The 144,179-nt window shown below is 46.3% G+C and overlaps 2 protein-coding genes and 1 pseudogene across 2 annotated transcripts; all 3 read right to left on the minus strand.

Annotated features, from left to right (window-relative positions):
• Window positions 1–29,375: 29,375 nt before the first annotated feature.
• On the minus strand, window positions 29,376–73,617 carry ZHX2 (zinc fingers and homeoboxes 2). Its single transcript, XM_088453122.1, has 4 exons — window positions 73,334–73,617; window positions 50,410–50,473; window positions 33,734–36,295; window positions 29,376–30,445 (listed from the first exon to the last, which is right to left on the minus strand). The coding sequence occupies exon 3, from the start codon at window positions 36,120–36,122 to the stop codon at window positions 33,738–33,740; it is 2,385 nt and encodes a 794-aa protein (XP_088309248.1). The 5' UTR covers window positions 36,123–36,295; window positions 50,410–50,473; window positions 73,334–73,617; the 3' UTR covers window positions 29,376–30,445; window positions 33,734–33,737.
• LOC148481662 (uncharacterized) lies at window positions 48,133–99,527 on the minus strand (annotated as a pseudogene).
• Window positions 99,528–113,287: 13,760 nt separating this feature from the next.
• Window positions 113,288–132,363, minus strand: LOC148481663 (uncharacterized). Its single transcript, XM_088453123.1, has 5 exons — window positions 132,275–132,363; window positions 128,949–129,090; window positions 127,412–127,637; window positions 126,491–126,578; window positions 113,288–113,567 (listed from the first exon to the last, which is right to left on the minus strand). Exons 2-5 carry the CDS (start codon window positions 129,086–129,088, stop codon window positions 113,329–113,331), a joined length of 693 nt encoding a protein of 230 aa, XP_088309249.1. The 5' UTR covers window positions 129,089–129,090; window positions 132,275–132,363; the 3' UTR covers window positions 113,288–113,328.
• Window positions 132,364–144,179: the final 11,816 nt, after the last annotated feature.

Here is a 144,179-nt window from a genome sequence, read left to right on the forward strand (position 1 = left end):
TAAGTCCCCCTGGGAACCCTAAACCTAATCCGTCCATGAGCTTCCCGACTGCTTCCAAGTAGTCTTCATTCTAGCACTCTGCACCTGTTACAACCCGTACAGTTCCTCTTTCCTGCCTAGGGTGTCGCTCTCTGCTCTGGTGCTTCTAGCACACAAACTGCTGTATCTCACCAGTTTGTTGCATCAGCTGAGTGTGCTAGAAGCACCAGAGCAGAGAGCGACACCCCAGACAGGAAAGAGGAACTGCACCGTTTGTGACAGGTGCAGGGTGCTCGAATGAAGACTGTTAAAGTTATACTGCCGATTAGAGAATGCACCAATAAGACATCCTGCTATGATGTAAAACATGCTATACTTTGTTTTTTCTTTCTCTGCTTTTAATTTGAATCTGGGGGAACAAAGGCTGAATAATTACCGAAAAGTTGGGGATGGACAGAGACAAAAGGCTTCTGGCCTGAGGCTCGTAAAGTGAGGCTGATAATGATCAAATATCAGGGGCTTATGTGATAGCCTGCTGGTACAGGCGTGATTCTGGGGAGCTAGCACTTATTTTTCAAAGTGACAATCATTCAAAAGGTAAAATCAGATAACAGGATTTTGGTACTTACCGATAAATCCCTTTCTCCGATTCCACAGGGGACACTGGAGGACTTCAAGACAGTGGGGTATAGACGGTGCTGAGTGGAGCTAGGCACTTTAAATTTAAAGGAAGTGTGACTAGCTTCTCCCCTCTATACCCCCCTATAGGCCAGTATTAGAACTGAGACCGAGGGGAGCAGAGAAAAAAAGATTGACAGAAGAGGAGGAGGCGAAAGTACACAAAACAACTGAAAGTTGAAAACAAAGCAAAATAGAATGAAATAAGAGACGACAAACATGTCCCTAACATCACCCTAGACAACAAACATGTCGCCAACAGGCATAACAGGTGAGGCAGGAAGAACAGCGCCGGTTGGGTGTCCAGTGTCCCCTGTGGAATCGGCGAAAGGGATTTATCGGTAAGTACCAAAATCCTGTTTTCGCCTTCATCCACTAGGGGACACTGGAGGACTTCAAGACAGTGGGGACGTCCCAGAGCTCCCATCACGGGTGGGAAAGCGCTGAGAACCCTGCAAAACAGACCGACCATATTGCGCTGCAGAGGTCGCAAAGCTGTCAAACCGAACAAAAGTATGCCGTCCTGACCAGATAGCTGCCCGGCATAGAGATTCCATAGAAACGCCTCGAGCAGCCGCCCACGAGGTACAGACTGAGCAAGTGGAATGTGCGGTAATGGAAGATGGAGGTTCTCTAGACAAGGCCATATACGCCTGTCTTATGCTGAGAGACCTGCTTGCAGAAAAAGCAGAAATCTGGGAAGACTGAACTCCGTAGAAGGCAGAACTCTACGTTCACACCAGGTTACATGTGCCTTCCAAATACGATGGTAATGCTTGGAAGTAACTTCCTTCCTGGCTCTAAGCATCGTAGGAATCACCTTGGAAGGTATCCCTTTACGTCTTAAGATGGCCCTTTCAACAACCAGACCGTCAAACGTAGCTGCTTTAAGTTTGGATAAAGTAAAGGACGCTAAAGGAGCAGATCCTCTCTGAGTGGTAAGGGCCACGGATTGTCTACCAACAAGAGCTGAATGTTGGAGTACCAAGCTCTGCGAGGCCAGTCCGGAGCTATCAGCAGGACCTTGGCCTGTTCCCTCTTGATGCGTTGAAGGATTCGAGGGAGAAGGGTAAATGGAGGAAACAGATAAATGAATAGGAACTGCCATTGTGTTGACAGTGCATCCAAGGCCACCGCTTGAGGATCCCTTGTTCGAGAGCAGTAAAGGGGCAGTTGATGGTTCTGCCTGGATGCCATGAGGTCGACCTGCGGAAGACCCCACCGTTGGACCAGCTGCTGAAACACCTGTGGTTGTAGAGCCCATTCTCCTGGATGTACAGCCTGACGACTGAGGTAATCTGCCTCCCAATTTTCGACGCCCGGAATGAAGATTGCTGAAATCGACCTTGCGTAGCTTTCCGCCCAGATCAGAATCCTGCTGACTTCCTTCATGGCCGCACAACGTCTGGTGCCTCCTTGTCTGTTTATGTATGCCACTGCTGTGGCATTGTCGGACTGGACCCTGACTGCTCGGCCCCTCAGAAAGTGAGCTGCTCTCTGTAAAGTGTAGAAAACTGCTCTTAACTCCAATATGTTGATTGGAAGACTCGATTCCTGTGCTGTCCAGCGTCCCTGGAAGTGATGCTCCAGAATTACTGCCCCCAGCCTCTTAGACTTGCATCCGTAGTAAGAAGCGTCCAATCCCACTCTCCGAATCTCTTTCCTTCCGCAAGGTGAACTGAGTTTAGCCACCACAGTAGGGAAATCCGAGTCTTGGGTTGTAACCTGACTCTTTTGTGAAGAAACAGGTGGGATCCCGACCATTGTGATAGGAGATCTAGCTGAAAAGGTCTGGAGTAAAAACGACCATACTGGACAGCCTCGAAGGCTGCCACCATCTTCCCGAGAAGTCTGATACATGCATGAACCGAAACCTGCCAACGTCGAAGGACCAACCTCACCATCTCCTGAATGGAAGTTATCTTGTCCTGGGGAAGGAACACCTGTTGAGACACTGTCCATGATCATTCCTAGAAACTGCAATCTCTGTTTCGGTTGCAGATGCGATTTGGGAAAGTTCAGGATCCATCCATGACGAATGAGGAGGTTGTGCGTCACGGTGATGTCCTGTAATAGTTGATCCTTGGAATTCGCCTTCAGGAGTAGGTCGTCCAGGTACGGAATAATAGTGATTCCTTGTTTCCGAAGGAGACTCATCATCACAGCCATAACCTTTGTGAATACCCGTGGGGCCGAAGATAAGCCGAAGGGCAAGGCCTGAAACTGGAGATATGAATCCCGATCTGCGAATCTCAGGAAAGCCTGGGGAGGTGGCCAAATGGGAATGCGCAGGTAGGCATCCTTGATATCTAGAGATACCATGAACTGAAGAGACTCCATCTTGAACCTGAAGATCCGTAAGTATGGATTGAGATCCTTCAAGTTTTAGAATAGGTCTGACCGAGCCGTCTGGCTTCGGAACGACAAAAAGACTGGAGTAAAATCCTTTTCCCTTCTGATAACTGGGGACTTGGATTACCACTTTCATGGACAGAAGCCTGTCTATTGCTTTCTGTAAGACCACACTTCTGTCGTTGGAAACTGGCAAACCTGTGGTAAAAAAAATGATTCGGGGGTTGCAGTTGGAAATCTAGCTTCTAGCCCCAAATTATTATATCTCTGACTCAAGCGTCCGCACAGGTTTCCGTCTAGACCTCGCTAAAGTCCCGAAGACGCGCTCCCACTCTGGGGTCCCCCAGGGAGAGGGAAGCCCGTCATACACTGGGTTTAGAAGTGAACTTAACTTCCTGTAGACTCGAGCCTCTGATGGCTGTGGTTCTACCCCGACCTCTGGTACCACGGGACGTTGATTATCCTCTGAAACGACCACGTGAACGACCCAGGGCCTGAAAGGATCGAAACGAAGGTCCTGAGTAAGATCGTCTAGGTGGAGGAGCTGCAGACGGTAGAAAAGTGGATTTACCTCCAGTAGCCTTAGATATCCATTTATCTAGTTCTGCCCCGAATAGTACATGTCCAGTGAAAGGAAGTGCTTCCACAGCCTTTTTGGATTCCGCCTCAGCCTGCCAAGTTTTGAGCCACAGCGCCCGCCGTGCTGAAATTGCCAGAGCTGAAGTTCTGGAGGCAATAGAACAAACATCCTTAGACGCTTCTCCAAGGGAAGCTGCCGCTTCACCTATATGTTCTGCTAACGGAATGAGTTCCTCCATAGGTAGTTGATCTTTCATTCCGTCCGCCAATTGCTTAGCCCAAATTTCGATAGCCTTGTTAGTCCAGCAGCTAACTATCGCTGGACGAAGAGTCACCCCTGCAGCGGTGTAAATGGACTTAAGAGTGCTCTCCAGTCTCCGATCGGACGTGTCCTTTAAAGACGTCACTCTAGGAACAGGGAGCGTGGTCTTTTTTGACAATCGCGATACAGATGAATCTACCGTAGGGGGAGTTTCACAAGCCTTTCTATTATCTGCTGGAAAAGGGTAAAAAGATAATAAAGGCCGAGACATCTGAAACTTTTTATCTGGATGTTCCCAGGCTGTCGTTAGAAGGGAATCCAGCTCTTCCGATATAGGGAAAGCCGTAGCTTGTCTTTGTTTCTTAAGAAAGACCTGAGTCCTCTTCCTGTATGTGCAATACCTGTCATATTGCAGCAATCAAGGCTTCTATTTCCTCTGAGACCTGTTCAGGATCAGACTCCAGAGGCTCTGTAGGCGAATCTGGGGCGTACTCACCCTCGTCTAATTCGGGCATATCCTCCTCCCCCCTGCTCTGGATCATCCCAATGGAGGACTGAGGGTAACAGTCTCTTTTTAGAGACCTGCGGAGCAGACGCCATTGTCATGGCTTTGGAAATCCCTTCCATAGAAACAGCTAGGGATCTCGCCCATGCTGGTTCCTCTGTAGCAGCTGACCTGTAAGCCTCTCTTTCTCTGCGAGAAGCCTCCAGTTCAGCCGAGAGAGAGGACATAACGGATGTAACCTGCGTCCAAGACGGTGGTTCTGACATCTCTGCAGATTGCTGATCCGTATAACAACAGTCACACAATCTGGAGGTAGATGACTGTCCCTGTGTAAATTTTACTCCACACTTTTTCCAAGTAAATAACTTTTGCGAAGCCTTAGACCTGCCAGTCATGCTACATACAGACCCCACACAAACCACAAAGAGGTTAAGTGACAGGGTAAGAAAAACAGAATAGATTGGGGTACAGAAAGATTGGAGACAGTCACACTTGCCCACCACAGCGCTCCTAGCAGTGCCAGAACGCCAGGCAAAGATAAATTATTATTATGCTCTCTGTCTACATCAGCCTAAACCCCTGTTGTGATACATACAGGTCCGTGTAGGCTGTCCAACGCTGCCGCTCCCTGTAATGGCCGCCAGCAAACTGCATGCAGTGACACGCTGGGGCTGATGGGAGGCAGGAGGAGGAAGTCGGAGCTAAGCTCCGCCCACTGCATTCTAGCGCAGTTATTATAAACTGGCGCGTGTACCTAGTATAACTTTTTATATATATATATATATATATATATATACTGCCTCTGTGCAGTATTGCTGAGCCCCCTAATGCCGGGAAAACACCGGCTACCCTGCTAGCCGGTGCACGCAGGAAGTCGCCTACTGAGAGCGCTAAGCTGGCTCCCTGCTAATCAGGGAGCCAGCTGTACTGACACAGAAACGCGCTGGTGGCTGTGCTGCCGTCGGCGCGTCTCTGTGTATGAGAAGCCGCCTCTGATCCCGCTAAGCTGGCTTCCCTGCTAATCAGGGAGCCAGCTGTACTAACATCGCACCGGTGGCAGAGCCGCCGGCGCGGATCGCTGTGGGGCCGCCTATTGAATCGCTGAGCTGGCTGCCCTGCTAATCAGGGAGCCAGCTGAACTAATACCTCGCGCTGGTGTATAGGGGCCGCATACAGTAGCAATAAGCTGGCTGCCCTGCTAATCAGAGAGCCAGCTGTACTCGCAGGGAGATGTGTGGAGGCTTCCTGCTGCTGCCGGCGGCTGGCTCTGACTGGGCGGTCCGCGATGCGCACTGCACGCAGTGGCATGTGCCCCCCCCCCTGAGGTCTCAGGTGTTGGGGACCCCAGGTGAAGTGCATGCACTTGCGAGTAGATCCCCTCCGGCAGCGTCCCACGTAGCAGACAGGCAGTCGCAGTTACTGCCTGTCTGTCCTCATATTAGGAATTCTTTTTTTTTTTTTTTTTTTTTAAAACACCTATCCTAGCCCTAAGAGCAGGAGAGATCTTTTTTGTGACCTGCTCCCACTCGGGCACAAACTAATACTGGCCTATAGGGGGTATAGAGGGGAGGAGCTAGTCACGTTTAAATTTAAAGTGCCTAGCTCCACTCAGCACCGTCTATACCCCACTGTCTTGAAGTCCTCCAGTGTCCACTAGTGGATGAAGGAGAACATTTTTTTTCCCTTTTCAATGATTGCTGCTTTAAGAATATGGACTTAACATGCTTGTAACCTGCGACCTATTCTATATGCATCTCAGTCTTCAAAGTGAAAAGAAAATCAATGTCTGGCGCTCTGCGCTATCGGTTCATACCGTTAATGTGAACGTTACCCCTAAAATACAGATCACACCTATACAATAACTACTACAGGTGTACCTTGCATGAACACAACCAAGCCAAGCCCTCTGGGGCAGATTGGGAGATGGATGCTATAGCCTAGCCACTGCGTCTTTGTGACAATATGTACATGCCACAGGCGCCATCTTGTGTAAAAACACGCCTCTTGCTGCAGCCAAAGATGCAGCGTTGGCTCAAATTGCGTGAACATCGGATGTCTAATGTAAAGTGACCCTCAGTGTCAGGTGAAATCGCGCTGCTGGGCCCAGTGAAGCTGCAGCCAATTGCTACGACATGCCTCCATGTTTTTTTTTTTTTTTAAATGCTCAGTCACCGCCCCCTAATGCCAGCAGCAGGCCAATCGCGTCGGGACGACACTGCGGACCCAAATCTGCACATGCGCAGTGCCGCAAAAACATTGCAGATTTCAGTAAATATCGTTTTGCTAATGCTCTCACTGTGCCGCAATCCGCTACCTGCTGAACATGGACAGACCTATTTCACTGCCCTGTGTGCCCCAAATCATGTCCAGTACACAGTTTTGGCCCATTATGGTCTAAAATTATCCCATCAAAATGACCACTGTGTGGATTACTACGGGGTTTAGTATGGGAGGCCGGCAGTAGGGATGTTAGCCATCAAAACACCCACAGTGGGGGGGGCGTGGCCTGACTACAAAACATGGAAGACGTGCTTCCTGAGGGCGCCAACCACATAGCCCAGAAAAAGCCTTATTTTGCCACCAGAAAGGGACATCGGTGACTTTGGACCACACTCGTCAGTTCACTGTCCCACACATACCCTCTCGTAGGGTTGTCAGAGGCCACGCTGGTCTAAATCCGACTCCCAAAGAACTGAGGCCTGGTCAGCGCCAAAAGCCGCGGCCTTGAGTTTGGCCGTCACCGCCGCCACCTCAGCAGCGCTGCGGACATCAGCCGGGCGCTTGAGGTGCTCTTTCCCGCCCGCCCCACAGCCCATAAGAGCGTGCAAACGCTCTTCCTTACTTACCGCATCCTCTCTGAAGGTACGGCAGTGCCTGCCGACGGGAGCGCTGCTGCGGTGCTGGCACGTGCTCCTACCCACCCGCAGTCACTGAAATCACCCCTGGTCACTGGGGCCATTGAGTATAGCAACTCTGCATAACCCTCCCCGGGTGAAGAGATCTCCGAACCCCTGCTGTGACTGGCTGTCATAAGTGAAAATAAACAGAGGAGGATACTCAAAGTATAGTCCTAGTCTGCCTCACAAAAGCTGTATCCCTCCTACAGATCAGCTCACTGCTGCTGCTGACACCCTTTACATCTATACCCTACTGTCTGTATCTAAAAATATATTGTTGGGAATATATATATATGTTTTTCTCTCCTTACAGTATATTGCCCTTTACATGAGGGCCATAGTGCCTTAGTGAGCAACGACTTATATGTCTATCACATTGAAAACCACCCTCGCTGTGAGTGTATATTGCTACTATGCATTTCTGTGCTTGGAGCTCCCCCATGTGGCCACGTTTGTAACTCCACACTCTTATTTAGAAAAGTCACTCTCTTTTGTCTCATAGCAGCTGTCTTTAATATTTTATATTGCCTAATATTACTTTTCAATCTCCCACGTATTGTGTGGGGATAAATGTTGGTTTATATGGGCTGACACTTGTGCTGCGAGAGGGCCATGATCCCCTGACTCACCCGTATACTATGGGGAGAGGTATGTGGTGATTACACCCCGGGAATATATCTCCTGAGGCTATACATGTATTAATATTTTTTGACCAACATATCTGCTGTGTTTGCTCTTTTTCCTTTCTCTATTTGTGTGGTTTTCGTTTTGTTCTCTTATCTTTATCTCTCTGATGGGAAACACCGAGAAGACAGTGCGGACACCTAGTGCTAAGAAGACCGCGGATACGTCATCACATCCCAATTTATTTTGCTACCTCACCCCTGACTGTGGTGCTTTTGGAGATAACGCATGTTCTGATTCCAACCTGTCTACATCATCTGATAATACTGGACTTAATGGCATCACCAACTCATACTAGTTCAAGAGATATGGCAGACACCACTATGGCTGACGTCCTAGCGCACCTACGCTCTCTTCCCACAAAACAGGACTTTCTAGACCTCGATAGGAAAATTGGGGCCACAGTCAAAGCGGAAATTGCTACCCTTCAAAAAGACATTTCTCATGTTGCACACCGGGTATCTGACATGGAGACACACATGGAGGAAGTCAGTTGTTTCCAACAAAAACTCTGAGATGTTGTCTCTACGCATGCACAAGAGATGAGAATGATGCAGCGGAGATTAGACGACCTCGATAACAGAGGTCGTCGCAACAATTTACGTATACGGGGAATCCCGGAAGATGTTCAAGGTCCGGGTATCATTGATGCACTTACCAAAATGTTTAATGAGCTTACAGATGCAGAGCCGGATAACACAATTCTTTTTGATCGTGCTCACCGGGCCCTTCGTCCAAAGGGTCTCCAATCTGAGGCCCCCAGAGACATTATTTGTCGTCTCCACTACCATCATATTAAGGAAGAGATCCTCAGCAAAGCACGCAAACTAGATGGTATTGAATTCAACGGCAATAAAATTCAAATTTTCCCTGATCTCTCTTGGAACACCCTCCAACAGAGACGCCTCCTTAAGCCTCTCACTGACATTCTCAAACAGAAAGGTGTTTTTTCCGTTGGGGATTTCCTTTGAATATCCAAGTAAACCATGACGGTCGCCAACTCATCTTACAGACACCAAAGGACCTGGATAAGTTCTGTGACGCACTCTCTATTTCTATACCGCCTGATTGGATCCAATTGTTCTCACGTCTAGATCCGCCTGATCCACCTGCCGCAAGAGCTCCTTGGACATTAGTAAAAGGGCAGAGACGTAGTTCGACCTCTCCGCGAGTTGAACGGATGGCTTCTGGCACTTGATCAACTAAGATGTCTTGATGTGACTATTTGTGTCTATTAAGAGCTTGGACATAGATTTTGTCCGGAAGCGTATCCTTTTCATATTATTGGTGGTTAGCTCGTTTACTGATCAGTTGCTGATCATAGATTTCCATAATTGTTCTTGTTTTTTGTCTAACGACTCTTTGCTACACATTTATTGTCATTCAAAAAAAATAAAAATTACTTTTTATGTCCTCCATACACAGCAGATTTTGTAAGTTTTTGTGAGTTTGATTTTAAATTTTTTTTTCAAAATTGTTTCGTAGATATGCCTCATACATTTATGATAACGGTGTAGATGGTACTATAGTTCTTGTTAACTGGAAGATTTTTTGATATTGCCGTTTACTGGATATGTTATTTCTTTCATCCCGGGGGGGGTTGTAGCTGCCTTACCCCAGTTGGGTTGTGCCGCATTTTGACCTTGGAGCATGGGTCAACTGTTGTCCCAACAGCGGTAATCTTTTCCTATGGATATATTTTTCTGTATACTCTATCAGGATTATTAGGTTTTTTTTACTACTTTATTTTATTTTAATTTTTTCTTTTTTCCCTTCCTAGTCGCTGTGTCCTTACTGCCCTTGTACATCCTTAAAAGATTCATATAATACTTTTCTCTCTCTATATAACTAACCTTTCACACAGATTCTCCCATGGCCCCCCTTAAACCAGAAAATATAAAATTATGCTCTTTTAATGTGAAGGGCCTTAATATTCCTGAGAAGCGTGCCACCTTGTTGAGAGAACTTCGTTTAGAAAAGGTAGATGTGGCATTTGTGCACGAAACACATTTTAAACAATTAGTTGCCCCTAAGCTTGGGAATTACTATTATCCTCATGTTTTTTGCAGCAATAATTCTCAGAGCAAGTCCCTGGGAGTGGCTATACTCCTCTCTCGTCGGCTTGCCGTCTCAGACATATCTCATCACATTCTAGTTGAAGGTAGATGTCAGATTTTGAAATGCAAGATATACAGTCAGATATATACTATTGTGAATATTTATTCCCCTAATCGAAAACAGAGGCAATTTTTTAACAAGGTCTTAAAACTTTTGGAGCCATTGAGGGAGGGGTGCGTAATATTAGGTGGGGATTTCAATTGGTCATTAGACCCTGTGTTAGATTGTTCTTCGGGATCGTCCCGAGTCTCATTGCGAGACCACCGTAGAGTACGTCAACTTTTTTCTGAATCTCAATTGATAGATTTATGGAGGACTCAACACCCAACGGCTAAAAATTATACGTTTTATATACTCATGCATTGACTACTTTCTTGTAGATCATAGAAACCTTCAATATTTTCCTCATAGTCAAATAGGTCATATCACATGGTCTGATTATGCCCCAATTTTTGCAAATATATGTTTTCCTAACACTCCTAGACCATGGACATGGCGCTTTAATGAGCTTTTAATTAGTGATCCTCGTACTAAAACAGATCTTCTTAAAGCCATCACTGAATATGTTGATATCAATGATGCTCCAGATATATATAAAAGAATGGTGTGGGAGGCGCATAAATGCGTGATTAGAGGACATTGTATTCAGTTAGGCTCTAGACTAAAAAAGGAAAAGATGACTCAAAGGCAACAACTTTTGGCCCGTGTTAAGGGCCTGATTCAGAGCCGCTCGTAAGCGGCCGCTCGTTCGCACATCTGCGTATGGGTCGTAATGCACATGCGCCAACCAGTCAGTGCGGTCGGAAAACGTGTGTTCACAAAATTGCGAGTGCCTGCTAATTTGAGTGACAGAATGAGGCGTTTGTGGGTGGTAGCAGGGGAAGGTGCTTGAAAACGGGGAGTGGAGATCCGAACGCAGACGGGCCAAACGGTCAAAACGGGCGTTTTAAGGGTGTGCATAATTAACAAAGCAGCGTCATCGACCACGTCACTTTTTTGTTTCTTAGCCTGAACTGTTCGCATGATTGCGGTAGGAAAATCCAAGCACTGCGAGCAGTTCAGACGCCTTTCGATGTACTCGATTAATCAAATAAATAGCGGAGATGACGTAGGATGCGAGCGGCCAGGGGGCGTCTTTACAAAATAGCGAGCGCATGTTTCGTTCGCTCGCTCATAGAGGCGTCAACAGACCGCAAAGAGCGAGCGCTCAATTTAAATAGCCGGCCCCTTTTTTTGAACGAGCGAGCGCAAATAGCGTCCGGCTCTGAATCAGGCCCTAAGTCCCTGGAAACATCCCATAAATCTTCTTTAGATGAGTCTATTTTACGAGATCTTACTGAAGCGAGACAGGCTCTGAATAAGCTTCTCCAATATAAAACTAAATTAGATCTACAGCAATGCAGACATAAATTTTACCAATGGGGAAATAAACCTGGCAAAATGCTTGCCAGAGCACTGAAAACTCAGAGGTTACAATCTTATGTCTCTACTGTTCGGGACTCCGGGGGGAACACTGTCCATACATTTCCCCGAATTGCAGCCGCCTTTCAAAACTATTACATGGAACTTTATAATTTACGAAAGGAACAATCAGCTACTAATCCCTTATCACATCATGAGGCGGTCAGAAACTATCTTTCCTCGGTCGACTTTCCACAATTGAGGAGAGTGATCTGACCTCTCTTGATCGCCCCTTTACTTACGAGGAACTAGATTTAGGTCTGTCAAATACCCCACTTGGAAAAGGCACTGGCCCAGATGGCTTCCCTGTGAGCTATTATAACACGTTTCGATCTATACTTTTGCCACTTTTTTTGAAAGCTTGTAATGAGGTGTCCGACGGGGTAGGTTTTTCTCCTCAGACTCTTGAGGCCCATATTTCAATAATCCCCAAAGAGGGAAAGGACCCTGCCCCATGTGCAAGCTATAGGCCTATCTCTTTATTAAATAATGACTTAAAATTATATGCTAAAATGCTGGCAAATAGGTTGAGTTTCCTTCTCCCTGGTTTGATACATGGAGACCAAGTGGGATTTGTTCGGGATAGGGAAGCTAAAGACAATACCTCTAAGATCATTGATATAATCCATCATGTCAGAGGTACTGGGTCCACTGTTATCCTTCTATCAACAGATGCAGAGAAGGCCTTTGACAGGATTGATTGGCAATTCATGGAAGGTCTTCTTCGGTGTATGGGGTTAGGCTCTCACTGTCTCCACCGTATTTTGGCCCTTTATCATTTTCCTACTGCCAGAGTACGGGTCAATGGGGCCCTCTCTGATCCTTTCCCAATTAACAATGGCACACGTCAAGGATGCCCACTGTCTCCCCTTATATTTGTGCTCTGCATGGAGGCGTTGGCGAACGCTATCCGGTGTAACAAGGATATTAAGGGTGTGCAGATTGGAGACCATGAATATAAATTGGCACTATTTGCAGACAATCTCCTCGCTACCATCTCTGTGCCGGTGACCTCTCTACCTGCCCTCATGCATGAGTTTAATAGATTCAGTGAGGTCTCTAATCTTAAAATCAATTACTCCAAATCTGTTGCCATGAATATATCATCCCCTGACAGTACTGTGATAGGTCTTAGGAGCGCATTTCCCTTTATTTGGACTTCTTCTAGTCTTAAATATTTGGGTGTTCTTCTATCCCCTTCGAATAATAATTTATACCAGCTAAATTTTCCCCCTCTTATTACACAATTTAAAACAGACTTTCAAAGATGGTCTCTATTGAAGCTATCATGGTTGGGTAAGATTAATACGGTTAAGATGTCTATTTTACCTAAGGTCTTATATTTGATGCAAGTGTTGCCTATTACAATACCAGTCTCCTTTTTTAAGGAATTACAAAGTCTAGTGGGTCACTTTGTGTGGGGTTCAGGTCGGCCCAGACTGTCACAAGCTGTATTAACTCAAAGTCGCTCAAAAGGTGGTCTTCAGCTAGCTCATTTTCTTAATTATTATTATGCGATCCACCTGGCCAGGATTGTTGAAATGTCTAGAACATCTGAAGTTAAACAATGGACACATAATGGGTCACACAGTCGGTAAACCTTCCCATGTACTCCCTTGGATTGTCAAATGTCCGTCCCTATCTCACCCGACACTAGGTCCCACTCTTCGTTGTTGGAACAAATTTAGGAACTCCCCTTTGTTTAGCCCATGCGCTTCATTACCTACTCCGCTGGTAGGTAACCCAGATTTTCCCCCAGGTCTTACGGCCTCTAATTTATCTGATTGGTCCACAGCGGGTATTACCCGTCTATCCCATCTAATTACAACTAGTGGAATACGATCCTTTACGGATTTCCAACAACTGTATCAACTTCCATCCCGTTCATTTTGGGTTTATCTCCAACTAAGGCACTATATTACTTCTGTTAAGACTGGTGGTCCTCGCTGGATCCCGACTAAGTTTGAAGCTCTATGTATGACAGAAGACTCGCCAAGACACCTTATTTCTTTAATATATCAATTATGTCTTGAGTGTTCCAATCCATCTATACCTTCCTATGTTTCTGCTTGGCATGGTGAATTGGGAAGGGAACTAACGGAAGACCAGTGGTCACAAATATTTAGTTTCACCTTTGCTAGTTCCTCTTCACTCCAAGTTTTGGAAACTCAATACAAGATTTTGGCTAGGTGGTATAGGTGCCCTGTTCACATTCACCGGTTGTTCCCAAATCTATCTAATTTATGTTGGCGTTGTAGTCAAGCAATAGGCACTCCTCTCCATATTTGGTGGCAATGCCCAATAATAGCTGACTTTTGGAGGAAGGTCCGACAGATATCGGAATTGATCACTGGTCTTCCTTTATCTGATAAACCCGAGTTAAAAATTGCGGTTGCCTAAAATACCAATCTGGTTTGATACATCACAGAAGACACTTGTAACAGCATTTCCATCAATTTGCCTCTAAATATTCTTGTAACAATTTTATCTTTGAAATGTTTTGAATGAAAAGTTTTAAAAGAAAATGGGCTTCCTGGCTTTTTTGTATTTTCACAGTGTTGTTATCTCACAGTTAGCGGGAGATAACATGTACGTTCAGACGCGTGATTATTTCACCTCATGTTTTTAGGGGCATATGTACAAAGCTTGATGTGAGATAAAAGTGTGAGATGTATATCGCCAACCAATCAGCTTCTAACTTACATTTTGCAGGCTGTGTTTAAGAAATGATAGTTTGGAGCCCATTGGTTGGTGATAAGTATTTCACAATCTTATCTCACATCAAGCTTTGATACATATGCCCCTTAGTGTGTACGTCACTTCTGTGTGATATAAACAAGCAGTAACTCATGCCGTTACTGGATCACAGCTGCCCACATTAACCGGTGGGGGACTCCCTAAAACAGAAGTAAGCAATTTTGTGGTCTTCAACCGCTATTAAACTACAACCACTCAGTATTCATTGACCTGACTTGTCTGTGGGAAAGTAGCAGAGATGGCCGCAAAGTGTCGGAGAAACGGTCGGAACGCGGCCACCAAACATCGCATATTTGAATGCATTCTCGTACCTCAGATCTTTGCGGATAAATTGTATACGGGCCACTGACCCTAAACGATGCTGGGAGCAGAGGCCAAAGTGCCCCGTTCCGGAAAATTTAAGGGAGAGACAGATTCAATGAACTGTCGGGTTCTACCAGAACTTTGCACAGTATTATAGTGCGCAATTATCCGGACAGGAAAACTGGTTTTTGCTCATACCCCATGGAGGAGCCAGCAAAATTTAGAGGCTTTCCGTCCTGTAATTACCTGTAATGTGCTCAGCGCTTAATGGAATCACCCCAAATCTCTACCAGAATAACAAATTCTACCAACCTCTGGAAGGCTACCACGTAGGAAGATCTGGTAACATTTCAGAACGTCTGGGTTGATATCTACAATGGAGACGTCGAGAGCAGATAAGTCACTGGTGGGCCACCAAGGACAATATGTCAACATTTCATCAGTGTCTACATGACCCTGTCGACTTTGTGAATGTTAACCTGATTCCACACCCATTACATTCCTTTCATTAACCTGGCTCTGCAGCAATGTTTCTGCCTATAAAATGTTGAATCTGCCTCCTTGCGTATTAACGTACACACACATGGGTGCTTGTTTTGTGCAGTCAGACACACTAGCAGCTGCAAAAAAAAATGGTGTCGCAAATCTGACAAACATTCAGTGCAATACTTTGCTATAAGAACAAGGAGACAACAGTGCCACCTAGCTGAGCACTGTGAAGAACTGCAGAAAGCAGTTTTGTGTTAAGGCCCCCCATACATCAGAGATTGATTGCAGCAATCGTGCAATTTGCAATCGATTGAAAAAGGGAAAGATTTTTATACACAATCGATTGTGGCATCTCTGCCATCTACAATTGATTGAAAAAGGGAAAGATTATTATACACAATCGATTGCAAATTGCACGATTGCTGCAATCAATCTCTGATGTATGGGGGCCTTTAGGCTGGGTACACACAAAGTTTTTCTGTCCAACCATCAAACTATAGTTGATTGGTTGGAATGAAAATCTGGTAAGGTATGAAAGGAAATGACAATGAACAATTTGCTCCAAAACGCTGGAAAATAGACAAAAACTGTTGTTTGAACAAACTGTTTAGATCAGTGGTTCTCAAACTTGGTCCTCAGGACCAGGTCACATTTTCCAGGTCACCTAGCAGGTGCACAGATGTATTCATTACTTATACCCCTTTTCCACCTAAATTCCGGGTCTGACCCGGAGTTGGAACCAAGTTCCTATCCGGATCAGACCCGGAATTTTGCCGGCGCCGACTCGGGATATTCCCAAGTCAGCGCCGCTCACACCGCAGTCGGGTCTGCATAGACCCGGATTTTGCGGAGTGAAAGTGGTCGCTTGGAGATGAGATCATCTCCAAGCGCCACTGAAGCCGGACCAATCGGCTGGCTAGCAGCGCACTCCAGGTCATCGTGACCCGGAGTGCGCTGTTCTCACAGCAGGGTTTCACGGGCTGCGCCCGTGTTAAACCCTGCTAGTTACCTGGGTTGGATTGCCGGGTCACTCGACCCGGCGATCCAACTCTCTCCCCTTTTACACCAGGGAGCTGCCCGGGTTAACCCTTCAAAAACCTGGGTTTTAGCTCCGGTGTAAAAGGGGTATTACTAACACATTTTAAAAGTTCCACAGGTGGAGCCAATTATCTCACTTGTGATTCTGTGAAGAGACCTGGAAAACATGCACTGTTTGGGGTCCTGAGGACTGAGTTTGAGAACCTGTGGTTTAGATCACAGGTTCTCAAACTCGCCCCTCAGGACCCCCAACAGTGCATGTTTTGCAGGTCTCCTCATAGAATCAGTGAAATAATTAGAGCCACCTGTGGATCTTTTAAAATGTGTCAGTGAGTAATGAATACACCTGTGCCCCTGCTGGGTGACCTGGAAAACGTGACCTGTGTGGGGTCCTGAGGACCGAGTTTGAGAACCACTGGTTTAGATCAAACATTTAACAAACTTGCCTGAACGACCATTTTCATCTGTTTTCTGGCATTTAGGTGCAAATTGCTGATCATCAGTTACTCCCATACGTTACCAGATTTTCATAACAACCAATCAACTAGTTGGATGGTTGGACAGAAAATCTTTACGTGTGTATGCAGTATTAGAATAAACATCCCAACATACAGTGCCTAGCAAAAGTATTCACACCCCACCCCCTTTGCATTTTTCATGTTTTGTTGCCGCACAACCTGGAATTAAAATGGATTGTGTGAATAAGGTGTGTATCATTTCATTCACAGAACATGCCCACAGATATGAAGTTTTTTTTAAAATTGTGAATCAAACAACATTTAGGACAACATAACAGAAAACTTCAGCGTGCATACCTATTCACCCCCCCTAAGGTCAGTACTTTGTCGAGCCACCTTTTGCGGCAATTACAGCTGCAAGTCGCTTTGGATAAGTCTCTATGAGCTTGCCACATCTTGCCCCTGGATTTTTTGCCCATTCCTCAAGGCAAAACTCCTCCAGCTCCTTCATGTTGGATGGATTCCGCTTGTGAACAGCAATCTTCAAGTCTGACCACAGATTCTAAATTGGAGTGAGATCTGGGCTTTGACTAGGCCACTCCAACACATTTAAATGTTTCCCCTTAAACCACTTCAGTGTTGCTTTAGCAGTATGCTTCAGGTCATTGTCCTGCTGGAAGGTGAGCCCCCGTCCCAGTCTCAAATCACAGGCAGACTGAAACAGGTTTTGCTCAAGAATATCCTGTATTTAGCACCATCCATCTTTCCCTCGACTCGAATCAGTTTCCCAGTGAGCATCATGCTGCCACCACCATGTTTCACTGTGGGAATGGTGTTCTTGGGATGTGTTGGGTTTGCGCCACACATAGCGTTTTCCTTGGTGGCCGAAAAGTTCAATTTTAGTTTCATCTGACCAGAGCACCATCCTCCATAGATTTGGGGAGTTGCCCACATGCCTTTTGGCAAACTCAAATCGTGTCTTATTTTTTATCACTAAAGCTGTATACACACACACACACGATTTTGTAAATGAACAATTTTAGTAAACAATTTTTTCCCTTGAAAAAATGAACGAAAAGAGTTTACTAAAATCGTCCATTCACTAAATGTAATGACCGATTTTTGCATATTCCCTTACTGAAAATCGTTGAGTTGACAAGTCTGACTGAACTACAAATGTGAACACGCATGAACGATAATCAGAAAGTGAACGATTTTTTTAAACTATATCGTTTAACGAAAATTGTTCAAAAAAATCCTGTGTTTATGCAGCTTCAGTAATGGCTTTTTTCTGGCCACTCTTCCATAAAGCGCAGCTCTATGGAGTGTACGGCTTATTGTGGTCACATGCACAGATACACCAGTCTCTGCTGTGGAACTCTGCAGCTTCTTCAGGGTTACCTTTGGTCTCTGTGCTGCCTCCAATTAATGCCCTCCTTGCCCGGTCTGAGTTTTAGTGGGCGGCCCTCTCTTGGCAGGTTTATTGTGTTACCATGTTCTTTCCATTTGATGATGATGGATTTCATGGTGCTCCGGGGGATCATCAGAGATTTGGATATTTTTTTTATAACCCAACCCAGAATTGTACTTCTCAACAACTTTGGCCCTGACTTGTTTGGAGAGCTCCTTGGTCTTCATGGTGTGATGCCTCTTGCTTCGTGGTGTTGCAGCCTCTGGGCCTTTCAGAAAAGGTGTATTTATACTGACAGATCATGTGACACTTAGATTTCACACAGGTGGCCTTCATTTCACTAATTATGTGACTTCTGAAGGTAATTGGTTGCACCAGAACTTATGAGGGGCTTCATAGTAAAGGGGGTGATTACACATGCACATGCCAATTTTTTGAATTTTATTTATGAAGATTATTTTTTAAATGTATTTTTCTCATATCACTTCACGAAATTAAACTATTTTGTGCAGATCCATCACATAAAATTTAGATTAAAAAAATAAATAAATTACAGGTTGTAACGTAACAAAAAAGGGAAAAGGCCAAGGGGGTGGGTGAATAAGTTTGCAAGGTACTGTATATAGCTGCAGCCTTAAAAAAGTGACCTTAAATATTGGGGCATTTTGATAATCTTTATTAGATTAATTATGTAGCAAACTTTTTTTTTTTTTTTTTTACATAGAATTATGCAGAAACTGCAGTTTCTGTATGATTTTATGTAGTGTACCTATGTACTAAAAGCACAATGCAGGATATTTCACAGAATTCTCCAGCAAAGTGCTAATTAGCGCTGCAGTTCTAATTATTATCAACAGGGACTACGATCTGACCCCTATGTACTAAACTCCAAAAAGCAAAGCTTTTCAGAGTTTAGCCCCAGTAGTAGTGTAAACTACTGACAACCTATGGGGGCTCCAGTTGCAGAGAGAGATCTTTCGATCTCTCCCCCACAGCCCCCGGCTGGCTCCAGAAGATGACGCTGTGCGCATGCCCTGTGTCAGCTTCCCTCGGAGAAGTCTTTCACTTCTGTGAAAGACTTGTACAATTTGCCGGGGATATAACTCACTGGGACAGCTGTTACCACCAGGCCCGCCAAGAGCTGCGGCGGGCTCGGGTAACAGGGGGAGTGACCTAATTACGGTTGGCGTGGCCACGCCCCCTTCAATATTTTTTTTTTAAAAAAAATCAGCGCTGCTGCGTGCTGGGGAGGGGGGCGCTCTGAGCCCCCTCAGCCTGGCGCAAAGCCTGGGGGGGCACGATCAGTGTGATTACTCCCCCCCCCACAGGCATAGGAGACTGCTGTGTGCTGGGTTGCTGTGAGGGGGGGGGGGGGGCGGCACCGGGCCCCTCAGGGAGCAGATTATTGCTACAGATCCCGAAATGATCAGAAACAGGTCTATTATTTATTTATTTTAAATACAAGTGTCTGCATAATTCATACCATTGATAAGATTCACGTACATTTTGTTAGTATAAGTGCTCTTCAATATAAAGGCAATTGTAACCAGTCCTCTGCAACCATTAGGTCTCTTCACTGCATCATCTGTTGAAAGCTGCCAATTTAAATCAATTGTATGTATAGTTACTACAGTTAAATTATGTTGCACCTCTGGTACGCTAATTTTACTGTTTTCCCTTAGCAGGAATGAGGCAGCTGTTTTAGGCAGCAAGCAGCACAGACGGTGTAATGGTTAGCATTACTGCCTCACAGCACTGAGGTCATGGGTTTGATTCCCACTACGGCCCTAACTGTATGGAGTTTGTATATTCTCCCTGTGCTTGCGTGGGTTTCTTCCCTCACTCCAAAAATACACTGGTAGGTTAACTTGATCCCAATAAAATTGAACCCTAGTATGTGCATGTGGTAGGGAATATAGAGTGTAAGCTCCACTGGGGCAGAGACAGATGTGAATGGACAAATATTCACTGTAAAGAGCTGCGGAATATGTGTGCGCTATATAAATATCTGGTAATAACTAAAAACACTTTGGGCTTTTTTTAATGTGTTTCTTTATTCCGTATTTCCCCAAACTACAGAATTCAGAACTAGTGATGTTTGCTACTTTTGGCAGATCTTCTAATCCTTAAAAAATATGAGATATGGTAAGAACTTACCTTTGTTATCTCTATTTCTACGAAGTCCATAGGGTTCCACAGGATACCTTGGGGTATAAGTGACGTCAGTCGCTGGGCACCAGAGAGTTAAGCTTTTCAGCCTCCCAGGATGCACTAAGGTCCCCCTCCTTAGCTATCAAGCCATAGGCCGGAGGAGGAGAAGGAAGAGAGAGAAAAAAGATCGGGACACATACAAGAATCACATTCTCACCAGAGGGAGACGGAAAACCGGTGACCAGAGCAAAGCCCATCTGCAGCACAGGTGCGACAGGGCGGGAGTCCTGTGGAACCCTATGGACTTCGTAGAAATAGAGATAACAAGGGTAAGTTCTTACCATATCTCATATTTTCTACTTCAGGGTCCATAGGGTATCCACAGGATACCTTGGGGATGTCCCAAAGCAGTGTCCTTTAAGGGTGGGGACGCTCCTGTGCAGAAAGGAGAATCCGCCGCCCGAAGGAAGCATCCTGAGAGGCGAAGGTGTCAAACCTGTAATACCTCACGAAGGTATTGACAGAAGACCACGTAGCAGCCTTGCAGATCTGAACTGCCGAGGCACCACGTCGAGCTGCCCACGAAGGACCCACAGACCTAGTAGAATGAGCCTTCAGAGAAGGAGGGACCGGTAGGCCTTCATGAAGATAAGCTTCAGAAATAGCCATACGGATCCAGGCTGCCAAAGTTTGCTTTGAAGCAGGCCAACCCTTTTTACGGAAGCCATAGAGGACAAACAAAGCGTCCGACTTCCTAAACGAAGAAGTGCGGTCAACACAACATCCAAAGAGGCCTCACCCACGGAAAGACCCGGTGAGTTAAAGGCCGGGACAACGATTTCCTCGTTAACATGAAACTGGGAAACAACTTTGGGAAGAAACTCGGGCCGAGTGCGGAGCACTGCCCTGTTCCCATGAAAAACCAAGAAAGGGGGTCTACAAGAAAGAGCCCCTAACTCAGAAACACGTCTGGCCGAAGCAATAGCCAGAAGGAAAACAGTCTTAGCTGTTAGCCATTTAAGATCCACTGAGCCCAGTGGTTCAAACGGCGGTCCTTGGAGAGCCCTCAGGACCACAGCCAAATCCCAAGGCGCCACAGGTGGAACAAAGGGCGGCTGAATGCGGAGAACACCTTGCATAAAGGTGCGCACATCCGGGATTGTAGCAATCCTACGGTGAAACCAGACAGATAGGGCCGAAACCTGTACCTTCAAAGAAGCAAGGCGAAGCCCATGATCTAGTCCCGCTTGCAGGAAGGCGAGAATCCGAGAAATACGAAACTCCCGCGGTGCATAACCTCTCGGTCGACACCACTGGAAGAACGTATGCCACACGCGATGGTATATCCTCGCGGAAGTCTGTTTCCGAGCTCGTAACATGGTACGCACCACAGAGCTGGAAAACCCCCGGGACCTTAGCATGGCCGTCTCAACAGCCACGCCGTCAAAGACAGCCGAGTCAGGTCCGGGTGAAGGCAAGGACCCCGAGACAGAAGGTCCGGTCGTAGCGGCAACCAGTGCCGTCTGGGCCACGCGGGAGCTATCAACAGGAGCGTCCCTCCTTCCTGTTTGAATTTCCGGATTACCCGTGGAAGAAGGGAGACCGGAGGGAACAGGTATGCGAACCGGAACGTCCACCGGACGGACAGAGCATCCACCAGAGACGCCCCTTCGTCTCTTGTGCGAGACCCGTACAACGGCAACTTGTTGTTGTGCCGGGACGCCATGAGGTCGATCTCTGGAAGACCCCACCTGTCCACCAGCAGTTGAAAAACATCCGGGTGCAGGGACCATTCCCCCGGATGAACGTCCTGGCGACTTAGAAAGTCCGCCTCCCAATTTAGCACTCCCGGGATGAAGACCGCTGATATGGTCGGAAGATTGCGCTCCGCCCAAACCAGGATCCGAGAGACCTCTACGAGAGCCGCCCGACTGAGAGTTCCTCCTTGCCTGTTTATGTAGGCCACGGTGGTAGCGTTGTCCGACTGGACCTGCACCGGGTGACCCTGGAGAAACCGATGTGCCTGCTGGAGAGCATTGAAGACCGCACGGAGTTCCAAGATATTTATTGGAAGCTCCGCTTCTGGCGGCGTCCACCTGCCCTGGAACAAGTGTGGACCCGAAACTGCTCCCCAGCCCCAAAGACTGGCGTCCGTTGTCAACAGGACCCAATTTGGAACCCAGAACGGACGTCCCTTGTTGAGGTGGGTCGTCTTTAACCACCACGCAAGGGACAGCCGAACCTCCGGGGTGATCACAATCGTCTGGGACTTCAGAGACTGAGGCAGCCCGTTCCACTTGGACAGGATCAGGTGCTGCAGAGGTCTGGAGTGAAACTGGGCGTATTCCACCATGTCGAACACTGACACCATGGAGCCCAGTAACCTCATCGCCGAGTGTAGAGACACCTGGCGGCTGTGCAGACAACTGCGCACCCGTGACTGTAAAGCAGAGATCTTGTACTCAGTCACGAAGATCCGTTGCTGTCCCGAGTCCAATAAGGCTCCAAGATGCAGAATCCTCCGAGACGGGATTAGAGTGGACTTCTGCCAGTTGATTAGCCAGCCATGCCGTTGCAGCAGTGCAATGGTCAGGTCCAAGTGGCGTAACAGGAGCTCTGGAGATCCTGCCACCAATAACAGGTCGTCCAAGTATGGCAACATGCGGACTCCCTGCAGCCGCAGAGAAGCCGCCATGACCGCCATCACCTTGGTGAAAACACGTGGTGCTGTCGCCAGGCCAAAAGGTAACGCCCGAAATTGGAAGTGGTCGCTGCGGATTGCAAACATGAGGAACTGTTGACGGCGCAAAAGAATAGGGACATGCAGGTAAGCGTCCTGTATGTCCAATGACACCATGTAGTCCCCAGGTTCCAGCGCCAGAATGATGGACCGTAGGGTCTCCATCCAAAACTTCGGGACCCGCAAAGACTTGCTTTGAGGTTGAGAATCGGACGATATGACCCATTGGGTTTCTGTACCAAAAATAGATTTGAATAGAAACCCTGGCCCCTCTGGGAGAATGGAACAGCCACTATAACTCCAGTCTGGAGCATAGGGTGCAATACCTTCCGCAGCTCCGTAGCCTTGTTCCGGTCTGATGGTAGACCCGTGGTGAAGAATCAAGCCGGGGGTCTGTGCCGGAAGGAGAGGGCGTATCCGTGGGAAACCACCTCCAGAACCCAAGTGTCTGGCGTAGTGGCCGACCAACACTGTGCGAACTGCAGCAGGCGGCCTCCCACCCTGGGATCCCCCAAAGGGAGGCCCGGACAGTCAGGCCGCAGGCTTGTCATCTGGCTTGGGGGCCGGACGTCTGGTACTCCATGCCTGCTTCCGGGGCTTGGCCGATTTCTTAGGACCAGCCTGTCGAGGAAACGACTGTGGTTTGGGCCTGCCCTGGGCCCTAGATGACCGAAGACGATGGTCCAGAACCAGAAGGAGCAGCGGCCGACGGGAGACAAGCCGATTTGGCTGCCGCCAGCGTGGCCACAATCTTATCCAGATCCGGACCGAAGAGAACTTCTCCGGTAAATGGCAACGCCTCCAGACCCTTTTTGGAATCTGCGTCCGCCTTCCAGGATCGCAGCCACAAGGTGCGACGAGCAGCCACCGCTGCTGAAGAAATTCTAGACACCAGAGTACTAATGTCTAGGGCCGCCTCGTTGATATAAGTGGCCGAATCACGGAGATTACCAATCAACTCCGCCTGTTCGGCTGGACAGTCGGAATCAAAAGAAGCCTCTAATGAATCCGCCAAGCGCTCCATCGCTCTGGCAACCCAGCAAATGGCCATAGCCGGTCGTGCTGCCCCCCCCGCAAGGGAATAAGCGGACTTCAGGCAGATCTCCACCTTGCGGTCCGTAGCATCCTTAAGGGAGGACATAGATGGCATCGGCAATGTGGCACTACGGACAAGACGGGTCACGTGAGAATCCACCTGTGGAGGGGATTCCCACTTTGCAAAATAATTATCCGCGAACGGATAAGCCATCGCCAGGCGTCTCTGCGGCTGGTATCTTTTGCCAGGCTGTTTCCACGCCTCTTCCAAATGGTCCACCAACTGACCCGAAAGAGGAAAGACTGTGGCATCGCCCTTCACATCTTTGAAAAAGGCATACTTAGATTTAGCCGCTGGGGGAACTTCGTCCTCAATCACCAAGGCTGTGCGGACCGCCCGAATAAGTCCAGGAATATATACTTTGGACTTAGCATCAGCGTCCTTAGTATGGAGAGGTTCCTGATCGTAAGGATCCAGAATCTCCCCATCATCAGACGTCCCCTCGTCATCCTCATAAGGAGCCGACAGAGACGCCACCGGCCGTTTATGCGGCCGCATCACAGACTCCCCTTGCAACACATCCGACAAGTGCTGTACAGAACTCGTCAGGGAGTTAACCCACGCTGGCTCCTGAGAAACCAGGAGCGGGGAAATAGGGAGACCGTGGGGTACCACCAATTGTCGTGGGAAACCCTGCATGGGTGACGACACCACTGACTGCTGGGATAAACCCATCGGTGTAAACGCGGGCTGCGGAGCTAACTGGCCCACTAAGGCTGTAAGCGCCTGAGCGAAACAAGCCCAGGGCGGCTCCTGTACCGGTGCTGTAACTGTAAGAGGCCGCGCCATGGACAAACACTGCCGGCAAAGGCCCTCCGCGCTACCCTCCCCCTCCGCTAACGGTACTTTACACGTAGTACACTGCAGCCGGAGGGGAAAATCACTTTCGGACATGATGGCACCACGTATGTGACCTCTCTCACCAATTATAACTTAAATAGGCGAGAGACCACCCTGCAGCACCGCACCGCAAGGGCTTAGCAGAAAGAACAGGGACAGTAATAAAGCTGACAGTTTAGAGAAAAGTTACAGGCAGCAGCGCTAGCACAGTCACATACAATGCAAAGAAAATCAATTCCTGCACTAACAGCGCTGATCACTCAACTACGCAGACACAGGGCCTGGTAGGACACAGCACTGCATACACAGACCTGACCACAGCGGAGGAGAGGTATGCGGGGGGACCCAGACCACGATGCTTCCGTCCAGCGCTTCCAGCAGCGTTCACCATGCGTTCTGAAGAAGATGGCCGCCGAGGAGGCTGGCCTGGGGGAAAAGCGCTGCCACAGGACCAGTCGGCAGCGTGCAGAGAGGGCTGTGTGCAGCGGGGGAGGCGCCGGCTGTGAGACAGGGAAGGCGCGCTCCCCTGGCATGCATTTAACCCCTGGGACGCCGCAGCGCTACTGCTCTGCTGCGGTCCGCTGTCCCAGGGGGTAGTGGAAAGCGCAGGTTGGTCGCCTGGCTCCACGCCGCTGCAGCCAGTCCCCAGGGAGCCCCCTGCCTGGGGACTTAGGACCATGTGACCAGCGGGGACCCACCGCGGGACCCCGCTGCTTACCTTTGTCGCCCTTGGATCCGGCCATGGTCCGGAACATCTGGGGTCACCGCTAGCTGTGACCCCAGATGCTCACCAGCATCCCCGGATCGGTACCGGCGTTCTGGTTCCGGCGGGGGTGTAGGGAAGACAGCATGGACGTCAGGACTGACTGTCTATGCTGTACATCCAGATGTGCAGCCACAGCTGCACTGAAGAAAGCTTCAGGGGCTCTTCTAGCCCCCACCGACAGGTGCACCCGACGCCGGCCGGGCACCAAACTAAAACTGAGGTGCCTTGGCTCGGGGGCGGGGTATAGGAGGGGGACCCTAGTGCATCCTGGGAGGCTGAAAAGCTTAACTCTATGGTGCCCAGCGACTGACGTCACACCTATACCCCAAGGTATCCTGTGGATACCCTATGGACCCTGAAGTAGAAATTACAATTTCTATGTAGTAAAAGGCAGGTTTGGGCAACCCTCTGATATGTGGCTTCCCAGCTTCAGACGATGCAGAGATTATACGGGCTGGGAGCAGCCGACTTTCGTATACAACAAGCGCTACTGCACAGTGCTGGAGTTGTCACGCAAAATTCTACAGGAGGAGGAAGTGCAGAGCGCTCTCCCTCGCTGCCGCAGAAATCTGTACGCGCCAGCTGGAAAGGTAAGGGAGGTCCAACAGTCATGATGTGAGGTCTGGTAAGCATTTGTGATGGTCTGAGGGCCAAACATTAAGAGCTGATGGGCATGTAGTAAGGTATGATGGTCATACAAGGCTTGAGAGCATCTAGGGAAGTCTGCTGACCAGTTAAGGTCTGATGGGCATTTACAAGGCATGGCTCTTTGCAGGAATCTTTGGACATTTTTTGGCTCTTAGACTTGTTGGCTATTCCTGGTGTAAGTGATACGCGCCGTGGAAGTGGCCACCATAGGGACAGCCTACAGAATTTATCCATTTCTGGAAGGTCCCTCCAGTCCAAGTTTTGGTCTTTACAAGAACCAGTCCTACTGTTTCTTCTTTGTTATTCTCCTTTGTACAAATCTGTAATAAATGGCAATCAGTGGCCCAGATGGGGGATAAAAAAAACCTTCTGCTAACTCCATTGAGAACTCCACAGAGCAGGCTATCAGCTTCCAGCGCACAAACCAACTCCACACCCCTAACAACGCACATTTAAGGTCAGCAGTGTAAAGAGCACAAGCGATTCTCTCTACTGAGCGGAAGGGGAGATGGTAATATGGATCAAAAATGTTCTAGAGAAACGGACGAGTACATGTGGCACCAACTTAAGCAAGTCATCAATTAATACCAAAGTGCTGGTTTCCAAGAGTGAATGGTTCTATAATGTTGATTATCAGTGTTACTTGGCAAAATCTGGGTGCACACAACCTCTTTGAAGGATAGGTTAATGATCATCACTACTTAATGGTACCAAGTAATCATCTTCCACCATTTCTTTCCTTATGGAATGTCTTACACAAGGACAATACCACCCCCCAAACACACCAGGTGTTCAGCCGATGCTTCGAATAGCATGACGCTTATTATCATCCACCTGCCATAACTTTCTCAGGTACCAGCTCAGAAACCAATCCAGCACTTGTGGGATAGTCTGTAGTGACGGCTGAGACAGTGTTTTCTACCACCTTCAACTAGGCGGCAGATTACTAACTTTCTTATAGAAGGATGCTGCTGCATGGGTAAACAATGTACACAGGCCACATACACTTCCCAAGCTTGGTCCTCAAGGCACCCTAAGGTCCAGATTTTAAGGATATCCATGATTGAACACAGATTGTTAAATGAAAAGACTGAGTTACTAATTAAGTCACCTGTACTCAAGCATTGTTATCCTTTAAAACATTGAGGACAGTTTGGGAACCTCTGGTATAGGGACTTCATTTTCTTCAGCCAATACCCGTAGAAGAACCAGCCAATTTGGACACTTTTGCAATGACCGTTTCAATAGTAAACAGTCTAGATTAGCTGATGTACCCGGTTTCATCTGGGTAGACATTAGATCTCTGGTCTTCAACCTTGGCCCTCCAGCTGTTGTATAACTACACATCACAGCATGCACTGCCACCTTTTTGATATAACAGTATGCTACAACTATGGCAGTGCATGCTGGGATGTGTATTTCCACAGCAGCTGGAGGGCCAAGGTTAAAGACCCCTGCCTTATATAGTCACCGATTCCATTTCCATCTCACCACTCCAATAACACATTAATCCTTCACCTCTATAAGTAATGCATCCCTTCCCTCACCTCTTTAGTAACACATTTCCTTCTCCCAACTCTGTAGTAACACATTTCCTTCCCTCACTATTCAAATAGGGGAGCCACACCAACTGCCAGTGATGTTTGGCAGCACTTGAGACGACAGTTGGTGTTTGTCTCACCGTGGCAGTAGCACAATTCAGTCAGGCAGGACATTGCACAGGGGAGGGGGGAGGAAACATTTTAGCCTATTTCACCCCCTTAGGAGTCGAATTTAAAAAAAATCCTTTCTTAGTGGGCACCTACGTCATGGAAGGCATATACTCCTTGATTTTCATGTTGGTTTGGGCCAGGCATTGAGGAGTCAGTGAGTCAAGACATTTCATCATATAGAGAAAAAAAAAAAAAAAAAAATATATATATATATATATATATATATATATAAATGATAAGGTTTGATTTACTTGACAAAACTATCATCTGAGTTTTCAATATGTATAAATAAATCCAAACTTAAAGTTTCCATTTATTTTTATATATCCAGTGCCGAGGAGGTGACCTTAGCATATATAGTGCAACAAGGAAAACCATGTTCACCTTTAGCAAAGTAAGAACCTATTCATTGTAAAGGGAGATTAGGCTGTCGTATTGCTACCCTAGAAGAAGGAGTTGGCATATTCCTCATATGGGATTTTCGTGCTAAATAACCATACTCCAACATTTTAGACACCATTGCTGTAGGACATTCAATGAGAGGTGCTCAGCACTGATGGCTATTGACAGTTTCCTAGCTCTATGCAAAATCATATCAGACATCTTCAGCACTGCAAAGCTGTACTCGGAATTTGTATTTATTTATTTTTTTAGTTTCCACCTGTAATTACGCTGGTGGTCAGCCAATGACTAGGTCTCACTATTGTGACACAGTCACAGGCATCCACAACGACATCGCAAAGGTGATTGTTACTCTGCCCTGCAGAAAAAAATAACTCTAGTACAGGGGATGGGGGAGGGGGGGGGGGAGGCATCCAGAGACATGGGTCACTTTTGCTTGAAAGAGTGGAATCACCTCATTGAAATATATGACCCGAGTAGTTCTTGTGTGACTAGAAAAAACGCTGAACATTACTTCCTCCAGACATTTTTGAGAATAAAGTTGAAGGACATTTGCAACTTCAAGTGCAAATTTGAAAACCTAGCTGTAGAATACTGCTTTTTGCAGTTTAAAAGTTGTGGATTATTGCCAAATCAAGAACCAAAGTTTTTTTTTGTGTACAGGTACTAAAAAAAGAAAATTTGATTTCAAATTATTTTCTTGGAATTTATTTACAGTGTGAACAAGTATAAACAAATCAGTTTTTAACCTTTTTTTTTTTTTTTAATAAATAAAACTATTGTAGCATCCCAAGAGCTGGTATGATTGGCTAGCAGGTCTCCAAATCAAATGCAATTAACTCTAAATTGGAGGTTTCATACACCAGGGAAAAAACCCTTAGGGGTTTTATCAATTTCAAATATATTTTTATCATATTTAACCAAGTAAAAAGCAAATAGTTAAAAAAAAAAAAATAAAAAAATCAATAAAAAAATAATCACTGTGTCTTGAAGCAGTAATTTTAAAAAAATAATTGGGGCAGGGAAAAAAAAAAGTAACTAGCACAAAATAAAGCAATAAAAATGCTTTTATTTAAATTATTTTTTCATTTTTAAAAATGTTGTTTTATTCAAACATCCTAGCATATTTGTGCAGTGTACTGAAATGAGTATCTTTTCCAAAACAACTATTTTTATTTCATCATGTACATTTGGGAGAAGGGAAAGGAAGAAAATAAAAAATAATTCTCAAAGTGCACTCACTGAGTAGAATAAACTATACCTAAAATATATATATATAAAAAAAAAAAAACCAACACACATTTTTAGTTGTGCTCTCGGCTTTTAGACAAATTTATACATGTTGGAAAAAAAAAAAAAAAATATGGGTAATTAGAAAAAAATTAAACCCTATTTTATGCACATTTCATTAGCAACCCTTTCTATTCAGCTTCTTCAGTATAAGAGAATGTTCGGGTAACCTGGAGACACCAGGAAAACCCCTGAGTTTTAATTTCCATTAAGACTCTGTCAATTTAGGATAAACATCACAACCCTGGAGGTCTTGTGTTCTCCTTCGTGCACAATTTGATCAGAATTCTAGTTTCCTTCCCTTACTCCACAAGGGCCAAGGGCCAACCTTATCCCAAAAGGGCAGTGGTCCCATAGTCACATGGCTGTACCACTAGGAGGTAAAATATATATATATATATATATATATATATATATATATATATATATATATATATATATATATGTGCTATATACACACACAGAGCTAAAGGGAAAACAATTCAGACAACTTAGTGGTTGCTAATTCTAAACAATGTAAAATTTAATTAAAGAGGGAGAAAAAAAAAAAAAAAAAGAATTTGCCAAACAAACAAAACACAGGTATTCAATGCATCTCATACTTGAAACTGTTCCAGTACAGAAGAAATGGGCTGGAAAATGTACAAGGTCTCATAGGATTTAGTTCTTTGGCAATTAAAGAACTTTGCAGTTTTATAATCCAAGACTAGTGCATGGGCCGTCTTGGCTGAGCACTAAACCAGCACATTTTGATATTAACAGTAGGAAAATATATCTCTATATTATCTTCAAATGGAAAGGAATCCATGCTCTCCAAAAGTCCTTAAATCTGAAAAAGAGGAAAGAAATAAAGCTAATGTTCAACATAGAAATCATCACTTTAAACATTTAATTCTATAGCACTTGCATATCTCGTAGCGCTTCACAATTGGGAAACATCATAGTAAAACAATACTGGCTTCTAGCAGACAGAGGTAAGCTTACAAACATTTACTTTAAAACACATCATCATCAGGGATGTCCAAGTGGTGGGGGTGGTAGAACATGTCCAACCCTGTGGCTATCTGGTTGTCGTAATCTTTCAAACAATTAAAGTTAGGCAGGTGCCGGCAGGCAGCCTCTGCGTTCCTGAAAAGGGGGCATGTCCTTGTGACACACCTCCAATTTGACACACTTAGGGGTGTGCCCAGCACTTCTAGAGGTGCTAGACTTCCCCCAAACTCTCACCTTACGGCAAATAGATGCCGTGCACATCCCCACACCGCCTATTCACCCGGCGGTGATCGTTCATGCAAGTTTTCCCACATGCGGGACACTGCGGCCTGCGGGTGGAGAAGGCTCAGGGCAGGCTATTTTAGCAGGACACCGCTAAAAGGGCAGGGTGCATTTAGTCCCTTTTAAAACGGGGCAGAATGCGGCAGCCCGCTAAACAGCCTAGTGCGAACACATCATATATTATATATATGAACACAGTACAAAATAAAGTTGATGTTTGTACAGCTAAAATGCTCAATGAGGTGCCATTAAGCCGTGCGCCATGTCATCTGGCAACTGACCGGAAGGAATACAAGATTGAATATGTTCTCTCATGACATTGCAGTCTCTTTGATGCACGATGCTGGGAAGGGTTAGTTCAGTGGTCCTCAAACTTGGTCCTCAGGACCCCACACAGTTCCTGTTTTGCAGGTCACCCAGCAGGTGCACAGGTGTATTCATTACTCACTGACACATTTTGAAAGATCCACAGGTGGAGATAATTTCACTTGTGATTCTGTGAGGAGACTTGGAAAACATGCACTGTTTGAGGTCCCGACGGCAGAGTTTGAGAACCTGTGGGTTAGTTGAAGAAACCAAATGGCTGCTATATCAAATAATGTTATTTGAAAGTGGGCGTGGAACATAAAATAGCACACATCATGAAGTAGTAACCAGAGTCCTGCCATGGGACATGGACATTTATTTGCAAAAGAAAATTGTGAGTTGAGCTACAACTGATGGATTTGAGCTGCAGATAGAGAAGTGCTAATAGCAGCCTATGTACCTGCAACATCCAGGTACCAAGCAGAGATTCAGGACAGTCCACACGACACGAAATGCAACAGTCCCTATAGCTGCTGCTCCAACAAACTGTATAAAGAGTTATACTAATGCACATAAAAGCAACTATCAACTACACACTAGTAAATTTGTTTAATCATAACCTTTAAGAAATTGTAATTTTTTTAGGATTTTGTACTGACTTCTGGGCTTTAAATTCTCATTAAAGGACAAGCAAGTTTTTTTTTTTCCCACACGTCAGGACCCAAATTATCTAGGTCTCGCCAAGATTTCAATTGTCTTGATACAAATAGTCCAGAACAGGATTTTTTAAATTTATCATTTAGTCAACAAAAAAAACCAAGCCAACATAAAAATAAAAGGCTTCTTTACGGTTTATATACCCGTAAGGAAGCGCATTTGAACCAGTGGCAGCTAATCAAAGGCACTTCATTATTCGGTGACCAGGAAGTTCTACCACCTCGATTCGAAAGCAGAACCTTTGGCAAGCTCAGCTTAGAGTATCAAGGTTATGTTATGTCAAGGAGACAAAACATATGAAATATCTCAGAGAAGCAATTGTTGTTGCTCATCAGTCTGGAAAGGGTCTGAGGCTATTTACTAACAATATGAAGACATTTTATACTGAACGAGATCTGCATGTCAAGCACAGAAAGGACAGTTGCCAATGATCCCAGGAGTTCTCTCTGCAACCGAGCACACAGTTCAGACCATATCATGCGTGGAGAATTCATAAAGAACCTGAAAGCTACATCCAGGATTTACAGACCATCAACACGGTATACTGTACGTTAAAGTTCAAGACCCTGAACAAATATGGGTTTCTTGGAAGAGTAGCCAGGAGAACGTCTATTCTCCTAAAAAAAAAACCCAAAAAATAGTACGGCTTAGGCGTGCAAAGTTGAAACCGCACAAATCACAAGCGGTCTGGAACAATGGCCCTGATTCAGAGCCGGACGCTCTGACCAGAGCGCTCGCTCTGAATCAGGGCCCACCTCCATTACTATGGAGCGTCCTCCTGGACGCTCGTATAGCTGTGGGTCACCACCCACAGCATATACGAGCGTGCAGGATGATGGTCGCGATGGTCTTGACCATCGCCACTGCGAGCAGAAGCCTGCGGTTGAGTTTTTCAACCGCAAAGCCAGTAGTGATTTTGGCTCTATCAGAGCCAAAATCACTCCCACTGACATCACTAGTGATGTCAGTGGGGCCGGCATCTGACGGTAGGCGTTCCCTTGGGAACGCCTCCGTCTGGCAGGCACGCCCCCGGCACGCCCACCAAAGGGGGCGTGCTGTCAATCAACATCGACAGCATGCCCCCTTTGATCAGACACTACGAGCGAAGGAAAGTCCTTCGCTCGTCGCGTCTCGCGCACGACGGAGCTCCCTCCGTTGTGCGCATGCGCAGTGCAGACCATCGACCCACTTGCGAGCGGACAGCCGCTCGCGAGTGGGTCTGAATCAGGCCCAATGTCTTCAGGCAAGAGGAGGCCAAGGAGGACTTGATTGGTGCCCATGCACAATGCCATGTTTGGTTAAAACCAAAGCACATATCTCCACACTTTTATAGCAAAAGTAGTCAAATGGAAGGCCGTCGGAGAAAACAAGTGAACCTCTACGGATATTGGAAAAAGCAAATATTACAAACTGGATGCTTTCTTTTTCCAGCTGCTCAAAGTTCTAGAATGGCCAAGTCAAGAGTCAACCTCATGGAGATGCAGAGGTGGGTCCTTAACAAGGTTGTGCATAACAAACAAAAGCCTTTCATACAAATATGATGCGAGATCCTGTTCTATACAGAAAATTATGAATTTAAGTAACTGCTAATAAAGGGGTTCTACAAGTACTAAATCAAGGGGTGAATTATTTGTTTTAGTCAAGTTTAGCATATGGCTTCTTCGTGTTCACTTAATTTTTATAGAATAAATAATGACATTCAACTGATGAAATTGTAGGACTTTCTGTGGATTAGGTGATTATTTTAATATAGCAAGAACACTAATTTAAAAAAAAAATACATATATCTTTGACTGGAGTTATTAAGAGCCACCATTACCTGGTTAGACACACAAGTCGTCTTTAGGTGTACTTTCAAATTCATAATCGGCTGTCTCATCTTGGGTGTCCTGTCCAGTCTGGCTACAGCTGTCTGCACCATCCGACATGGCTTCTTCGTCTCCAGGTGATGACTTCGACTCATTCTCCATATCAAGTTTATCATCTTGATCGACATTCTCCAGCTGATTTAAAGCAGCTTGTTCATGCATTTCTGCAACATACGCCTTAATTTGATCTGAACTCATTTTAGACTTATTCACAAGAAGTTCAATGTCTTCTTCGTGTAACTGGTTGTACTCCTGAAAATAACGTGTAAGAATGTCTTTACCCATTTTCGTGGCTGCCACCATCTTTACGAACTTCCTCCTCTCTTCTAGGGCACGTTCATAATGTTTCCGGTATTGGTCCATCCACCTTAAACTTCCAGTCCGGAGGACACATCTGTTATCCTTGAACCACTTTACGATTTCCGTTCTAACAAGCCCGGTCTGTGCTGCTAGCTGGTCATATTCCTGCGGCGACGGCCACTGTGTCTTTGCAAAAGTACTTTTTAACAGATGGAGCTGCTCCTGTTTAGACTTGCACGGTGAAGAAGGCGAAGACCAAGAACTGGATAAGTTACCAGACTGGGCAGTTGTGCCGTTCACAAGTTCATCGTTTATGGTCTCTGAGCCCATTGAATCCAAAACTGCTTGCTCCATGGAATCTCTAATCTTCCTTCTATCTGAAAACCATAAGTCTATCTCTCTTCTTGATAATTTAGTCTCGGCCCGTAGGTGGTCCATTTCTGCTTGCGTAGGAAAGGAGCTCTTCTGAAAACTAGTTTCAAGACACTCGAGTTGCTCATTTGTAATTGCTGTAACTTTGGAGTTTGCCAACTCTCTATAATGGTAAGGGCGTCGAGTCCTGGCTGACAGACGGTCTCTAGCTATAGTTTCACTGGTAATATGAACAATCCCTCTCTGGCTTCTATATCTATGATCACTGAACCACTTTTTTATTTCACTCCTAGACAGCCCAGTGGCATCTATTAACCTGTAAACTTCGGCATCATCAGGAAACTGGCTAATTACAAAGCTTGCTTTCAGAAGAGATATTTGCTCGTTAGTCTTTTTACGTTCGTGCCGAGATGAGATCGCATTCATTTTGGGGGTGGATGGCGATGATGTCTGTCCACTGCTTTGACGTTTTGACTCGGGAGCCTCGTGCGGACTTTGTAAGGCGCGTTTCAGGGTTGGACTAGGGGCACTAGCAACGTTGCTTGAAAACGAATGGACAGAAGGGACTGTTACCGTAGGGGCGTTTGTCACTTGAGTGAAGACCAGCCCAGTCTGGCCAAGAATTTGACACGGCACTGTCTGGATAATAGGCTGTGCAACTTTAGCGGTAGTTGTCAACTGTGGTATGACTGTGAAAGTTTGTGGAACAGACTGTATAGTCCCGTTGAACATTTTCTTTCTCGCTTCTTCTACCTCTTCTGGAGACCAGCTTATGCCATGCTTCAATCGCTGGGTAGCAAACCAAATTCTAATTTGTTCTTCAGGATGTTTTGAGGCCGCTGTCAACCAAGACAGCTCTGCCTGGGTTGGGTAAGGAAACTTATTGAAGGAACTGATCAAGGTTGCGTTTGTGTCAAGAGCCGAATTATACTTGTTGCTGTTCAGGGGTACCGGAATTTTTGGAAGGAGGTGAATGTTGGGTGGAAGTTGCACTGATGGCATGACGTGTGTTAAAGAATCATTAGAAATGCCGTTCATCTCTGGTAGAGAAGAGTTAATTCCAAACTGGTTATCTAGAATGGACTCCTTTCTTCTTCTCGTATCCGAACGGCTTCTCCCCAGTTTCATGATGGGCATTTTGCTTATGGAAATTCCAGACATGTCATCGGTTTCCATATTCTCCTGGGCGTTGGACACATCTGCACCACCCTCAATCGATTGTTCTAAAATGGTTTGGTTATTGCGTTTCATCAGCTTTAATTTAAAGTTGCTCTCTCCTGGGTGATATTTTGAATTGTGGTCAGATAAAGAATCATATTTTTTGGTTGTAAAGTTACATTCAGCACAAACATAGAGGGGGTTGAGAATGACGTTTGGGTGCTGCATGTCCACATGTTCTGTAAACTCGTTCAGATTCTGTGTTACGTAAGGACAGTATTTGCATTCATAGCCACCTTGGAGCTTTTTAGATTGATTTTCAGCGGGTGGTTTCTCCTCCACCCCTTCAGAGTCCTCAACTGCCTTCTCTTTATCGGCATCCCAGTCATTCTTCGTTTCTGTGCCCGAGGCAACGGGATCGCCTAAAACGTCAATGTCTTGGTCATCCTGGTCCACAAGCTCAGAGGCCCGTACCATGCATGGCGTCGTGGACTTTCTTTTACTGGCCATTTCGGTGGGTTGCTAGACGTCTAGCAGCTGAGTCCAAATGGATATAGAAAAAATAAAATAAAAAATACAGTAGTTTTTGTAAACAGTGGAGAGATTAAACTCCACAGATCATCCAGGGTGATCGTCGAAAGCTCTCCCGACTCCGCATAGGGTTAAGGACTTGCACAACACACCTGAAGGAGCACAAAGAAAAAAATAAATAAATTAGTGAAATCAAATCCATATATAATGTGCTAATGTTCGAATTTATGTCATATCTGTTATGCTTCAATGAAGAAAAACATTTAAAAAAAACCCCCATACATAAGACCCTTTGGGTGCAATTCAATTATCCACTACATGTAATCGCGATTTACTGCATTTGGGAGAACACAATCGCCAGCATTGAAAGTCATAATTGCCCACTTTGTATCTTGCAACCTTTTCACAATACAGTTGTAGTTCATATGTAGATACTAGTAACTGTCTTTAAAAGACAAGTTTTCCTATACATGAAATACCATCTTACGACCTTAAAAGACTGTACTGATTGCTTCTGTAGCTTTTATCCAGGTGCTAGTAGCAGGTTATATACCTTAGTTAGCCTGAGACTATAATATAGCTCGTCTAGAGACCCCCATACACCAGCGATGAATTGGGCCTATTTCCCGATCCCCATATGCCGGGTATAGGTGAAATTAAACATTTTGGATTTCCCCGATTTGTCGATCGTGCTCAAAATTTGATTGTGATCAGCAAATTGGGTATTTTTAACATGAAGAATTTCACCGATACCCCGAATCAACAATCATCGATGGCCACTGATAAGCATTTCCAACCGGTGAATCAGTGGTTCCAGTCTGATCGGGGAATAGGTGAAATGGCCAACTGATATATGGGGGCCCTTGATGTATAAAATACAGTTCTAACCAGACACGCAATTCTTTTCATGGCAAAATAATAAACATAATGCTATAACTATAGGGCTAAGAGGCACAGAAGAATACTGGTAACATAATTTGTGTATAGTAACAGGTGCAGGAAGAAATGTGTAAGTCAATAAATAAAAGACACCTGAGGGTGGACGCTAGCTGATAATTTGTAAACCCTCGTTAGTCCAATTCAAATGTAAACCATTTTCCCTTGTACAGAAATTAGCCGGTTCTCAATGTCCCTTTTCCATAGCAGCACAATACGGGTTTACAGAAACATTACTTCTCCCCAAGGGGACGATCTCATTTCAAATATTGACTTGGAAACCAAGTAGAACGCTACGAAGGCTCATTTGTATTTGATGCGAGATTCATTTGAGGTTGGTTTAAATGCAGCAATACGTTGCATATTAAAAACAGAACACAAGGAAAAGGTTTGTTTTCTTTTATCTGAAATTACGGGGCTCCTTTAGTTTTTCTTAGCAATCAACAAATTTGTCTCTGCATTAAAATAGTTAAGTGTTTGTTTCAGCTCTGAGACGTGCATACGCCAAACCACAGCATTCTGCCGGTAACCATGCATGGTTTTCTTGGAAAAGGCATACTGAATGTGAAAGAAACCTCTAGGCCTTAATCTAGATCAGCATTCAGGAGACCATTGATCGTCAGATACAGAAGCCTTTTAGCTTTACACTGGGGGAGGTTGCAGATCTTTTTAATTTTACAGTAAACAATCCAACAAGTTAATTAACAGCTCAAAGAGGAGGTAAAATAACGCAAAACATTCACCTAAATGTAATAGAATGAGGTTTGCAAGGTGCCAAGATTTCAGAGATTTACCACTAAGATTTGAAAGCAATTTTTTTATTTTTTCATTTATTTTATTTAAATTGCTATTTAACGGCACACATGTAATAAGTGGCAAGACTTAAAGAATATTTAAAATATATTATACACCTCATGGTATGACACTCGTATATTGCTTAACGACCCTCCGATTGTTTTCAACACTCCGGGTTGATATCAGACATTTGATTCTATTTGGATGGGGGGGAGGGGAGGGGGCCCGGACAGGTCACACCCAGTGAAGTGGAAAAAAAATAATTTTTTATGTATACAAACTATGTTACTATATGCTTGAATGTATATTATGTATACTTTCGGTTTAAATTGTGATATGTTGTTTCTCTATGCTCTGATGAATAAAGAAAGTTTGAAAAAAAAGAAAAATATATTATACAGCCTAAATTACTTTTGCCATATAATCAAAACTAGCATTACCCTAACATGGCACCAGACCAATGAACCCACAACGATATTTAATAATGGACCGAGATGAAGGGCTTCTAGCCCAATCTAAATTGCACATTACAAGCCTAATAAATTAGTTATTTTATACACTGCCTCATTTTGTAACAAAACCATTAAAATAGAAATGCAAACCTGACTAAATTCAACAGTAGTTAATGTAGTCTCTGAATACTGCAGCTATACAGAGGTCTACATCTTAAATCCAATCTTGTGTCACACAGACTTATGGGAGGCATCCACTAGACGATTTTATCCCTGTCCAACCCTCTTAACGATTTTCCCTTGAAGTTTCCCTTGAAATATGATCTTCCACTCTGAACAATTTGCAAAAGATCTAACAATAAACTATGTTGTTTTAATCTGTGATTGAGAGCTTTCAGCTATAGTGGGCAGATAGTGGTTCATCGTTTGATCGTTCAGTAAACGATGTGTAAACGATGTGTAAGCAATCAAGTGAAATTGACCTGCATGTTCAGTCGATGGAGGAGACGATCAAACGACCAGCGGGAGCGCGCATCGTACATCGTTAGAAACAATTACTGCACGATTTGCAAACGATGTTCGAACGATTATCAAACGATTTTATCATTATCGTTCAACTTTATCGTCTAGTGGATACCCGGCTTAAAGGTGCCCCACACACTAGACCAGTGGTTCCCAAACTGTGCGCAGTGCCTCAGGACACTTGCAGGGATGCCTCAGGTTGGTGATCCAGCAAATAAAATTATTTATGGCTAATGTAATGTAAATATGTGGACAAACAGAAGCTCAACCACGTCCCCCACCACATAACTGACCCTAAGGATGACAGGTCAGCACAATTTACTTCACTTTACTACATTTTTTTCAGAATTTCTCAATAACAAAAACTTTCGGCTTAGGGGTGTCGTGAAAACAAATGCTGACACTCTAGGGAGCAGTGATTCAGAAAAGTTTGGGAACCACTGTACTAGACCATAGGTCTTCAAACTTGGCCCTCCAGCTGCTGTGGAACTACACATCCCAGCATGCACTACCACCTTCTTGATATAACAGCATGCTAAAACTATGGCAGTGCATGCTGGGATGTGTAGTTCCACAGCAGCTGGAGGGACAAGTTTGAAGACCCCTGCACTAGACGATTATCTGCATGATTTCGACGCATCGTAACAATAAATCGTTCAAATTTGTGCAAATCGTACACGCTCTACGAACGATAACGATGTGCGGCCCCTGCTGCAGGTAAGATCTGGCAATCTCTTCAACGATGCACTAGAAATCGTTAAAGAGCACGAGGGGTCGTTAGTCAAAATTAACACTTTATGCACAATATAATTTGTTCAGGACTGCCGGGGAGCTGCCGGGAAGTTCAAGGGAAGCCGTTAACGACATTGCAGCGTTTGGGAGTGCTGGTTGCGATGGCCATATTCCCGCGCCATAAAGCAGGTCATTAGCCATGTTAAGCAGCTTCCCCTATGCTTAATTTCAGGCACACTGCGGTTAAGGCGCGCCGAGCACTCGCAACCGGCCAAAAGCCCAACCTGACGCGGATTTCTGCTCACACCTCAGGAGCATGCGACCAGATATCAGCGATAAGTGCAGCCTGGGGGCCAGCGCCCGAAACAAGGAAATTAGCTCCCGGACACTTTAGACAGGAGCTTAGTTCTTTATAACAATTCAATCACTCCCCTAAAACACCATTTAAACTAAAACACTAAATTACATTCTTATAACGTAATTATGAAAGTGGCAGGAATGTGCCATAACCAAATTAAATCAATGATGTAAGGAGAGTCTCGCAAACCATCAATATAGCGTCAGGCAGACATAAGTTGTCGCACCAACCTTCGCGCTCCCATAATATACGTAAACACATGTCTATAAATAAGCTGCTATTGGAAAGAAGAATAAAAAATTCACAATTAAAACAAAACTGAACCTACTTTGCGGCACTGGAAATCTCATCCTTGTTTTTCACATTACTCTCCCGATAATAATGCAAATCAGTCATAAATCAAAACTGCGATTTGTGGGCACGGCAGAATGAAAGCGTCGGGTAGGGAGCCAGCTCCAAGCTCACGCTGGCATCAGGAGAAAAACTGCAGCGGAAGCTGCTTGCTGGGGTGATGAATGTGCGTCACTTGTGATATATAGTCAGTAATAACAGGGAATGACCTTATATCTTATTAAAGCCGGACAAGGTCATTTCACAACGTCATTCAGACAATTCTCTGCTTGTAAGAAGTTTACAAAAAGAAACTCATTAAAAGATCTCATTGTGGAATCAAGTGAATTTAAATAACCGAGAGACGAGTATTTATGAACATCATCATTTTATTTATATAGCGCCCATCATATTACGCTACGCTGTACAAGGAATATTTGTTATTTAGGTCCGTCCCTCCCATTGGAAAATACTGCCTAGGGCGAGATCAAACCTTCTAAAGAGGACCTGTACAAGTGCAACCAATCAGATCCTAGCGTTGATTTATCGAATACATTCCATAAAGCGATAGCTAGCAGCTGATTGGTTGCTATGGGAAACCCCTCTACTTGTCCTCTTTAGAAGGTTTGATAAATCTCCTTAATGCTCTAATACATACACTCACTAGGGGGTATATTTACTAAAGTGAGTTTTTAGAATTGGAGATGATGCCCATAGCAACCAATCAGATTCTACTTAACATTTAACAAGCACCTTCTAGAAGATAATAGCTAGAATCTGATTGGTTGCTATGGGCAACATCTCCATTTCTAAAAACTCTCACTTTAGTAAATATACCGCTAGGATTTAATTTTTTCAACAGCCTACTGGTATGTTTCTGAGAAGAAATAGGCGCACAGGGAAAACCCACAAAAGCATGGTGAAAAAAAACAAATGCAAACCCCACACACATAGGGCACAGGCTGCACTCAAACTCATAACCCCAGTGCTATGAGGCAACACTACTAACCACTGTGCAACATCAATAGAATATTACAATTTAAATAGGCCAGAGGGGGGAAACAAACCGAACCACAACAGGTAATAAATACTAATAGCAAGACTACAGAAAGATACAAAAGGGGTGGGTGATTTATTTAGCAGCTAATGGAGTTTGCACACAGCGCTAGAAGATCTAGATTTTATTTTAAATGTGTAAAATATACAATATAAAATATACATTCCAGCATTGCTTCTATTCAGTGTTGATTATCATCTTCCAGAACCCATACTGTGCTTTTTGCTTGGTAACATCTGTCGTCCTCTACGACATTTTACCCTCTGTCCTGAGGACCAATAGACATCTGCAGCCATGCCATAGACTTCTGAATAAATGGGAATATTTATAACTAGGGATGTGCAGGCTCGGATAGGTTCGAATTTGCACGCAGAGTTCGGATTTTTCCCTCCAAAAATCGGGTCTCAGAAAGAGGCAAAACGTCATCTTTCATGGACAATCATCATCTTCCATGTACTTTTGTCCATGAAAGATGACGTTTTGCCTCTGAGACCCGATTTTTGGAGGGAAAAATCGGAACTCGGCGTGCAAATTCGAACCTATCCAAGCCTGCACATCCCTGTTTATAACCAAATCCTTTACTGACTAAACACCTTTTTCAGGTGTATATTTTAATCACCGTGAACTTTAACAAAATGGAAGTGAGAAGGGAGGTGGGGGATGGAGCCTAAAATGAAACAAAAAAAAAAAAAAAAAATTTTTTTGTTTAAAATAAATCTATTAGCTTTTCCCCTGAAGACGGAGTCAGTTTTGTGTAGTCAGCTCCTGTAAGCCGTGGCAATGCTCACAGTGATAAATGTACAGCAGATGGTGCAGTTACCTTTCTCACGTAACACAGGGGCTGAGCATCTGCAGCGCTGACACCCGCTGGAAAGGTGCGATCTGGAGGATGCGGCAGCAGCCTCATCGCTTTCCAGACAGGTTTCTCCTATATGCATGCTTGAAAACCGAACATTTGACAGGAAATCCACATCTTTCAGTCTTAGGGGTCTATTTACTAAGCAGTGTTAGGAGACAGAGTGAAAAGTTATAAGGTGCCAGCCAATCAGCTCCCAACTGTCATTTTTCAAACACAGCCTGTGAGATGACAGTTAGGAGCTGATTGGCTGGCACCTTATCACTTTTCACTCTGTCTCCTAACACTGCTTAGTAAATAGACCCCTGAAGATGTAATATTAGGCAATTGTTCTGAGTTTGCATCTGTTCAAAACCGCTGTCGTCTTCCAAAATACAAAATATAACTTCTCCCAAATTTAAACGTTAGCGATAACCTCTAGCTCCCCAATAGTAGAAGGTGAGAGTTTTTAGAAGTGGAGATGTTGCCCATAGCAACCAGATTCTACTTAACATTTAACTAGCACCTTCTAGAAGATAATAGCTAGATTCTCATTGGTTGCTATAGGCAACATCTCCACTTCCAAAAACTCTCACCTTAGTAAATATACCCCTACTCTGCGTTTTACAACTTTCACTTTAATTCAAACACGGGCGCTAGATAGTATCACGTGCACGGCCATCGGAGGGGCCGATTAGAATGGTTCAGTTTTTGCGGCCAATCATGCATGCTTAACGATGGCACTCAAATCAACACTTCTAAACCATTTGATGGTTTCAGACATCGATGGTACGCTCCTGCGCAAATGGCTGAGCTAGCAGTGGGCTAGGAATCAGTGTCTCTCCTTTGGGTATATTACAACACCACCAAACATCAGGAAAACACTCAATGAGATCACAATCCTGCCATCGAATGCAAAACCTTGAATGAAAAAAAGGATGTTTGCAAACCATCAGTTGCCGATGGCCATCAATACGACTAAAGGACAATAAAAAAAAAAAAAAAAGTGATGACATTTCCATTGAATGAACCATATTGGAATGAGGAAAACCTTTGACCTTCTGTTGCTATAGAAAAGCAAGTTCCAGGATTTCCAGCCAGCTGAGGCATTCTGGAATTTGCAGTTCCACAGGAGCTCCCTGACCAAAATGTGCTCATTATCCATCATTGGGCGGAATTCAATTGTTTTCATTCCCTATCGCGCCCGACGGAGCTATTCTATTCTTGCTCCTGTCGGGCGCGATCAGCTGCCAAGCGCTACATTTCAGCTCGCAGCCCCTGGGGGATGAGAGCTGAAATGTGCGAAAAGTGACATGTTTGGGCGCCCAAACATCACTTTTCGCGATCGCGCCCAGCACTTTGGTCGGGTTTAGCTGCATTACGCGGCTAAACCTGACCTCTATGGGCGCGATCAGCGCGAAGAACGGCAGCAATTGAATGGCGGCCCGCGATCTCCTGTCACTTTAGATCCGGACCGCGTAATCAATTGAATTCCGCCCATAGAGTTAAAAAAAAAATTAAAATTTTAATACAAGAGTTGAGAAAGGATTTAGAATCATTATTTTGCACACACTTATTTGCCCCCTCAATGCTGTATTTAGTGCTCTGGACACTGGTGAATATCAGCGTGCCACTTATGAAGCTTAGCACAGAAAACTCCTTACAATCCCCGCCAGCTGGGAAGCTGATAGGCCGGCATGACCAACCTTTTATTTCCATATCTGTCACTGGTACCACAGAGAGACAATGGAACAGGATGTTATGTTCTCTAACAGCGTATGACTGTTGCACAATGCGTTTTTCCCCCCAGACAATACTGCAAACATGGAACATACAGAGAGACTGCACAAGGCCAGCGGCATTGCACCGATCGTAGCCTTCAGCGGGACTCCGGGCTTTAGATACAATGGGGGAGATTCAAGTCAACGCGAATTGAGTAGCGCTGGGAGCGAGCTCCTGGAGCTATTCAATTCAGTGCGCTGTGTGGTCGGAGAATGCCGGTTATCGCGGTCATCACGCCTTAACAAGGGTGTTACGGCGCGGTAACTGGCATTCTCTGACCAGCAGTGCCGGGCGCACGGCTGTATGTAGAAAGACAGCCGCGCACCCGGCACTTTGGTCAGATTTCTCTTCGCATCCCCAGGGGGGTGTGAGAAGAAATCCTTAGCGCGGTGTATTGAATAGCTTTGGGAGTCCCTCCTGTCGCTATTCAATAGCGCGTTGAATTGAATTCCCCCCAATTAGAGGAAGGCTGTCCGCAAAAAGCTACCAGGGGTGTTAAATATGTAATTTAAGTGCACAAACACCGCAAAAAGTTACGAAGAGGGTATTAAATCACAATGGTTTTTAATCATTTTATTTTAGATAAACGACTTGGGGAAGGTCACTAGAATTGCCTGCAGAAAGTCAGTGTTAAAATCACAGTATAAATCTAGATATGCCCAGCTATATCCTTGCCAAGCATAGCGCACGACGTGCTGCCGCGAGCAGATACACGCACTGCGTACGCGACTTCATAGGAATGCATGGTGCGATCGCAGTGCGTGACATAGCGTACCGTAGTGTATGCAGGCTCGTTGAGTCGCATTGGCGCCGGCGGCAGGGACACTAAACGCAGGCATTCTGAGTGCCGGTATCCACACCCTACGGGAGAGTAACTACATCCCCTCTCTCTATATAGTGTTCCCTATAGGTGCAGGGTGTTGATAGTGATGAGGGCATATTTAAATTTTAAAGGGCAACATTTTATACATGAAGCATCACTAACTATTCTAGCGATTCATCACATCTAAAATTTTGTCCTTCAAAATAGTTACACTCTGTAGGAGCCCCTTTGCCCCCAGGACAACCTGAATTCTTCATGGTATGGATACAACAAGGTGCTGGAAATATTCCTTAAAAAGTCTGGATTACAGTGACATGATGCAGATTTGTCGGCTGCACAGTCACACTGAGAATCTCCTGTCCCCCCACACCCCAAAGTTTACTGAGATGGGATGACTGGAGAGAATTGTAGAACACAGGAGTTCGTTGTCATGTTTGTGGATAATATAAAAAAAAATCTATTCCACATGTTTATGGAACCAGCGTGAGACAGCGTATACAGTGTGACGCGACCCTAGGCGTAGGCTGTGTGACGCGACCCTAGGCGTAGGCTGTGTGACGTGATCCTACTGGGAGTGGCCAAAAGATGCACATGGTCAGCAACAAAACTCGGGTGCCATCATTTATCCCATTGTCAAAGTCATTTATATCACAATTCTTCCCCATTCTGATGTTCGGTCTGAACACCTGAACCTCTTGACCATGTCTGCATACTTTTATGCATTGAGTATTATATAAATACACAGTGTTCCGCTAGGCTCTTTTAGCAGGCCGCACCCTGCCCGATTTTAAAGGGGCAAAGTGCGCCCTGCCCTTTTAGCGGCGCCACGCACAAACAGCCTGCAGTGATTAGAGGATGTGTGCATTCGCACGTCATCTTTTCACCATGAGGGAGGGGGGTGCTTGTGGGAAGCCCAGCACTTCCGCAAGGGCCGGGCACGCCCCCAAGTGTGCTGAATTGGGGGAGTGTCACCAGGACATACCCCTAGCCAGGCAACCACGTCTCCTTTTCATGAGCACTCTGAGAGACTCCCTGCCTGCGGTCTAGCTGGAACACTATACACATTAACGGCTGTATTCAATTAGACGCGAAAAGTTAACATCGGTGAACTTTTCGCACACTTCAGGGCTTTTGGTGCAAAACGTTCATGTCTTTTCTCACGAAAATGTTCCATGGTGTAACCTGCTAAAAGTACAGCAGGTTTTGGGGAGATCTGTCTGTACCCCCCCCCCCCCCCCCCCGTAAAAAGGCAAACTGACATAGGCGTAGAAGTGTATCGTGGGCCTAAAAAAAGCATTTAGCGATCTCAAATGGTGTCAAATGGCTGTTACAGGTATATGCATATTTGTGTAATAGTGGAAATATGATATAAATCTAATTTTTTCTGCATAATTCTGAAGTTAAATTGGGGGCACAAATGGTGTAAGTATATTTTTGGGTCATAAAAGTGCACTTTTAAAAATTTTTTTTAAATACACCGGGTGCAGCAACCTGCAATGTTTAACACACATGTCCCATCCATAGAGCCCCCAAAATACCCGACCCACTACTTTAAACCCATTTTCCAACGTTTACATTTTTCACCCCAAAAACAGCACATAATTATTGGCCCAATTAAGTTATTGAAAAAATTATTTTTGCCTAATGTGTGTTTCGGGAGGGGGGGTGGGGGGGGATTCAAATTGGGAGTTTTGCAGAACTTGTCACTTGCTTTGAGATGGTGACAATTTTTCACCGATTATTAGCCTGTAGAGAATTTGCACGTACGAATTGTTTGGCAATAGGATTGCACGATACCCATTTAGGGGCATATATATCAAAGCTTGATGTGAGATAAATTGTGAAATATATATCACCAACCAATCAGCTCCAAACTATAATTTCTTAAATGCAGCCTGCAAAATGTAAGTCAGAAGCTGATTGGTTGGTGATATCTCACAATTTTATCTCACATCAAGCTTTGATACATATGCCCCAAAGTGTGAAAAGTTATCACAAAAATGCAGCTTTTGTCGTCTACTTGGATATGGGCGTAACGTTATATACATATCAATAAAGTGATAGGTGTCATAAAAAATGTGAAACAGTTCACACAAGTCAATCAAAAAACCATGCTGGGACCTGATGTTCCACAGTAGCAAAGCCACAAATACAAAATAATGCTGAGACTTGTAGTTCCAACAGCCGGTTACCAAGCATGGTGTACTCTACTCTAAAGAGTCATAACTTGAGACCTGGCATATAGGAGGGGGGGGGTTTAGATTCCCATCTGTATAATAAATTCCAGGCCGCTGTAACTCAGGGCCACAAAGCGTTTTGGTCCACTTTAAGTGCGGAATTCTGGTTTTGCAATCAAAACAAAAACACAAATATGGAGTTGGGTAAAATACCAGCAGCAAAGAGTCGTATTCATCACAATGTCCTGGGGCACAGGCTGAAAACGCGGAGATGATTGCTACAAAATGCGGAGTACCTGATTTCTGTCCATATAGACAATGTAAGCAGCTCAACATAAGGATCAATAGATCCCTAGCCCGTAATATACTCCTGCTGCATTCAATTGGGAAGACACCACGATTACAAATTCTCCAGACATGGGAAGCGCAACAGAACGCAAAACAGTAAATATAATAGAAGCAATTGTTCTCATCGTTTCTATATCCAATGAATGACAAAAAGATTTACATCGACCAATGTTACAATTTTTGATGCACTTTCAGGTTTTCAGAATTTGGCCCCAATTCAGAGGAGCAAGCGGTGTCGATGTTGGACGCAAGCGGCCGATGTTTTCAGCCTGCGCATGCGTCCGAGTAGACGATCCCTGCCGAAAGACGCAGAACGAATTTGGACGCAGACGTAGGCAATTTCAGTGGGTGTTTCTGGGTGGTAACTTGGGCGCGTGGAGGTCAGCGACTGCGTCTTGTCGCAGTTGCACCGACACGGGCAGCCATGTTCAGTCGAAGATTCTGCGCCGTCCATAGGTCTGGTACTATCTCCAATAGTGCGTCCGATGGCGAACAATGGTGCATCTTATTAAGCACAGCAGTGAATTGGCATTGGTATGAAGATGCAGTCGCGCTGTGGCGAAAGGCACGGATGCAGCTACAAAAGCGTCCACCACTGCATTAAGAAAAAATGCCTAATAATGCAAATAACTTGTCTAAGAAAATTAATAGCAATGTCCAATTAGATCAAATTACGGAACTAATTAAAAATTCCACCTCGAAAAAATGGTCTTTCAGAACGTACACGGCTCCCCTACATATTTAGGTCTGTATGGTAAACGGATCATTTACGGTGAAAAGAGGAACGGTGAGATTTTCTGCCGCAGCAGCAATATTTAATGAAGCAAAATTAAATCTGAAAACTAGGCCACAGCCTGAGCTAGTGACCTGAAGAGCACTTTATAGGTCCTGACTGATCCAAAGAACGGGAGAGAATCTGCCTCTAGTCCGGTCTGGGGGGAGCTCCTATCTACTCCTGTCAGACATGCACAACAGTGATCATTAATGCGGAAGCAGACCAGCGCCAGAACGTAACGCGGAGGGGAGACGTGCGATAGGATGGCCAATGAATCCGTTTGAAGTGCCACTAAAGCTAAAATACAAGTTGACTGGTATAAAAAGAGTAGCCAACAACATTTACAAATACACGTCTTCAGCTGCGATGGCCCAGAGTTTCCTACGTATTGTTGCACGCAGCTGCATCAACTGCTGCATTCGGGAATGCAGCTATTTAGCTAACCGAGCCCTAATGCAACCGTACGCACGTCTTCATGCTTAGCCATCGCGCCGCCGTCTGTGTTTTTCCGTCCGCTAGCGCAAACTCTGAATAGGACGCAGCCCTGGCAACACGTCCGACGCTCCCATGAGACGGGTCTCTGACGTGCGTTTGCGGAGTTGCCGCCCAGAAACACTCACTTCACGTATCGAGAGAAGCAACCGAGATGCGGACGCATACAGAGCTGCCCGCGACTCAGGGTTGTTAGATAAAAGTGAATATACTGAAAAATTTTCTTAATATATAGAAGGTAAACAAAACTTGAGAAATCAGTAATCTCTCACCCCAAAAGATCAAACACGTAGGGTACAGAGCCCTGGCTGAATAAAAGGTGTCCCGACATACTACACCCTCATCGCCTCTACAGGCACTCCGGCACGCTACCGCTGGTAATGTGCAGTCAGCCAACACGGAACTTTTGGAAAATTCACGCCCCTTAGTGCACCCCAAATAAATAACCTTGGGAGGTACAAGATATTGCATCGAAAACTGAAAAAGTGACATTAAAGAACCGGTCTATGAACAGAGGCAGTATGCTTATCCAAGTTCAGGGTCATAGGGGTAGATCATGTACTAAGCATTGGGGGAGATAAAGTACCAACCAATCAGCTCTTAACTGTCATGTTACATACTGTGGGCTCTATGTACTAAGCCTTGGGGTGGAGATATAGTTCCTTCCCCCCCCCCCCCACCATGGGTTCCACTCCAGAGACCCCGCTGTTTTGGAGAACTCACCCCTCCTGCCATTGCTGCAGCGTAATGGTTTCTGCTGTTCAAAACAAGAAGCCGTTTAAATTCAAACCGATCAGTGTCCGTTTATAACACAGGTGCTGATTGGACAGCATCGCGACACAGTCAAACTGCCGGGCCGGGCTCACCAACCATTCTGCTATTTAGGGTGTAGGGTAGAATTAGATAATTTAGCCAAAGCTATCCTTTGAGACCTCCGGGGCCTCGACAGACAAGCAGACTGTGAATTTGCTCTATAAATGCAGAGCACTTAGCATTAATGTCCTGCACTTCCCAAAAAAATAAAAAATTCAGTCGGAGCAGAGACGGGACATTACTGCGTCTGAGTCATAGCAGTTATTGGTGCTGATTCACACCACTGCCTGGAAATTACCATGATGTCACCGGTCTCCCAGTGATGTCATACAGGCGGGGGAAATGTGCTCTCTTAACAATGCTTTAAAAAGAAACAGAAAAAATAAAATAAAAGTTACAACAAGTGGCTCTTGTTACTGCATTTTAAATTTCCTAGACTGGGACATTTGTCAGAGAAGGGTGAAGAAGCCATTCCAGGCTATTATGGGCTATGTACAATATTATAGAGCATGAACTTAAAGGGGAATTTCCGCCATTACATTGATCCCCAAATAGTGGGGTCAAGGATTTCCTCCAAAATACAAATAAAGAAGCCCCAAACCATTATCCAAAACCCCCTTTCACGTTAGAGCAGCCGACCTTTACATACAATTATTAAAAGGACGATTCCGCTTTTGTTGAATACTTGCAGATAGACTTTCCCCCCTTGGGAAAAAAAAAAAGTTTGTCAGAATCCCACCCATGCTACTTCCCCCTTAATGGCGAATGTCTGGAAGAAAAGTCCACAGTACAGAGACTGCTTAGAGGAATCCCCCACAAACACCCGAGAGGTACAAGCCATTTAATAAAAAAAAAAAAAAAAAATTCAGTGCAGTTGCCCTCTATACTGTATGCACAAAATATGAGCAGCTAGCCCCCATCCCCCAGCTACAGGCACTCTGCGAGTCAGGCAGGAAGGGGGGTGGGGGTCTTTTATATACCTTCATCCTTCCCACAAACCATCCATCTATCTATAGACAGCACATCCCTCAGATCATACCTTGTGTATGAAGGAGGCCGTTAGTTCAGACGGGTCCAGCCACATTCCACATCCTATTCATAACCTGAGCGTCAAACGGAAAAGACAAAAAGAAGAAAAAAAAAAACACTTGTTAGTTTTATATTTTTCAAAAACCAAACAAGTATCACATCATCAATATCCAGCACTGCTAACACAAGTAATAAAAATATAGCACAAGCCGCCTGAGCATAAATATGCATTTACTCCTTGGGTAAGTGGCTCACAGACACAATAGGAGATCCCATACCTGCGTACAGCATCAAAGCCCAACATTACGTCCCCGATTCTCCGCTAATACATGTCAAGCGCAAAATCTTCCCAGTTAGACGACACAAAATGTTGTATATGGGTATATGCAGTAGTTATTTTATGCAAATACACCTCCAACCCCTCCGCTATTTATCTGTATAAACAGTGCACAGCGTGTGGAGCCATTTTACAGACTGAAGATACCGGTTTAATACTCTAAATCACTGCCTGCCTACTACATTGCATTTATGTTACATGAGGTTTGGGGCATTTTCAGCCATATCATTGACTTTAGCATATTACAGACTTGTCCTAGAGTCCAGCGTTGGACTGGCCCACAGGGGTACAGGGGAAATCCCCGGTGGGCCCCACTGCCTGTGGGCCCACCCACCTCTTATAGGTGTTAGGTTCCAGATCTCAAATTAGAGATTGTTACTCGATTAGACGTTACCTGGTGGAGCAGGACCATTTATCAGCACAGGGCTTGGTTCCCTTATATAGAAACTACACCAAGATTTGCCTAATGGTTAGCCAAGCATCTGTGGTGGCTGGCCACATCCCATCTGGTGGAAGACCACTCCCCTTAAGCATGGGCCCCTACCACTGCATTCCACCAGTGGGCCCTTCATGTCCCAGTCTGACACTGCTAGAGTGCCTTGAATATAAATGTACAATGGGGGTTGCGGTGTAGAATGTTATTACATACAAAAGGTGGGAGGTACCTGAAGTAACCGAGAGACAATGAGAAAGACGCAAATGCTGCAATACACAGCTATAAATCTGAATAGCATACGGCATAGGTATTAAAGACAGAGATCCAAGAGACCACTGTGTAATGTAATGTAATACAAAAATATCAGATAAAGCTCATTACTGTCCCTCCCTTATGGAAGCTGCCAGCATAACAGAAGCCTTCTAGAGTACGTTAGTTAGCACGCCAAAATATCATATAACAAACACTGCGAGAGAGGACTCCGATGGCAACACAATGCCTAGAAAAACAATGGATAAGGCATATTAAAGGTAATACACAAGTGATGGCAATAGATGTATACATAATCTGTACAAATGGTGAGTGCTGATGTCATGGCGTCAGTATCTTTTAGAGAAAAAAAAAAGCGTATAACATTTCAATATGCTATTTTGCACCCTCCCATCTGAAGTGACGAGGCGATATTCAATTGGGGACAATTCAATGGTTTGCCCCCGCGGCTATTACTGATGGTCGACCAACACAGAAATTCAATTGTTACTCTGATCGGGCGCGAATACAGCGGGCGTACAGATTTCTGCTCGCACCCTACTGAGGTGGAAGAGAAGAAGTGTGCGATAAGTCTTGGGCGTCCAAATTGCTATTTGGACGCGCTCGCCAGGACATTAGATGGGTTTAGCCTTTTATGTGGCTAAACCCGGCCTATTTGGGCACGACATCCGCCAAAAGGCATGGGGTGCTCTAGAACAATTGAATATCGCCCCCCAATCACCCGTCGCTTTAGATGGGAGATCGGACCCGATAACACAATTGAATCGCCCCTACGTTATAATTTTTTTTTTTTTTTTTTTTATTGCATTAGTGATTTAATCCAGGTGTGCAGACAACTATGTACAAGGTGTGAATCCTCTCATTCAAGCAGCCAAAGCATACATTTAAATAAAGATCAGTAAAGGCCCCAAAAGCCAATTGTTTTTATTGGTTTATATTTTAAATCAAACCCTGACAAACGAAGGTCGTTTTAGTACCAATATGGGAAATCCGGGCGGAAACTCAGGGCGGAGTAGTGTACAGACACCTTACAGAACACGGCAGCAGGGTTACGTAAGGCCTATATTATCAGACTACAATGGCCACTTAGCCTGCCTGCTTTTCCTGTCTATCCGCATCAGGGGTGCGCTCACTACCACCCATTTATACCCACAGGGGAATGAACCAATCTATCTCCCGGATGTTGTTTATAAGAAGGAGAAAGTACACTGCAGAAAGACTTCACACTTCTAAGTAATACCTGGCTACACTTTCCTAATGCAGAGTACATACTGGACGATATATCGTTTGTATAGCCAAAGAACACTATATCGTCCAATGCATTGGCTTGTGTGCACACGATAAATCCAAGTATATAACAATTACTGGAGATTTACCAAACCTAAACAGGTTAGGAGAAGGTATTTTACATTCGAGTTATCATTTATTTTGAATAATCTATAAAAATGACAGCTAGAAGCTGATTGGTTGCAGAAATGCGTCTTAGTCGCAAAGCGATGCGACGAGGTCTGTAAATAAACACCACGGATCATGGCGTGGAAAAAAGCCGCAGGCGCTGCATTGTGCGGATTCAGACTGTCGCACTTCAAATTAATCAGCGCAGCCTACTAGTGCATTTTCGGGCAAAAAAAAAAAAGCTCGGTGCAAGCACAGGGGCACAAGACCTAGTGCGCACAGAGGGGCTGTTTGGCGTGACTGTAGCACAAGTGTATGAGGCCACACCTGTACATTGCATGAATATTTAGAATAAAAAAAGCCTGTGTGACACGAGGGCACCTCAGTCCGTGACAGACACCTCATTTTCAACCTTCAAAGTCTCTCTTCCTATTTATCCCGCTAATCCAGACGCCTCGGCCTCCATGTTACCTACAGTTCTGTACACAAGGAGCACAACATTTGCTAAAGCAAATAATAAAAAAAAAAAATCCTTTAAATTATGTGCAACTCAATCTGAGACTTTAGGTAAGCGCCCCACCACCATTCTTTAAACACCGATTAGCATTTCAATTGGGCCAGACAGTGCGGCTATTTGCAGCCGTATTGTCAATTTAGACATGCGATCTAAACAGAATGTATGCAAGGGCCATTCCACTCATGACAAAGCACCACAGTGTACACCAAGGAACGGCGTCCCTCTGCACTACAATAGAAGTGCTTTGGTTGGAAGCCTGGAGCCAAGACTCTTCTGCCCCCCCCACTGTTTAAACTCAATGGATAGGAAAATATCCACACGGGATGTCTCTTTAGTGGAAATAAATATAGAAAATACTATTTTCTATAACTTTGCTGGTCCACAACTCAATAAAAAGTAAAGAGCAGCCACACTAAATGACTCTTTAGAATGAATATATGTGACGTTGAATTAGTGGGAGAGGAGCATACGCAGGACTCTAGCAATTGTCACAATTTGCGCAGTGATAAGTACGGGCCAAGGATGCTGTACGCATGTGTCTGAAATAATGGACAATGGGCCACTCCTACTATAGAGGCTTTTAATTAAACATTATACAGAAAAAAAGATTAACTGGTTTAAAAGCTACATGCACTACAGATGGATGAATATATATATATATATATATATATATATATATTTTTTTTTAATCTAGTTATGATTAGAGTTAAGAGCTCAAGTTCGTTATATGTAAAACTATACTCTAGAATGCGAAGAAGTGAGATTATTTTTTTTTTTTCTGGAATATTTGCATAATAGCAGTCTGGACTGGAAACAAGCTCTGGGAAGCATACACATCTTTGTAGGATTTTGCTGGTATATTTACTACAGGTTGTTTTTTTATTTAAAAGGTGCCAGATTCTCAGCGGTTTGATCCCTGGATCTTAAAAGGACATTAAAAATATACACATTAATTTTGTCCTTATAAATCCAGACCTCAAAGCTGACATTTAAGTAAAATATACCCCCTGATTTTGTGGGGAAGTGTACTAATTAATAGATCAAGCAACAATTTATTGGTTTTATTACAAGTTTTGCACTGGGAGTACTTCTGTTGATTGCTACTTATATTTGACTTAACCACAGCATATTAAGGAATGCAGCAATTACCACTCCTATTGACCAAAGAAAAAAAAAAAAAAAAAACGCACAAAAAATCATGCAGAAAAATAAGGTTTGATGTATAATATAATTGTTAAAATAATTAAAAAACAAAACAAAAAAAAACAAACAAAAAAAAACAAACAGCATTACAACCCCCCACAGTATGCCTGTACCCTGTATATAGCTGTTTGTTCTGGCTGAGATGTGCTAATTAGTCTTGTGACTCCATAATACTATAAAGATTGACTCACAAGCTGCTTGGTTCAACTCTGAAGAGCTAATTTTCAAAAAGAACCCCCCCCCCCCAACCACTGACGTCAAAGTTGCTCCAAAAGCTTATTCGCGGGGATATGCATCAAGCCATGGAGAGAGAGGAAATGGGAGTAGCTGGCCAAAGCAATCAGCTTCTAACGGTCATTTCTAGACTGTGCTAGATAAATGACAGAAGCCGATTGCTTGATTTGCATAACGTCTCTAAGTTATCTCTCTCCCAGGATTGAAACATCGCCCCCCTCTTATGAGACCGCTCGCAAGTGGGTCACAGCAGATTCAGGAGCGATGAAGGGTGTAAACCACAAGACTCGGTAGGTCTGCAGTAGTCGGATAAATGTAAAGCCGTAGGCCGGGTATACATTAGGCGACCTGCCAATACGACACCCGATGGTCTGATGAAACGATATATCGGGCTGGTCGGTACACATTTCCTTCACGGCCGACGAAACAACGCTGATGTCGATGCGTGGGAGAACGCATAACGCATACACACTAGACGATCCGGACGATACGTCGGTCCAATTTGACAGACATATCATCTGAGAAATAATGGGATTTTGGTACTTACTGGTAAATCCTTTTCTCTGATTCCACAGGGGACACTGGAGGTGCTTACGCTGGGGTATAGAGGCGTGGTTAGCTGGAGCTGGCACTAATTAATTCAAAAGTGTGAAGCTCCTCCCCCGCTATTCCCCACCAGCCCTCAGTTTAGAAAATGAAGACCGAGAGGAGATGGAGAACAATAGGAGTGAAAAGGAGAAATATCACACAACAAAACCATACAACATACGGAACTAACAGGCAGGCGAAGAGCGCTGAGGTGGGCGTCCAGTGTCCCCTGTGGAATCAGAGAAAAGGATTTACCGGTAAGTACCAAAATCCCATTTTCTCTTTCATCCACTAGGGGACACTGGAGGTGCTTACGCTGGGGACGTCCCAAAGTTTTCCCCACGGGCGGGGGCGCTCTGAGGGACCTGCAGAACAAGGCGGCCAAAACTTGTGAACCAATGACCGAGTGGCCGCATGGCACCATTGTAAAGTGGAGGCACCCGCACCCGCACCCACAGAATGTGTTGACCGACGATCATTACTGACATAACTTGACTGCGGAGAGCTCGAACCACATCCAGGTGAACACACACCCGAGTCCTCCACCAAAGAGGCACCACAAAAGGTTGGATTATGTGGGAAGCCGACCCCACCTCAGGGAGGAAAGCGGCTACCATCCTGAGTACCACCCTATCAGCATGAAACACAAGGTAAGGACGCTTATGGAACAGAGCCCTCCCATTTCTAAACTCTGCATGCCGAAGCCAAAGCCAAGAAAAACCCCAAGGAGCCATAGGTGGTACAAAAGGTGGCTGCCCCCGCAAGACCTCCTGAAGAAACGGCTGCATCTCAGAAATGAGGAGCAACTTATGGTGAAAGAAAATGAGAAGAGCAGAAACCTGCACTTTAGAAGATCCCAATCGCAGGCCAGAAACTGATCTGGCCTAGAGAAAAAAACAAAATAAAATAAATGTATTGCTGGAGCACAGCATATAGTGACCAGCTCCTAAGGCACATTTTCTAAACTGAGGGCTGGTGGGGAATAGAGGGGGAGGAGCTTCACACTTTTGAATTAATTAGTGCCAGCTCCAGCTAACCACGCCTCTATATCCCAGCGTAAGCACCTCCAGTGTCCCCTAGTGGATGAAAGAGAAAGTCTAGTTTTTTGCACAACTCTTTGTTTACCCAATGCAGAGACACTGGTTTCTCACGCGGAAATCCTCTACAGCGACATCTCACGAACATTGCTTCTGTACAAGGCACATGCCGGCCTCAAAAGCTCCATTGGTCACAAATAATATGAAACCGTGCAAATTAGAGATTCATGTTGCAAAGTATTGTACAGTTGGATTTGACAAGGAGTTTAACTATTAGATCAGAGGCTCCCAAACGCAGTCCTCAAGGAACCCCAACAGTTCTGGTTTTAGAGATATCTATGGTTGAGCACAGGTGGTTAAGTCAAATTGACTTTGGTACTAATTAAGTCACCTGTGGTCAAGCATGGATATTCTTTAAAGCAGGACTGTTAGGGTACCTTCAGTATAGAGTTTGTGAAACTGTATTATATACTATACAGCTGACTTAAGCAAACTTTGGATAACCATCAGTTGTAAAACTACAAGTCCCAGCCAATCAGCTAATGTGTCAGAAGTGGTGAATTTGCCAGCTATGGATGAGGCACCCAGTAAGACTTCCATGCCTAAATATGAACTGGGAAGCATAAGAAAGCAGGTGTAATACTGATCTATATACCGCAGATAACTAAGATATATACAATCAGCCAAACCTACCCGGCATGTGTGCGCGCAAAAAGTGGCCTCTACGGCTATAGGTTTTGGAAAAGGAAAAACATTTTATCGTGGATAGTGGATTTAGCAACTTCGATCGCATTCTTTATTCCGCTACTTCGCAAACTGTTGTGCCTCACGTCATTCGCGCTCAATCTAATCCATTCAGTCACCAAATGCAGTCTCGTGACCTTCAAATATCGCCACTTAGCGCCTAACAGGAGGCCTGCAAGATGCCTCAGCTTTGCATGTCAGAACGAAGCCAACCTAACCCGAGCCCTGACCCGCCTATTGCCACCACAGAACACGGCAGTGAAATCATCGCCATTGCCCCGGGCTGGATCTCCTGTCACAAGTGACTTAAGATGACCCCATCTGAAAGCATCCAATGCATTGTATTCAATGACAAAGATAAAAGCCACTACAAAAGCACGGGCAATACTGTTGGACTCAGGAATCATAGATCCAACAGTAACTGCACAGAATTGGGCAACATCATAGTTATAAACACAGAACGTTATTGAGAAAAATGTTATGCAATGTGCATTAAGTATATATTGAAAAGAACAAAAGCCTTACAAAAGGATAATGAAGAGCTGGAAGTGAACTGGGCGTACATAGAAAAAATAATGCGTAGCTCCGCACATATGTACAGTTGTACCAGTGCAATTGTGTGCACGTCTGGTTTACTACTAGTTAGCATCAGTGCACACTTGTATCTTTTGCGCCTGATACAAGGCAGGTGCATCCCCAAACAGGTGTTTTTTCGCCAACGTCCAATACCACACGCATTAAAATATGCCCACATGAGAACGCCACCAAATCAGCTAAGTTACCCCTCTTCAGTTGGAAGTGCAGATGCAATCAAATTCGTAGGATTCTGCAACACCTCACCTGAAAGCGCACAATACACAAAATATTCTCCATAAAACGGGCGTACATTCAAACTCTACAGGCACTGATGTGCTTACAGACCAGTTCAATACACATTCTTTACACACAGGCGCCTCAGGCAAAACAGGAAGCGGTCGTCTTCCTCAAGCCAAATGCATCTCAATGCATAAAAACAAATAAAATAAAAAATACAACACTACTACATAAGTACATGCAAACCTTAAGTTAAAAACACAAATAAGTACTGTCATTTGGAACAATGATTTTTTTTTTTCTTTTTTTTTTTTAAGTTAATTAGCGGTGTCTATGCTTTTTTAATTCTCAACACCACTGTATACGTTGTTGGCAGTAGGCGCTGCCTAAAATTAGCTGTTGTGGCCATTCAGCAAACTGAACGCCGACAGCATGATGAGGTCACGGAATGTTTTCAAGAAACATGGGCTGTTCACTCTCTCATTAACATCCATGAATATTCATAGCCGTGCCAAAGATTATCCACGGGGAATAAAAAAAATAAATAAAAAAAAATACACGCTGCCATAAAATCACAGTAAATGTAAATATATATATTAGTAGTGCATTATCTGATCACATATCAGTTTTAAAGGGCAGTATGGGTGACCGGTCCATTGCAATAGCTACCATGATTCTATTACAAATCTTCCTGCAAAATTTTGGCTAGATCTGTTATTTTGAAACGCAAGTTCTGAACTGTGGATTAGGTTTACGACTCTGTAAAAGCGTACCCATGGCAGATAATTATTTACCCGGCTCAAATAACAGTAGGTCAAAAAAAAAGAAAAAAGAAAAAACAAAACAAACAAAAAAAAAAGCAGCACAGCATTACCAGAGAATCACACACAAAATGGCTGCCGCACATAGTGCCTCCCTGATGTCACTGTATCCAAGGAAACAACCTACACTGTCATGAATTGTGGTTCAGGCCTCAAAATGGCCGCCAAACCACTTAAAATAAATAAATAATTCAAATGAAATAAGAGCCTTCTTTCTGCAACAAGAAAGTACAGAGGTGCTGAACATCACTTAAGGGTTAAAGAAACGTATGTGGTCATACAGACACCACTGTTACAAGTCACTATTTTGAGTCATATTTTTTGCAGGCACTAGTAAGACATGTACTAAATCTAACGAGAGAAAAAAAAAAAAAAAAAAACTGCATGTTCCAGGCAACACGAAAAAAACTAATTTACACCACAGGTTTTTAATCATTTTGTAAGCTAAAAATCTGGTTAAAGCAATGCTAAAAATAAAATAAAAAATAAAACAAAGTTAGAATAAAAAGCAGGCAGTCTCTCTAAAGATTAAGCGCATAAGATTCAGCCCAGTAAACTTGTGGTAGCAGCTCCGAGCCCTGCACAGGAAATCAGTTGACCATTGAACTGCGATTTCATGCAGTGGATGCCAGTAACATCCCACATGACAAATCCCTTCGCTGCCAGAGAAGACTGCATGACCATATGCTGCCGTTTCATTTAAGGCTGTGGAAAAATACTGATTAAACACTTTAAAAAAAAATATATATATATATATATAAATGGTTCTCTCTAACGCCTGCTCACTGCACAATTTTAACCTTTAATCTAAGGGCCACAACCAAGCAAAAAATAACCTTTGTAAATACTGACTTTAGGCTGGTTTCCCCCCCCTCTTCTTCAAGCTCTGACTTCACATTACCTGCGAGGGTTAATATGCATTGCAGCGACATCAGCTGCTATCATGACGACCCATGCAGAAAACAGCAGCCATTTTGTTTCCTCACAGTTTCGAACACAGAGGTTGGAAATAGAGGTCACTGCAATTTTTTTTTATGTTGTTGTATAGCAGGAAGAGGTGTTTTTTTATTTTATTTTTTTTACCTTTTATCCAGACAGCTTTTCTTCCTGCAATTTACGCCCAGCGAACACCATTGAAAATGGAGAGATAACCTGGCCCCAAAGGGCATGGTGCTAAGAGCTTGGTATATAATTTTTCAACTATCGCTGTCTCCCTTCATCAAATTAAAATAAAAAAGGAACACAAAAAAAAATATGCGCACAGAAATTCCCCCCGCGTTCCAGCGCACGCTTTATTGAAACAGACTAAAATTAAAACATGCTTACGCACCCATAAACTACCTTGCTAGGCCTGCTTTTAATGGTACATCAAGACGCTATACACACACATTGAGGCTGCACACAAGCATAGTGTTATGTGCAGTGTATGAGGAGCCGATGACTCATGAACATCTTGTGATGTCACCTCTGGCACCGGATCAGCGCATCTCACAGACAAGCAAAGCCAGGCTTGTTCTATATTGAGCAAAAATTGTCTTCACAGCACAGATGCAGCCCAGGGATCAGGCCAAGAATTCCAGTGAAGAAATGTACCATATAAACCGGCAGCATTCCCTCCAAACATCACACAGGCAAACTGAGTCACAGCCCCCACCACCTTGCTATTCCTTTATTACACTGTGCCTTGTGCACCCAGGCTCCTATATAGCGCCTTTATTTTTTCCGCCAACAGCCCCCACATTACACCGCCAAAAAACGGAAATCGCCATAATTATCTTCCCATCATGTAACCTCATAATAAAGCTAAATTAACAGGACAATTGGGAATAAGCCCCTAAGTTTGTTGCATCATACCCTGGCGGGGATGGGAGGGGTTGCACAATACACAGTGCATAAGGCACTATACCAGAGGTTCCTAAACTCCACCATTACAGTCCAGGATATCCATGCTTTAGTACCTCAGTCAATTTGATTTAACCATCTGCTTAAGTATGGACATCCTTAAAACCTGGACTTAATTGCGGGAGTTCAGTTGTTTGCGCGGGACGTCTAGCTAATGGGCGTCTATCAGAGCAATTCAATTGTTGCTTCCATCAGAAGCCCATTAGCAGCGGCAGACACTATTTCTCGCAGCCTCTGGAGAAAAAAAAAAAAAAAAAAAGAAGTGTGAAAAGTCCGTAGCTTGGGCACCCAAACCAGGATTTTAGACTGGTCCAGCCACTTCTCGTGGCTAGAACCGATGCTTTTGGGCACGTTAGATACTAATGGGCGCCTGATCGGAGCAATAACTGAATTGCTCCGATAGACGCCCGTTAGTTAGATGCCCGCTGCAAATATTCCCTTTTCTGTATTACGATAAAGTAAAGCTTGCAGACAATGGTGGCGATTGAAATGTTTGAGCCGGCTGCTGTCACTTCTGTGCGCATGACTAAGCCATTCAATTGCTGCTCCATTACGGTCGCAAACAGTCACCGGCATTTCTGCTCATCCCCTTCTGAGGAGGCGAGCAGAAATGTGTAAAAAGTCCATGGTTTGGGCACCCTAACCTGGACTTTAGACAGGTTTAGCCTTTTTACACGTCTAAACCCACTCTAATTGGGGCGCGACAAGCGCGATAATTCATGGACGCCCACAAACAATTGAATTGCAACAATGAGCGCCTATTAATTACCACTATTAAAAAACAAAAACAATTGAATCACCCCAATATGTACTTAGTATAGTGAAATATTTTTATATATTTCAAAACCATGCAATATGTATAAGGGTGTTGCCGAGTTTCAACAACTATGTTTCAATCTGTGAAAACTTTTAAGTTAGATAATAAAACTCAATTAATCTAAAGCTATATTTCATTAAAAAAATTGCATAGTAAAGTGACCCTGAAATTTCGGTACATTGAATGTAAAGGACCAAAATAATTACTGCCTTAAAGCAAAAAAATAGCTGTACCATTGTTTTCATACATTTCTTATATTCAGTTCAAATAAACAGGATACTCAATATAAACCTGTTTCTTACATCCAGATCTGAGTCTTTGTAGGTTGGGCCTTTGATCACAGGTCCTCAGAACTCCCCTCTCTACAGATGTCGGCTTTGTATTGATTGAATACATTTTTCTTACAATGTGGAGCAGTGGTTATCCCATTTCTTCTCCCTCAGCCTGAATGGCTTTTTACTGTGTTTTAAGGGCTCCTCCAGATGATTATAGGGTCTATTTATTAAGCCTTGGATGAAGATAAAGTGAAAGGAGATAGAGTCCCAACCAATCAGCTCCTACAGGTGCTTACACACGTAACGATTTGTGTATGCAACGATTTTCGTTAACGATTTCCCTTCAGATTTTCCCTTGAAAAAAAATGAACGATTTTGTCGACAATTTCATGAACGATATTGCTAGCATGCATACAGTGAATTGCCATCGTTCGTTGGTTCTGTAAAGTATGAACGATTTCACTAACGAAATTGTCATCATGTAGGACAGACAAAAAGGACGATGAACGGCAACTACCAATGGGAGCGCGCATTGGTAGTTGTCGTTCATTGTTTTGGGCCAGAAACTGAACGATTTGGAACGAGTTGTCGTGAACGACAAATCATTCAAAAAATCGTTACGTGTGTACGCACCTTAACTGTCATTTTTCAAACAGATGGAAGTTAGGAGCTGATTAGTTGGGACTTTATCTCCATTCAAGTCTTAGTAACTAGACCACTATGTTCACGAAGTACTAAGGTCGCTTACCAAAGGAAAGAGAACACTACGTCACATGTAAAATACAGTCAGGCAGGGCTTTACCGATCTCCGTGCCACCAATATGAATACAAATGATACAATGGAGCAATTCTGATCCCAAAAACACACTGCAGTTCACTCAACATTAAAATGGACCTCTCGGCCACACAGGCGAGGAATTTATTTAGTGGACTGAGGGGCCCGATTCAGACCCGCTCGCGAGCGCTATATGCTCGCAAGTGGGTCGATGGTGGCCCAGTGCGCATGCACATGACGGAGCTGGGTCCGTCGTGCGCATGAATCGGATAACGACGGGCAATCCGTCGCTCCGGGTCTCGTACCAAAGGGGGCGTGCTGTCGATATTGAGTGACAGCACGCCCCCTTTGGTGGGCGGGCCGGGGGAGTGGCTGCCCAAACGGAGGCGTTCCCATGTGAACACCTCCGTCTGGGGGCGGCCCCACTGATATCATGAATGATGTCAGTGGGAGAGATTTCGGCTCTGTGAGAGCCGAAATCTCTCTGGGGCTTGCGGAAACGAGACCTTACCACAAGAGTCTCGTCACAAGCCCGATGGTCTTGACCATCGCGACCATCTTCCTGGCCGCTCACTATAGCTGTGGGTGGTTACCCACAGCTATGCGAGCGGCCCGGAGACCGCTCTAAAAAACAAGACGGCCTGCCCTGATTCAGAGCGAGCGCTCTGTCAGAGCGTCCGGCTCTGAATCAGGCCCTGAATATTTAGTAGAATTCTCTGGATATCATCATGAATAGTCAAGGCCCCTTGGATTACTAGGAAATACCTCAGGGATACCTAGGAGATGGCACTAGGCATATAAATGGACAAAGGGCCTATCAATTTACCACACATGCCAATCAAAGGCTTTTTTTTTTCTTAAACATGTAATACTTGGTACACCACTTATGCAGGGTGTTTATTTTTTTATTTATTTTTACCATACAGTAACACGGTTAAGAATAATTTACATTTATTTATAAACACTGAGTTGGGGCCCGATTTGACCATTTTTGCCCTCTAGGGTACGAACTGTGAAAATCTACCATAGCCCCTAAGGCAGGGGTCTTCAACCTTGGCTCTCCAGCTGCTGTGGGACTACAACATCCCAGCATGCACTGCCATAGTTCTAGCATGCTATTATATCACAAAGGTGTCAGTGCATGCTGGGATGTGTAGTTCCACAGCAGCTGGAGGGCCAAGGTTGTAGACCTCTGCCCTAAGGAAAGGTGCTCAGACCATTAATGGGTTAAGTGGACCCCTAATATAACTAGCGCACTAAAGGTGCGTACACACTAGGCGATCAGGAAAGACAGTACGATTACGACATCGTAATCGTACCATCGTCCCTGATCCCCTGTAGTGTCTGCACAGTACGATCAGTCGTTCAGTGCAGGCACTGTCCATCATTCCTGAACATGCCAATCTGTCGTTATCGGCAGACTGTGCTGCGTGTTCAGGCGATGGACAATGTCGGAAACGACCAGCGGGAGTGCGCATTGCTGGTAGTTTCCGACATAAAAGTGCACGATTTGTGCACGATTACTGAGCGACTGCACGATTACGATGTCGTAATCGTGCGGTCGCTCAGTAATATCGCCCAGTGTGTACCCACCATTACACACACAGAAAAAAATAAAAGACCAAAGAGTTGGAGACCGTAACTACGCACAACCAAAAACAACACCACTACACATATCCTCCACCCCCCTCCCCCACAAACCACCTCTTCTGTCCTTTCCAATCTTCTACCACAGCCAATAGCAATTACATTTGCAGACGGACTACATTATTTCCCCCAGACTACGAAGCCTATTGACAATTCGTGCAGGCTTGGGAACTAGTTTTGTCAATTTTGAAAGAGAAATATTGATATAGCAAAAAAATAACAAAACTGAGTTAATGAGATCTTCTATGAAGTGTTAATTTTATACATTTTACCAGCGTTTTAGAAAAGACACAAAAGGAATAGGAAAGGGTATGACCCTAGAAACCTTTGTTTTTAGAGTCACCTCACCTACTTGCGGAGGCCGTCCATTTTCAGAAACGCGTCTTGCTCTAATCACGCGAGGCCAAACGCGCTATGGAAGCCTGCTGAGAGCTCACTAGCATTAAGAAACTGTAATGCAAGGCTGTGGGGTACATACCTAAAGCCTAAACTAGGCCTCTGTAAGAAAATACCATGAGCTTAATGGCCAAGAACACCCCAGTGCTAAGTCTTTACTTTAAGCAATTAATCTGTCAGAAATCTCATTACACAGGTAAAAATAGCATTTCCTGCCCTCATCACCCTAGATCGCATATACGAGCGATCACTAATGCCAATGCAGGCAATGGAGGCAATTAAGTCGATTGAAGACCTTGGCGATAAATCTGCAGCAATGTGCGACAAAAGGCGTTGGTCACACTACAATAAATTAAAAATTCAGTGTAAGACTACTGTTGCTGCAGTGACTCTGGGCTTACATGTATATGTATGCAATAGGGGTGGGGGGGTGGGGGGAGGGTAAATACAAATGTTTCCCATGTTTTATGCACTTGTAGAAATAAATATTTTTGCAGTGGTAACTCGTTAATGTAGGCCACATTCTATTCTAAAAACCGATGGTGCAACTACAGTAAATAGGTGTGAATGAGCCCACTAGTACCTCTAAATTTACAAACTCACTAGTGCTCATACGGGGGTGGGGATTCCATTGCAGACATAAACACAATGTTCTGTTCCGGGTCGGTGCATAGCGACCCCCAGAGAGGTGCGAGGGAACACTTGCGTGGTCAGCACTACCGGAAATGGCGAAAAAGTGTGCAGTCGCCACTTCCCGCTGAACTGAATTTCCCCCCCATATCGCTCAAAATACTGTTAATAAATTGACGTGACTTCGCAATGCTTTTTCTGCCTCACAGCAGCGATTAATCTCGGAATAAACTGAGCGCAACATTTTCTATCCATTATTGCTTCTATGTGAAGGGGGAATAAGGCTTACCCATTTATTCAATATTTCGGCCTGGAGTGTCCTGCGCACTAAGGGGCATATGTATCAAAGCTTGATGTGAGATAAAATCGTGAAATATATATCACCAACCAATCAGCTCCAAACTATCATTTCTTAAACACAGCCTGCAAAATGTAAAAGTTAGAAGCTGATTGGTTGGTCGATCTATATCTCACATCAAGCTTTGATACATATGCCCCTATTACTGCTAGGGCACTTCTACAGAGATGTGCCTGTGTGACCCCACCTGGAAACTTGATTTTAGACGGTAGAAAGTTACGTTTGCAGATGAGTTCCGGTTTCTAAAAATATGACAAAATTAACTGTTTTAAAACTTCTAAAAAAATGAGACACTGCAAATTGCAAGGAACGCAGAACCGGCACAAATCCTCCTCAACGGGACAAATACCTAGACCAGGCCAGGCCAACCTGTGGCTCTCCAGCTGTTGAGAAACTACAAGTCCCAGCATGCCTTGCCACAGTTTTGCTGTTAGGAAATACTAAAACAGTAGCAGGGAATGATGAGACTTGTAGTTTCACAGCAGCTGGAGAGCTACAGGTTGGCCAGGCCTGACCTAGACAGTCTTGAGAAACCACTTCTAGGGCAACCACAGGTGTCTGTGGCCAGTTACTCCATGTACCTTCCCGAAGCTTTTGGCACAATCTGTACCTTCTCCTGTGTATGACATCCCCCTTCACGATATCTATTTTCTATTAAATAGGAGAGGAACCTAGTTGCTCGTAGGCTGCAACCCTATCGTATAAACCCCCATTGGATTTGCGTAATTTCAACTATCCCTCACAAAGAGGAATCAGCAGGTCCTATTCACCACCCCAGCTTCCAGTGAAACAGCAAGTAGAACATGCCCCTCGCTGTGAAGGGGTTAATACAATTTGTATTTTATTCATTAAACGTTCCCTTTCCTCCACTTTTCTACTAAATCACCCCTTATGTACAAACACCCTGCAAAATAGACAATCACTGTACACAGCACTCAAACGTTACTGTGCAAATTGCTTTTCATAAAAATCACTCACAGCGAGTGACGGGGAGAATTGTTTAACAGATTACAGGATCAGGCCTCTTGCAATACCCAGTTGACATAAGAATAAACACAGACTTCAGATACAATCTACACATATCAACAATCACAACTGCTGATTTTCATTCTGAATTTCTGCAGATCGGAGACAAGAAGCTGAGTGTCACTTATCAGAGCTGAATAAAACTGTATGTTAGGTTAATTATATACGACCAAATTTAACTGACTCGATAATAAAACGATGATCTGTCAGACTGTAGGTCCAACCCTCCTCTGAAAGCACAAGTCAGCCGCAGGTAAATCCAGGAGTGACTGGCGGCATGGCCCTCGCAGCTGGATTCAGTCTATTTCTGCCACCGACGTTTGACCAAACTGGAGAGTGGTCTTGTCCTTTGGACTAGGTAGCTGTTCAAGTCCGTTATCCAGCGCTAGACACATAAGCCAGCGTTCCGCTGTGCAAGGTTCTTAAGAGACTCATTGGGGGCGATTCAATTCAGCGAGTGTTGTAGAGCGCCAGGAAGGAGCTCCTGGAGCTATTCAATTCACCGCAATGTTTTCTCCGACTGAAGTGCCGGCCGACAGGTTGTTAACGCCGCGTTAGGCCGGGAGACAGCCTCGTGGCCGGCACTGATTAGATTCCTCTTTGCACCCTCAGGATGGTGCGAGAAGAAATCATTAGTTGGATTATACAGTGCGCTGAATTGAATCGCCCCCATTGGATCTGCAAACACACCAACCCCAAGTCAACAAAACAGAGACAAGACATCAAGCTGAGGTTTTATACATGCAATATTTAAACATAGGGTAGCACCCTGAATCAAAACAGGACTGAGGCCATAGCACACGATACGACTCTATAGTTTTGCAGGCCTCACAGGAAAGAATTGAACACAAAATTTTCAGATTTAAAAAAAAAAAGTCTAAAAGATTGCACAAAAGAATAAGTTCTGCAACAGCCTAAAACATAGCCCAAGATTCAGACCTTCCTCGCTGAGATAAAATACAGCTAAGCCAATGGCACGTTAGGCATCTAAAATACACAGCAAATATTATCGGTTTACAACCATGCATGTCTCCAGAATGCCAAAACTGGTCACAGTAATGTGACAAAACTGGCCAGTAATTGGTACACTGACTAGGCCAACAGCTAAAGTTAATCTGTTTATCAGACCTAAGTGGGCAACATACAGGCACCTGATTGGGTAGTCTGAAACCTTTATCCAATCAGATTCAGCTATTCAGACAATAGTTCTGGCTTATCGTACCTTCACATTTATCGAGATACAGCTTTCTGGAAGTGGTAAGGGGGAGGAGTTGCCGCAATTTCGGCACGGCAGGATTCCACCTGGATGGGGGGTAGGATAGGAAATGTCTAACTCCTTTACATATCATCTATAATACCTTCAATGAAATAAAAAGCTACTGCAAGATAAGCAAAATAGGTTATTTTTTTAAAGCTTCTTGGGAAGAGCCGAAGGGTTATATGCAAATAACGGCTGTCATTTGGCTGTCAGCAAATATGACGGCGCAAAACCCGCTGATGACACAGGACCAGAGCATTGGAAATAGTAGGACAGAGATAAAATACTACAGAACTCAATGAGAATACAAAACAAGGCCTAATACCTGGCTTTGCCATGGTAAATAATTAGCTTGGAGGCTTATTTGGTCAGACAGCTGACCTCATTACGTCACTAGTAAACGCTGCTTAGGCCGGTGTTGGGCTGTGAGCGGACCTAGGACCGCATGTGACCCTCCAAGCCCTAAGGGCTTTTTTTTTCTTTTTAAATCACTAGAGCATCACATCAATTTACAAATATTTAAAACATAATGTATCAAAATATATAATAGCGAAATAGGGAAAATTAGCATGTTCGTAATTGCATACAAAATTATACAATAATGTACATTAATGTGGTCATACATATGGCTAATACACCCAGAACCAATGAGTAACCATTGAGTAAATATCAAATACAATAACATCTTTTAAGGCAATATGCCAATAGGGCCCTTATTGGGGTAAAGGCTTATTTAAAATGGCTATTGCAATGTCATTACAGATAGGAGGCTTTTACATTTAGTGTATCGTTTTATCAGAGTATGAGGGTTCAATGTGGCCCCATTGAAGGGTATACGTTACTTATGTGTCCCGTGAAGTATATACGATTGACTAAAACTGGCTTAGGCCATACCACAGAATGAAAGGGCTGCCCTAGTACTGAAGAAAGTTTCTTTGTAAGTGGAGTGGTTTGGAGAGCGTAAAGCTGGGACCACACTAGGTCGGCCTTTCGGCAGACCCGCCAAGCTGATAAGTGAAAACACACTTATCCAATCGTCTGCCTGATGTGCCGGGCTTGACAGCTCAACTGGGTGGGCATTTAAATTGCCCGTCCAGTTGAGCTGTCAATCAACGCCGGGTTCCTGCAGCATGTGTACGAACGATTGGCGGGTCGCCCATACACAATAGCAGATAATCGATATATCTTTCAGATATATCGGCTACCTGCTGCGCAGCAAATCAGATGTCTGTGAATTACATCGTACACAGATATATCCGCTGTACACACCCGGCGATGAATTATAAATATTATCACCCGTTCAATGGAACGGGCGATAGCTCCATCAGTGTAGCTTTCCTGCTAGGCTGTTTCAGCTGGGCGCCGCGCCCTGCCCTATTTCTAAAGGGCAGAAAGCACCCTGCCCTCCGGAGGGCGCTTCCTGCCTTTTAGAAATAGGGCAGGGGGCGGCGCACCACTAAAACAGCCTAGCAGGTTCTGTCCTCTCCTGCGGGTGGGGAAAACGGCGGTGCAGCGTTCACGGCCGGTGAATGGATGCAAGGCGCATGTGCCCCGGCATCCATTCACAGTGACCGCAGCGCTTGGGGGCGTGCCCGGCTTGTCCCGAAGTGCCAGGCACACCCCCAAGAATGACAAAAAGGGGGACGAGTCAAAGACACGCCCCCTTTTCGGACGCGCACCCACGCTGCACGCAAAAGTGCCCTTTCTCTATGTCCGGCGCCACCTAGAGTGAGCACTATCAGTGTGTACCAAGCTTTAGACACAGCCATCAGATGTGCAGCTATTAAGTCTGGACTTTCAAAACGCAACCTATCTTTGGGACACAAAATAATAATAATAATAATATTATTATTATTATTATTAATAGTGGAGCAACAAGTCTTCCAAGCATATCCATCACCTACACACAGTGGAGGAATCAATACACTAGTGACATCTAGGGAGGCACGAGGCACTGTGTGCAATATCACCAGTCCCTAGAAAGCAGACAAGAGGAATATTAGTTAAGCCCACAAGATGGCCGCCTCTGCTACACAGGCAGCGTTACAGCTGAACAGGATCACCCGCAGGCGACCCGACACCCCTGTTTAACAACTGCTGCTGGTGTTACAACCACTCGCTCCATCTTCATCAACATTTCAATCTGAAAGACCCTCCTCCTCCCACAACAAACCACAAATACAGATTCAAAGAGAACTCATGAAATCTAAAAACAGCAGCGGCTGTTTTGCAACAAAATTCAAAGTCTGACTGTATTCTTCTTCTGGAGTCATCACAGTTAGACGCAACCAGAACGTTTTCTTTTTTCCTTCAATATTAATCGCCAGAGACCAGGAGATTTGAATTAAATATACAGAGCAGCATGTTCAATTAAGCACAAGGGCCCACGCAAGCCTCATGTGACGCCTTTCCTGGAGATATTATGGTACCAAAACCATTGAGCTCGATTCAATTCAACCCAAATTGAATAGCACCGAAAAAAAGCTAATAAATTCAGTGCGCTGTTTTGTCGGAGAATGACGGTTCTCACGCCTTAAATATGTCGTTTAGCTGCAAGAACCGGCATTCTCCGACTAAACTGACCGGCGCGATGCGGTTTATGCGGCGCCAAGGGAAGAAAACAGCATTGTGCCCATTTATGTCGGATTTCTGCTCACACCCCAGTCGCGCTTAACAGCGCACTGAATTTAATAGCTCCAGGAGCTCCTTCCCGGCGCTATTCAATTTGCGTTGAATTGAATCGAGCCCTTTGTTTGTTTTTTTGCTTGCATCAGCGAAACTTACCATAAAATATGGAAATGCCTGCTCCTTTACAACACGTGAGGCTTCTATGGGAAAATTGGGGTAAATTAGATCTGCCCTTTAAAGTTATAACCTATATGGAGTCGTCCAAATGTAAGCAATACTCCAAAGTCATTCAGTATACACATAGGCAGGACAATTTAACCAGAAAGAGGAGTTTTTAACATCAGTTAAACAACACAGTTGTTGCAAAAATAGGCATGCTCAAGATGTCAGCCACCGGTATAAACATCCCAACTACGTTCTCATAAGCAAGCGTACGATCTTAACCTGACAATTTAGATATTCCATTTTGGACATGGGCCACTGACCTCTTATAATATGCAGACAAGTACACCTTAAGTTGCCCATCCACTAGGCGATTATACCTAGCGATGGAGCGATAAGGACGGTCGTTATCGCTCCATCGCTTGGTAATCGGACAGTAAAAGGTTAAAAACGACCAGCGATGCGCGCGCCCTCTGGTCGTTTTTAACATCAATCATCGCCCGAACATGCCGGTCAACCTGACGACCGCCGTCAGGTTGCCATGTTCAGGGACAATTGATCTGCATACACTGAACGTCTGAACATTCAGTGTATGCAGTTCACCAGGCGGGAGACGACGGTGTCGTAACCGTTCCGTCGTCCCCCGCACCGTTAAATGGATGGGCAGCATTAGGCCGGCCATACACGGTGCGATGAGGCGACGGGGGATCCGACGTCCGACATATCGGGCGGTCCGCACACACAGCACTATCTGGTGGCCGACCGCCCGATATGCCGGCTCCCTCACCCGCATAGCAATACATGGGATCATACATCGCATCCCCCGATGGCATGATTCTGCAGTGCGATCTCAAACGTTGCGACGTACGTCCCCATCAGGAGCGTGCTTTGTATGAAATCAGGCCCATACACGGTGTGACATCGCACCAATCCATCGGATCAGCTACTTTATCGCACCGTGTATGGGCCCCCTCACTCCTTATAATACATAAATCTCCTTAATGAACTGTAAAGTTATGACAACAGAACTACCCAATTGTAAACTACGACATCAGAACTAATCCATTGTAAATGACATTAGAACTCCCCATTAATATAGATAAAGAAGTATATTATTATCTTTTATTGATAAAGGCGACACAAGGATTCCATAGTGGCGTACAAAGATATTACGACAACAGGATGCATAAGTACAAACAGAATATATTAGCAGCACATCTGTATAATTGCAGTATATAAAATGCCTGTGTATAGACAATTAATGAGGCTAGGATCTACACACCAACAAACAAAAGGCACCAGGAAATACTTGAGGACAACCCCCCCATAAGGCTTTGAAGTAAACTAATCAGGTGGAGCTTTCCCTCACAGCAAATCACAACCGCACTTCCTAAAAGCAACTTTATCCTCATAGCACAAAAAATGAATTCACTCAAAAAAAAAAATCTCATTCATTCAAAAATCAAAACACATTTAACCCTTGTGCGCCCAGCATGAACCCAGTGCTGATCAAACAGGTTTGGGTAGGGAGGGGGGACACACACAATAGGACTGCAAGTGGGCTGGATGTTCAGAGAGAGCGAAAAAAAGAAAGAGAGCGCGGCTGGTGCTTCCAGGAAGAGCTGGCAGTTGTTTGATTGTAATTTATATGAGATTAGTGGGGGGAAAACACACTATGGAGCAAGTTACAGATCTTGCCTGAAAGTTTTCTGTAGCACTTTCTGTGGTGGATGAGAACAGGATAATCAGATTTTGCAGGGGGCGGGGGTTTACTTCAATTATTTGTATTGTTTTTTTTAGGAATCATTAAGGGTCAGGAAAGAGTGCTGTAGGGTGTGTGTATGGTGTTTAGTCTATTGAGAAGTAGATTGATTTAATAAAGTTGATTCAAGTATTTAGAACTAGCCAGCACTTTAAGCTTTACACTTGGTGCTTGTCATATAAACATACATGGTGTGTGTATATATATATATATATATATATATATATATATATATAGGCAGGTGAGTGGGCAGTGCTAGGAGCCCCATGTGAGGGCTTCTGCTAGCCAGTGGCCATGGTGTTGTGCTCAGCCACCATCTCTCCTCAGTCAGGGGGGGGGGGAGCGGCTGCACCGCGTCACGGCTCCCGCAGCCACCACATTACAGCACATACAGCAAGATTTGGGGGTGCAAATTAACCCCCCTCAGCCCCCAAAGTATCCAAGCTAAGAACTTTCCCCAGGCAGCCATAGGGGAGGGGTGAATAAAAGCCCCAGTGTCCCCCAGCCAGGCCGGTAGGAGCACACTCTCTCCCCAGCCCCCAGCAGCTGCCTCTACGTAACGCCCTATCGAAAGCGGACGCCATATTTTCTGTTGCTTATGTCGACATAGGGAAACGTAGCTTATTCTCTCATCCCGCCCCCCTGATAGGAGCCCCCTAACTTCCACCCGACCACCCCCCCCTCAGCTAAGTCACATTAACACCCCACACACCCGGATCCCCCCCACACACCCGCCTCCCCCCAGACCCCACGCCGTGACCCACCGAACACGCGGGTGCTGCTAAACTTAATCCGGGCGGCAGCCTGTGACCCCCCCCCCCCCATCCCGGGTCCCCGTCTCCCCCCTCCCCGGGGCAGTGGTCCCGTGTGCTGGGCGCCGCACGGGGGAAGTTAGTTTCTTACCTGCGGTCGGGTCCTGGACGGCGGGGACGCCGCGATGGAACGTTGGGGACAATGTATCTGTCTCTCCTGATACAATGTAACAGCGCGCAACGTTCGATCACTCGGATCCCCCCCCCCCCCGGCCGCTAACCAGCAACCGACGCTGCGCTGCCCGATCAGTGGGGAATCTACGCCGACAGCCACATGATCTGTAACGTCAGCAGACGTATTTGCATACGATACCACCCGCACTTCACCCGGGTTCTTGCGCAAAGTTGCGCACTGGTGATTTGCATGGAGCTCCCATTGTGAGGAGGGAGGGGAGAGGGGAAAGAGGAGGAGGGGGTGCTGGGCGTAACCTCCCCCAGCAGCACTATTTTATATTATTGTCATTTTATTTATAGGTATAATGAGTCTGATGTTGCTGCTGCTGGGGGCTGGATCATTGCATATTAAGTATCTGCCCCTAGAGCCCGGTGCATATTGCGGGACTCATTTTTCCTTTATGGAAAGTTCAAGGTGTCAGTGATGAGCGCAGCGAACTGTTGCTGAGTCCTCACCACGTGTGTCCTGCCAGCTGCACAGATCGCTGTCTCATACAGAAGTCAGGAGACTCTAATATATAGATCCTGTACTGTGTGTACTAGATTCTATATGTACTGGGGGGATTGCATGCCACACACTGCTTGACTCTTCATCATGGCTTATGGCTATCTCTGTATTACAGCTGCACTGAGCCTTCTGACAGGCAGGGTGTTCTAAACAATGATGAGAGTTTTAGGCCAATGGGGCATACTTATTAATTATCAGGATTTGGGAGCTCATGTAGACCTGCTCGCAAGATGTGGTCGCTCGCTGGCGAAAAGGGGCCGGATCAGGGGCGTATCTATAATGGGTGCGGGGTCCAGGGGGCCTCGCACCGCACACCCTGCACCCATATTACCTCTCCAGAGTCCCACGTCGGCGGTGGCGTCCGGCGCTGTAAATTGACTGTAAAATGGCCGTGGCGGCCATTTTCCCGTCGTTTGCGCATGTGCAGTACAGGGTAAAATGGCCGCCGCGGCCATTTTCCCAGTGATCTGTGCATACACTATAAACTCTGGGCACACGCTAGTGCCCAAAGTCTATAACTTCGGGGCTAGCCGCGCACAGCTCAGTGCGCTGCCAGGTGGAGAGGAGGGGGCCCGAGTCGGAGACTGCAAATGGGCCCCATCCTCTCTAGAAACGCCCCTGGGCCGGAGATTCAAATTCCTCGCTCGCACTACGTGGCGTAAGGACGCCCTGTATGTCTTAGCGAGCTACATCACTGAGCTTCGCAAGTGTATAAAGATGCCCCCTTTCCCCTCGCAACACACATCCTCTCCTGGAATTGTTTGATTAATCGGTAACATCGAGAGCCATCGGAGCTGCTCGCAGCCCTTGAGGTTGCCTTTCCCCGCCGCAAGCACAGCGATCAGTGCTGGCTGAAATACATGCAGGTGACGTGTACAATGACACTACTTTGCTAATTATGCACGCCTTTTAAACAGCGTTTTGGCGGCCTGACGCGCCTGCGTCCGCAACACCACTCCCCGTTCACAAGCACCTTCTGTTACCACCCACAAATGGCACTGTCACTCAAAGTAGCTGGCAGTCTGTGTGCTATGAGCGCACAATTCCCCATCGCTAAGACTGGCTTGCGCATGCGCACTGCGAATTATACACATGCGCACTGAGCAACAATCGCCCGGCAGCGTGTGATCATGCCTTAGCGAACGGGTCTGTATCAGGTCCTTGGTCCCGATAATCACAATTTCAGAAATTGGTGATCGCCCGAATGTATGTAGAAAACAAGCAGGGACAGGGTCCCTGCGATATGTAAGAAGAACCAAGCCACGTTAGTGCGCATGCTCAGTCTACTGACTGCACATGCGCGAGCGGAGAGTACGTCTTACAGATCCCTCTCCCGGTAATGCTGCGTACACACTGGGCAATTTTACTGAGCGATTGCACGATTACGACATCGTAATCGTGCAATCACTCAGTAATCGTGCACTATAATGTCGGAAACGACCAGCTATGCGCGCTCCTGCTGGTCGTTTCCACCATTGTCCATCGCCTGAACATGCAGCACAATCTGCCGATAACGACAGATTGCCCATGTTCAGTAATGATGGAGTGTGCCTGCACTGAACGACTGATCAGTGTAGGGCACTACAGGGGATGAGGAACGATTGTACGATTACGATGTTGTAATCGTACTGTCTTTCCGAATCGCCCAGTGTGTACGCACCATAACTTTTGTGGAGTGTAGCCCATATAGGCACATGTGTAATGGGTGCAAGGTGTTCGGTGCACAAGGGCCCCTGGGTCCAGGGGGGGCCCATACCGTACACCCTGCACCCACATTATATTATACTTATCTCTCCAGAGTCCCTCGTCAGCCTGCGCTGCAGACAGAAAACACAGGGGAAATGGAGAGGTAGCCATTTTCCCGGAGATTTGCACAATCGCAATAGGGAAGTCTCTGGGAACATAGCACGGGCGCCATTTTTGCGATTTAAAATAGGAGATTGGAAAAGATGTCAATGTCAACAGTTATGATGTCGGCAATGGTAAAATATTGACAAACAACATGCCGGCATTCTCAGAGTGTCAACGGGATGAAATGTCGACATTGGGGTTAGGCTGCGGGGTGGTGGGTGGGTTAGGGAGAAATACCCAAACGCCAGAGGATTGGAGGTCTGACCCGGAAGTCACAGTTACATGACTGCCGGGACCCGGAAGACACCGCTGCAACCGTATTGGAACAGGTAAGTTACCGCTGGACCACCAGGGACGATATATTGACATTTCATCACTGTCTACATGATGAATGTCAATATGCTCAATGTCGACATATCATACCTAAACTCCATACACCCACAGGCCCTCATTCAGAGGCGGTCGGAGGATGCAAGCGGTCGCTCAGAAACTGGGCGGCCGCTTGCATCCTGACCGGCCGCCTCTGTTTCGGTCGTTAGGGGGTGGGTTTACACCCACAGCTCTAACAACCGCTAGGGCGATGGTCATAGACCATCGCGACCATCGGGGCTTACGACGAGACCCTAGGGTAGGGTCTCACTTGTCGTAAGCCCCGGAGAGCTTCTGGCTCTGTCAGAGCCGGAAGCTCTCCACTGACATCACTAGTGATGTCAGTGGGGCCTCCCCCAAACGGCAGGCGTTCCCATGGGAACACCTCCGTTTGGGCGTCCCCCCCCCCCCCGGCCCGCCTTCCAAAGGGGGCGAGCTGTCAATCAACATCGACAGCTCGTCCCCTTTGGAAAGAGACCCGCTACGACCAGCGCTGTCGGTCGTAGCAGGTGTCACGTATGCGCACGAAGGAGCCGGCTCCCTCGTGCGCATGCGCACTGGACAAAGATCGAGGCGGCCGTGCGGTCGTAGACCGTATGGCCGCCTCTGAATGAAGCCCACGGTCCCCCATACATGCATCTAAGCGATCCTTGGTATTTGCAGGTAAGAGGGAGTTTTCGGGGAATATCCTATGAATATTGTTTGATAAATATGACTCTGCGTATGAATGAGTACCATGGTGAAGCAATGTCCATCTATATGTTTGAAGGTGTTAATTATACTTTTTTTTAATAAACATAATTAACCCTTGTATGCATCAAAATATTATACAGGGAAAGCTTTATCGATCATACGCTCTCCCTGGGCAATACAAGCCAGCACAAACAATCCTCACCTCTGGACTACAGGCACACAGTTCATGCGTGGCTGCGATTTCTCGCGGATTCGCAGCTGTGAAAATATGCAAATGTCAGCTTGAGCATTCCTCCTGTGTACTTCCGCGCGATGGAATAATGACACTCCCATAACATGACCATGACACTCCAATGCCACTCCCATAACACGCCCTTGCCACCACCTCATTTTGCGATCACTTGAGGTCACCTCCCAGTCTCCACCCTGAATGCCCGTGAATCGCATAAGCCGTCTTAAGTCACAGCGATGTCGTACGCAAATGCATATGCCATTTAACACATTGGTTTCACGCATGCCAGTAAGGGTTTTCTAGAATTTTCGCAAACCCGCTGAACTGCGTAAGCATCAACACAGTGTGCCCCTCTAAATCCGGCTCTAGGGGGTAAATTTGAATAAGTGAGAGTTTTTAGAAGTGGAGAAGTTGCCCATAGCAACCAATCAGATTCTAGCTATTATCTTCTAGAAGGTGCTAGTTAAATGTTAGTTAGAATCTGATTGGTTGCCATGGGCAACATCTCCACGTCTAAAAACTCTCATGTTAGTAAATTTACCCCTGGGGCTGGATATAGGAAGCCGATGGTTAGCCACCATCGATGTTCCCAGTTCAATGGAAACAATTTTTCCATTAGATTCCAGGATTGCGATGGTTACTAAAATACTGAGAATCTGCACATAGCATAAGTTTTGATGGTGCGACTGATGGCGGAATCTGAAGATGCACCAGGTCCAATTGGATCCCTCCCAGCACCCTCCGCGGCATGCGCAGAAGGACGCCGGAGGGGCTTCTGGGTCATAGACCCGGAAGTCCCTCCATCGCAAAGGTCCGATGCGTCATGCATCCCGTCCCAGATGTTAGACAGTCAATAGTTCGACAGGGACAAAAGGTCGACACACTAAAGGTTAGCATGTAATAAGGTCGATAGGTACAAATTGTCGACAGGGTGAAGCGGTCGACACAAAATGGTCACCATAAAAAAAATGGTCGACTCATGATTTTTTTTGTTTTCTAGCCCTAATCCTAACCCTCCCTCCTGGTGCCTAACCCTAAAAAAAAAATCATGTGTTGACCATTTTGTTGAGTCGACCTTTTGTCCATGTCGAGTTTCTTACATGTCGACCTCTTGTCCCTGTCGACCTTTTGTCCCAGTTAACCTATTGACTGTCTAACATCAAGTGTCTATCTAGACATTGTCGACCTTTTTACTGTCTATAGTCCGGAACCCACGCACAGATGTACACCGGGGAAGGACTGTGCAGCGGCATTTGCATAAAGTCGCAGGTCGGCAACCGTATAATGATGCTAAACAGCACAGACGGTGTAATGGTTAGCATTGCTGCCTCACAGCACTGAGGTCGTGGGTTTGATTCCAACTATGGCACTGTGTGGAGTTTGTATATTCTCCCTGTACTTGTGTGGGTTTCCTCTGGGTGCTCCGGTTTCCTCCCACAATCCAAAAAATATACTGTTAGGTTAATTGGCCCACAACAAAAATTAGTGTGTATGTGTGTGAGCATGTGGTAGGGAATATAGGGCCTGATTCAGCAAGAAACGCAGCTGCTAATACGCACGCAATCGGCCGATTGTTGCGTACTGCGTATACATCACAGTGTGCGAACTAGCCATTGCGATCGCAGAGACTACGCAGACCCATCGCAGAGTGACTGACAGCAAGTGCCGTTAGTGGGTGGTAACGGGGTTGGTTGGCTAAACGCAGGCATGCCAGTGCGTTTGAACGCCACTGCAAGGGCGTGCATAATAATCACTGCGATGACCTATGCAGCCTGAGGCCTGATAGCGTGCGCTGAAGTTAGCAATTCCTGAGTAGGTCAGAGCTTGTGCAAGCGTGCGTGAGGCTGCGATGGTACACGATTGTACCGATGTTTTCGCAGTCTTGCTAAACATTACGGATGTGTGTAAGGTAAAGGGGGCTTCCCTATGTAGTGTAGCTGAGGCATAGCGATCGCAATGAATTAGCATACTATCGCAGTGAGACTGCTTGCGTAATTGCTATTGCATTCACAGTTGCGTTCCGTAGTGAATCAGGCCCACAGATTGTAAGCTCCACTGGGACAGGGACTGATGTGAAGCGCCAAAATATCCTCTGTAAAGTGCTGCGGAATATGTGTACGCTATATAAATAGCTGGTAATAAATAAACACGTCCACCACTGAATCGGGCCCTACCGTATGTATAAATGGTACCGGCAATAATCTAATTTTAGTGAGCCTATTTATTCATTGCCCCCCACAGGAGAAAAAAAATGTACGTTGCCCCCTGTTGGAAAAATAATCATAGACATTCTCCTAACATTGTAGAATGCAGAAGAGGGACATATCGCATGGTGAAGGCGTGCATGGGCGAAAAGGGGGCGTGGCCTAGTATTGAGGGAGTGTGGCTTAGCGTAGAAGGACGTGGCCTTGCCTTGTCACTCTGGAGGCGTGCCTAGCACTCCTGGAGATGCTGGACTACCCCCAGATACTGCCTGCACAGTATAGATGCACAACATCTACTCACCCGCTGCTCAGCAGTGTCTGTTCCCCCCAACACCGCGGGACACTGCAGCCTGCGTGTGGGACAGTCCCAGCAACACTGTAGGGAGATATGGACATTGCCCCCCACAGGGCACTGCACCTCCTATGTGGCTGCTTCACTCAAACCGGCCTCTAGCCGGTCCTGGTGGTCAGTGATTTGATCACTACTAAATCTAGAGGCCATTACTCACTTCTGATTTTCCAGAATCTCTCTGCCGCATTTGAGACTGCTGACCACTCTCTTCTCACACAAGCACTAAGTAGCCCAGGTCTTCAGGGCACTGTCCTATCCTGGTTCTCATACTACTAATCAAATAGCTGCTTCTGTGTTTGTTTCTCTGAATGCACCTCCTCTGCGCTTCCTCTACCAGCTGGAGTACCGCAAGGCTCAGATCTAGGCCCTCAGCTTTGGATTTTAGGGCCTTATTCAGGTTGGATGGCAAGGCTGCGCTCGCACGCAGCCGGTTGATTTTTGTGCTCTGCGCATGCATCGCAGTACGCGAAACAACCGATGCGATCGGGAAGTAATCACAGTGAGCACGTAGTCCCATTTCACAGTCATTTACATGAGGTGACCGTTTGGGGGTGGAGGGGAGGGGGGGTGGTCAGCAGAACACAGGTGTGCCTGTGCGTTTGAAGGCCATAACAGGGGCGTGCATAATTAAGCCCCCGCGATTGCATACGCTGGCAGAGGTCTAGGTGGCGACAGGAAGTTTAGCAGTTTGTGCGGTAGGGTCAGGTCCACAACAACCGTGCGAATGGCTCTGATGTTACTCGCTGACTTGCGGATGCATGTCATGGGAAGTGGGCGGCATTATACAGTGATGGGCTTCTTGGTATAGTGCTGCAGTTGCCGTGCGATTGCATTCATTAGCATATTTTCGCGGCGAGCGGGTGCGTGCGAACGCAGCCGTGCGATCCGTGGTGGATCAGGCCCCTAGTATCATCTCTATGCAGATGATTCCTTCCTTTACGGATCTGTCGCCATCTGTGTTTGCTCACATGACTGAATATCTTTCTACCATTTCATCTTGGACGTCCTTTTGCCACATCAAATCTTTCAAGAATCGAGCTAATGATATTCCCACCAGTTAACAGAACATGGCAATAAACGCCTATCAAGATAGCTAAAGCTGGGTACACACCTTTGCAACCACTCGTTCGATGCTATGGTTCGATCAAATTCACTCTCGATCGGACGCCCCGACCACAGTACAAATATGCGCGTACACACCTATACAAATCATACTGCCGACCTTCGATCCCCGACTGCCAAAATATTGAGAGCAAATGATTGTACCACCCACAGAGGCAGTACTGCTGTCGGCGTAGAATCGCAAGAACGGTAGAAGGTGCATATACACAGCATTATTGGTCCGATCTCACGCGGTGGAATTGGATGACTATTAAACTAAGGCCCTCATTCAGAGCCGTTCGTTAGCATCAGTACGCACGTTGCGTTCCGATGTTGTTAAACCACGCATGCGCCGGTGTTACACTGCGCATGTGTGTACGGCATATTGTGAGCTTTTTTTCTCTCGTTCGTCAAATAGCGAACAGGAAGTGACATGTGAAATGTGATTGACAGAAAAGGCCGTTTTTGGGTGTTGACGGGGGTGGAGATGGAAAAACGCAGGCGTGGCGAGGCGTTTTTGGGGCATACATAAAGTTTCAGATGCGTACGGCAAATGTGTTCGTACCAAGTCATACGTCACTGGCTGATCCTCTTTCCGTTCAACTTGCTCGCACAGCTTGGGGTGTGGATTACTCGACCACAATGGCGATGGCCTTGTCCTCTGGTCCGGGCCTCCTCGATGTTTCATCGATTTATCACGGATTGTCAGAAAAACAATCAACTTTGAATTGCAAACCAGCTTGTAATGTGTTTTGAAAAGAGTTTTTTGGGTTAGCACAAAACCGTACGCAGGTGAAAATCTCAGCTGCTAATTTCTGGATTACATAATCAATTAGCGTACATTTGTTTGAATGTTTTTATTTTTGGATTTGGTTTTGTGCTATTGTAACAATAATGTCATCATGTTTGTGTGTATTTTACCATTTTGCTTAGGAAAGGAGATTTTGCATCCTTTTTTTAATTTTACAGATCCTTAAAGAACCCTTTTTTTAAAAACACATTTTTTTTAATATTTGGAGGACGTTTTTGGCTTGTGATCCAGGATTAACTCTCAAACAATTTTTAAATAATGTCACAATACAATGGAGATCATTTGTCAATTTTTTATTTACAGAGACAATTTTTTCAAGTTTTGGGGGGCATTTTGCAAATACACTTTTTGGGCAGTGTTAGGCAATAATAACGTTAAAAAATCTGAAAAACATATTACCAGTGTTGGCCAACTTAAACAAACACATTAAAAACAATTCACAAGAAAGGAGAGGGAAGTTTTGGCCCGAAAGGAATATGGGGCAAGCACAGAAGGAGTGTGGGAAAAGTAGCCAGTGCTGTCATCGTTTTTTTCCACGTTTGGCTGGGGTAGGGTGGGCGCCAGACCGGGTCCGGGATGTCCTCTGGCTGGCTTGTCCAGAGGCAGATGTTGGGGCCTCTGGACTAAGCACAGGGCTAGGCACATTTGGAGGAATGGCTGCTGTTGTGCCAGAGGTGGAGGATCCTGATGTTCCGGCAGGAAGGGAGGTCGGCTCCACCATGTGCTGGCGAACGAGCTGCTCCAGGGCATTGGCTATTCGGATGTTGGCCCTGGTATTTTCAGCCAGGGCCTGACCAATGGTCACGTTGGCCGCAGCATTTTGCTCCAGGGCCTCAGCCACCCGTAGCAGACTGGCGTCCATCCTCTGCAGAATCTCCGTATGGTAATCCGATTTAAAATTGAGTTCTGTTAGGAGTGCCACTGCCTGCGAGGGGGATTGCCCTGGACTGGCTTCTGCAGGGTCCTCAGCCGGATGTACTGGTTCCTCCCCTGCAGAGCCAGCAGAAATTCTGCGGCCAAGGCTCCCCTCTGGAGCAGACTCATCCGCCTGTGTCTCTGTGTGAAAAAAGAGAAAAAAGTCACATTAGAATCTACATATTGTCACAATAACATTTCAGAGTTGGTTACATCACAACATTTACCTGGGACAACATGAGAAGCCGCAAAGTCTGCCATGTCCGTATCCATGTTGGACACGCCAAACACCTCCACATCCTGCACACACCCCTGTGCCAGCTCTTCCAAATCATTCAGCTCCAATGACACAGGGGTGGGACCCCCACCTGTCCCCCTTGCATGCTTAGCCCTGTCAGCCAGTTTTTGTTTCAGGCGATATTTGAAGTCTTGCCATCTGTGGGTGAAAAAGTAGGCATTATTCCTGCATTATTTTTCCATGTTTTTATTTTCTAATTTAAGTTTTTACTTACCGGCGTTTGACATCCCGGGCTAGACGGACATAATCACCCACCCTATTGACAGCACTGGCTATCTCCTCCCACATTCTCCACTTCTGGCTTACACCCATATTCCTGTCTGCCTGTGGCAGGATGTCCACACACTTCTGAACCAAAACCTCCATCTCCTTTCTTGTGAATTGTGGCTGCCTTTTCTTTTTGCCAGCTTTGGCTGGAATACTGGGCCCAGCAGCCTTTTCCATGTCATCCTGAACACCTATTTACATTAAATTATTTTGAATTTAGATGACAATCTTTCACTATATTCTGTTTCAAAATCAGCCTTGATTAGAAATGTGAGAAATACTTACCGGCCGCCTCTTGGCCATTGTTTGGCTGGTCAGTAGCCATTTTTCAAGCAAAAACAAGAACTACACCAGACCGTTTTTTTATTTCCGTGACGTATTTATACATGCGTCCTTATTATTAGGCCGCATCATTGATTGTGCGTTCCTATGATCCGTCCTTAATTTGAGCGGGAGAAGAAACACTATTTATGGCTTTTGGCGACTCGAGTCGAGGTGGCGGTTGTTGTTTGTTGGAGGTTACGTTGTTCGGAGTGGTTTGTTGGAGGGAGTTGTGTTTGGCGGTTTTTTGGATAGTGTTAGAGGCGTTTTTTTGGGGTTAACTTTCCGTTCGCATTTTTGGGTGTGGTTTTTTTTAGTTGTGGTGTTTTTTCTGTGTAAGTTTTTTCCCCTCATCCTTTTTTAAAATATGGTTCTCCTTTTTTTTTGGTTTGGCCCATAAATTAATTTGAATTTTTTAAATATTTTTGTAGGTTTATTTTGGCTGTGCCCCAAAGACGTTTTTGTTCTGTGACTTCTTTTTTGTGTATTGGTAAGTTTTGATTTTAACTTGTTTGTTAAATGTTCATGTCTTGGTCCTCGCATATTTTGGGGTCTTAACGGTTTTTTCCGTGTTTTTTGGGATGTGAAAAATGCGAACCATTTAGCGCACTTTTGTAGGCTTCATTCCCCTTGTAAAAATGCGAACCATTTAGCGCACTTTTATAGGCTTGATTCCCCTTGTAAAAATGCGAACCATTTAGCGCACTTTTGTAGGCTTGATTCCCCTTGTAAAAATGCGAACCATTTAGCGTTCTAATTCTGTTTTTTTTGTTTCTGTCAAATTGTGGAAGTCCTCTCAATGTCGGTTTCCTATTTTTCGAAATGTGTGTTTCCCCCCTTTATTTTTGTGCATTTTCAAAAAACAAGATTACAAAATGGCCACCACAAAATCTTAACTTATTATGGTCTTTTGAAATGTAGGTTTTTGAAATCATGACAATACCCCGGCATGTAAGCATCTTTGGATTGTATCGTAAAGCTAAGTATTTTTTTTTTGGGCAACATACCTTAACTACAATTCTTACCATTTCAGGTTGATGTTGGTCTTATTATTGTGGCCATGCTGCCGGAAGCTGACCAACCTCAATCTCGTCCCAGGCGTAGGCATCGTAGGCGTGCTCTGCCCCAGATATATAGAACACGTGTCACCCTTTTTGGAATGCCCGATGATGAGGTGTTAAGGCGCTACCGTCTTCCGCCCCAAATCATCATAGACACTCTCTCATTAATAGAGAGTGATCTTGAGCGGCAAATTGACAGTCCTACAGCAATACCACCACTTACGCAATTTATGGCGGTGTTAAATTTCTGTGCTTCAGGATCCTTTCAAACCACAGTGGGAATAGTTGCAGGAATCTCCCAATCCTCATTTTCAAGGATCCTGAGGGCAGTGATGGAGGCCCTTTTCAAGCACCTCCATCATTTTATTCAAATGCCTTTGGATATGGGTTCCCTTAGTGTGGCGAAGGCCAATTTTTACCAAATTGCTGGCTTCCCACACATAGGGGTTGTGGATGGTACTCACATACCACTTCAGCCTCCAGCACGGCTGGAGGCCATTTTTCGAAACAGAAAACACTATCACTCACTGAATGTAATGGTGGTATGTGATGCCTCCCTCCAGATCCTGTCCCTGAATGCAAAATTACCCGGGAGTGCACATGACTCATTCGTCATCCGTCAATCAGGGATTTGGCATAAATTAAACAACCTACAAGCTGGTGATGCGTGGCTTCTGGGTAAGTGTAGACCTTTTTAAGAAAGCAATGCAAAGCTTGATACACAGTGATCCTGATTTTGTATTTTCTTGTTCACAGGAGACAGTGGCTACCCTTGCATGCCCTGGCTGCTCACTCCTTATTTGGCTCCCACACCAGGGCCACAAAGTGAGTATAATGCCGCACTTACAGCCCCCAGGCAAGTGGTGGAGTGCTGTATCGGCCTTTTAAAAGGCCGATTCAGATGCCTCCTCCGCTCTTGTGGCGAGCTCATGTATTTGCCGGATATGGTTTCAAAAATTGTGGTCCTGTGTGGGATATTTCACAACATCGCCATAAGGAGTGGTGTCCCAATGCAGCCAGAGGATGCCTTGCCTGAGGATGGCCCCCGCGAGGTTGGTCGGAGGTCTGTATGTGGGGGGGCCATACGTGATGATGTTGTGGCCCGTTTTTTCAGATAATTATTGTCCAAAATGAAGTGAGATGACACACTGTAGACATGTAATAATGTAATTAACAATTTTAATTTTTATTTGTGTGTTTTATTCCATAATATTTATCGGGAAAACCATGACTACTACCTGTTCCTAAAAAATGACTTCATGTGGACACATTGGATTTAACTTCGAGCCCAAAATTGTCGTCAACTCATTTGTGGAATCATGTTGGCATGCTACTTTGTCAAACAGTTCTTGATTGCTTTGTTTTTATATCTTTTTGGTGTAGGCTGTTTTTTGACGAGTGTTTTCACTGTGTGTATTGTTTGTCCTTAATCACTTTGTGTTTCTAATTTTTTAGTTAATACATTTTTGAGACATTCTTACAAGCATTTCCATTCGAAATTACATGCAAGTGTAACGTGGTTCCCAAATTGGAAACTTGATTAAGGGCTAATCCATTTATTTTTTAAATTGTGCAGTATTTTACCATGCTTAGTGTCTCCAAACAAACACACCAAGGTATTATGGTGAATCAGTATGTTTTGGATTCTCGGCCTAAACAGGTTTCATTTAATATTTACCTTACCCCCCCCCAAAAAAAAATAGTTCTAACAAACCAAAAAAAAACCTATTGGTATTGTTAGGTGTTGAATGTGCCAGCTGACCGAATTCAGCTTTCTCGAATCTAAGTTACATTAGTTTTAAAAACTTGCTGCAATAGTCGACTTAGGTAAGGTTAAACAATATAATATTTCCAGAGAAGGAATGAGACTTCAAACGAACCATTTTTTTTTATTTATGGAAAAAGTAACAAAATTTTGGAAAATTAAAAAAATGAATGCCGCAGGATCCCGGCCATGTGATCGAGGACCACCAGCATGCCTATCACATGGCCCCTCAGCCTCTCCACACACACTGCTGCCTCCGTCAGCCGCCTCTGGTCCTCTGTGGGTTTAAAAATTGAGGTTCTTAATAAAAAAATCCATAATTTTGTTTGAGAAACAACTGCCAAAGGAAATGCAATTTTCAAACCCAAAATAAATTGGACAAACATTACAATTCAAAGCCAACATTCTTTGCCCAAATAAATTCGAAATAAACACGACAAAAACAAGAAATTGTAAAAAAGGCGAAAAACACCGAAAAACTACTTTGGGGGGTACCGTAAACAAGAGATACAAGTATGACTGTTTGGACATGTGTGATATGTGTAAGGGCCAAACATCATAGACATTTCTAAAACCAGATATATCTAACAAACATTTCAAAAAATATAACAAATAAAAATGCACAGGCAAAGGAGAACATCCCCCCCAAAATTTTGTAAAAACAAGGTAAAAGGGAAACATACCATTGACAATGCCGCCTGGCCCAGAAGCATCACCATCGTCCTCCTCGGAGGTGGGCCAATGCAGGTCTGTAGGAGGAGGGGTGATTTCTGAAGGGGGGGAGGGGGTGGAAAAGCGAGGGGTGGTTGGAGAGGAGGGTGATGAAAAGAGAGAGGGGGGTTGAGGGGAGGGTGAATGTTGAGGGATGGGAAGTATACTAGAGGGAGGGGCGTCCGGGTCTGGCCATGCTGGGTTGGAGGGTAAACTAGGGGTAGGGTGGGGAGAGGAGGATTGGCTGGGAGTTGGGGATAGGGGAAGTGGCCGACGGCGTCGCTGCTGATGTCGGCGTATTCTGCGCTCTGCCCCTAAATGATGGATAACAATTTAAGGTTGGCTTAATTTTTTAACTTTCAAACATACTGAAAAAATATTTAGAGACTAAAAAAGAAAAAAAACAAAACCATGCACATGCAGATATGTATTAAATAGACAAACAGGGCAAGAAGGAAAACATGCACATGCAGATATGTATTAAATAAACAAACAGGGCAAGAAGGAAAACATGCACATGCAGATATGTATTAAATAAACAAACAGGGCAAGAAGGAAAACATGCACATGCAGATAGGGCCTCAAAATTAAAAAAAATAAAGAAAAAATAAAACTTACTTTCAGCTATCCGCTGTCTGAAACAATCTGTCGGCGTGAGCCGAAGGAGCGCAGGTGGCGGCGAACCTCTGCATAGGCGGATCGCTTCTCTCTGTTGGTGATGGGGGGAGGCTGGCTGGTTATCCACCTGTCCATAACCTCCGTCAGGACTATCAGCTCCCGCCTGGTGAACGCAGAGGCTCTCATGATGGCAATGGTGGATTTGGGAAAAAACAGTTTTAATAAAGCCAAGAAAATAATTTTGATTGGCTAATGTATTTGGAAAATTAACAGGAACCATTCTATTGGTTAGTGTATGAGTCATGTGTTCGACAGGCTTAAAAATCTAATGTGAGTTATGATTGGCTTAATGCGGTGACATGCGTTAGCTAATTTAAATAAAAAAATGAAACAAGTAAAATATGCGACAGACAAAACACGAAAAACAATATGAAAAATGACACAAACATGTATTTTGGATAAAGGAAACCATTGTTTAATCCGTACGTATTCTGCGTGAAAAAACAAACACGGACAAGAGTAAAGTTTATTGCAAATGAAAAAAACAAAAAATGTGAAGAGCAATTAAGCTAATTGATCTGTTGATTGCCATGATACGATTAAAGGATGTATGAACGAGCAGGTAATCGAAAACTGACAGGCCCACTTCCGGTTTGGACTGGTGCGAGCGTTCCCTGCATGCAAAATTGGAGATGTGCGGTCGCAATTTGGCTCGCTCGTTAGCTAGAGGAGGGGTTGGTAGACTATGGGGCAGAAGATTAGCTGCGTACGAAATTACGAGCGAGCGCTTGAATTTGCATTTTTCGTCTCGTACGCCGTACGTGCGTCCAGCCACTTGCGTCCGGGTCTGAATCAGGCCCTAAGATGTGATTCCTTTGATGCAACCAGTTTTCTTCCAACAAAACATGATCGAAGTTGCAAACACACTCATGCGTTATCGCACGAACGGGTCAAATTCAAAAGGACGGCCTGATGATTATATAGGTATGTACCCAGCTCGGAACTGTCCTTTGTTCTGCACATCAATCTGTATCCAATCTCGCATACCAGGGCTGTTGGCTCCCAGGGCAAATATAAAAAAAACAACAACGTACATTGAAGAAAATGAAAAGAGGAATATCACCCTGACTGTGAATGTGGGTTAACTCATCAATACTTCGGGGCTGATTGTTTCCATCCGGCTGCAGCAGCCTTTTGCTAATGTGAGTGTCTGCCGGTGCATGCTGAGTATCCGTGAGTTTGCACGCAGAAGTCCGCAAACGTCATAATCAAGACTCATAGGCAAACGCAAGGGGGGTTTCGGTCTGCCTGGAAACCCCCCTCCCCAGCCCACACCATGACCACAATAGAAATAGTAATATAATAGATTGTTACTAGTGCAGCATGTTCTTCTCAGAATCACAAATGAAATAATTTGCACCACCTGTGGATCTTTTAACATGTATCAGTCAGTAATAAATAACCTGTGCACCAACTAGAAGATCTGGAAAACATGCACTGTTAGAGATGCACTGCTATAGAGCCCAATATATACATATACAGTATGTCCAGGGCAGTGCTAGGTTCTTCTGCTGCTCCTCCAGGCTCCCGGACTTGCTCCAATAGTCTGGAATGGTGCCCACATCTAAAATAAATTTGTTCAGCTCAGGCAGGATGGCCTACTGGCACATCTAATGGCTTAATGTGATCACTGGTCCTGTATATGCTGGAATTAATGCACACAATACACTTTGTATGATGCTTATTAAAGCTGGTTAAGTACTAATTATGCCCTCTTCATTGACAGGCCACACTCTAAATTTAAGCCTTTGGAAATCCCCCTCTGGAAATCCTGCGTTTGCCACTGAGACTTGTACCCGCCCCATGCTGGGTGCAAACGTTCCATCTGAAGCGGGCGTCCTGGCTGCGTCCATACTCTACAAGCAAGCGCAGAAAATGAGCCCCTCTGTGCGAAGTGCAGGCCTGCAATGTCTGCACTTGTCCAGTAGCAATTGGACTATCATCTTGGTCCCCTAGAGATGATTATTTGGTTTCAGGTTGACCTGTGATGCCTCAGGGTATTGTTCCTGAAAAGTTGGTTCCGTGTGGCTTTTGCGGAGCGGCTCAGGGAGGCTGGATTGATGCTGTAATTTTTGCACTTGGCCAATAAGATACTCTGGGCCTGATTCAGAGCCGGACGCTATTTGCGAACGGTCGTTCCAAAAAAGGGGCCGGCTATTTAAATTGAGCGCTCGCTCTTTGCGGTCTGTTGACGCCTCTATGTCTGAGCGAACGAAACATGCACTCGCTATTTTGTAAAGACGCCCCCTGGCCGCTCGCATCCTACGTCATCTCCGCTATTTATTCGATTAATCGAGTACATCGAAAGGCGTCTGAACTGCTCGCAGTGCTTGTGGTAGGATTTACTTCCCGCAATCATACGAACAGTTCAGGCTAAGAAACAACCAAGTGACGTGATCGATGGCGCTGCTTTGTTAATTATGCACACCCTTAAAACGCCCGTTTTGACCGTTTGGCACGCCTGCATTCGGATCATCACTCTCCGTTTTCAAGCACCTTCCCGTTACCACCCACAAACGCCTCATCCTGTCACTCAAATTAGCAGGCCCTTGCTGTTTTGCGAGTGCACGATTTCCGACCGCAACGGAAATGGCGCATGCGCATTACGACCCATACGCAGGCGCAGATGTGCGAACATCGCTCGGAACGAACGAGCGGCCGCTTACGAGCGGCTCTGAATCAGGCCCTCTGCCCTCATTCATAAGCAGTCGCAAGAAGCAATCGCTCTCTCTGAATGAGGGCGGGCGCTTTTTTTTTGTGTGGCCTCCTGGTCTCTAGCTAAGCTGTGGGTTACCACCCACAGTTTAGCGACCGACCAGGTTGATGGTCGCGATGGTGTTCACCATCGCGACCATCGGGGGTTGCAAGGAGACCCTAAGGTTGGATCTCAGCAACCGCAAGCCCCAGGGAGCTTCCTGCTCTGATCGAGCAGGAAGCTCCCCACTGACATCACTGATGATGTCAGTGCGACCGCCCACAAAACGCCTCCGTTTGTGAAACCACCCCCCCTCCCCGCCTACAAAAGGGGGCGAGCTGTCGATCAACAACGACAGCCGCCCCTTTTGTAGTGAGCTCCGGAACGAGAGAGTTTCTCGCTCCGGGGCTTGCGCACACGCAGCTGTGAGCGCATCGGCGCTTGCGACCGGGTCTGAATGAGACCCTCTATCCTCACTATGATCAATCGCTGTGCCCTGCTCACTGTCACTGATTAATTCTTTATTTATTACCAGTTATCTATATACTGCACACATAGGCCCTCATTCAGAGCCGTACGCTCTGAGCAGAGCGCACGCTCTGAATGAGGGCCGCCCTCCTAAAAAATGGAGCGTCCTCCTGGACGCTCGTATAGCTGTGGGTCACCACCCACAGCATATACGAGCGTGCAGTTTGATGGCCGCGATGGTCGTGACCATCGCGACCATCGAAACTGCGAGCCAGAGCCTGCGATTGAGGTTTTCAACCGCAAGCTCCGGAGTGATTTTGGCTCTATCAGAGCCAAAATCACTCCCACTGACATCACTAGTCAACATCGACAGCACGCCCCCTTTGATCAGACACAACGAGCGAAGGACTTTCCTTCGCTCGTTGCGTCTGACGCATGCGCACGACGGAGCTCCCTCCGTCGTGCGCATGCTCAGTGCAGAACATCGACCCACTTGCGAGCGGACAGCCGCTCGTGAGTGGGTCTGAATCAGGGCCATATTCCTCAGTGATTTACAGAGGTTCTGATTCAGAGATGGCACAATACCGATGTTTGAGCAGTTATCTGTAATCTGCGCATGTATGTGAGCCGCACCAAAGCTTGCGTCAAGTTTCATTTTTGTTGTCACTCGCAGAGAGGATTTATTCTAAAAGTGACTGACAGGGACCATTTGTGGACAGCAACGGGGAGGTGGCGACTCCAGCGCAGGTGTGTCGAAGTGTTTTTGGGGCAGTGAAAATGGCTCCGGCGTCTTAGTTCCCGCTGTCATTCTGCGCAACCATAGGGTTACTCAGAAGTCCTATAATCGCCTTTGTATGCAGTCATTTGGATTTGCGGTGATGGGCGTCTCAATGCAAATCCCAGTGGTTGCGACATTAGCATATTTTCGCACAATTGCTGTGTACAAATTCGCAACTGTGGTGGCTTTAGTGTACTTCGCTGAATCACGCGCCTAAGGGCCTGATTCAGACCCTTTCGCAAGCGGCCGCTCACTCGTACGCTGCCGATGTTATGCATTTGCGTGTGCGAACTAGTTTGAGCGATCGGGTAGCGCTCGCTCGCCCAGCAAAGACAGCCCAGTGAAATGAGTGACAGGAGAGGCCGTTTGTGGGTGGTAACAGGGGAAGGACAGTAGTAACAGGGGGAGTGGATTTGTGAACGCAGGCGTGCCTGAGTGTTTCAACGCTGTTTCAGAAGCGTGCATAATTAACAGCCAGCGTCATAGTACACGTCACCTGGTTGATTTTTACACAGAATTGCTCACAGTGCTTGCGGTAGGGTACAGTCAACCAGAAGCGCTGCAGTCTCATCCAATGTACCGATGGCCGTATATACTTCCTGGAGATGACGTACGCTAGCGGGCGGCTAAAGACAGGCTGGTGGGCGTCTATAAACACAAAGTGATCACTCGCCAAGACATAGTGGGCGTGCTTATGCCTTGCCGTGCGATCGAAAGCCTTGGCGTCACTTAGCTGAATTTGCATACGCTGGGAGCGAGCGGCCGCATCTAGCGAACAGGTCTGAATCAGGTCCTAAGTCCCTAACTTGTTCTGCTATTAGCCTTTATATAATTATAGTTTCAGTTCAGCTATTTTTCTTGATCAGCTTTTCCACTTTCAGCCGTTTTTTATTCTCTTGTTGTATCGTAATGTCCATAAAATACGTGGAGTTGATCAGTGAAGGTAAAATGTATGATATAATACTATGTCTTGCACAAGCACAGTGTGAGCTGAAGGGAGGCCCCGCCCACTCCCTCCCCTCACAGCCATCACATCAACTAAGATATAACTATATGCTTCTGTATATTATCTTATATTCATCCCTGGGATCACTGGACAACTGGTGTATAGCTGTGGTGGGGGCACAAATTACTGCTGAAAATTCAGGCTCTTCCCTGATTGGTTACCATCAGGGCTCAGGGCCTGTTCAGCACGGAACGCAAGTCTGCATACGCACGCACCCGGCCGCTGCAAAACTATGCTAATGAACGCAATCGTAATGACACCGCAGCACAAGAACCAGGCGCCCACCACTACATAATGCCGCCCACTTCCCTTTACTCACATCGGCAATACCTCGCTAGACAGCGAAAACATCAGTAACATCAAGGACCATAGGAACCCATTAGCATAACAGTGGTTCACCTGACCTCATCTAGAGCTCTGGCTGCATCTTAGGTCACAGGGGCTTAATTATGCACGCCCCTGTAACGGCGTTCAAACGCAATGGTACGCTTGCATTTCTGTGACCACCCCCCCATCACCACCCCCACACAGTCACTTCCTGTTAATCACTTTATGAGGGGACTGCGTGCTCACTGAGATCGCTTCCCAATAGCAGTGGCCGGTTCATGTGCAGAACGCAAACATCGGCCGGGTGCATGAGAATTCGTGGCTGCGTTCCTTGCTGTATCAGGCCCTCAGTTATTTTCAAGGGATGGATGGAGCCAGGCACGCTGTTATGGTGACCGGTAACCGTTTTTAGTTTTCCTTTTATCATCTGCAATATTTTCCGCATGGTTTGCCACAGCTGGGGATTCTTAGAAAAAAGAGTGGAACCATCTATGGGGACCCGGCCACTACCTTCATAAGTATCTGCCCAGGATCCCCATGCCTTCAGTGCCAACTGGCACCAGACCGTGCACTAGAGACATAGCAACAAAGGGAGTGGCTGCCCTCTATCAAGCTTCATACTTATAGTCAGTCCCAGGCCTGCATTGGAGATAATGGTGGCAGAGTCCCTGGCGCCTTCGAGGAGGTTCATGGGATCTCCCACCACTTGGCTGCCGCAGTAGGCAAATGAGAGGGAGCAGGGGCTGACATCAGGGTGGTAGCATTGATTTTGCTTTGCAATAGGCACCCCTCCTGCACAGCAGCTTTCCTTGCTGGCAAGTCCGCCCAAAAAATCTCAGACACCCTGAGGTGCATGGTCTAGTGCTGATTTTCTCCTCCTTAGAATGGATGTTGGATTCTTGCCTCTACATCTAGGCCAAAGAAGCTTCAGCTTCCAGGGGTCCTACAGATCTGGGAGGTTCTGCCTCAGAATTATAGACTTCTCTTCCCTGGGGGAGCGTGAGTTTCCTGATCCATAGCTTTTCTCGCTCACTGTTGAGGACCCCGGTAGTGTGCAGGGAGTGGAGGCATTAATGAGTGCTTTCCAGCAGGTTATATGTATACCTGCACTGTACATTTTCACCCTTGTGTATAAAGGATTCTTCTGTACTCACTCAGATCTTTTCATTCTGTCTAGCAGAGTTCTTGGTATCGTTAATCTGCACATGCTGATGGTATGGGAGCCTTGTGGCCTGGGTCCATAACCTTTTGGCAGACCCTATAGATGGTAAAGGTGGCAGTGGTGTGTGATGGAGGTTAGTTCCCATGGTAGATTACTTAACCAGGTATTAGGTTTATTAGCCAGGCAGGACAGGTTTACAGGAAAATATTCACAAATACGGGGCCTGATTCACTACCACTCAAATACAATATAAATAATGGGATTTTGGTACCTACCGGTAAATCCTTTTCTCTGATTCCACAGGGGACACTGGAGGTGCTTACGCTGGGGTATAGAGGCGTGGATAGCTGGAGCTGGCACTTTAAAATTTAGAAGTGTGAAGCTCCTCCCCCTCTATGCCCCACCAGCCCTCAGTTTAGAAAATGAAGACCGAGAGGAGGTGGAGAACAAGCAGAGTGAAAGGAGAGAAGAACACACAATAACTAAATCATACAACATACAGAACAAAACCGAACAAGGCAGGCATAGAGCGCAGAGGTGGGCGTCCAGTGTCCCCTGTGGAATCAGAGAAAAGGATTTACCGGTAGGTACCAAAATCCCATTTTCTCTTTCATCCACTAGGGGACACTGGAGGTGCTTACGCTGGGGACGTCCCAAAGTTATCCCCACGGGTGGGAGTGCTCTGTGGCGCCTGCAGAACAAGGCGGCCAAAATGGGACGCCGAAGAAGCAAACATATCAAATTTGTAAAACTTGACAAACGTGTGAACTGAAGACCAAGTGGCCGCACAACACAATTGTGACGTAGATGCTCCTCTACCGGCCGCCCATGACGCACCCACAGAACGTGTGGAACGAGCCAAAATTGACGAAGGAGGCCGACGGTTAGCACTAACATAAGCTTGATGAATAGTTAGCCGGATCCAACGTGCTAAAGTCTGCTTAGACGCTGGCCAACCCCTCCGAACTGCATCATAGAGGACAAAAAGCGACTCCGACTTACGAAGGTGCGGAGAGCCCTAACCACATCCAAGGTAGAAGAACCAGAGTCCTCCACAAATGCTGGTACCACAATAGGCTGATTGATATGGAAAGCCGACACGACCTTAGGAAGGAAGGCAGCTATCGTCCGGAGTCCCGCTCTATCCGCATGAAACACTAGGTAAGGAGGTTTATAGGAAAGAGCCCCCAATTCCGAAACCCTACGAGCCGAAGCGAGAGCCAGGAGGATTACCGTCTTCCAAGATAGGTACTTAAGATCAACCTCCTCCAAAGGTTCAAACATGGGCGACTGAAGGAACAGAAGAACTAGATTAAGATCCCAGGGATCAATTGGATGTACAAAAGGAGGTTGCACACGCAAGCCCCCTTGAAGAAACGTCTGTACCTCAGGAATGAGGGCCAATTTCCTTTGAAAGAAAATGGAAAGGGCAGAAACTTGCACCTTTAATGTTCCCAGACGAAGGCCAGAATCCAGACCCGTCTGAAGGAAAAGCAGAAACCGGGATAAGCGAAAAGTCCTAGATGGAATATCCCGACTGGAACACCATGAGATATAAGCACGCCAGATGCGATGATAATGCGCAGCCGAAACTGGCTTCCTGGCACGTAGCATGGTGGGAATAACCGCGTCTGGGATACCTCTACGTCTTAGGATATCAGTTTCAAGAGCCACCCCGTTAAACGTAGTTGCGCTAAGTTGGGGTGTATGAAAGGGCCCTGCTGTAGAAGATCCGGGCGCAGAGGAAGGGGCCACGGATCGTCTGATAATAGGGACCGAAGGTCCGAGAACCAACTTCTCCGAGGCCAGTTCGGGGCCACGAGAATTACCGAGGCTGACTCCTGTTTTATTCTTTTTAGAAGACGAGGAAGAAGTGGAATCGGAGGGAAAAGGTAAATGAAGTCGTAGGTCCATGGACTTGTCAGAGCGTCTACTGCTTCCGCCTGTGGATCTCGAGTTCTTGACACGTATACTGGAAGCTGACGATTCAATCGTGACGCCATGAGATCCACCTGAGGACATCCCCATCGAAGTATCAGCGCGTTGAACACGTCTGGATGAAGCTTCCATTCCCCCGGGATGGACATCCTGTCGATTTAGGTAATCTGCTTCCCAGTTGTCCACACCCGGAATGAATACCGCTGACAGGATTATTGACTGATACTCAGCCCATCGGAGGATCCAAGTTACCTCTCGCATAGCCATGCGACTCCGAGTCCCTCTCTGGCGGTTGATGTAAATGACAGCCGTCACGTTGTCGGACTGAACTCTTACCGGACGAGCCTTTAGCAACTCTGTTGCCTCTATCAGAGCATTGTAAATCGCTCTGAGTTCCAACACATTTATGGGCCACTTCTGTTCTAGAGGGGACCATCGACCTTGAAAGTGATAATCGAGGACCACTGCGCCCCATCCTCGAAGGCTGGCATCTGTGGTTATGATGATCCAGTCCCACATTCCGAACCGTTTTCCCGCTAACAGATTTCTGGATTGTGTCCACCAAAGAAGGGCTACTCTGGTAACCGGGCTCGGACGGATCTGTCGATGTAGGAACAGATGAGACCCTGACCCCTGTGCTAGCAGGTCCAACTGAAACACCCTGGAGTGGAACCGGCCGAACTGTAGTGCCTCGAAAGCAGCTACCATTTTCCCCAAGAGACGCAGACAAAGAAGCATTGACACAGTCTTTGTTTTGAGGACCAGCTGAACTAACACTTGGATATCCTTGGCCTTGTCTGTTGGAAGAAAAATCCTCTGAGATTTCGTATCCAATATCATGCCCAGAAATAAAAGTTTCTGGGACGGATTGAGATTCGACTTCTTGAAGTTGATTATCCAACCATGTTGGATTAGAATGTGATATGTCAGTAAGGCATGATCTAATAGAAGAGGCACCGATGGAGCCTTGAGTAACAGATCGTCCAAATAAGGTATTATGGGCCTGATTCAGAGCCGGACGCAAGTGGCTGCTCGTTCGCTCCGAGCGATGTTTGCCCAACTGCGCATGCGTACGGATCATAATACGCATGCGCGAACCAGTCATTGCGGCCGAAAATCGTTTGTTCACTAAATTGCGAATGCCTGCTATTTTGAGTGACAGAATGAGGCGTTTGTGGGTGGTAACAGGGGAAGGTGCTTGAAAATGGGGAGTGGAGATCCGAACGCAGGCGTGCTTAAAGGTCAAAACGGGCGTTTTATGGGTGTGCATAATTAATACAGCAGCGTCATTGACCATGTCACTGGGTTATTTTATAGCCAGAACTGCTCGCAAAATTGTGGTAGCAAAAACCAACCCCAAGAATAGCGAGCAGTTCATACCCTGGTCGATGTACTCGATTAATCTAATAAATAGCGGAAATGACGTAGGATGCGAGTGGCCAGGGGGCGTTTTTTTCTAAATTACGTTCTCATGTTTTGTTCGCTCGTTCAGACATAGAGGCGTGAACAGACCGCAAAGAGCGAACGGTTCATTTAAATAGCCAGCCCCTTTTCCTGAACGAACGTCCGCAAATTGCGAACGGCTCTGAATCAGGCCCTATGTTCACTCCTGATGACCGAAGGAGAGCGATCATGACTGACATGAGTTTGGTGAAGATGCGGGGAGCCGAAGATAACCCGAACGGCAATGCCCGAAATTGATAATGATCCTTCAAAATGGCGAAACGCAGAAAAGTCTGGTGTGGTTCCCAAATGGGAACATGGAGATATGCGTCCTTGATATCCAGGGATAATAGGAACTCCCCTGGTTCCAAGCTCGCTATTACTGACCTTAGAGACTCCATCTTGAAATGATACATCTTCAGATACCGGTTCAAAGACTTTAGGTTTAAGATGGGCCTGACCGAGCCATCTGGCTTGGGTACTACAAACAGGTTTGAGTAAAACCCCATACCTCGTTGAAGTTCCGGAACTGGAACTATCACAGAAGATACTACTAGAGACTGGATAGCCTCCTGTAGAACCTTGGCTCTTTCTGCCTGTATTGGCAGACTTGTAGTGAAGAACCGATGTGGAGGGGAGGTCTCGAAATCTATTCGGTACCCCAGGGTAATTAGTCTTCGGATCCATGGTTCTGTAGAAGTCTGGTTCCAAACTTGTTGAAATCTTTGCAGGTGGCCTTCCACTGCAGATGGTCCCAGATGGGACGGAAGACCGTCATGCCACTTGTTTCTCAGCTGGTTTAGGCTCTGGTCTACGAGCAACTGTGTGTGGACGACCTCTACCTCTGCCACCTCTTGGTTGCGAGGGCGCACCTCTGGTCCTACCACGAAAGGAATGTGGCGCCCGAAAGGAATTAAACGAAGGTCCAGAGTAAATTCTTCTGGGAGCCGGTGCAGCTGACGGGAGGAAGGGAGACTTACCCCCTGTGGCTTGGGATATCCATCTGTCTAATTCCAGGCCGAACAGCATGTCGCCAGTGAATGGTAGACTTTCCACCGCACGTTTGGATTTTGCGTCAGCTTGCCAAGCGCGTAGTCAGAGGGCTGTGCGGGCTGAAATCACCGAAGCAGATATGCGAGCACTAATCTGACTGATATCCTTTGAAGCTTGTCCCATGTAAACTGCAGATTCACGGATGTGTTCTGCTAGTAGACGTAACTCTGCTCTGGAATTACCTGAGTCCAATCCTGTAATCAATTGATCGGCTCAGGAAACCACCGCCTTGTTAACCCAAGCGGTAACAAGTGTGGGCCTGAGTTGAGCACCTGCTGCGGTATAAATAGATCTTAGCGTTGTCTCCAACTTACGATCCGACAGATCTTTTAGAACTGTAGCTCCTGGTACTGGGAGTGCTGTTTTCTTTGAGAGACGGGAGACAGACGCATCTACTGGAGGAGGGGTTTCCCACTTCTCCATCATGGATGAAGGAAAAGGGTAACTAGATGAAAACCGGCGCGGAATCTGGAACCTCTTATCCGGCTGTTTCCAAGCAACCGAGAGCTGTTGCTGAAGCTGCTGCAAGAACAGAAAAATTGCAGTGCTCTACGGTTGTTCATTAAATAATTCAAACTCCTGTGATGGAGGAATTATATCCTCTGGTAAATTCAGGGTCTTTCTGACCGCCAATATTAAAGATTCCACCCCAGGAGAGGTGGACTCTAACTCCTGAGGTGTGTCGTCTTGTAATGGAACCTCCAATTCCCCATCTTCGCTATCCTCCATAGTAAGGAGTTCTTCCTCCAACTCCTCTGACTGGAGAACAGTCGTCAGAGTACGCTTCGGTCTCTGGTAGGAAGTGGAGGGTGCGGATGTTGCTGTGCCCATAACCTGTACCAAGGTGTCTAGAGACTTAGTTAGCCACGCCACCCAGGGAGGTTGAAACTTACGTGCCTCAGCTAACTCTGACGTTAAGTCTGACATAACTCCTACCATGTAAGCGGCCCATGGCGGAGCAACTGAGTCAGAAATAGCCATCGGTGGATCAATTGTTATACAAGCATCACATAACGTGGACCCAGTGGCATGCGGCTTAGATAGTTTGTGGTTACATTTAGAACAGACAAACATCTTTTGAGCCGCTTTTGTTTTGTTTGACATTGATAAACAACAGTCACCCAGACACACAGCAGTGATGAGAAATAAAACAGAAGGCTGGTTGGGACACAGAGGAAGAGGTACCCCCTCCCACAGATAAGATTCCCTGCACTGACACCCCAGTGTTACTCACAGCCTCTTGCCAGGGATGTAGACAGGAGAATCAGCCTTCAGCATGTGCCTGCACACTACCTGTGGTGGAGAGATGCAGGCAAACAACAGGTTAAACGCAGCCCCCACGCTGCTCTAACAGCAACTGCCGCATTAATTAGACCAGGGAGCCCGCGCTATTAGGCTCCTCCCCCTTTATCCTCAAGTCCGAGGGACTGTAAAATGGCCACCACGCTGTTATCCCCTCCCCCCCTGTGCTAGCCCCGCTGAGAAGGAGCCGCTAGTCGCGCTCATCAGTGGGGAGAGGGGAGAAGCATAAATCATTTAGCAGCGCTTCTAGCGCTCTCTGAAACCAGCGCTGGCAGCGGGGCAGTAGTCGGGGAAAGTGCATGTGATCATACTCACTGCGCTCCCCTCAGGACGGCTCCTCTGTATTAACAGCACTTCTCCTCACAGCTTCTTCCTGGAGGCAGTCTGTGCTGTGTGTGCTGGCGTTAAGGAGCTGTCAGTAGCTTTTAGTTTAAGCACTGCACACTCCTTCCATATTAACCCATGAGGTTAACAGGTCGCCAGGTACCCGGACCCCACCTTTAGAGAGGTGGCGAAGGGTACCTCAAAAACAATGTAAAAGATGTTCTAAATAATAAAACAAAAATAAATAAATGTTAAATAAAAGAAATAAAATAAGTGACTTGCTGGAGCACAACAGGTTGTGACCAGCTCCGTAGGCACATTTTCTAAACTGAGGGCTGGTGGGGCATAGAGGGGGAGGAGCTTCACACTTCTAAATTTTAAAGTGCCAGCTCCAGCTATCCACGCCTCTATTCCCCAGCGTAAGCACCTCCAGTGTCCCCTAGTGGATGAAAGAGAAATATAATTTACCAGGAACAGACAAGGCAAGACATGCAGACTGGTTACAGGGCTGGTTTGGCCGCTATGCTGGCAGGGTTTCTCTTCTCTCCCATTTTCTTTTTTCGCTCCCGGGATGGTTAAAAAAAAAATTAAAATCCCCGGCGGCAACTGCAGGAGGAGAGGACCCACTCAGATCAGAGAGGCGGCGCCGGGGGAGAGATGATGACCAGAGGCCGGACCGCCTCCTTCTCCCTCCTCATTACGGCCCACGGCTGCCCGTGTACTATAATGAGAGTTTGACTTATTATTAGTACCCGTCTGGTGCGGCTGGCTGCGGGCCCTGGTGCTAGGCTGAAGGCATCTTATGGAGCAGCATTGTTGTAAAGTATACGTGGCCTATCCCTATAATAGCCCTAACCTCCCTCCAATGCTTAACCCTAATCCTCCCATCCCGCAGCCTAACCTTAATATCGACATTTTGAGACGTCGACATGTTGCTTGTGAACATTTTAACAATGTCAATGTTGTGGTGTCAACATAATGAATGTTGACATTGTTAAAGTTGATCTAATGGCTAGATCCCGGGCTGTGCAACTGTCCATGGTGCAAGGTAATGGTGGTGATTTTGGTGGAAGCTGGCTCTGGGGTGTATGGCAGATTCAGAAGCTCTCTGTTTAGTCAGGCGATAACTGTGATGCTATCTGTGTTATATGGCAGATTCAGATTCTATCTGTTTATTATGGTAGTCACTGGGATGCTCTCTGTTTAGTATGGTGGTCATTAGGATGTTCTCTGTATTGTATGGCGGTCACTGGGATGTAAAGTGCATGTCTCAACTCACAGACGGATAATGGATGCTAGCCCGTAACTTTGGGATTGGCGAGACCCAGCACTGAGGCGCAGAGTCTAACAAGACGGCGGTATTCGACAGGGACCCCCGCAAGTAGGTTTGGACTCAGCTGCGTCCGGCACGCAGATCGCAGCCTTCAGACTTGGGGCCCAATTCAGACCCGCTCGCAAGCAGCCGCTTGCTCATAAGCGGCCAATGTTATGCATTTGTGCATGCTTCACAGTGCACGTGCGCAAACTAGTTTGAGCGATCGGGTAGCACATGCTCGCCCAGCAAAGACAGCCCAGTGGAATGAGTGACAGGAGAGGCCGTTTGTGGGTGGTAACAGGGGCAGGGCAGTAGTAATGGGGGAATGGAGGTGCGAACACAGGCGTGCATTTCAGAGGCATGCATAATTAACAGGCAGTGTCATTGTACTCGTCACCTGATTGATTTTTACACAGAACTGCTCGCAGTGCTTGCAGTAGGGTACAGTCAACCACAAGCGCTGCGGTCTGATCCGACGGTTCCCGATGTACCGATAGATGTATATACTTCCTGGAGATGTCGTACGCTAGTGGGCGTCTATAAACACAAAGTGATTGCTCGCCAAGACATAGTGGGCGTGCTCATGCCTTGCCGTGCGATCGCCTGCCTTGACGTCACTTAGCTGAATTTGAATACGCTGGGAGCGAGCGGCCGCATCTAGTGAACGGGTCTTAATCAGGGCCTTAGTTCCCTTGTACAGGTGCTGGCGTTCTTCTGGATTAGAGTGGAGGACCAGCAGGCGTAGCATGTAGTCAACAAGCCGGGTCAGAACCAAATGTACAATACAGGGCCAGGGAGCAGATGTAAACAGGTCACGGTGGGAAGCCAAGGTCGAAACCGGAATACCAAGCGCAGTGCCAGAAAGGAAATGGAGTCAGGTCACAAACAAGCCAAGATCATTAACAAGCAAAGGTATTCACTGGGACGCTGGAGTAAGGTTTTGGAGCCTATACTCTGGCACCTGCCTAGTGCCCAGGGGGCTCTCTTATATAGGGAGGAGTTTGAGTCTTGCGCCAATCATGATGCCTGTCTCTATATATTCCTTTCAGGAAATTACCGGAGCCCCGCCCCTTCTTAATGGAAGGAGGTCCGGGGTTGCAAAGAGGGATCTGAGTGGATCCTTCTGCTGCCTCCACGCTGAGTGCCCTGCGGTTGTGCGCACGCGTGAACTCAGGTCATCTGGCATCCGGGTGGTAAGTAGTGCTGGGTACACACTGGCAGATATATAGGCCGATCAATTTATCGGCCAATATACGGGGTGCCCGTCGGCCAGTGTGTACCAGCGATATGTCTGTGAACGACGTTGTTCATAGACATACCGCGCCGGCTGTGCTGCACAGCCGATGGCAAATATATTTGTCCATCGCGCAGTGCGTAAACTTACAGCAGAGGCCGGGGGAGGGTATTCGCATTGCGTCCAGGAAAAAAGATGTTTGTTCAGTGTGTTTGAGCAAGCATCATCTGCAGATAGATCTGTCCATCGTGCAGTGTGTATGGTCGGTCTAATGACCGCCCGTAAACTTGCAGCAGAGGCCGGGGGAGGGGGTCGCATCGCCGACCCAAAGCCAGGAGAAAAGATGATGGTTGTTCAGTGTGTATGAGCAAGTATCATCTGCAGATATATCTGTCCATCGTGCTGTGTGTATGGGTGGTCTAACGACCGCCCGTAGACTTGCAGCAGAGGCCGGGGGAGGGGGGGGGGTCGCGTCGCCGACCCAAAGCCAGGAGAAAAGATGATGGTTGTTCAGTGTGTATGAACAAGCATCATCTGCAGATATATCTGCCATGTGTGTATTCACTTGAATGAATAATTTAAGACATATAAACTGACGAGTAAGTAGGTATTTGAAGGCCCCATAGCAAAAGTTTGTAGGGGCCCCTATGTACCACCCAATGGTGAAATATGTATATAACACATGTAACTGTGACAAGGAGGATGGGCCCCCCTAAGTTCTGGGCCCCATAGCAGCTGTACCCCCCAGCCCCTATGGTAGTTACGCCCATGCATATACATGTTGTACAGTTTTCATTGGGTGTTTTTTTTTTTTTGTCAGATTATGGAGACAGCATTTATGTGGGTGAGGTGTGGTGGGTGAGGGGTATTACAATGGGTGAGGTATGTTACCAGAGAGGTGATGGTGAGCGGGCTGTATTTCAGTAGGTGAGCTATGAGAGGGATATTGGTGAGTGAGGGGAACTGCATGAGCGAGAGGTAGATCATTGAGTGCGGGGTGGTAGTGAGGGATCAGTGAGGTAGGTGAGGTAACGTAGTACAGACAGAGGGCCCCATTTATCAATGATAAATTCCTCATTCAAGAAACAGTGGTAATCTAGATTGTCACCATCTTTAGATGGCGAGATCGTTGCGGTCCCCATTGCCGGCAATGGGGACCCAGTGCTGCCTTTCCTGTTTCAGCGAAGCCTTCCAGGCACTGGCAGGTCCCTGCCGGGTGAACGCCTCACGCACATGCGTAGACAGACCGTTGCATATGCGCATTACACAGGAGCCCGAAGCTGGCAGCAGAGGACCTCGCCGACGATGATGAGGACTTCGCTGGACCTCGCCGGAGGAGTAAGTATTGATGAACATCAGTGGCTTTATCATTTGTATCACTGCGATACTAAACGAAAATTACTGCTAGCATTAAGCTTGGTTGGTAAATGGGGCCCGGTATTAGCTTGTCTGTCTCTCTGCTATTAGTTCCTCCATGCCTTCTCCATTTATCAGTGAAGTTTTTCAGGACATCACAGATCTTCATAATACTTGGAGCAGGCTCTGCTAGTTTTACATTATGTAATAGATACCAATTCCAATACTGTGGTTGGAGGGTTGAGCAGTACTTCGAGTAAATTGGAACCTAATTAAACTATATACTTACAGAGCCGTAACTAAGACAGGGCGAATTGTGGTTGCACCATGGGTGGTTACTTTCGCCTTTTCCAAATGCATGTGTTTGCGGTAGGGGGGGGGGGGTAAATTGTGGTCTCTCGCTCAGTGCGTTAAATATCTAGTTTTAGCGCAGGTGTGTGTGTTCGTGACTCTTTGAATGTGCTCTAGTATTGTGTATCTTTGTATGTGTGTGTCAGCCTATGTGTTTTTGTAACCCTGTCTGTGACTCTGGGCCTGATTTGGAGACGGGGCGGTAATGCAATCGCAGCTGCATTCTCTCACGGATCAGTGTTGCTAAAATACGCTAATGCCTTCCCAGGAACAGCCGCGCATAGGGACGCCCACTGCTGCCTTCTCTTATCCGTCCGACAGCGTACAACATCGTAAACCGCACTTACCGACTTTTAATATCTCCTCTCTGGGAGATGCCCGGAGAGGAGACACAGCTGGATACTTCAGGGGGTGTGGCCGTGATGAGGGGGCGGGGCTATATAACGCATTTCTGCATCATTTAGCCCCGGCCCATCTATACGGAGCTACGATTCCCAGCAATCATCACCCCATCCTGCTCACATCACTAGGATGCAGGAGATCCGAATATTCTTCCAGGGCTGCAGGGGGAGGCGACCTAAAAAATTCTGGAACCTCCCACAACAACCGGGAGAGTAGGTAAGGATGGTGTAAACATCAGTAACATCGATGCAGATCGGGCACCCATGCAGCATATGCGTCAAGTCTGACCAGCCGCAAACACTGCAGCTCTCAGAACACGCAGTGAGCTCTCGTACTGCAAAGGAAATCGCAATGGCTAAGCTATGCACGCCCATACAGGCGTTTGCCCGATCAGACACACCCGCGTTTGCCTAGCCCCCTGTTACCTCCCCAAAACACTGTCACTCACTTTGCAAATGGATCCTCAGTGCGGGTGTAATCGCAAGACAATCGGTACAAGGCCGCAGTGTGGCTTACACGCATGCACAATGGCAAACAATCGCTCGATCTGCGTAAAAATAAGCATTGCGTACATCTCTGAATCAAACCCTCTGTGCATGTCTGTGTGTGATCCCTAGTAATGTGCGTCTGTGTGCGATTATGTACATGACTGTAGCTCTGTGTGTGTCTGAGCCCTAGTAATGTGTGTCTCTATGTGTGTGATTATGTACATGGCTGTAGCTCTGTGTGTGTCTGTGTGATGTGTGCGAGTCCTAGTAATGTGCGTCGGTGTGCGATTATGTACATGACTGTAGCTCTGTGTGTCTGAGCCCTAGTAATGTGTGTCTCTATGTGTGTGATTATGTACATGACTGTAGCTCTGTGTGTGTCTGTGTTTGCCCTAGTAATGTGTGTCTCTATGTGTGCGATTATGTACATGACTGTAGCTCTATGTGTGTCTGTGTGATGTGTGCGAGTCCTAGTAATGTGCGTCTGTGTGCGATGTTGATTGACAGCTCGCCCCATTTGGAAGGCGGGCCGGGGGGGTGGCAGCCCAAAAGGAGCCGTTTGGGGGAGGCCCCACTGACATCACTAGTGATGTCAGTGGAGAGCTTCCGGCTCTGACAGAGCCAGAAGCTCTCCGGGGCTTACGACAAGTGAGACCCTACCCTAGGGTCTCGTCGTATGCCCCGATGGTCGCGATGGTCTCTGACCATCGCGACCATCACCCGAGCGGTCGTTAGAGCTGTGGGTGTTAACCCACAGCCTAATGACCGCAACAGAGGCGGGCGGTCAGGATGCAAGTGGCCGCCCAGTTTCTGAGCGACCGCTTGCATCCTCCGACCGCCTCTGAATGAGGCCCTATGTGTGTCTGTGTGAGCCCTAGTAATGTGCGTCTATGTGTGTGATTATGTACATGACTGTAGCTGTGTGTGTCTGTGTGAGCCCTAGTAATGTGTGTCTCCATGTGTGTGATTATGTACATGACTGTAGCTCTATGTGTGTCTGTGTGATGTGTGCGAGTCCTAGTAATGTGCGTCTGTGTGTGATTATGTACATGACTGTAGCTCTGTGTGTCTATGTGAGCCCTAGTAATGTGTGTCTCTATGTGTGTGATTATGTACATGACTGTAGCTGTGTGTGTGTCTGTGTGATGTGTGCGAGTCCTAGTAATGTGCGTCTATGTGTGTGATTATGTACATGACTGTAGCTCTGTGTGTGTCTGTGTGAGCCCTAGTAATGTGTGTCTCTATGTGTGTGATTATGTACATGACTGTAGCTGTGTGTGTGTCTGTGTGATGTGCGCGAGTCCTAGTAATGTGCGTCTATGTGTGTGATTATGTACATGACTGTAGCTCTGTGTGTGTCTGTGTGATATGTGTGAGCCCTAGTAATGTGCGTCTATGTGTGTGATTATGTACATGACTGTAGCTCTGTTTGTGTCTGTGTGAGCCCTAGTAATGTGTGTCTCTATGTGTGTGATTATGTACATGACTGTAGCTCTATGTGTGTCTGTGTGATGTGTGCGAGTCCTAGTAATGTGCATCTGTGTGCGATTATGTACATGACTGTAGATCTGTGTGTGATATGTGTGAGCCCTAGTAATGTGTGTCTCTATGTGTGTGATTATGTACATGACTGTAGCTCTGTGTGTCTGTGTGATGTGTGCGAGTCCTAGTAATGTGCGTCTGTGTGCGATTATGTACATGACTGTAGCTCTGTGCATGTCTGTGTGTAAGCCCTAGTAATGTGCGTCTATGTGTGTGATTATGTACATGACTGTAGCTCTGTGTGTGTCTGTGTGAGCCCTAGTAATATGTGTCTCTATGTGTGTGATTATGTACATGACTGTAGCTCTGTGTGTGTCTATGTGAGCCCTAGTAATGTGTGTTTCTATGTGTGTGATTATGTACATGACTGTAGCTCTGTGTGTGTCTGTGTGAGCCCTAGTAATGTGTGTCTCTATGTGTGTGATTATGTACATGACTGTAGCTCTGTGTGTGTCTGTGTGAGCCCTAGTAATGTGTGTCTCTATGTGTGTGATTATGTACATGACTGTAGCTCTGTGTGTGTCTATGTGAGCCCTAGTAATGTGTGTCTCTATGTGTGTGATTATGTACATGACTGTAGCTCTGTGTGTGTCTGTGTGAGCCCTAGTAATGTGTGTCTCTATGTGTGTGATTATGTACATGACTGTAGCTCTGTGTGTCTGTGTGAGCCCTAGTAATGTGTGTCTCTATGTGTGTGATTATGTACATGACTGTAGCTCTGTGTGTGTCTATGTGAGCCCTAGTAATGTGTGTCTCTATGTGTGTGATTATGTACATGACTGTCGCCCTATGTGTGTCTGTGTGATGTGTGAGTCCTAGTAATGTGCGTCTGTGTGCGATTATGTACATGACTGTAGCTCTGTGCATGTCTGTGTGTGAGCCCTAGTAATGTGCGTCTATGTGTGTGATTATGTACATGACTGTAGCTCTGTGTGTGTCTGTATGAGCCCTAGTAATGTGTGTCTCTATGTGTGTGATTATGTACATGACTGTCGCCCTATGTGTGTCTGTGTGATGTGTGTGAGTCCTAGTAATGTGCGTCTCTATGTGTGTGATTATGTACATGACTGTAGCTCTGTGTGTCTGTGTGAGCCCTAGTAGTGTGTGTCTCTATGTGTGTGATTATGTACATGACTGTAGCTGTGTGTCTATGTGAGCCCTAGTAATGTGTGTCTCTATGTGTGTGATTATGTACATGACTGTCGCCCTATGTGTGTCTGTGTGATGTGTGTGAGTCCTAGTAATGTGCGTCTGTGTGCGATTATGTACATGACTGTAGCTCTGTGCATGTCTGTGTGTGAGCCCTAGTAATGTGCGTTTATGTGTGTGATTATGTACATGACTGTAGCTCTGTGTGTGTCTGTATGAGCCCTAGTAATGTGTGTCTCTATGCGTGTGATTATGTACATGACTGTCGCCCTATGTGTGTCTGTGTGATGTGTGTGAGTCCTAGTAATGTGCGTCTATGTGTGTGGTTATGTACATGACTGCAGCTCTTAAGCTAGACGGCTTGTTATTGCCGGGGTGAAGATGCCCCCAGTTCCAGGCGGCAAGGAATAGCGGGGAGCACAGGGTCGGGGGGTTGCTGAAGAGGTGCACTGCAGAGCATGGGGGTGCCCAGCAATTAGGGATAAGGGCTGCAGGGTGAATGTTGGGGCTTGCATTGCCAGGAGCGCTTGCAGGGATGTAAGGGCTGGCTTGAGCTTGTAGTGCCACGGTTGAAAGTAGCAGCGGGGATGTGCTATTAGCGGGGCAGCATCTAGGATGTATACCTTTTTGTATTGCCTAACTTTTACATGTCGATCATTTATTTGTTGATCTATTAACTGTCGACCTATGTAGTCTCGATCTAGTACTCGTCAATATATTAACTGTCAAACCGTTTGGTGTCGAACTTGGACTATTTTTGTTTCGATCTTTTATTATGTCAATCATGTGTGTTGTCGATCTTCATATTGTCATATGCTTTGTTTTGATCAGATGTAGTGTCGATCTAATGTCCGTGTCGATCTCGTGTTTGTCGATATAGGAGGTGCAGTCGATTTATAGTTTGTCGACCTATAGTACCTGATGGAGTCAATGTATGTAATGTCAATCTAACTGAGGTCGATCAGACAACCGGATACCAACTGGTTTACGTGTCGGCTGAACATTTATTAATATTACAAAAAGGAATGTTTTTTTGTTTGTTTTTTTATAGTACCAATGTCCCGGGAAAAGCCTGCATAAACTAAGCAGGGACCGCAGATGCAAAGGCTGAAATTAAATGAGGGTGAGCTAATTTTGATGTTGTGGTGGTAGTAGGGTGACCTGAATAATGCATGCACCCATTAACCAGCAGTGACACACACAGCAGAAGGGTGTCCTGGTGCTCACACCTAGACCATCGCAGCAAATGTAAAATGGCTGATACTGGATTTTCATTCCATTCCCAAATAACTGCAGCTATTGCACTTGTTATAAAGAGAAGCCTAATCATGCACATAGGGAGAACATTCTGCTGGTACCAGCCAGTGCCCACCTCACTTTACGTGTCACAAAAATGCACCGCTGGGCTCACCGGAACCTGCTCCATCTGATACAAAGCAGTGACAGCGATGAACGCAAAAGATTATCACATATTGGTGGAGCAAGGCTGGGGGCTTTATTTACGTGTCTGTTCAGTCTCTGGGCCTGACAAAGCAAGGAACGCAAAGGAGAGAACGCACACACTTGGCCGATGTTTTTGCACTGCACGTGTACGAACCAGCCAGTGCTTTCGGGTTATGGTACACAGGCCCTTCCGAAATTGATTGACAAGTAGTGCCTTTTGTGGGTGGTGGTCAGGCGAATGCAGACGTTATAACGCCGTTATAGGTGCGTGCATAATTAAGGCAGTGCGGCGGCATACACAGCCATACCGTAAGCTGTACACAGGAAGCGGACAAAATCCTGCAGCAGGTCAAGTCAACCACTATTATGCTAATGGCTCCGATGGTTCTCGATGTTTACGCTATCTTGCGTGCTGATCAGGCTGTGAGTAAAGGGAGATCGGCGGCTCAGTATGGGGCTGGGCGTCTGCATCTTGTGCTGCGGTCTCTGTGCGTGTGCACTGATTAGCATATTCTCGTAGCGGACGGGTGCGTGCATCTGTGCGTTCCTTGCTGAATCAGGCCCTCTGTTCCCTGACGGAGACTTGTGTAGTGCAAAGGTTAAGGAAGCCCCAGCTGCATGGGTGAGTTATGGAGAGAGGGCCTGTAAGAGACGGACAGTAATGTAAAAGCAACTGCATACTCTCATGGATCGAGCATAGGGACGCCCACTGCTGCCTTGAAGAAAAAAAAAAAAACTGCGCAATGTATTGTGTATATGTCCAAAAGATACTGCACAAAAGTAAGAAAGTAAAAAAAACATAAATATAATCACAATAAAAATAGAACATAATCAATGAAATAAAAAATGGCCAATAATCCAATACTTGTAAAAATGTGAAGATCCCGGTATTGTATAGCAAAAATAAAAATCAGAAACACTGGTGAACAGTCTTTTTGACTGTTTCAAGGACGTTGTCCAAAAACAAACAAACATTCATACCCTTCCACAAGTGGAGTTCCGGGGTGTCCAAATTTTGCCTGCAGCTCTGTGTGCAGTCCCACAGTGGGAGTCCCTGTATCTTTAGAAGGTGAGGTGAAATAAGAACCTTGCAATGAATGTCCCTTGGTAAAGGTCAGGGTGAACCAGTGTAATCTTCTATGAAGTTGGTCCGATCCCTGTATCAAGGTTTACCTAACGCGTTTCTCTGTACTCTACAGCTTCATCAGAGGCTTTTCCACTCGGTGTGTAATAAATACCACTCCTGATTAATCTCAAATCCTTTCAGGTGTATGATTCTCGGGGGGCCGGGCAGGGGGGGGGGGTGTGGTTAGTATACACACTTCTACACTAACTTCTGTGCAGTAGAATGACAGAAGCAAATCAAACTAATGCAGACAGAATACGTGTCGATGTTTTTTTATTACCCGTACAGCGTAGTGCAACAGCGCAAACATCGGTATCATCGGCCTACATCTGGCAGTCACACAGCATGTAAGTCAAGTCTGACCAGCTGCAAATCCAGCAGCTCTCCTGACACGCAGGGAACGCAATGACTAAATTTATGCACGCATACGGAAGGGCATTTAAACGGTCAGACACCTGCGTTTTTCTAACCACCCCCTCGTTACCACCCCCCCAAACGCAGACTACCTGTCACTCACTTTGCGATCGGGTCCTCTGTGTGTGTGCATGATTGCAATGCAATAGATGCGCATCAGCAAGCAATTCGCCATTACGTCCATCTCTGCATGAGGCTCAGAGTCTGTGGGTTTATGCAAATGCCCTAAAATTCCTTCCCCTGTGTACATCTGTGCGGCCGAATGTACACGGACTGAGACACCCGCTTTTAGCGTCAATAGGCGCTGTAATGCTGATTGGTGCGTCTTTAGACGCCACCATCGGTCGCACCATCGACACTTGCACCAGCCCTGTGGCAGGTGCAGGTTTTCTGTCTGACCATGGCGTCCTATGTTTGCAGCTGTGACACACCTGCGATACTCGCCCACTGCACAGTCCATATTAGCCACGTCCTAGGAACGCCCATCTCGTTTCCACCCACATTTCTGAATTGGTGGTAACAGCAGCTTTGTGCGCACACTCGGTGTAACGCATGCGCCGTAGGGGGTTGTCAGAAATTTTTGGCGCCTGCACAGTTTGCAACAATGCGCTCAACTATGGGAACAGCAGCATTGCAAGTCAGAATCAGGCCCTTGCTCGCTTACGTTGGAGGCCATACTGTGATGGAGAATATGCACCTAGAATGGGGCTGGTACAAGTTTCAAAAAGTTACAACCGATGATGGAGTCTAAAGATGCACAAAGTGGTATTACAGCATTTAAAACGCTGACAGTGGGTGATGCGCACCGCACAGTCAGACGCATGGCTGTACACCAGGGGGAAGGGCTGATATTAGCATAAAGACGCAACTACGGTAAAAAAGTGGCAGCAGCGTGACTCAAAATCGATACAGTTGGGAGCAGCGCCGTATCAGTACGACAGTGCACCCGATGCAGCACTGCCGCCCCTCCCGCCCCCTGAGCGTATTCTATTAACGCCAAGGGTTGGGGGCGGGAATCTGTATCAGCATCGCTCTGCGAGCACCAAGCAGCAGTGCAGGTCGTCTGTTTATGCAGACCTCCGTAGCTGGGCAGTTTGTGGCCGGTGACCTTGGAGGATTCCGCACCGTGCCCTCCCCACGGCCTTGGTTGGGAGCCACGCCATTTGGATGCACTCCCTTGATTTACTTTGCTCTTTCTGCGCTGAAAGGGAACGCGGACGATGTTACAACAGTAAATAAACTCTTTTGTGGTTCTTCAGCTTAATCTTGTGCACTTTAATGGAAGGGGGCTCTAATAAATAACCGACGGCGATATTTATAATACATGATTAGCTGATGCATTTCATTACAGCCGTGCATGTGACTGCGGATAGCCTGGAGGAACTTTCCTGCACCTCTTTCCATTTACATGTATAATTTATGCAAGCTTGATATACCAGAGAAGCTCGCCTCTCGCCCAGGCCTGCTGTACGTGTAGCGCACATGGGGGCTCATGAAAGTTGGACGTCAACATAATTTGCTTTTTCACCGCAAAATGCGTCTTTTTCAACCTCTCATACGTACAAAGAAATACCGTATGCTTCTCTTCTCTGAAATGCAATTTGGGACATACAATTCTTTTTCGCCATGGGGGGACACCACGGAAGTTGGAATTTTAAGCACAGATAATTCAAAAATGTGCCCCACGCTGACCACATGGAAGAAACGGATGTGCCTGTTTGGAGAAAGGCCACATGGTGCAAGAATCCACCAACACAGCAGCTGATCAGGAGAGCAATACAGACTTACCGATGTGTGTGTGTGTGTGTTCCCGACATAACAATTAGGTGGGCATTTGACTTTGCCCACCCATTTCGGCGGTCCCTGCAGCATGTGTAATGGCGGTCGGATGACAGCCCATACACACAGCCAGATGCGCCGATACAACAGCAGATATATTGGGCATCTGCTGTGCTGCAGCACAGATGCGATATGTCTGAACGACTTCGTTCTCAGACGTATCAAAGGTACACACCTGCCGACACGCTTGCGATATATATATCGGGCCGACGATTGAACACCCAATATATCGCTAAGTGTGTAGATGGTAGATAAAAAAAGATTGCAGATCTTTGCCTTTATTTAGAAACCCTGGCTATAATGTAAGTGGTTTTAAATTGGCCCCATGCTGGGCAGGATACTGGCTGTGTGGATTTTACATGCTGCCCTGGTGTTCACAGGTGTCTTCCAGTCCAAAGACATGGTGGTAGGTTATTTGGTGTAATGTGTGCGCTTGCTGTAGGAAAATTAGACTGAATGTCCCATTGTAGCAGTTATTGATGAGCTCAAAGAGGACTTTCTGATAGCAGAATGTGTTTCTGCTCTATACACAAAAGGATACAAAAAAAATAAAATAAAAAAGGACTCAATGCACATACAAAAAGATTATGATTTTACTATATTCCAGGTGTGAGCCGACATTAGTTCTTATTGGGCAGGGCTCCGTTTCCTGTGTGTTCTGTCTCTGCTCTACCCTGCTCATATGCCAGCTGCAATCTCTGAAGTCCCCGTGCCATAAACGCTGCTTGTACATCGCCTCCAAACGCTACAATCCACTTTCTCAGCTCGCTGTTGGAGCGGCACGTGGTATGTGTACCGATGGAACCAGAACTCATTGGTAGGAGGCCAGATTGAGGCAGCGCAGGAAATGTCATCATCTCTGTTTTTAGAGGCACAAGGGAAAAACAAAGAGAAAATGTAGATAAAACTTAAAAACTGGTGGGTAATAGTCAGCACATACATTGTACCATTCTTACAGACGCGTTTATAAAATCACTGTAGATTATAGCTGTAACGCACTAAGGGCCGGATTCAATACGGATCACTACTGCGATCGCAGTGGAGATTACGCATGCGGTCTCACCGTAAAAATACGCCAAATGATTGCTATTGCAATACCGTCACAGCCTGACATAAGGACGGCCACCGTACCTTACTCACATCCGTAATGCACAGCAAGACTACGAAACCATCGGCACAATCGAGTACCATCGCAGCCTCACGCACACTTGCACAAGCTCTGACCTTACTCAGAAATTGCTAACTTCATCGCACGCAGTGAAAGCCCAAGCTGCGTATGGCATCGCAGTGGCTAATTTATGCACAGCCCTGTAACGGCTTTCAAATGCACTGGCACGTCTGTATTTCGACGACCCACCCCCCAAACGTTCACTTCCTGTTAATCACTCTGTAGTCACTGCAATCGCAGTCCCGATCGCAATAGCGTCTTCAAGCATGCACACTGCGATGCATACACAGAACGCAACAATCGGACAATTGCGTGCATAATTGCAGTTGCGATCAGTAATGAATCAGGCCCTAAGACCACCTGGGGAAGTGTCCCATTAGAATGCATAGTACTCATTTACAAAGTGCAAGACAGTAAATCAGCAATCACACCTAATATTACAGGCCAGATATAGATAGATAGATATTTATTACACACACACACACACACACACACACACACACACACACACACACACACACACACACACACACACACACACACACACACACACACACACAATGGAGTACGGTCATAACCCAACCATACAATGTATTTTATCACTGCATATAGGGAAACGAGTTTCAGAGTGTGACCGGATGACCTCACTTGCCAGCCGATCAGATTGGGTTTGATCCCCACTGGATCTTGGGGTACTGCGTAGTGGGCGTGTAACAATGCTGCCACCACCAAACCACTTGAAATAGGCCTTTGGAACCGCTTCTTACGTACAACCAGGCTTCTACCGCCGCCACCTGGAACAGTTTCTGCAGCCGAACAGAATAGCATTTTGTGCAATTCTGTTGTTGCAGGACCGGATGCAGTCGTTGTAAAGGTAAAGAGGTTTATTGCTCAAAAGTCTTAAAAAAAAAACCTCTTCCCTCAGCTTTAAGGGGGTCAGCATACAAAGATGTTTACAGCAGTTCAATGCTTGATGTTCAAGAAGATACAATTCTACAAGGCTCACGTGCCCTTCTTTCATGCCACTCCAATACACATTACTACAGGGGTAAGTCCGCCCTGTGGTTTTCAACCAATCAATTTGAGTGCATGTGCTGTCCACATGCACGTTTAACATTGTCCCCTGTGGACAGTGGGGAGTGGTCACTCCCCTGTGCCTGAGCCCACCTGGTGTTTTAGTCGCCACTGTCGAAGCTGAATAATTGGCTGAGACAAGCTCAGTTTAAAATTTAATCGCGGCGACGCCATCTTGCGACTGGCCGCAAGACGCCATTTTGAAAATGAGAGCGCAAGACGCCATTTTGCGAATGGCTGCCTAAGCGCCATTTTAGATAAACTCACATTTTAGTACATGTGGCGATAATACTAATAGCACCATGCGTTTGCATCTTTCACCATTTCTCATAGACACATTAATACACACAATTGCGCTGTTAACTAGTCGCATATTAGCGAATGCATAGGACTTTGTATGAAACCGCTGTTTTATTAGCTTTATGCGCACGCATCTGCCCCAAGTTAACTAGCGTCCTTATAACAAACCCTGAATACCCACACATTACATATTCACACAAAGTTCAATGAGCTCTAAAGTATATGATTTAAGTTGGTTCAGTTAGTTTAAATGCTGAGAAAATATGAGATATGGTAAGAACTTACCCTTGTTATCTCTATTTCTACGAAGTCCATAGGGTTCCACAGGATACCTTGGGGTATAGGTGTGACGTCAGTCGCAGGGCACCAAAGAGTTAAGCTTTCAGCCTCCCAGGATGCACTAGGTCCCCCTCCTATACCCCGCCCCCGGGCCAAGGCACCTCAGTTAGTTACCAAGCCATAGGCCGGAGGAGGAGAAGGAAGAGAGAGAAGAAAGATCTGGACACATACAAGAATCACATTCTCACCAGAGGGAGACGGAAAACCGGTGACCAGAGCAAAGCCCATCTGCAGCACAGGTGCGACAGGGCGGGAGTCCTGTGGAACCCTATGGACTTCGTAGAAATAGAGATAACAAGGGTAAGTTCTTACCATATCTCATATTTTCTACTTCAGGGTCCATAGGGTATCCACAGGATACCTTGGGGATGTCCCAAAGCAGTATCCTTTAAGGGTGGGGACGCTCCTGTGCAGAAAGGAGAATCCGCCGCCCGAAGGAAGCATCCTGAGAGGCGAAGGTGTCAAACCTGTAATACCTCACGAAGGTATGGACAGAAGACCACGTAGCAGCCTTGCAGATCTGAACTGCCGAGGCACCACGTCGAGCTGCCCACGAAGGACCCACAGACCTAGTGGAATGAGCCTTCAGAGAAGGAGGGACCGGTAGGCCTTCATGAAGATAAGCTTCAGAAATAGCCATGCGGATCCAGGCTGCCAAAGTTTGCTTTGAAGCAGGCCAACCCTTTTTACGGAAGCCAGAGAGGACAAACAAAGCGTCCGACTTCCTAAACGAAGAAGTGCGGTCAACATAAGTCCTTAAGGCCCGCACAACATCCAAAGAGGCCTCACCCACGGAAAGACCCGGTGAGTTAAAGGCCGGAACAACTATTTCCTCGTTAACATGAAACTGGGAAACAACTTTGGGAAGAAACTCGGGCCGAGTGCGGAGCACTGCCCTGTTCCCATGAAAAACCAAGAAAGGGGGTCTACAAGAAAGAGCCCCTAACTCAGAAACACGTCTGGCCGAAGCAATGGCCAGAAGGAAAACAGTCTTAGCTGTTAGCCATTTAATATCCACTGAGCCCAGTGGTTCAAACGGCGGTCCTTGGAGAGCCCTCAGGACCACAGCCAAATCCCAAGGCGCCACAGGTGGAACAAAGGGCGGCTGAATACGGAGAACACCTTGCATAAAGGTGCGCACATCCGGGATTGTAGCAATCCTACGGTGTAACCAGACAGATAGGGCCGAAACCTGTACCTTCAAAGAAGCAAGGCGAAGCCCATGATCTAGTCCCGCTTGCAGGAAGGCGAGAATCCGAGACAGACGAAACTCCCGCGGTGCATAACCTCTCGGTCGACACCACTGGAAGAACGTATGCCACACGCGATGGTATATCCTCGCGGAAGACGGTTTCCGAGCTCGTAACATGGTACGCACCACAGAGCTGGAAAACCCCCGGGACCTCAGCATGGCCGTCTCAACAGCCACGCCGTCAAAGACAGCCGAGTCAGGTCCGGGAGAAGGCAAGGACCCTGAGACAGAAGGTCCGGTCGTAGCGGCAACCGCAGAGGACTGTCCACGGACAGACCCTGAAGGTCTGAGAACCAGTGCCGTCTGGGCCACGCGGGAGCTATTAACAGGAGCGTCCCTCCTTCCTGTTTGAATTTCCGGATTACCCGTGGAAGAAGGGAGACTGGAGGGAACAGGTATGCGAACCGGAACGTCCACCGGACGGACAGAGCATCCACCAGAGACGCCCCTTCGTCACTTGTGCGAGACCCGTACACCGGCAACTTGTTGTTGTGCCGGGACGCCATGAGGTCGATTTCTGGAAGACCCCACCTGTCCACCAGTAGTTGAAAAACGTCCGGGTGCAGGGACCATTCCCCTGGATGAACGTCCTGGCGACTTAGAAAGTCCGCCTCCCAATTTAGCACTCCCGGGATGAAGACCGCTGATATGGCCGGAAGATTGCGCTCCGCCCAAACCAGGATCCGAGAGACCTCTATGAGAGCCGCCCGACTGCGAGTTCCTCCTTGCCTGTTTATGTAGGCCACGGTGGTAGCGTTGTCCGACTGGACCTGCACCGGGTGACCCTGGAGAAACCGCTGTGCCTGCAGGAGAGCATTGAAGACCGCACGGAGTTCAAAGATATTTATTGGAAGCTCCGCTTCTGTCGGCGTCCACCTGCCCTGGAACAAGTGTGGACCAGAAACTGCTCCCCAGCCCCGAAGACTGGCGTCCGTTGTCAACAGGACCCAATTTGGAACCCAGAACGGACGTCCCTTGTTGAGGTGGGTCGTCTTTAACCACCACGCAAGGGACAGGCGAACCTCCGGGGTGAGCACAATCGTCTGGAACTTCAGAGACTGAGGCAGCCCGTTCCACTTGGACAGGATCAGGTGCTGCAGAGGTCTGGAGTGAAACTGGGCGTATTCCACCATGTCGAACACCGACACCATGGAGCCCAGTAACCTCATCGCCGAGTGTAAGGACACCCGGCGGCTGTGTAGACAACTGCGCACCCTTGACTGTAAAGCAGAGATCTTGTCCTCCGTCACGAAGATCCTTTGCTGTCCCGAGTCCAATAAGGCTCCAAGATGCAGAATCCTCCGAGACGGGATTAGAGTGGACTTCTGCCAGTTGATTAGCCAGCCGTGCCGTTGCAGCAGTGCAATGGTCAGGTCCAAGTGGTGTAACAGGAGCTCTGGAGATCCTGCCACCAATAACAGGTCGTCCAAGTACGGCAACATGCGGACTCCTTGCAGCCGCAGAGAAGCCGCCATGACCGCCATCACCTTGGTGAAAACACGTGGTGCTGTCGCCAGGCCAAAAGGTAACGCCCGAAACTGGAAGTGGTCGCTGCGGATTGCAAACCGAAGGAACTCTTGATGGCGCAAAAGAATAGGGACATGCAGGTAAGCGTCCTCTATGTCCAATGACACCATGTAGTCCCCAGGTTCCAGCGCCAGAATGATGGACCGTAGGGTCTCCATCCGAAACTTCGGGACCCGCAAAGACTTGTTGAGTGCTTTGAGGTTGAGAATCGGACGATAGGACCCATTGGGTTTCTGTACCAAAAATAGATTTGAATAGAAACCCTGGCCCCTCTGGGAGAATGGAACAGGCACTATAACTCCAGCCTGGAGCATAGTGTGCAATACCTTCCGCAGCTCCGTAGCCTTGTTCCGGTCTGATGGTAGACCCGTGGAGAAGAATCGAGCCGGCGGTCTGTGCCGGAAGGAGAGGGCGTACCCGTGGGAGACCACCTCCAGAACCCAAGTGTCTGTCGTACTGAACGACCAACACTGGGAGAACTGCAGCAGGCGTCCTCCCACCCTGGGATCCCCCAAAGGGAGGCCCGGACCGTCAGGCCGCAGGCTTGTCATCTGGCTTGGGGGCCGGACGTCTGGTACTCCATGCCTGTTTCCGGGGCTTGACCGATTTCTTAGGGCCAGCCTGTCGAGGAAACGACTGTGGTTTGGGCCTGCCCTGGGCCCTAGATGACCGAAAGGACGATGGTCCAGAACCAGAAGGAGCAGCGGCCGACGGGAGACAAGCAGATTTGGCTGCCGCCAGCGTGGCCACAATCTTATCCAGATCCGGACCGAAGAGAACTTCTCCGGAAACGGCAACGCTTCCAGACCTTTCTTGGAATCTGCGTCCGCCTTCCAGGATCGCAGCCACAAGGTGCGACGAGCAGCTACCGCTGCTGAAGAAATTCTAGACACCAGAGTACTAATGTCTAGAGCCGCCTCGTTGATGTAGGTGGCCGAATCACGGAGATTGCCAATCAACTCCGCCTGTTCGGCCGGACAGTCGGATTCAAAAGAAGCCTCTAATGAATCCGCCCAGCGCTCCATCGCTCTGGCAACCCAGCAAATGGCCATAGCCGGTCGTGCTGCCCCCCCTGCAAGGGAATAAGCGGACTTCAGGCAGATTTCTACCTTGCGGTCCGTAGCATCCTTAAGGGAGGACATGGATGGCATCGGCAATGTGGCACTACGGACAAGACGGGTCACGTGAGAATCCACCTGTGGAGGGGATTCCCACTTAGCAAAGTAATTATCCGCGAACGGATAAGCCACTGCCAGGCGTCTCTGCGGCTGGTATCTTTTGCCAGGTTGTTTCCACGCCTCCTCTAAATGGTCCACCAACTGACCCGAAAGAGGAAAGACTGCGGCATCGCCCTTCACATCTTTGAAAAAGGCATACTTAGATTTAGCCGCTGGGGGAACTTCGTCCTCAATCACCAAGGCTGTGCGGACCGCCCGAATAAGTCCAGGAATATATACTTTGGACTTAGCATCAGCGTCCTTAGTATGGAGAGGTTCCTGATCGTAAGGATCCAGAATCTCCCCATCATCAGACGTCCCTTCGTCATCCTCATAAGGAGCGGACAGAGACGCCACCGGCCTTTTATGAGGCCGCATCACAGACTCCCCTTGCAACACATCCGACAAGTGCTGTACAGAACTCGTCAGGGAGTTAACCCACGCTGGCTCCTGAGAAACCGGGAGCGGGGAAATAGGGAGACTGTGGGGTACCACCAATTGTCGTGGGAACCCCTGCATGGGTGACGACACCACAGACTGCTGGGACAAACCCATCGGAGTAAACGCGGGCTGCGGAGCTAACTGGCCCACTAAAGCTGTTAACGCCTGAGCGAAACAAGCCCAGGGCGGCTCCTGTACCGGTGCTGTAACCGTAATAGGCCGCGCCATGGACAAACACTGCCGGCAAAGGCCCTCCGCGCTACCCTCCCCCTCCGCTAACGGTACTTTACACGTGGTACACTGTAGCCGGAGGGGAAAATCACTTTTAGACATGATGGCACCACGTATGTGACCTCTCTCACCAATTAAGTATTAAATAGGCGAGAGACCACCCTGCAGCACCGCACTGCAAGGGCTTTAGCAGAAAGAACAGGGACAGTAATAAAGCTGACAGTTTTGAGAAGATACAGTTACAGGCAGCAGCGCTAGCACAGTCACATACAATGCAGAGAAATAACAATTCCTGCACTAACAGCGCTGATCACTCAACTACACAGACACAGGGCCTGGTAGGACACAGCGCTGCATACACAGACCTGAGCCACAGCGGAGGAGAGGTATGCGGGGGGACCCAGACCACGATGCTTCCTTCCAGGCTTCCAGCAGCGTTCACCATGCGTTGCAGAGAAGATGGCCGCCGAGGAGCAGAGAGAAGCTGGCCTGGGGGAGGAGCGCTGACACAGGACCAGTCAGCACAGTGCAGAGAGGGCTGTGTGCAGCGGGGGAGGCGCCGGCTGTGAGACAGGGAAGGCGCGCTCCCCTGGCATGCATTTAACCCCTGGGACGCCGCAGCGCTACCGCTCTGCTGCGGTCCGCTGTCCCAGGGGGTAGTGGAAAGCGCAGGTGCAGTACCTGGCTCCACGCTGCAGCCAGTCCCCAGGGAGCCCCCTGCCTGGGGACTTAGGACCATGTGACCAGCGGGGACCCACTGCGGGACCCCGCTGCTTACCTTTGTCCCCCTTGGATCCGGCCATGGTCCGGAACATCTGGGGTCACCGCTAGCTGTGACCCCAGATGCTCACCAGCATCCCTGGATCGGTACCGGCGTTCTGGTACCGGCGGGGGTGTAGGGAAGACAGCATGGACGTCAGGACTGACTGTCCATGCTGTACATCCAGATGTGCAGCCACAGCTGCACTGAAGAAAGCTTCAGGGGCTCTTCTAGCCCCCACTCCGACAGGTGCTCCCGACGCCGGCCGGGCACCAAACTAAACTGAGGTGCCTTGGCCCGGGGGCGGGGTATAGGAGGGGGACCTAGTGCATCCTGGGAGGCTGAAAGCTTAACTCTTTGGTGCCCTGCGACTGACGTCACACCTATACCCCAAGGTATCCTGTGGATACCCTATGGACCCTGAAGTAGAAATAAAGATATTTGATAACTAAGGTATTATACATGCTAAACAAGTTATGTTTGGAGTTGTACTGATGCGTATCCTTTTTACAGTATTCCGGTGTTATCGGTGGGGAGATCGCATCATGCATTCCCGAGTTATGGATCGTAGAGCCTACAAGCAACAAAATGTATATTTTAGAAACAACTGTTAGGATGCTGACGGAGGCGTGAAGAGGAAGACCCCCAGCTGTTAGAGGCAGGGAGAGTCTGTTTGAACCAGCCTGTTAAATGTGTTGTAACAGATGCTTCACCCCTGAGAACCAATGATATCAGCAACAGACTTCCCTATTGTCCTGTTTATTCTGGGGGGGTATAAATATGAGTGCACGAATGCTGGTTCTGAGTCTTCGTGCTGAAGGCTGAATGACGAGGGGTCTCTTGCTGATGCCTATCTCTGGGTCCGGAAACGCCTGCGTATGTATACTGTACTTGGGTCCGTATAATTTCCTTTTGCGCCTAAATTGTGTCTTGATCAATTGCGTGTAACTGTCTGAACTTTTACCTGAATATCACTTGTGCTTTGGAACCACAGATTCCACGTCTAAGACATTATTTATGGTGTGACTGCGTACGCAAATTAGCGTCATCCTTAGAAGGTATAGGCAGGACATTAGAAGGTATAGGAAGGTGTGTATAGAGGTTCTGATCCAGTATCGTTACCACCCAGGAGTTGGCTCGTCTAGGCCTTGGGGAAGTTTCCCTCCAAAATGTACTTCTAAGAATCTGCTAAGGGAGCAATCCTGCTACCTCTGCCTGAATCTGAGCTCCAGAGGTGGGCAAAGCAGGGTTTACTGGCCACAGAGTGGAAGCTCTTTGGAGCTCCATGAAAATACAGCTGGCTGCATTAACCAGCTTCCCATGCACCTCCACTTTCAGGCATGAGGTTGCATGGAGGGCAGCCTGTTTCCCTGGAAGGGGGCTGGGGATCCAGCAGTCACCACGGAGCCCTGGGACTTGCATATTAAATATATTCACATTTTGTGCCTGTGCACAGCATCAGGCTTTACACACACTGCAGGACATTACTTGTATTTGTGTTGCTGCTTTTACTCGCTTTACTGAACCAGTGCTGGGGTGCTGGGAGCTAAGGGTCCGATTCAGACCCGCTTGCTAGTAAGCGTTCGCACGCAGCCAGCTGATCTTTGCATTCTGTGCATGCGTCGCAGTGCGCCTGCGCGAACCAGTCCAAGTGATCGGGAAACGTTCGCTCGCCGCGCATAGACAGCCCAGTTGATTGAGTGACAGGAGAAGCTGTTTGTGGATGGCGACAGGCGCTGGCCATTAAAAACAGGGGAGTGGAGGTGCGAACGCAGGCGTGCCTGAGCGTCTAAACGCCGTTTCAGAGGTGTGCATAATTAAGAGGCAGAGTTATTGTACACGTCACCTGGTTGTATTTCACACTGAAGCACTCGCAGTGCTAGTGGTAGGGTATGGTCTGCCACAACCAGTGCGTTCCCTTCCGATTGTACCAGATGTACTGATGGTTGCATACACTTCCTGGAGATGACGTGCGCAAGTGGGCGTCTTAAGACAGGCTGGTGGTAGTCTGCATACACAATGCGATTGCACGCTAAGACATTGTGGGCGTGCTAATGCCTTGCCGTGTGTTCGCTTGCTGAAATTTGCATACGCATCTAGCGAGTGGTCTGAAGCAAGCCCTAAAGCTCCCAGTCCCCAGTGTGCAGCACTTGGCCCTTCTTGCTACCCTTGGGTACCAGGAGCCAATGCTCCTGATCCCTAGCATGCGGCTACCTCAGTACTCACCCTGATACAGCGCACCAGGGGTTAACCTGCTGCCCCGCTGCACTGTGGAGCCGACAGCTAGCTCCCAGTCCCCAGCGGTCAGCACACAGCACTACACGGGCAGCCGGCTAGCCTGGTCCCCCTGTATGTCCTTCAGCCCCACAGTCCAGGACACTTCCTGCCGCCCTGGAGTGCCGGGAGCTATGCTCCCAGTCCCCAGCGGTCAGCACACAGCGCCACACGGGCAGCCGGCTAGCCTGGTCCCCCTGTATGTCCTTCAGTCCCGCAGTCCAGGACACTTCCTGCCGCCCTGGAGTGCCGGGAGCTATGCTCCCATTCCCCAGCGGTTGGCACCCAGCTCTACAGCCTGGGGCCAAGTCCCGGCAGCATTGGCTTGTTCACACGGTCCCCCATTGCCGCAGCCACCGGAGATGGTCTGGGGCGCTTACATACAGTCCCCATCCCCGGAGCAGCGTGCCAGAGGTTAACACACCGCAGTGCCGCGGCCGCCGGAGGAGTAGGTCCGGGGTACATTAGGCAGGTACTTTTAAAAACACTCGCTGATTAGCTCCGAGCATACATTTAAAATGGGCACCTACAAAATTTAAATTTTCGCCGCGGCACTGGGTTATCTCCTTCAGTGCCACAGCCACCATTAACCACGTGGAGGGGGGGAGCGGGGGTGCTGGCTGCGGGACTGGGACCTGGCCACACAGAGAATCTAAGGGGTTAATGACATGCTGAGAACGAAAACAAACAGGGAGGTGAAAGATGTACTGTGTAGCAATGCAGGCGGGTGTGTTAAGGCTCAGGCTGCAGAGCAATGCTGGCTTTAGCGCTCTGTCCACTGTCCCACAAGAAATTCAAATAGGTCATATAAATGTATGTATATAAAAACTTGTCCCTGCTGGTCTAAGGGTTATTGTGAGCCCTGCAGGTTGCCACGTTCCCATCCACAGGAAGGGGAACATAGATGGTAATAAGGGGGTCCCCACATCCCTGGTAGTCCTATAGTGGGCTGCTGCTGCTGCAGCCCTTGCATGAAGTTGTGGTTCTTGTCCGCTCCCCCCTTTCACCAGCACATGTGCTGGTGCCAGAGTCTACTGTGTATGCACAGGTCTCTGGGAAAATGGCACCGGCGCCATTTTACCAGTGATTTCTTTCAGTGCTTGGTGGGGAGGCAAGTATAGACAATGGGTGCAAAGTATGCAGTCGCTATAGATCCACCCATGCCAGGATGTGCAAGGTAGGCTGGGAGTCCCAGCCAGTAGGTTGTGTGATAGAAACACTGGAGAAGTTAGGGATGGCATGTATATGTGTCCCAGATTCCTGTAATATGTATTTTAACCCCCAGGAAAAGTCTGTTTTACAAACAGATTTGAGGGTCAGCTTTTGGTAAAAGCTGGAGAATGGGTCCTGGGGGTGTGGATGTGAGAGAGAAGGGAGGGCTCCATCCACAGGGCCATTTCAGGTGTTAGGCCTTTCAGCCTGAAAGCAGGCTAATTAGGGATTACACCTGGAAGTGGCTCAATATAGCTGTGTAAGAGTTTAGATGCAGTGTCTCACACACACTGCGGAGAACAGACACTGAGGTTTTGTTCAGAGACACTGGGACCTTTTGAAAGTGCTGTGTTTGTGGTGAGGCAGTAGGCCTTGCCACTTGTAGAAATTACCTGTCTAGTCAGTGCTCAGTCGGGCTAGGATTTATTTTAGGTTTGGTTTATTTGACTATTGCAGTTGCACAATAAAAAACAGGTGCCGACCAGCTTGCACGAAAACCCACGACTGGAGTGCTGTTTCCTGGCTGCTGTGTGTAAGGAGGTGTCCACCTACCTCAGGAGAGGGACACCTACCCCAAACATATCACAGTTGCTACACTGGAGCCCTGAGGACTTTGGTATTAGTAGCAGAAAGAGGACTGTCCAAGATTTGGCTGTCGAATCACTGGGGCAGTTTTGGCTAGAGGGGGCATCTAGACACTAGAGCAGAACTCCTGGAGGTATTTTTAGGCAGGGGATTTTAGGATGAAATCTCCCACCTCGATTTAGACGCCAGGGAGTGTAAAGGGATGGAGAGTCTTCCCCCTGGTAGACTGTGGGCAGGGCGCCTTAATCAAAAGCAGTTCCGTGAGCCTGACAAAATGTGTATATCATCTAGACCAACCAGGTGAGAATTATCTGAATTCTGTATACTCTGGCAGCGGTTCAATTCACGGCGATGCAGAATAGCCCCAGGAGGGAGCTTCTGGAGCAATTCAATTCAGCGCACTGTTTGGTCCGACTAAAGGATTTCTTCTCACACCCGCTTTGCAGCCGACACTTTAGTCAGAAAATACCGCCTCTCACAGCTAAACACCCAGGTTAAGTCGGAGAATGCTGGTTCTCCCGACTTAACAGCTTCCTGACAAAGTTAAACATCGCGCTGAGTTGAATAGCTCCGGGAGCTCCCTCCCAGGGCTATTCAGCATTGCTTTGAATTGAATTGCGACCTCTGTGTATTATCTAATACATTCAGTTAAGATTTTGGTCCTCCTTAGGACATTTTATTAGAGCTAGAAGTATCTACTTGCGTCCAAGATGCCTGTGTCTGCTTTGTATCCTGTGACCACCAAATTAAGTGCACACGCTGATCCATTCTCCGGCTATCCTGGGTGAGCCGGTAGTCTCCAAGCTCACCCTCTGCTCTCTACCACAGAGGACCTGATCCATAATACAAGATAAGCAATGTCCTCCCACTCAAGTCACATAATTTGTTAGGAACAAGTTGAAAAATAAATTAACAATAGTCACTGAATACAAAGTACCCATTTCAAAAATTCATCCCATACGTACCTATTTTACCCATCACAGCAGAAACTTTCATTGTTTTATTTAACTGAGTTATTTTCCCTCTTGATTTTTGCCATTTCATCCATTCTGGCGGTTTTACGCACTGCACGATCTGGTGTATGACTGCCCGATATATTGTTTCCCTGCCACATCCAGAGATATTAGTGTCGGTCGCCAATCTTCTGAACTGTCATGCGCAAAAAATCAGAAGATGCGATCAACATCACTCGTAAACATGCGATAGTGCGTACACACCGAGCGATGTGGCCGATATATAGTTTCGATCCGCGTCTGAACAATATATAGGAAACAATAGATTGTTTAGTGTGTACCCAGCTTTAGAGGTTTCTCCTTATTAGGGCACAATAATACTTTGTTTCTGTTACACTTCTTCACCCATGAGAAAATAATATATAAAACCAATCACTTCTCTGTTGTACCTGACAGCCCGATGTGAGGACTGGAGCTACAAGATGATGCAGAATTTTGTGCTCCGCTAGAACTGCCATCATTACAGGCACGTGGAAGCTGCAAAAAACAAATATAATAATACAGTTATGACCTCAAAGGGCTTATAAAAACACAACCAACAAGGACAGGAAGGTTTTACGGTCCAGGAAAAGCTACATTATAATTGGATATAGTAATCTATGAACCATACATTAAATCCACTTTACTTTGTATATTAATGGCCTGAGGGATGAGTGTGACTCCCTGAGGGTCAGAGAAAGTGATGATGGGATTAAACTGTTTAAAAGAGTGTAAAAAGTGTCTTGTAAGATTTGGAAAAAATAAGTTGTAAGAAATAGACTCTGGGACCTGTTTTTTTAAGCTGGAGCAGAGTCTGTTCATGCTTTCCGCGTGCTTTACTCCCACCTCTATTCTCCTACCTAAATAAAAATTCAATTTAATGCTACTCTTGATTTTTGGTCACTAAAGTTGGACAATGAAGATTGAGGTGTCGAAATCATTGATCGATAGGGTTCAACCTTAGAACGATTTCCCAGCCTTGTAGGGCACAGGGACTGGAACCAGAACATGTCAGAGTATGTTGTGGGGACTGCACCAAATGGAGACCTTACTGAAGTGTCAGCAGTTTGGTTTCTGTTGCCGTGACTCAGTCTAGCACTGGTTGAGCCATCAATTGAATTTTAGAAGCGACTTAATGATCGGGTTTCACTTTTAAGATCACTGCAGTTTAAATAAATTTACCCTAAAAAGAGTCCAAAGGTTGTAATATGCCCAAGGACTGTTGACATCATATAATTAGCCCAGAATATGTGGTCTCCTCCTTGTAGCCCACCACGTGTGCACTGGGTATCAGGCATCTAGGGTTGAACAGTAGGTTGTCCAGGATTTACCTGGTCGGTTGCTTTAGATTTAGATCTCGGTTTGGGCTTGTTTCGGTCAGCTTTGGCAGAGTAGTAGGGAAGGCGGTGCATCTGGTCTATTGGCAGAAGTGTAGAGACAGCAACGTCCTGCGCACAGTTTTTAGGACTTGCGGTCGCACAGGCCCTGCAGGCATCGCAGGTCCGAGGTCTGAGGCGCTGTTCCAAGTGCCGGGATCCAGAAGAACTGTCACTGCAACTAAACATAATGGTAATTCAGTACAATATAGGAGGTTGTTACTCCCATTACAGATTGGGGAAAGGATACACTTTCCCAACACTGACCCTACCTTTAATTAAATGCATTTAAAAAAAAAAAAAAAAAATGTTTCTATTGTATTTAATATAAAAAAAAAAAATTACCTATTTCTAAACTCTAGCACTATGAGCATCTTATGCTGGGCATACACGGGAAGATAAAATGTCTGTCAGACCGACAGACATTTTATCTGGCCGGCTGCCAGACGCAGATGTCCGCAGCATACACTGTGAGAGAAATCTCACAGTGTATAGCCTGACATCTGCGCTCCGCCCCCGGGGGAGGAGACATTTCCCTGTTCCTTCCATAGGAAGGAACACAGGAAATGTATGTCTGTCGGCCGCGCTGGGCATACACTGCCCGATGCAGCCGACAGTTACCGGGTAAATATCGCATCGGACGGGCATGCTGGACAATCCAGCATGCCCGACCGAGCAATATATAACCCTCGGTCGCCCCCCAACGCTACAATTATCGCGGCGATCCGCCGATATCGGGCAGATTGTCCCGATAATTGCAGCGTGTATGGCCAGCATTACCATTTTTTTTCTTTATTATTTACAAACTTTTCTTCTTGTTTGGTGGCAATATTGACAAATGAATGTTTAAGGAGCCAGTCACCTATCTTTTGCCATATCACGGGACATGAGAATGATAATTATACAGTGATACAGATGTGTTCTCATACACTTGGCTTCAGTCGAGCCAGATAGCCCTACTCGGCGTGCCAGGTCGACGCAGCCGGAATGTGCATCTTCTGCGCATAAATAAAACTGGAAGCGACAAAAACATTTCTTAGATTACACTGATCACTTTGAAGTGCGACATTTATACATCTGTGTGCGACAGAGCCCGAATCTGTATACTAAGTGCTATGATACAGCGGCCGCGGCTTTCTCCCACGCCAAGTTCCGTTGTGCTTCATCTGTGACTGTGAACGTGTTTAAAACCAATTCCCCTGTGGTTCAAGACGTAGCCTAGGGCCTAGTGTTTCTTCTGTGTTTTGCTTGCTTCTGCGATGCAAATAAGATGCTAAATTTAAAGAAAAAGACGTTACAGAAAACATATTGTCGAGTCATGTGTCTTATGCTGTATGTTGTATAGACGTTCGGTGTATGAGGACACATCTGCACTGCCCAGATACACTTAAGAACAGTTCTGGTTTCTCTGGGAAGCGTGATTCATCAGGTGGGTATACAAAATATTACACAGATGGGTGTCAGTAAGCTGTGCACATAGACCACCAATTACCTGTCTGTGTGATTCAACACAGGTTTAAGGTCGATGTTTTTGCATTTCCTGATCTTTTTGGAGCCGTAACACTTCAACAGGTGGTCATTGTATGCCCGATGACTGTGTGGGTGTTTGGAACCTGCCTCTTTCCTTGACATTCCTGCATTTTAAACCAATAAGAACAAAATCAAAGTCTAGCCTTACCATACTGCACGGGTCTTACAGCTGTGGGCACCAACGTCCGGACCACACACCCAAAAAAAAAAAAAGCAATTTTCCTGTGGAGCGCAGTTGGTATTGTCAGAATATTACACCATTCTTTTCACGCTTTCATTTTATTTTTTCAAATTTAAGTGGAAAATATTTCCATGGTTTTTGGATTTTAAATGTACAGAATTTATAAAATCATGAAGGCACTACTATGAGAGACACAATGGCAGCATCCAGTAAGCAATTATAGATATTGTAGAGTTGATGCCGATCAGCATTATTCCCATTACTAAAGGCCCACGTACATCAGCAATTGATTGCAGCAATCGTGCAATTGGTTGAAAAAGGGAAAGATTTTTATACACAAATCGATTGCAAATTGCACGATTGCTGCAATCAATTGCTGATGTATGGGGGTATTAAGTCTTAGCTGAAAAATTAGAGATGCCCGGGGATAGCCATCGACAATTCAAAATCATCGATGGTTTATGGCTGATGTCGAATACTTTTACCATCGATGGCAGAGAGCCAACGGTTCTCTGCCATCAATGGACAAGTGGGGGACAATTTTCTTTTTTCTGGAGCTTAGCCCCAGCCAAGCCCGCCTGTTTTTAATTGGCCTGCTGTTCCACACCGCAGCGGTGCCCATCGAGGAGTCCAAACCATTGATGGGTCACTATAGATTGTTTTTGAGGCATCGATGGTAACCACTGATGGACCCATCGATGAACACCTCTCCAATGGCCATCCCTAGAGATGCTTCTTATGTAGAATTGCAGAACAGGCAGGTGCACGTTATGGTGCAAAGTGCATCATCATAGGCTTTGCATTCTAAGAGCTCAGATTCTAAGAGCTTAAGTTTCCATTGCTGATTAAAAGCTTCAACACATGGCGTGACTGGGTAGCACCGAGCGTCTTTTCGTGCGACTTTTTACTTTCAAACGAGTCTTATTTGCAAAGCGTTGCAATTAGCCAATGACACTGTAGTATAGCATTTTGCATGCAGATACACCCGCAGTCGCACACAGAATATAGGCATGCCGCATATCATTTTAATCAGCAGAAGCTACTTGTACGTCCTATTCGCATCACTTTGCGAATAAAACGCATTTGAAGAGATGCTCGAAGCTGCAGTGCCGCACGGCACTCGCATGTTATGTTTAAAGCGACTTGCATCCACATCTTACCTCCATGCGCTACATCTGTATCTATTTCGCAGAGGACGCTGATGTAGAATGTCAGTCTGTATAGGAACGGACATAGCGTTCCTGCTAGGCTGTATTAGTGGGGCGCCGCGCCCTGCCCTATTTCTAAAGGGCAAAAAGCCCCCTGCCCTTGAGCGCAGCGCCCCGCTGAAGCAGCCTGCGAATGCCATCCCCACCCATGGGTCGCAGTGTCCCGCGTGTGGGGAAAACTGCGGTGTAGTGGTCACAGTCGGTGAATGGATGCCGGGCACATGCGCCCTGCAGCCATTCACACTGATTGCAGCATTTGGGGGCAGCCCGGCATGTCCGTAAGTGCCGGGCATGCCCCCAAGAGTGACGAAAAGGGGACTAGTCTTAAAGACACACCCCCTTTTATTTGGCCACACCCATTTTCAGGGAGCACACGCGCAGATGTGCCCTTGCTCTAAGTCTGGCGCTCTGCCTAGAGTGAACACTACAGACATGCAAAGTTGAGCAGAAACTAATGAAGTGCATCATGAAACAATGGGTATATTACACGATTTGATTTAGACTTGGAAGAATTGTTGGCACTCGCAGCTGAGGGTTGAACATTAGAAGTCGGATGTACTGGTGAATGGTTACCTCGTATGGGCCACGGAAGCAGAAGGCCTATCCGTATGTCATTGCTACCTGCTGTAAACAGAGCAAAACGCCTCCAGTTTGCTCATGCATGCAGGAATTGGAGGGTAAAGATTGGAAACGGGCCAATACACCATGCAGACAGTAGGGTGAGGATACGGATACAACAGCACGAGTCAGATTATCTATACTGTTGCCGGTCTTTGGGACGGAACAAATCTGACCACTCTCCATTTTGACCAAGCATCTAGTAGCCATTTACAACCACAGGCCTTGTGCTCAGACCCACGTGGACCCAGGAGGGATGGGGGAAGGGGGTTGTTACTGAATAGAACCATATCACAGGAGGCAAGCATCAGCCCACCTACTGCAGAGGGTAGATAGAAATATCGATGCTAGTGACGACATCTGCACCTGCAAGTGGAGATGAGTGGGGCAATGCGAGTCCATGAGGAGGTGCGCAGTCTCATTACAATTTTGGGCCTGATTCAGCAAAGAACGCAGTTGCTAATCCGCACGCAATCAGCCAATTGTTGCGTACTGCGCATGCATCTCGGCGCACGTACTGACTATTGCGATTGGGACTCCAGTGACTACGCAGACCCATCGCAGAGTGACTGACAGGAAGTGCCATTTGTGGGTGGTTATGGGGGAGGGTGGTTGGGTGAACGCAGGCGTGCCAGAGCGTTTCAACGCCATTGCAGGGGTGTGCATAAATTATCCACTGCGATGCCCTACGCAGCCTGAGGCCATGATAGCGTGTGTGGTTGTTCGCTATTCCTGAGAAAGGTCAGAGCTCGTGCAGATGTGAGGCTGCGATGGTACCGATGGTTTCGCAGTGTTGCTAAACATTATGTGTGCTACGTAAAGTGAGCGTCCTTGTGTTGTGCTGCGACGTGATATCAATCGCAATGGATTAGCAGTTGAACTACGTGCGTAATCGCTATTGCATTTGCATTCCATAGTGAATCAGGCCCTTTGTTAGGAAAAGACCTGCAGAGCTACAGTACATGCCACTCAGAATCAGGCCATGTGCATGGGTAGGGAACATCATTAAAACCCCATTGACTAATTTACTAGTCATTTCTATATATACACCACAACAACATAACATCATATAACAAACCAAAGGAGCCAGACCTGTAGCCTGCATGTAGAGAACAGTACACTACCCAGTGCAGCTGCCTAACCAGGGATCTCCAGCAATTGTAGGACCATAAGTCCCAGTATACCCTTCCTGATGGTAGGAGGGCACACTAGGATATGTAGTGCCACAAACTCCAAACAGCTCCTCCTGATTGCCTGACCCTGATCTACATTACTCCTTACCTGGACAGTGACCTCTGCAGCAGCCATATTAGCCCCCGGCCCCTATATATTACATTGTTTGTTACCTACCATCATCTATAACCACCCACCTGTCCGCCCCCAATCTGAGTGACATAGCTGTGTATCAACACCGGCCAATTAAATGTGACCAAACGAAAGTTAACAGCCAATGGCAGTGCGGATTGCTCTGGGCGGGAACTCAGGCTACAGGCAGATCGGATGGTGATTGGCTGCCTGGCGTTCCCGTGGGAGGCGGGGAAACAGGTGTAGCTTAAGCCTCGCTGGCTGGACCACAGTTCCCATCATCCCTTTAGCCGACTGAGAGAGTCTTTGGCGTCGCCGAGCATTGTGGGACTTGTAGTCCAAACAGTCATAGCTTTGCAATGCATGTTATTTATGTTTCATCCAATTCATAGCCATCTACATATCTAATGGTATATAATAATATATATATATCCACACACAGTCACACACAATGGCAGCACGGTCATGATGTGATATGTCCCCGCTCACCTATAATAACTATAGGGCTAGTTACACAGGAAGGAACCTGCATTTAAACATCAGTATATTTAAAATATTAATTCAATATACGGAACGTATAGGGATCTATTTAGACTAAATAAATAAATATATATAGTCTAAAGCTGCATACACACACATCGATTTTTTTAATGATTATCGTTAAACGATATAGTTTAACGATAATTGTTTGCAAAAATCGTTCACTTTCTGAGTCAAACGATGAACGATTATCGTTCATGCGCGTTCACGTTTGTAGTTTGTCGTTTGTAGTTCAGTCAGACTTGTCAACTCAACGATTTTCATTAAGGGAATATGCAAAAATCATTTGTAGTTCATAAAAATCGTTCATGACATTTAAGGTGCATACACACTAGACGATATGCTCCCTGAGCGATATCGTCTAGTGTGTCCCCGGCAGGCTGTGCTCAATGTCGTTCATGACATTGAGCACAGCCGCTGAACGATATCATTAGCGATATCGTTCAGCGCCGGGCTCTCTCACCCATTCCCTGACATGCAGCAACCTGACGAGGTCGTCAGGTTGGCCTGCATGTCAGCGCGATGAACGAGGATGACGAACGACCCGCGGGAACGCGCGTCGTCGTCATCGTTCATCTTTTTTATGTTAAAAATGGACGATAAAGTGGACGACTGAACGATAACGGTATCGTTATCGTTCAGTCGTCCACTTTAATCGCCCAGTGTGTACGCACCATTAGTAAATGAACAACTTTAGTAAACGATTTTAGTTAATTTTTTCAAGGGAAAAAATCGTTTACTAAAATCGTTCATTAAAAAAATTGTTGTGTGTGTATGCAGCTTTAGATGTAGGATTAGGAGCTGTAGCTGTGCACCTGATAGTAATATGCTTAGAAGTATTATGCTCCTTGTGATAGATGTAGATTAGATTTATCCATATTTGCCAACTCTCCCTCATTGTCAGGGAGACTCCCTGAAATAGGAGTAATCTCCCTGTCTCCCTGAAGACTCTAGGGGGTAAATTTACTAAAGTGAGAGTTTTTAGAAGTGAGTTTTAAAAGTGATGTTGCCCATAGCAACCAATCAGATTCTGATTATTATCTTCTAGAAGGTGCTAGTTAAATGTTAAGTAGAATCTGATTGGTTGCTATGGGCAACATCACTTTTAAAACTCACTTCTAAAAACTCTCACTTTAGTAAATTTACCCCTAGCAATCTCCCTGATTGCACCTTACCCCCATTATGAAGCTGCTATATTAACAAAAAAAAAAATATACATTCAAACGGGATCATTAGTATAATTTCCCTGTATTGGAGATAAGACACAATAGGGGAGATGTAAGAAGCGCCGAATCGGTATCAGCGCACGTTATGTGCACTGATACAGCTTCTCCCCCATGTATGATCGGGGGGTTTGGCGGTAAATGACATGGCCGCTACAAGATAGCGCCGATAGCCTGGGCAATGTATGAACGGTCAGTTTGCCTGACCGTTCCGCCCGCTGCAGCTGTCGCTATCCCCACAGCAGGGACAGCGCTGCCCTATCCCCACAGCAGGGACAGCGCTGCCCTATCCCCACAGCAGGGACAGTGCTGTCCCTGCGGCGGCAGCTGCCAGCTCCAGGGCTGCACGCGGGATACTTAGGCTGAGACACAGCGCATCAGCACTCAGGCAGGGATCGCCAGAGGGTGGCGTTAACTCTCCCCCGCTCCGGCCGATGAGATGTTCATACCATACATGCCTACCCTCCCGGTTTTCGCGGGAGGCTCCCGATTTTTCGGGTAACCCCCCCGCACCCCGGAAGGGTAGGCATTTCTCCCGCATTCTGCCCACTTCCTAGTGAAGTGGGCAGAATGAGGAGAATGACCGCGGCGATCGCGGGTCTCCATGAAGGGGGTGGGGCTTAAGATGTGATTCTGCATAAATCACAGCATTTGGCCCCGCCCCCTATGTAAATTTGACCCAATCGCGGCAGTTTTGCAGTGAGGGGGCGGGGCTTAATGACACAAATTGTTAGGCCCCGCCCCCATTGGCCCCCTGCTGCTTCTCTTACCCGGGCTTCTCCCGGGAAGAGATTTATAAAGGTAGGTAAGTATGGTTCATACATCTCATCGTTAGTGCTTCCTGCATCGCCTCGGTAAAGAGGTGAAGCAGGAAGCGATATAGTGGCACTTAACGTGCCGCTATAATACATCTCCCCCAATGATCCCTATGGCCACATGTATTTTCTGAAAGTATCAGTGTGTTTTCATCAACAAATAGATCTTACTAACTGCTTTGGGGCTCATTTACATTTGGATGCAAGTCAGTTTTATGACACGCCCCTCAGATGTAGCAGTACACGCCCACTTTACTGCCGCACTCATAGTTGCTTTCAAAATCTCCTTGAAATGCTTTCAATCGGCATGTTCAGTGGCACTTCCCCGGTGCTGCCCTGCCTCAGTGGTGCTGTTATTTGTTTGTACAGGTTGAGTCTCCCATATCCAAGATGCTTGGGACCAGGGGTATTTTGGATACTGGAATATTCTGTATTTTGGAATAATTGCATACTATAATGAAATATCTTGGGAATAGGACCCAAATATACACACAGAATGCATTTATGTGTTATATACACCTTACACACAGCCTGCAGGTAATTTTATACAATATATTCAATCATTTTGTGGCTCAAACAAAGGTTGTGTACAGAAATGAAAATCATTTATGTTATATATACACCTTATACACAAAGCCTGAAGGTAATTTATACAATATATTTAATAATTTGTGCCTTAGACAAAGTTTGTGTACATTGAACCATCAAAAATCAAAGGTTTCATTATCTCAGTCATGCCAAAAAAATTCCGTATTTCGGAATATTCCGTATTTCGGAATATTTGGATATGGGAGACTCAACCTGTATGTCTATATGGCACAGTAAGGGTGTTATCTGTATTTTCCTTTTCCATACAGATACCGAGCCCCCCAGTGAGGCGGCCGCTGTAGCGTCCGAGGGTAGCCTAGCAACGCTGAGGCGTTGTGGGCAACAGCCGGATGCGGCTCCGGTTGCCGGAGTTACAGTGTGACTTCCCGCCAATGCAAGCTGAAGCACCGGTCTGTACACGCAGTGTGGCTGTCTGTATCTACTTTATAAGGCTGGGAATATACACATTTTATATATATATATATATATATATATATATATATAATACACATATATAAATGTATATATATATATATACACACACACATATATATATATATATAATATATGTGTGTATATATATATATATATATAAATATATATATTAAACAGCGGTAATCTTAGTTTACCGCTGTTTGTTAAATATTGAAAGGACATAACCCCTTTAGTGAATGTGGCCCTTAAGGCTCATACACACTAGACGATATGCTGAAAGATATTGGGTGTACATACTGAATCCACCCGATATTGGCGAATCGTCCCAATAATTGTAGTGTGTGTGCAGCCGCCAAAATGCTAAAATATCGATCGGTCAGGCATGCCGAATTGAAAACCTGCCGATTTTGTAAGTTAAATGTCGGCCGCATCAGGCAGTGTATTCCCTGCTCCGACCGACCAATTGACATTTCCCCTGTTCCTTCACACTTTACCTTACACACATCCGTAATCCTTAGCAAGACTACGAAAACATCGGTACAATTGAGTACCATCGCAGCCTCACACACACTTGCACAAGCTCTGACCTTACTAAGGAATTGCTAACTTCCTCGCACGCTGTGAGTACTAAGGCTGCATAAGGCATCGCAGTGGATAATTTATGCACGCCCCTGCTACGGCGTTTAAAAGCACCGGCACGTCTGCATTTCGCCGACCACCCCCCCGCCACCACCCACAAACGTCACTTCCTGTCAATCACTGTGCGATGGGTCTGCGTAGTCTCTGTGTTCTCAGTCCCGATCGCAGTGGCTTGTTCGCGCACGCGCACTGCAGTACGCAACAACAGACCGATTGCGTGCATATTAGCAGTTACGATCCTTGCTGAATCAGGCCCTAAGCTATCTTAAAGGATAATTATACTTTCAAAAAAGTGGCTCCCATATTTGCCATAACAACATGGTACCTGAGAGCCTGGGAATATAATGTCCAGAAATGTCTCCTGGGGAGTAGTATTGTTTAATTTGGTTGCTGGGAAACACACTACTATGCAGCGCGGGTACTGTTTGGCCTTGCTTTTCCCACTTGAAACGCCATTTTGTTTTACCTCCTCCGCAGGCGTGCGCTGTGCAGTATTCAAACACCAACTGTAGTAACTGTAGGCTTCTGGGAGTTAAGAGATCGGGACCCAGCGTGCTCTCAAAAGGGGGAGTGGCCTCACTGGAAGGGACTGTGGCTTAGTGGCACGCCCCCCAATTTCCATCACCCTGGGGGCGTGCCCGACCCCCAAACCCACTCCCAGGACTGTTTAGATGCCATGCACATGCGCACTGCTTCTATTCAGTATTCACCAGCTGCTCTGCAGTGCAGTGATCAAGTGCTCTCCCAACCAATTCCCTGCCCGAGGGACACTGCTGCCCGCGGGTGGGACAGTGCCAGAAAAGCAGGACTGTCCTGCTGAAATCGGGACGGTTGTGAGGTATGGCTTGGGTGCCAGAAAACAAGTTAATAGTTCAAGCAAGAAGAACAGCACTCCAAGCAATAGACTGCGTAAATTTCAAGGGTTTATATGCAAACATATATATATATAATTATATATATATATATACCTGTATATGTATATCCGGATTGCCGACATTCTGGCAGCCGGCACAGCTATGTCGGGCAAGCAGGAAGTAGTGACGCGATGGTGGGGGCATGGCCATTGATACTACCCTTCAATGGAGGCGAGGCAGGGGGTGTGGCTGTAAATTGTGTCATTTTGGCCCCGCCCCCGCTTCACAATGCCGAGTGGGTGGGGGCAGGATGACGCGATTCAGAGTGAATTGCGTAATCGCCCGCCGCTGCGGAGGGATTCGTGCGGGGGGGGTCTGGCGGGTCGGCGGCTGGCTGGGAGACTTACCTTCTTTTCCTGGGGGTCGGGAGCTGCACCCGATTTTTGGGAGGCTCCCGACCAAATCGGGAGAGTAGGTAAGTATGATATCTATACATATAAAAACTTATATAAAGGAAATTTCTGCTGGTACCTTGCGATGCATGATGATATGTGGCATGTCTTGAACGGTCTGTGAGGGAGCCGAGGTCGACAGACAGCATTGGTATAAGTACTGAAGTTTTTGATATTGCATATTTGGCATTGGGCCTCATTAGCCACAGCAGGCTTTGCTCATGGCTTCTGTCCAAAGGACATTATGAATATTCCTTCTGCACTAAACGGATGTGATATAGCTTGCACCAAGAACACACTTTTGATGTTGATGGAGATTACAGGACGTTTTATTAGTTTATGCACCTAAGAATTATGTTGGTGTTATGGACAACACAAGATGTGTTTGTGTGCTATATGAAATATTTACATGGATATTGAAAGAGCCATTGACACGATTAAGCCTGAATATTATCTGTGGGACATCGATGTATGCCAGTTTTTGAAGAAATATTACTTATTTACTGGGGGTTATATCACCAATAAACACCAATTATAAAGCCAAGTTGGAGTTTTGTTTGGAGAGTGCCTGCTATTTAATTATCCTTAAATTAATCCCCATGGACAGCCCTCAAGGGGGATTTTTGTGGATGCACCCTGCATGTTGGTAATTGAAGGCCAAGTGCAAGTATACACAGCACATATATATATATATATATATATATATATATATACTGTGTATATATATATATACTGTATATATATACAGATATATACAGTAGATATATATATATATATATATACATATATATATATATAGGGCCAGCGCTTCCATTAGTCAGCTGTCTAAGGGTGCCTGGACCTTTGGGGCAACTCGCTGAGGCTGCCTAGGAGAGAGGGCATGGTCTTCCCTCTCCCGGAAGCCATTCCTGATGTGTCGAAGCTGGATTATTGGCTGAGACAAGATCAGTTTAAAATTGAATCGCAGCGACGCCATCTTGCGACTGGCCGCAAGACGCCATCTTGGAAATTAGATCACAAGACGCCATTTTGCGAATGGCCGCCCAAGCGCCATTTTAGATAAATTCACATTTAAGTACATATGGCGATATTACTATTAGCACCATGCGATTGCCTCTTTCACCATTCCTCATATACACATTAATATGCACAATTGCGCTGCTAACTAGTGGCATATTAGCGAATGCATAAGATCCTATATGAAAATGCTGTTTATTAGCTTTATGCGCACGCATCTGCTCCAAGTTAACTAGCCTCTTTATATCAAACCTCGCATACTCACACATTACATATCCACATACAAGGTTCCATAAGCTTTAAGGTATAAGATTTAAGTTTGTTTATTTAGTATAAATGCTGTGAAATAAAGATTATTTGGTAACTAAGGTTTTATACATGATAAGTAAGTCGTGTTTGATTTTGTACTGATGCGTACTCTTTCCACAGTATTCCGGTATCATCGGCGTGGAGATCGCATCATGCATTCTCAACTTATGGACCGCAGAGACTTCAAGCAACAAAATGTATATTATATGAATAACTGTTAGGATGTTGCATGAGGCGGGAATCCAGAGACCCCCAGTTGTTAGAGGCTGGGTTGGGTCTATTTGAATCAGCCTGTTAAATGCTCTGTAACAGATGCATTCCCCCTTGGGAACCAATGGCATCAGCAGCAAACTTCTCTATTGTTTTGTCTATTTCTGGGGGGTATAAATATGTGTGCTCCAACACTGGGTCTTAGTCTTCATGCTGAATGCTGATTGACGAGGGGTTTCTTGCTGATGCCTAACATCTGGTCCGGAAGCGCTGCGTATGTATACTGTACTTGGGTCTGTATAATTCCTTTGCGCCAAATTGTGTCTGGATCAATAGCGTGTAACTGACTGTACTTTTACTTGAATAATACTTTGTGCTTTGGAACCACAGACTCTAGGTCTGAAGTCTTTATTTACTGTATGACTGCGTACGCAAATTAGCGTCATCCTTAGAAGGTATAGGCAAGATATTAGAAGGTATAGGCAGGATATTAGAAGGTATAGGAAGGAGTGTATAAAGGTTCTAATTCAGTATCGTTAGTTGGGGGCTCGTAGTGAAGTCACTTACCTACTCAGACGGCACATACGGTTATCGATATCTCAGCAAAGGGTGGAGTGGCCACATGCAGGGTTTACCTGCAGCCGCTTTGTGCTGAAAGATCGCTATCCATTTTCGTGTGAGCCAAGGAAGCTGACTAAAATCCAGGGACAAGAGAGGAAAAAGTTTGTTTTCCTTTGTTGATAGAACCTAACGTTTAAAGGGGTGCTGCAGTATTGAATACGTGGCTAAGTCGCAGTTTTGCACACAGCAAAGACGCACTTTTGTGTACACAGCTAAAAAGTTGTCATACGGTTGTGTGGTAGTCGCATTATTGTGTATGCGACTGTTCGCACAATAGCGTATACGTACTTCCGGCTGTGCTTCCACGTGTTTAAATAAAGACGTTGAGGTTTACATTTTTCAATTGTTATCAATATCTGGGTTTACGTGTATTTTTCTGCGTAGGAAAAAAGTGTAACAGTGAGTATTTGTTGGACAAGGTTAAGGGTATCGTATGATCCTTAAGGGCCAGGTGCAAGGGTTAGTCTAGCCGCTCGGTAAGCAGCTTACCGTTTTATACACAGCAGCAGGTGTACATGTTGTCTTTTTTGTAGAGAAGTTGCCTTACTAAATCTTATCCGGGTATGGAAGTTTCCTTTTTAAAATCTTATCCAGGTGTGTGGGCGCTGCCATTTAAATCGTCCCACAGGTAAGTGAAAGTCTCTTGATTGTCTTTCACCAGTTTAAATCTTTATTGAAAAGCGTAGGATTTGTCTCAGAATGGGAGCCGCGCAAACAGTAGAGATGATAGACAATGATGTGCTGCTAATGGAAGCGCCAAATGGATCGGCCCATCGTATTATGCATACTAAGTACAGTACTTATGCGATAAGGTATTGTGATGTATGGTTTAAAATGACGATGAAGAGTGTTAGACCGTTTCCCAGAATTGGTAGTTTTGATAAAAATGTACTAGATAATGTCCGGGATCACATCAGTCTGATGCGCTCGCGAGAGAAAAAGGTCAAATATTATGAATGTTTAAAGTTGTGGCAGCATAAAGGGGATGCGTGGCTTAAAAATGCGCAAGCAACGCAAACTAGCGTTGCGAGCGCATTGCCAGAGAATACATCCGCAACGCTGAATTGCAATATGGGCGAGCCGCAAAATGGCGCGCACGTGCAGCAAGGTAGCGTTGTGGAGAGTATTGCCAACAGTTCACACTCACCACCCCCACCTTATGTGGATGGAGGTGCAAGTACAGTTACCAAAAATACCCATAAAAATGTAACAAGCAATTTGTACCCTCTCTTATGCAACCATAAAGAAAATGTTTATGATGTGGATGATGAGCCTATTGTAATGTCTGCCATTTCCCATGCTGTGCAAATGATAGATGCTGCATCACCACAATCACGAGTGGTGCCGCCATCTCCATCGGTAACAGCAAGGGAAGTTCTAACACCCTCTGCACCCGTAGAGGAAGTTGTTAATACCATACGTAGCAGCAACAGATTAAACCCCCAGCCAGGTAACAAGGTCAAAGGTAGCAGCGCTACCGGTCTGCATCCCATTCGGACGATAACTGTTCCGAATGGAAATGCAGATGCGAATGGTGTAGTGCCCACGAGGGAAGTAGTAATGCATTGTCCTTGGACAAGAGCAGAACTAAATTCCATCATAAATGATTTCCCCGATCCCAAAAAGGAACTAGCCAAATGTCAAAGATTTTTGAGAAATTTGGGTAGTTCACATGAGCCAACTAATAAAGATTGGCGTGTGGTGTTAAGGGCCTGTCTACCACGCAATACCAACGTGACAAAATTTATCACGGATTGTGTATTGGATGGTGACGTTCCCTTAACAGACCAAGTAAACCAAGGTAAAATTTCCTGCATTGTAACTCAATTGGGTATATATTTTCCAGTAATAGTTAACTGGAACAAAATTTTCACCATTAAGCATAAGGAGAGTGAATCTGCAGAAGATTATTGTGACCGGGCTCTGCAGGCTATCACCCAGTACACTGGGATAGAAGATATTAAAGATAGCACTCACCACAGGGGAATGATAGTCACGGTACTCATGGACTGTCTGAAAGAGAATTTAAAGACCCGGGTTCAGACCTCACAGCCTGGCTGGAGGGGACTCACAATAGATACCCTCATAGAATCTGCCATAGAACATGATAAAAACATCTAAAAAAAGAGAGAGACCCAGAGTGAAAAACTAATGGCTGTCAGTATCCAAGCTCTGGAGGGAATGACGGTAACATCACAGCCAACAGACACACCTGCACACACACTTACATCTGAACAGTTATATGCCCTCACTAACCCCACGCAACAACAAACACAGCTCTATTCCACTAACCCAATACAACCACAGGTCAAATACTACTCACAAACTTCATATCCCCCACAATACCCTTACCCTCCCTATCCTTACCCATATCCACCACCTTTACCCTCTGCTTAAACCTCACAACAACACATGTCTTCACCCGATCCACGAACATGTTTTAATTGTAAACAAACAGGACATTTAAGTAGAAACTGTACAGTAAAAAGAGTAGGAACCCCAAATCAGGGAAGACCTGGACATCTCCATAAGGGATATGCACAGAGACCAGCAAATGTCCAGCAGGCACCAGCTCCAATTGTGGCCGTAAATGTTTTATTGGAGAATGGTAGCCAACGCTAGGGGTCAGGTCATACCTGTAGTCTACAGATAGTCAGGTTAACGGGAAGTACTAGGGAAGAACTTGTCATGATGGTTGATGTAGCTGGTACTGAATATCCTTTTCTTGTAGACACAGGGGCGACCAGGTCAGTGATAAAATCTCCCGTTAATTTACAGGTGACCAATGAGACAGTACCAACAATGGGTGTAACAGGTAAAGTGGAACATTATCCTTTAACAAAGTCTACAGAGGTTACTATTGGGCCGTTGCATACCAAGCATTCTTTCCTTCTGGCTGCTGCGACTCCTACTAACCTGCTGGGTAGAGATCTGTTATGTAAAATGGGATGTGTTAGATATTGCACCCCTGATGGTGTATTTTTAGATATCCCAGAGAGAGTTGCACACGCGGTGCGGGATATGTTGGACACTCCCCAAAGGATAATGTATCACTCTACAAGTTTAAATGAAAATCCATCTCAGGTAGATGAAATGTCCCAAATTCCAGATTCCCTTTGGACTAAGGATGGACAGGACACTGGATTAATGGCAAACGTAAGCCCTGTAATGGTGAATTTAAAAAACGGTAGGCAAGCTCCAAAAATTCCTCAGTACCCACTAAAACAGGAGGTAGAGTTAGGGGTTTTTCCAATAATTGAACGATTATTGCAACAGGGAATTTCAGTTCGTACAGCCAGTGTAGCCAACAGTCCCATCTTTCCAGTGAAGAAGAGTGGTGGGAGGGGTTATAGGCTGGTACAAGACCTTAGAGGTGTTAATAAGGTGGTAGAGAGCCAATTCCCTGTAGTGCCAAATCCAGCTGTCATTCTGATGCAGATCCCACCAAATGCAACCCATTTCACTGTCATTGACCTCTGTTCTGCTTTCTTCTCTGTGAATCTACACACTGACTGTCAGTATCTATTCGCATTTACATACAGAGGTGTACAATATACATGGGCACGGTTACCCCAAGGTTTCATAGACAGCCCCAGTATCTTCTCCCAGGCATTGTACGACTGTTTACAATCTTTTCAACCTGCCAATGGATCTGTTCTAATTCAATATGTGGACGATTTATTGCTATGTTCTGACTCGTTTATGTCATGTTTGAATGATACTAAACTATTGTTACTTCATCTCTCGCATACAGGACACAAGGTGGCTAAGGACAAACTACAGCCGTGCCAATCCAGAGTAAAATATTTGGGACACTGCCTAACCCAGGGGTTACGACATCTTACAAATGATAGAATCCAGGCCATACAAAACATGACACTGCCGCAGAATCAACAGCAAATTCGTACCTTCTTGGGAATGTGTGGATACTGTAGAATGTGGATCCCAGGTTTTTCTATTTTGGCCTTGCCTTTACAGGAATTAGTCTCTTCCTCAAAGCCCGATCGTGTCATACACACAGAGGAATCAGAGCAGGCTTTCCTTAATCTTAAGGATAGTCTGACAAAAGCTCCTGCATTGGGAATACCTGATTATGAAAAACCTTTTGATTTGTATTGTACGGAAGCCGATGGTTGTGCTGCAGGTGTCCTTACACAAAAACATGGTGATGCCAGTAG

The sequence above is a fragment of the Taudactylus pleione genome, unplaced genomic scaffold, assembly GCF_031769625.1.
Source record: "Taudactylus pleione unplaced genomic scaffold, aTauple2 ptg000571l, whole genome shotgun sequence".
Taxonomy (NCBI): Eukaryota; Metazoa; Chordata; class Amphibia; order Anura; family Myobatrachidae; genus Taudactylus; species Taudactylus pleione.

Coding starts and splice junctions, on each gene's coding strand:
- LOC148481663 (XM_088453123.1), bottom strand. CDS start 129,088: ATGTCAAGGAAAGAGGCAGGTTCCAAACACCCACACAGTCATCGGGCA. Junction 127,638..128,948: donor GTGTTGAATCACACAGACAG/GTAATTGGTGGT, acceptor CATTATGTTTAG/TTGCAGTGACAGTTCTTCTG. Junction 126,579..127,411: donor AATCTAAAGCAACCGACCAG/GTAAATCCTGGA, acceptor TGTTTTTTGCAG/CTTCCACGTGCCTGTAATGA.
- ZHX2 (XM_088453122.1), bottom strand. CDS start 36,122: ATGGCCAGTAAAAGAAAGTCCACGACGCCATGCATGGTACGGGCCTCT.